Source organism: Emydura macquarii, unplaced genomic scaffold (assembly GCF_026122565.2).
Source record: "Emydura macquarii macquarii isolate MOO-44397 ecotype Brisbane River unplaced genomic scaffold, CSIRO-AGI_Emac_v2 contig_2897, whole genome shotgun sequence".
Lineage (NCBI taxonomy): Eukaryota > Metazoa > Chordata > Testudines > Chelidae > Emydura > Emydura macquarii.
The window spans coordinates 12836876-12957236 of NW_027133034.1; the positions used below are offsets into that span (position 1 = coordinate 12836876).

General features: G+C 39.7%; 2 protein-coding genes across 8 annotated transcripts; one reads left to right on the top strand and one right to left on the bottom strand.

Moving 5' to 3' along the window:
* The first annotated feature begins 884 nt into the window (after positions 1-884).
* On the top strand, positions 885-115879 carry LRRC2 (leucine rich repeat containing 2). 7 transcript variants are annotated; one of them, XM_067568574.1, is made up of 11 exons: positions 42056-42164; positions 46509-46592; positions 46960-47282; positions 49890-50035; positions 61534-61744; positions 72066-72222; positions 80769-80905; positions 106557-106702; positions 112326-112481; positions 114117-114253; positions 115263-115879. In XM_067568574.1, exons 4-11 carry the CDS (start codon positions 49911-49913, stop codon positions 115310-115312), a joined length of 1119 nt encoding a protein of 372 aa, XP_067424675.1. In that variant the 5' UTR covers positions 42056-42164; positions 46509-46592; positions 46960-47282; positions 49890-49910; the 3' UTR covers positions 115313-115879. The 7 variants fall into 7 exon arrangements, with proteins under 7 accessions (XP_067424677.1, XP_067424678.1, XP_067424676.1 ...); XM_067568573.1 differs by having other exon boundaries at positions 46977-47282; XM_067568571.1 differs by lacking the exon at positions 46960-47282.
* Positions 23584-26969, bottom strand: LOC137166758 (cryptic protein-like). Its single transcript, XM_067568626.1, has 5 exons — positions 26942-26969; positions 26738-26893; positions 25440-25554; positions 25244-25353; positions 23584-24139 (listed from the first exon to the last, which is right to left on the bottom strand). The coding sequence occupies exons 1-5, from the start codon at positions 26967-26969 to the stop codon at positions 24051-24053; spliced, it is 498 nt and encodes a 165-aa protein (XP_067424727.1). The 3' UTR covers positions 23584-24050.
* Positions 115880-120361: the final 4482 nt, after the last annotated feature.

Here is a 120361-nt window from a genome sequence, read left to right on the forward strand (position 1 = left end):
AATTGCAAGACAATCCCTTCTTAATTATGGCTATGTAACAAGCAAAAGAAGTATTGCATAGTGCTGGTAGGTATTAAAACAACTGGCAGGAAAACAATTAATTTAAAACACTATTTAATGGCATTTGTTTTTGTGCACTCTACATAGACACATACAATAACCAGAAAAGGAAACAATTGGAATGGTGTAGCTCTAGCTTTAAAAGGCACCTGTTCAGACATACAGGAACCAGCTGTCAGGGGGTGAAATCCTTTAGGGAGTTAGGATAAAGTCAAGGAGGTAAAAATACTTTGCGTGGGAAAAATAGCTATGTCATGTATATTATATTAACAGAGTAATTAAGCCAACATGTTTCACCAGTTTATACCATGTGATTTTGTGCCTCTGAACATTTCGGTATTTGACATATTTGGGCCCTGAATGAACTGTGTGAGAAACTCCTAAATCTATTTGAAAACACAACATTGCCAATATCAGCTCCCAAAAATCTCACTAGCCAGTGGTTTAACCACCAAATGGGAACTAGGGGGTCCTAAGTTCTACTCCCACTTGTGACCCTGGCAGGGCTTCATAATACGTAGTAATTATGATATTTTACAACCATCATTTATTAAGTTGCATTTCACTGTCAAGACTGGTTCATTTCTTACTAATGAGAAAAGATTATAGAGAAGTGAAAAAAAATAGCATAGGAGAGAGAAAATAAACAAAGAGGAAACAGAAAAGGAGTGGCAGGGGTGGAGGGAAGAGGCAAACAAGGATACATTCATCTGGCTAAAGAGTGGGCTTCAGCTGGTGTAAATTGGCATGGCTCCATTGAAGTTAATGATGCTATGCTGATTTACACCAGCTTAGGATCTTGTACAAATCTCTGCCTCTGTAGGAAAATCATTAAGGCAGAAGTGTCAGGAAAGGCAAAAATCATCTAATGGAAGGGAAGAAAACTGAAAACAGGTATGACACTAAAAGACAAGGAGGAAGGAGAGGGGAAGAGAGAGGAAGGCTGAGCTAGCCTGGTGGACAAGGGGTAGTGCTCTGCATTTCCATAGGAGATATCCAAGTTTGATTAGAGGACTCTTGTTTTTTGCTCTCCATGCTGGCTAAAAACACATTCAGCCTGAGATGGGAAGGTGGGGACATAGACATATGGACTTTAAGGCCAGAAGGGATCATCCTGATCATCTAGTCCAGTGCTCCCAAAACATTTAAAATTGCAGCCCCCCTTACCCCAGTGTAATCTGCCATGCCCGCTTTGGGAGTGGGGCCGTGGCTGGGGCCACAACTGGGAGCCAGGTCCAGAAGCGGGGCCAAGGTCAGGTTTGGAGCTGTGCCTGGGGCCATGGGGAGCCAGGCCATAGTCGGGAGCCGAGGACTGGGGCCAGAGTTGCAGCTTGGGCCAGGTCATGGCCTGAGGCTGGGAGCAGGGCTGGGCTGGGGGCAGAGCGGGGCTGGGTGGCACTCCCTATCTTACCCTCATGGGGATTGGCTTGGGCCACACTTCACCCCCCTAGGGGGGCTTGTCCCACAATTTGAGGATCACTGATCTACTCTGACGTCCTGCACGTTGCAGGCCACAGAACCTCATCCACCCACTCCTGTAATAGACCCATAACATACCTTTCACCACTCAGTTAATTCCCTTCTAGCTGTTTAGGTATGAAATCGATAGGTGTTTGAAAGAATCTCAATCCTTTTTCAGTGTGGAAGATGGTGGCTCCAAGCAGAAAGATGGAAAGGGAGGAAATAATGAGTGAGCCTCAATTCCAATATGGATGTGGCACTCTAAAAAAAAAAAACACCTGACAAAGTCAAAGAGATTAATGGAACTGGGTGTTTCAGGACATTCAATATGGAATACAGAGATTTCTAGCTCTAGGGTGTTTGCTGTTTGAACCCGGGCTTAGTCCTTAATGACTCAGGATTGTTATCCAGTTGTCTCCAGCCTCTTTCCATTTGTTAGCAGAATGACATCCATGTCTCTAAAATCATTACCATCCCAACTGGCCCCTCTGTGCCCCACTGATGGTTTCCACAAAGGGTAGGTTGTCACTGAAGACAGGGCTGTTACTCAGGTGTTGCTCCTAACCCCCTTTTCATCCACACACACAACCTCTCATCTGAATCAGGTGGTACTTCCAGTCTAGGCTAGGTGATATGGGTTAGTGTCTGGGTTCCATTTTTTAACTCACCTGCTTTGTAGTGAGGATGCAGGCAAAATCACTTGAGTCTGATAGTCTTCCAGTGCCCTCCCATAATTTCTCTATGTGTCCAGAAGGAAAGACAAGTTCTCCCACAATTCACAGTGAATCAGCTTAGCCACACAAAGAACCATAAGCTATGGCCCCAGAATACCTAGACAGACAGACCTACACAATGGAGTGCAGCACCAGTGAGGACACATTAACTCCAGTTTGGCTTTGCAATGTAGCTGCTGACGCCTGGGCTAGACTAACCCTGTCAATCAGGTGGGCTAACTCTACAGTGAAGACATAGCCAGAGAGGCCACAGACTGCAGGAATAGGGAGACTGAATTAAGTTGTTACTCCTTGAGGTGGGTTGCCTGGGGAGTCATGTACTTCATTTTCAGTACTACCTTTTCTGTGGATAAAAAGCAAGTGTTAGTGTCTAGAGCTGTTAGGCTGATATCATTCATAAATACGACTCGCATTTTAAAAACTAATGTTTGACAGAAACGATCAAATGATAGTCAGCTTTTTAGCCAGCAGACCAAAATGCTTCTTAAAGGCCTAGTTTTGAAATATTTAGATCTCAAATTAAAGTTTAGTTCTCAGATTTTATTATGGGATGGTCCACCACCACATTTAACATGATTTTTTCCTGTGTGTATATGTCATGGCCCCACAAGTCTTGAAGCTGGGTCTATGTGGTTCCTAGTCAATTGTTGCCTCACTGCTTCTACCCAGTAGTTCCAGTCCCCCCTATTAACCAGCTGCTCAGGAGAGACCATGAAGAGGTATCAGGAAGGCAACCTTCCCTGGGCCTGATTGAAGGAACATCTTGTACTCTGATTGGTCAGGGCTTTCTATTTAAACCCAAAGAGAGGCAGTGGAAGTTGCCTGCACAGTTGGGGTTTATGTGATTGCTATAGTGGACTCTGTCTTCTTGCCGGACTCTGGGTTTCTGATCCTTGCACTTTGTCTCTGACCTTTGGCTCAATGCTTGACTCTACTGCTGACTTCTGTTCCAACCACTAGATGAGGCTTCCTACATCTTGGACACAACAGTATGTTTGTTTTAGGGGCGCTCCTCTGATTGTATCTCAGAGTATCTTCCAATTAAGTGGCTGAAGCATAACAATGACAAGCTGCTGTAAGTCACATGATATTTCTGCAGTATCTGGTTAGCTACTTTACAGAGGTTTAAAAAGAAAAAAAAGTTTCACAGAGTAATCAAAAGATTTTAAAAACAATTTAACAGAGATTTCCACAATAGCGTGAGTCACCAAGGGAACCCAAAGCCATGAAGTGATAACACAAACAGTGAATGTGTGTTCTGTTTAACACAATTTTGTTTGGGTAAGGATTAAAGGGAGAGGGTGTAAATTTCTAATTAGCAAAAACACTGATCTCAAGCAAATGCCAGCAGAGCAAATATCTGTGCATTCAGGTCCAGTTTACAGCTTGATTTTAAGTATATATTACCACATTCATGATGAGCTTGGCTTATCTCAAACAATTTAAAACTAGCAGTTAAGAGATACTTTGGGAATACTCATGAATTTCTTCCTTAAGTGGAAATCCACCATTTTCACAGCTAAGTTTTTTCCTCTTTTTACAGAGCATTGTACCCTTGTTGTCACTATGATCCTTTCTCACCTGGAAACCTGCCCTTCCTTTTCACATGCGAATTAAAAAGGAAAAAAAGTCCTTTTTTCCCACCAAACGATAAATATTTGATGTTTTTCTTGGGACAAATTTTTTTTTCTCCCAATTCTGCTTATAACCTCTGACTTTAATCTTGCAAATGCTTTTACATATACATAACTACTTCCCAGTGACTTCAATGGGACTGCTCATGGAAATAAGATTATGCACATATGTATAATCAATAGAAGAGCTTGTAATAAGTGGCATTTATAAAGTGCCTCAGAGCACTTGACAAACACATTTATAAACTGGGAGGCAAATCTGTAGTTTAATGAATCATTACTTAGGCAAGACTTAGCTTATGTAGGCCATATCTTCACTGCCAAAAAACTGTGAAATTGTGTTTTCACATTAACATAGTTATCACAAGGTAAAAAAAGACCATCTAGAGATAACTATCTCGCTATCAAATTCTAGGGAAATCAAGCCATGGGTAGTTTTTACCTGGTGGTAGCTAGTCACGGTGAACCCCAAGAGGGGTAGGTGGGGTTCATCTTGACTAAACCTTCCAGCATTAACAATTTTAGGAAATAGTCCATAAATCCAGTTCAAAGGGGCAAAACCATATCTCATTTTATTGGAGGCAAGCCTCTCAATAAGTCATTCATACTCACTTGTTCCTTTCCCTCTACTCTGTCACTTTGCTACTAATAGGAGAGTTTTATTTATGTGTACATTAACATGACTCTCAAAAATACTATATCATCAGCAAGTGAGATTAGAGGATTTCCCCTAAAGCTTTTTCACTGTTAGGCAGGGATAGAAATACCTGATCCACCCACACCGCTCTGTATATAGTACTTTGCTAACAGACTCAGTTGTACTGATGCAGAACTCTGGATGGCAAGCTGCCATCTCAGAAATAGCACCTCTAATAACTTACAGCAAAGCCCCTGCTGGATCAGGCAGTCAGGTGGGACAATGTGTTATCACAGCTACTTCAGGGGAGGTACTTTTGGGAAGGAGCTATGTAATAAGCTTACAGGACTGTTGCCATTCTGTGTCACTCTGAAGCCTAGAATGTCTGTTGAGTCAGTGTCCAGTAATGGAAACAGCTATAAGCGTGGTTTAGAGTATCACCAGGTGCAATCACCACTGGGATTTGTGGTCTGTTGACATCCAGTTTTTATGTTCTTAGCTATTTTTGGCTTTTTTTTACACTTTATGAATTATACCCGTATGGCAGCATGGGCTTTAATCAGTAACAGTATGAAAGATATGCAAAATAATATAGCAGACGTAGAAAATGAGAACTCAGGCCAACCAAAACATACTGGCACTGCACTCACATTACTCCCATTTTATGAGACAGGTGTGCTGTATAGATCTGTCCATCTTTTAGTTGATCAGTGTGTTGAATGTAGACCCATGCGGTTCTCAAACTTTGTATAGACCCGCTCTAAAAGACGCAGCCTGAACATAGTGTACTTGTCTTCACTACAGATTTATAGTGGTATAATTATGCCAGCAATAACTTTCCCATGTAGACAGGCCTTACATGTTCATTTAAAATAAAAAAAAGAAAGAAAATGCCCTATGGATGCAAAAAATATCTGCTGAATCCTGAAGGACCTGATGCATTGTTGAATTCCTGAGATTGCAAAAAGGCAGCCTGAAGCAATAGTTTGAGAGAAGTGAGAACTGCAGCCATCCTTCTCAATGGCATGTTTTGTCTGGAATGTAATTATGACAATTTAAATAACAACAATGTTAACTTTCACTGTTGTTCGTTGTTTATCCGTTACTGCTGGACTTTGTGGGTGGGTGGGATTGGTGGGAGGTTTGACTGCCATCAAGCATTCCCAAAACAAAGTTCAACCTTCCAGATTTCAAGTTGTCATCTACCCTGCCCACAATGAAAAAGAAAGAGGACGGGGATTCTTCTCAATGCCAAAACCTCCTGCTCATTTCTGAGTGCTAGAAAGCCCTGACTACCTTTTACCCAGCTGTGAAAATTGTGTGGCTTTCCCCTTGAGCTTCTACCCTGCAGTTTTGCATTTCCTCTGCTGCACACTGAAAAGTGAAAATTACAGGGCAACATAAAACTTCAGTACAAGTTTTAAATGTAAAACATATCAAACAGCCAACAGGAGACACTGTACTGAGGGTATCATTTGGTTTCACGTTTAAATCAATTAAAAAAAAATGCTGCATTTGAATTTACTTACTGCTGCCTCAGAGCACTGAGTTCAGTGCAAAATTCAACACGCTCTGCAGCAGCTGCAGAAATCAGGGGGCGGCAGATCTATAAACTGTAAGTACTGTGTAGCATTACTGGTAAACCCTCTAGTGGAGGTGAAGTTTATGCCCACAGGTGCTTTTGCTGGTATAGGTTATACCAGGTCCCTGAACGGAATAAACTATAATGGCAAAAGGATTTCTTTGCTGGTGTAACTGCTTCTCCACTAGGGCTTCTGCATTGGGGTGAGTTGGTTGGGGTGTGATTGTTTTCACACTCCTGATCCGTATATGTATATGCTGGTAAAACTTTCTAGTGTAACCAGGCCTTTTTCATTAATAGGTAACAATGTCATATGGCTGCATACAGTGAGTTTACTTACCTTGTCACAGCTGTGCCAGCCAGTTACCCACATAGCTGTGTTGCAATCAGTGCATTACAATGCAAGGAACCTTACAGAATGAGGCTCTTATTCACCAGAGGAATCTAGTGAAAAATTATGTTTACATTGTGAGTAAGAGACAGGAAAGTTGCATGAATGTGTGTCTGTGCTGTTAGTTGTTACTCGCTATACCCAAAGGTGTCACATTTTGAATAACAAAGGTAACTTTGTAATTTCTTCTGAAACCACAAGTTAGAATATAGGATTCAATAATAATGACGAACACCAGGAGCTACCAGGAGAAAGGGGAGATGATGGGAAGCATGAGAACTGCGGCCCATTGGACTGTTAAACCCCTTTTCTGGTGGACACGGTGGCGAAATGAGGACAGACATGGGTGTGGAATTAAGTGACAGGCCATCACTAGAGCCCTGCCCAGATACAAAATTTGTATCCGCATCTGATCCGCAATCCACAAAAATGGTCTGTAGATATCCACAGATTTGCAAGGCTTTACTAGTGACCCCTACTCTCCTATACCAGGCATTTAATTTGTTCCAGTGTGGGGGTTAGAGGGCTCCTTACCATATAACCCATAACTCGGAGAAGGGGCTCCTCAGCCTATGCTCCAGAACTCAGCTCTTTCTGAGGCTCTGTGAGCGGGGCAGAGGGTGCAGAAAGGTGGAGACCTAGGGCCACAAGGTGTAATCCAATTCCTTGAGTCCAAGGCCCATAACCAAATCCCAGGCCTTTTACCTCTGGGAACTGTTCATTTTATTCTCTTAGCGGCACTGGAAACCAACCATGGAGCTGAAAGAAGCTCCACGTGGTCCCCCTGCTGGATTAAATCCTGGGAGCTGGAGAATGCTGGGCAAAAGGCAAGGAGCTATGGCAGGCTTTCCAAAAGACAAAGGAGGGCAACACAAAGTTTGGAGCTCCTTTTAAAAGAGGAGAGGGAGAGAGAAGCTGAAAAAAATCAGTGGGACTTACTTTGTTCCCATCAGCATCCATGGGAACAAAAATAAACCATTAGGTAGCTCTGCACATGGCAGGGCTTTGAGGTAGAAGTATGTTTTAACTCACCCACTGACTCACTCTGCCAGAGAGCAGACCCCTTGCAGTGCTTTTCATGCTTCCTTCAGGTGATTCACTCCTGCAAATGACACATGCAGAAGTGCTTTCCTCAGGTGCATCCTCAAAATTGGTTTAACACTATGTATGTTTGATAACTAGCACTGCATCAAAGTCAGTGGGTTTGATCTGCAGAGGTTGGTACACACTTTCTCATTCTTCACTGATCTCTAGGTTTTTCTTGAAAAGTTCAGCTTCAAGTGAACCCCAAACCACAAAGAGAAAGTTGGCCTAAAACTGCAGAATCTCATCATAGTCCCAATTATTCGCTTGAACGATTCAAAATATTTTAATTAACTTGGAATGAATGTTGTGTTTATGGCAAAACCTGGAGTCAAGTGAGTGTTCTGCCGTTTCATAGCAGCAATGAGGCAGCTGGTTCAAGTCTCCTCTCTGCTTGATTCAAAACCAGCAATTGAACCCAGCATCCTTCCCAGTTGAGTGCTTTAACCATCATGCTAGGATATTCTGGGGTGAGTCTTGTTCAATCACTCTTCTTGAAGCTCTTCAAATACTTAAATGTTCACTGGAGCACAGTCTAGAACTTGCATCTCCCAAGAGAATGTGCTATCAGTAGGCTATAGAATCATTTGCTCTCTCTTTGGCCCAGTGATTTTATACAAAGTGGAACAGCTTCAGCAGGAGAGACTGAGAAAGATATAGCCTGTAGTCCAGTGATGTTCTTGTAGGAGGGGAATTATGAGTTGTGCTTTAATTACTGGGCACAAGGGGGACACAGCACTGGTGTATGGTTATTGATATCAAATGCTCAAAGAGTTAAAAGTCTTTATAAACTCTCTCACAATCCAACATTAAAGAGTGATAGATAGGTTCAGGGTTATTTTTAAACAGAGCCCTGGGTTTTACTTGATTACTTGGCAAACACCCAAAACGTTCTTTCAAACGGAAAGTTTATTAGTTAATCACAAGAAAGAACAAAAAATTAAAACAAGCATTTATATTGGAACTGTGGTTGAGTGATTATGCAAAACAAATATAGCCAGACCTTATGAAAGCCTTTCTCCTTTTGAAGTCAAAATATTGGAGTCTCTTATTTTCAGAACAACATTTCTTTGATTAAAAGGAGAAGTTTAATTTTACTCGCAGTCCTGAAAGGCATTCACTCATCCTGTTCTTAATAGACAGACAGAGATAGGATAGAAAAGATGGGTAAAATATGCTTTTTATTTATGTTTTTGTAACACTGGACTGTTGGTTAGTTATGAGTGGATGCGTTGGCTGGCAAGTTCACCATAACATCTGCTGCTTGGATCCTATTTAGCTGTGATATGATGAGGGCTGTCATCTGGTTGAACCCTTTCTCCTTAGACTAGGCAGGTTTGGATGGATGCAATGCGATTGACTTCAGGATTTGATGAAAAGCCAAGAGAAGGAGATAGTATAGAAAGAAAGAAACAGTGGGGCAGAAAATAACACTATAAGGGAAGGGAATACAATACAGGATCTTGCTGCTTTTGCACTGCTGGTAATTAGATATCCCCACTGGGGGGCCAAGGACTGGCTGTCATTATATGATGTGATTTTAAAAAAAGGCTCCAGAGGCAATCCTGGCAATTACAGGCCAGTAAACTTAACTTCATTACCAGGCAAATTGGTTGAAACTATAATAAAGAACAGAATTATCAGACACCTAGATGAATACAAGATGTTGAAGAAGAGTCAACATGGCTTTTGTAAAGGGAAATCATGCTTCACCAATTTATTAAAATTCTTGGAGGGGGTCAACAAGCATGTGGACAAGGGTGAACCAGTGGATATAGTGCAGTTGGACTTTCAGAAAGCCTTTGACAAAGTCCTTCACCAAAGGCTCTTATAAGCAAATAAAGCAGTCCTGAGATAAGAGGGAAGGTCCCCTCATGGATCAGTAAATGGTTAAAAGACAGGAAACAAAGGGTAGAAATAAATGGTTACTTTTCAGAATGGAGAGAGCTAAATAGCAGCATCCCCTAAAGACCTGTACTAGGACCACTATTGTTCAACATATTCATAAATGATCTGGAAAAGGGGTAAAACAATGATGTGGCAAAGTTTGCAAATGGTTACAAAATTACTCAAACTAGTTAAGTCTAAAGCTGACTGTGAAGTGTTACAAATGGATTCCACAGAACTAGGTGACTGGGCAATAAAATGATAGATTAAATTCAATGCTGACACATGCAAAATAATGCACAGTGGAAAACATAATCCCAACTGTACGTACAAAATGAGGGAGTCTAAATTAGGTGTTAAAACTGAAGAAAGATCTTCGAAACATTGTGGATAATTCTCTGCAAATGTCTGCTCAATGTGCAGTGGCAGTCAAAAAAGCTAACAGAATGTTAGGAACCATTAAGAAAGGAATAGATAAGACAATAAATATAATAATGCCACTATATAAAGCCATGGTATGCCCGGACCTTGAATACTACATGCAGTTCTACTCACCCCATCTCAAAAAAAGATATCATTTATGTAATAATAATTTATGAGGAGCGATTAAAAAGACCATTTTGTTTGGAAAGGAGATGGCCAAGAGGAGGATATGATAGAGGTCTATAAAATCATGAATGGTGTGGAGAAAGTAAGTGTTATTTACCTCTTCACATAACACAAGAACCAGGGGTCAACCAATGAAATTAATAGGCAACAGGTTTAAAAAATACAAAAGAAAGTACTTCACACAAAACATGGTTAACCTGTGGAACTTGTTGCCAGGGGATGTTGAGAAGGCCAAAAATATAACTGGGTTAAAAAAAAAAGAATTAGGTGAGTTCATGGAGGATAGGTCCGTCAACGGCTATTAGCTAAGATGGTCAGGGATGCAACCCCATGCTCTGGGTATCCCTAAGCCTCTGACTTCCAGAATGCTGAGACTGAATGAGAGGGGATGGATCACTTTATAATTGTCCTGTTCTGTTCATTCCCTCTAATGGATCTGGCATTGGCCACTGCCGGAAGATAGGGTACTTTGCTAGATAGACTATTGTTCTGACCCAGTATGACTGTTCTTATGTTTTCAGCACTCACAGCTGAAAACAATGTTATTTAAATAAGAACAAGGCCAACTGGCCTTCCTCTCAGGAAGACAGTCCTTTAGATAAATTGCAATGCTAGCAGGTCGGGGGATGAGCTGGAATGCAAGGTGGGATGGAAGATGAGAGAGAGAGAGAGCTGAACTTCTCTTCAAAGTCTCTTTTGAAGAAACCCCAAAAGTGAAACAGTGGGTGGCAGAGTTCACCCCCCCCCCCCATTACTTTGTCCACCAGCTAATATCCATCACGCCAATTTTGGTCTATTAACTTCTGTTTCTACATCTTCTGCTTTACCAAGCATAATTTCAGCAGTCCTTGGATTATATCCATATGGCCTTTTTGGTTTAGATGAATCCAGCTTCTTTGTCTAGTTCTCTTGCACTTGTTACAGCATTCAGCATCGTAAACTACTTGATCTATTTTTCATGGTTATTGTAACATCTGATGAACTTTCACATACTCAGATTAAGAACCTGATTTTCATATTGCCTAAGTAGCACTTACCTATGAATGTATAATGCTGTATATCTTATCAATAGATGCCTTTTGGTATGGCTTTTATAATAGTGTATACTTTTCCAAATACACAGGTTAATTCCCAAGACTTTTAGTTTAAACTTAAAAAAAAGTTCTGTCTTCAGCTCCATAGACAAACATCTGTTGATAAACCTCTCTTAGATACAGTGCTTCTGACTGACTTCCACAGCAGATATATGGACTCAAGTAGCTGGAAAGATGTAGAATAATAATATTTTTTGCCCAAACATCTGCTGAAATACAACTCAGTACACATTGGGATACCTGCTGAAAAAGCTGTTTCTCCTGTCAGTTCTCACAATCAACAAATATACTTCAGAACTCCTCTTTTTGCTTCAGGTTTAAACAAGACATTTCATTCAGAATACTGCCTCTGAAATGTACTCCTAACACAGCATCTCATGGTGAATTTCCATTTGCCATATTGTATTACATGTATACACTTTTGTTGATAGACAGTAGAACACTTGTATAGTTAAGTCACTCCCTCCTCATAGAATCATAGAAGATTAGGGTTGGAAGGGACCTCAGGAGGTCATCTATGCTAACCCCTAAGCAGGACCAACCCCAACTAAATCATCCCAGCCAGGGCTTTGTCAAGCCGGGCCTTAAAAAACCTCCCTAGGTAACCCATTCCAGTGCTTCACCACCCTCCAGTGAAAAGGTTTTTCCTAATATCCAACCTAGATCTCCCGCACTGCAACTCATCACTGAAAGCAATTACAATTTGCACATTTAAATTAACCCAAGCTATTGTTGAACTTCCGTTCTACTTCATCCTAAAAAGCTCTCTATAAACATGTTCAGATTATATGTGTGGGCCATAAACACTGATGTGATTTCATATTAATTCTATATGGCAAAGAATAAATATCATAGGGTGCATTGAACAATTTATGAAATGCTTCTGAATTTTGTGAATTTAAGCGTTTGAAACTCCAGTAGGGTGCGAGAGCTAAGGCAAACAAAGTACTAATTGTTGCTATGGAAAGGACCAAATTCTGCTCTCCTCCTCCAGGTGTCAAGCTGGCGTACTGAAGTTAATGGAATTAGCCTGGATTTGCATTGGTGTAACTGAGGTATGTTTAAAAACATCCCTCCCCCTCATGAAGGATTAATAGAGTAAATGGGAGCACCTCCTTATATTTTAAAGGGACTAAAGTGAAATTTGTTAAGCTGACTGGCATTTTGGTGTTTGAGCTCTCACCCTTTTCCATTGCAGTGTATATTGAAAAAGGAGGGCTGGTATGGTGGGATAGGAATGTACTCTGTTAGCTGCAAAGTTCAATTAAGTATTTTTTTTTTAAATATGAAATAATCATAGGCATTTTAAGCTGAGATACTGTCAAATCTTTTGATTCAAGCTTGTTTTGAAAATTGGCATGTCAGAGTATGTTTTCCATGAGCCTTGCCTTATACATACACCTCCAACCCAAAAAATTCATCTTATGCTCAGAGGTAGAAGTCTCACTTATTCTAATGCCGCTATTTATCCCACAGGTCCCTGTTTAAGCCTCAATACGTAAATGATGCATCTTGGGATGAATATATGTGCAAACAGCAGGAACTCAAGGTCTCACAGGATCAGAGCACTTCTGAAGTAATTAAGTTCCCTCACCCTCTTTTAGCATGTATATTTTGCATAAAAGATAAGCTGTAAAAATGAGGTTTCAGGGATGATGTATCGTTATTTTGAACATGAACTTTGCCACTTGGACTTCTCCCCAAGCAAACTTTTCACAAGAATGAAATTAAACAGCTGATGGAGCAGAAGGGCTACTGATACGATTTCACTCATAAGACATTGTCAGTCTAGGAAGAATTTATATTCTCCTGATAGACTGGAGGGTCCCTACAGCACTAAAATCTGATAGCCAGTTCTGGGCTATGAGCCTAAACAGCCCAGATGATAAAACTCAGTTAAAGCCTCTCACACTTTAATTCTGCTTAAATTCTGCCTTGCTCAGTGAATCCACACAGCCAACAGGGTGGATACATTTGCTTTCTCCTATCAGACTCATAGTACAGGGGATCTCATGGACAAGAATGAGTCTTCTAATGTCAATCCAAGTGAGATTACTGCATCCACTGAAGAGCACTGCTACACAAATACCAATTCTGGTACATTACAACAACTTGGATGACACCATTAACTTCTAATTCCATTATCAATGCATTGCCAAGCTCGGCATGATAAACAAAGCCCCCAGTTCCCCAGAAGATTCTGGTAGAGGGCGGAGCTATGTTAAGAATCTCCACAAGAAACCTAGGGTTGGTCGATACTTAAGTTTTATTGGTATAACTATTTCAGTTAGGGGTGTGATTTAAAAAACAAACAAACCCCAAAATAACTATACAGATAAAAAGCTATAGTGTGGATACAGTTAAACTGGTATAAAGCTCCCTGTACTAGCATAGTTTATTCCCTTTCCTATTTGGGAATAGCTATGCCAGTATAAAGCTCCTTTATACTGATATCACTGTACCCACACTAGGAGGTTGTACGACTTTAACTATAGTTACAGTGGTACATCTTTCCACTGTTGACAAAGCATTAATATGTATTTCCTACAACCCCGCAGTGCAGATTGTTTGATCTCCAGTTAGCACAAAACAAAAAAGTATTGTGAATTAAGACCGCATAAAAACTTCAGTGTGTCAAAAAAGGTCAAACAAAAACATTTATGTGAAGACTTCCTATATCAGCAGTTGTCATTGAAGTCGATTGTTCAAACTTTTCAAAGCAGCAGCATAAGTCAGATGGCACTGGCTGTGCGACGGTATTTTAAACATGCTGTGATCTAAATGAATAACAATGTAACTGCCCATAAATCCGCTAACCCAACAAATGGTCGCATCAGGTTGCTGTTCAATTACAATGAAAAACTGAAATGAAAAAGCCAATTACATTAAAAACAAATTTTTTTTAAACATATGGGGAAGAAAGCAGGTCTTGTCAACACAAACTATCCTGCAAGGCTGCAGCTTGGCACCAACTCCAGCTGTGCACAGCAGGCGTTTCCCCTCAAACCTACAGCACTATTCACAAGACACTAAAGAGTATCGGCCTTTTTCCTGATCCACTCCTTAAAGAGCACTTAGTACTGCGAGAGCTGTGTCAAGAGAATATGGTAGGATCCTAAAGTCACATTGTGGGATTAAAATAGTTTAAAAAACCCCAAAAACCAGCAGGCATTTGATTCAGAGTTAAAGATAAATTACTATCCCTCACTTTTGCTAGCAAAAAGGAACAAAGGTAAGTAGACAGACCAATCAACCAAAGCCCTGTGAAGTTGAATTGTCTCTCTCTCTCTCTAGGGGTTTGTGTACCCACAAAAGTTATACCACTTTAACTATATCAGGATAATGAAAGCAATACAACCCCTCTACCATGGATGTGGTTATATTGGTAAAATGGTGCTTTTTACTGGTAGAGCTATTGCCATACAGGGGAGGGGAATAAGTTATACCACTATGAGGCATCTTTATATTGGTATAACTAGGTCCACACTAGCAGTTGTACAGATTTAGCTTTTTTTTTTTTTTTAGAAAAAAGAAAACTTCTCCTAACCAACATACGTATATTGCTATGAAATCTGTAGGTGTAGACCAGCCCTAACATCTACCAAGTGGCCCCTTAACTCCAGTTATTGCTTAGATTTCTCTGTAAATATTCTTTGAAATATTTTAGAAAGAAGCAATCACTTTACACTTACCCCTCTCACATGCATCTAGTATTTTTTTTTGTGAAAAATGCTACTCCAATTATCAGACTTATGTGAACTGCACATGTATGTTTACACACTTCCTTTTCTTTTTTTTTTAAACACACAGGTTTGTGTGATCTTCCAATCTTACTACCTGCAGTAAAGGCATGGGAAATTACTTAAAACTGAAAAGTTAATGTGTTCAAGTATTATAGTTAAAATAAGCAGGAGAAATTAGGAGGTCAAAAGAAGTGTGACGAATGGTTACGGATGGAATAATCAAAGTGATTTTATTTGGAGATGTACATTCAAAACTATATTCTTTTCCTGCTCCTCAGCTTTTAAAAAACTGTGGTGACAAATCACTTCCCCGTCTCTAAAATGCAGTCTCGGGGTGCACCCCCAAAATGGAAGGATTGGAAACCTCTTAAAAGCAAGTGGGTTCAAAGTGCAAGATTTGGATCTGGCTCAGCAAAGTTTGGGGCTGCTCAGATGCAAAGTTCTGGTTTGGGTGATCTCTTAAAAAACCAGGAGCCAGGAGACTTTAACGAAAGAGAATGTTTATTGTTAGAAAATGGAAGTATGCTGAGTCTGCCCTAAGACTTTGAAACAAAACCTTGGCTCAGCTGTTATTAGCCGCCTATTTAAACCTGATCCTTTTGCAATTTCTTCATACTTCTAGATATTTTTCCTTTCTCTCACAAGTCCCTGCTGTTCTGTGACCCTTTCCTCAAAAATCTTCCTCTTCTACAGAGTACCTGTTTCCTTCCCATTGTCCTGCCTGCCTGGTTTCTTTTCAGATTTTGATATATGAAGTCCTTCCACAGTCCTTTATTACATAAAGTTGGAGGGCCTCGCAGCTCTGGCAGCCTCAGTGTAACTTAGTCCTAGCACCTTCAGATTTATGGTTTCTGGTATTTGCAAGAAGCAACAGCAGTGTCAAGGCCCAGTGGAGAGTTTTCTACAGTTGTACCCCTCACATTTACCAAAGGCGATCACATCAGATCTGTTTCTCTGTGCTGCTCTTGCAAGAGGCACAGTGCAGAGGGGTAAAGTCAGAGGTACCAAATGGTAGTTTTAAACTACTTTTGAACTATCTAGATTCTAGGCCATTTTGGAGTTGGGGTTATTCCTGGCACAAATTAGAGCAGCCCAGGTGGTGTCCTAGACTGTAGCCTCATGAAGGCTGTGCAGACCAGAACACCTCTTGCGCCCACCTCCTCCTGCCTCCACTAAATCATCTACACCCAAGAGGCCGGAAGGGGGAGCAGCATAGGGATGATTGCACCAGCCTTACGCTGCTCCTGCACTGAGGCAACATCACCAGTTTGTTTCAGTTTAGATCAGGAATTAAGAAAATGCTGGGGTTAATTGAGGCAAAGCTATCTCATTCTTCCCTGTTCATTGCAGCACAACATGGATGCTGATGTATGGCTGTACTCCTGCCGAGCCTTGTGCAAAACACCCGCCAGTATCTGTAAACTGTCCATGTTCTCTGCATAGGAATGAGTTGCTAGGCATGTGGGTGCTTTCTACTAGTCTCCTGCCTGGAAAGATTTAAGTCTGGCTTTAATTAATTAGCAGTGCTTTTTTTTTTTTTTTTTTTTTTTTTGTTAAATAAATTGCAGTCCTTTTCAGAATTAAATACATTATAAATACACAAAACAGCTACGCTCATTTTGAATCATCCGATCCAGGTTTTGAAGCCACATTCACAGACACTTCTAACTAATAAGTGAGCATTCTGTACTGATTACCATGCAAAAGGTAAGAAAACTGAAGCATGCAGAGCATAACCATGCTCCCAGACTCTCTCAGCATGCAGAGGTGTTAAAATAAAACATTTTGGTTCATGCCCCATCTTTAATTTAACGCTTTACTTGACTGCTGTAAGATCTGGACTGATTGCCCCAGCAGTACTCCGTTAACCTAGTGAGATAGTATCTACATTAGTAATGATATTAGAAAGGAAACTACAGAATGGGCAGAAATTCAGACCCAATTTAAATTTTCTGTACTATATTTGATAAAATTATTGCCAATGATGCTTTACTGTACTGCAGCTGATAACCAAATGAAGTCTGTCTAGAGCATGGGTGGTAATGCTAAGAGGCTAGAGAGAGGCAACTATCTAGATATAAAATATTTATAGAAAATGAAATATTTCCTACTCTAATAGTAAGAGTAGTTTGTGGAAGCACTGAACAAGGTCCAGGAGCTAGTCATTGTGGGTCTTCAAAGACCATAGAGGAAGAATGGTCTTGTGAATTAAACTCAGCAAATCTAAGATCAGCAATAGACTTCCTGACTGTGGACACGTCACTTCAACTTTGTACCTCACTTCCCCATCTCTAAAATGCAGATAACAGTGCTTACTTTCTCTCCACTTTTTTCTGTCTTGTCTATTTTAAGACTGTAATCCCTTCACACCTGGGACTGTTTATTCCTATGTCTGTTCACTAACTCAGTGGGTCCCTCAATGGTACTGTATTATAAGTAATAATGTGATGCCCTTAGCCACAGAGCCCACCCCCAATTTGATGATGTTCATTTAGTCAGCAGATCAGAAAAATGGAGGCAGGAAAATACCAGCTATAGAAAGCTTCCACTTACATATTTTTGTGATTAAAGTGAATTTTGTTTATTAGAAATAAAGACAAACCATGCTTTTAGAGATATGTACTGCATAGCCGCAGAGAACTTGTTTAATAATTATTAATTTAAGGAGCAACCTACTGAATCATTGACTTTTCAAGCCTAAATTCTTGGCACAGGAAAACCATTCTTTGAACAGATTGTGGTTGCTCAAAGGTTTGCTAATGTACATACATGGGAGAATCAAATAGATAGGACCATGCAAGTCCCAGAAAGAGCCACATTCAGATCAATGGCCAGGTTTAAAAGTCTGATGGAAAAGTACCAGCTACTTTTATATTACACTGCTCAGAGAAATAAGCTTAAAACCATCACCATAAAAAATGTGTTGCAAAGATACTGTGCATTTTATGAACATCATCTATGGACAAATATTGAATTTGAAAATCTGAAACCGTTTAAAGAATTGAAAAATGACATATTAAAGGCCCACATCTTCATTAAGCATTTAAGCTTCTTTTATACGCAGTAAATATGGCTTAAGGAAAGGTATGGAGGAGTGATATAGGCTTCGCCTGGTTTGTAATTATTGCCTTACTAATGATGAGGTGGCTAGAACCAGTTGGTACAATATAATTAAGTAACTAGTCTTCCAGTCTGTTTCCATAGATATGTCAGGAGTGCTTGTGAGAGTAATTAGAGGAGACAAGTCTGACCATCTTTATGGCCTTTGGAAAGAATGATCTAAAATAAAGCCTACAATGTTTCAAGTTAAACAACTTCTTGATACAGGGATATCACCACATGCAACATATGGGGGGAAGCCAAAGAATGAAATATTGGTCATTATATAGACAATATTGGGTAAAGTTTTCAAAAGTTCTTAAGAGACTTTTGAAAACTCTATCTTTTATCCAAAAGAGTCACTTAGTGTCTGAGCACTATCATAAATAAAAACAAAACCACCTTGTTTTCTCCAATAGTATGCCAGTTAATACAAAAACTGATAGGGTGGGCCCCTTCCAACACTGTGCAACAAGAGCTAGTCATGTGCACGACTCTAAGAAGGCTTTACACATTATGGTGTCTCTCCAAAAAGTTCTTCCTCTACTACACATAGTACGCAGCATTAAGAGTATAATTTGAAGTTTTAGTGCATTAAGAACCATCAAGCAGTTAAACCTATAGGGAAAGTTCTGATGCAGAATAAAGTACTAGGTCCCTGCAAATATTGTAAGACACAGTGCAGTGACTAAGGCTTTGGTCTGGTCTACACAAGAGACTTTTGTCGACCAAAGTCAGCTTTTTGCACCAAACAGAGGGGATATACATGCTACAACCACTCCACCCCCTGCCGACTCAACTCCCTTGATTTTGTGACAAAATAAAACCACCTCAAGAAGAGGTGTAGAGCTTTTTGCGCCAACAGTGACAAAGTGTCAATGTAGACACCATGCTTGGTTTTGTTGTGGTAAATGGCTTCCAGGAAGTTTCCCACAATGCCCATCCTGACCGTTATGGCCAGCGGTTTGAACTCTGCTGCCTTGCAGCCATTCGCCTCTCCCCCTTTAAAGTTCCAGCAATTTTTTAAATTCCTCTTCCTGCTCGGTCAGCATGGAGAGCTCACATTTCATCTTTCCAGATGACCATAGTGGCTCCTCGCATCAAAAGCTGTCCTGCATGGAGCACACCAGAGTTTCTAGATCTGATTGGCATTTGGGGAGAGGAGGCGGTGTAGTCCCAGCTCTGCTCCAGCTGAGGAAACTTCTGTACGTACGGTCAAATTTGCCTTTTAATGGCAGAGAAGGGCTATGAACGGGGCACGCTGCAGTGCCATGTGAAAATCATGGAGCTGTGGGCAGGGGTACCAAAAGGCTAGGGAGTCAACCTGTTGCTCTGGTGCAGGACCAAAGACCTGCTGTTTCTATAAGGAGCTGGAAGCCATCCTTAGCAGCAGCAGCCCTACCTCCACCACCAAGAGACCTTGGGATACCTCCGCAGGCCCAGAGGCAGCGGACACTGGACTCAACCCCAACGAAGAAGTCATGGATGAGGAGGTCGAGTTGGAAGACGATATGGAGCAGAGCACTGGGTCATTTGCTGACATGGGGAGCTAGGGTCTTTTCTTGTCTCTGGAGCATTTGAGTCAGTACCAATCCTCCAGCTGTGACATGAAGGATGCAGGAGACGGGAGCTTGAGTGAGTGATTTTTTTTTGAGTTAATGCTGCTCAGTTACATGAGGCACAGCTGTCCTTTACTTGGTTACATGATACAGTTGGTTGAAGTGACAGAATGCACAAGAGTAGCTGTGTTTGCATTTGCTTCCCATTCCCCTGTTTAGCTAGGCAGTGCGGCAGAAAAGTATGTTAATACACACCAAGATTTCATGGGAATCCTCCAGACAGGTCTCTAGGAAACTTTCCTGGAGGTACTTGCCAATCCTCTGTCGGAGATTCCTTGGCAGAGCTATTTTGTTTCTTCCCCCGTTGTAGGAAACTTTCTCATGCCAATCAGCAATCACTTGTGCAGGGACCAAAGCGGCACACAGGCAAGCAGCACAGGGACCCGGTTTCAAGCTGCATGCCTGAAGGAGATGCACCCTAGCATGGTGGTAGCAACGCACTTCTCCACCAAGAAGGCAGCTCTCATTCTGGTGTCCTTGCGCCGCAGAGCAGGGGCGAGCTCTGCACAGAGTTCCATGAAGGTGGCTTTGTGCATTTGAAAGTTCTGGAGCCACTGCTCATCATCCCAGACCTGCATAACAATGTGATTCCACCATTCAGTGCCTGTTTTGCACTCCCAAAAGCGGCGTTGCACCCTGTGCAGATGCTCCATGACTGCAAACAGTAATCCGGCATTGTTTGTTTGCATGGGACACAGCAGGTCAAGCACCCTGGATTCAAATTCCAGTTGGAAGCTCATGATATACTGCATGACCAGCCATGATGTGTTCAGAACACCGACAACAACAGTGGAGAGCAGTGTAGGATCCATCCTTTTAAATAGAGATGACGGGTGCTCAAGAAACTGAGGTCCTTGAAAAATGCCGCAAAATGCAGTCAGAAACTCATGGAATGACAGAATAGAAATCACTGCATCATGGGACATTGAGCCTGCACCATGATGCACTGCAATCCTCTCCACCTTCCCACAATTCCCAGTGGCACAAGATGGTGAGTTACATAGTGGAATATGTTGCTCCAATGTGCAAGAGTCCTACGTTTTGTTCATGTGGTGGTAATGATAAAATAGCATAAGCACTTCTGCACTCAAGTTGACTGATATCTGTTGGAGTGTTGTGTTTTTTAACTATGGTGGCCTTGGAGCCTCAGTAAATTTGGCTTGATGTACTGCGGTTGGCCAATATTTATTGGCTAGACAAGGCCGACCCAGTTTGTAGATATCATGGGTAAAATTCTGGCTGCATTGAAGTCAATGACAAAAATCCCATTGACCTCAATGAAACCAGAATTTCCTCCCACATTAGTTAGTATTTTTTGAAAAAGCAAACACTCCACAATGCCCCCCCTTCAAATACACATTAAAATCAGAAGTTAGTTACTTGACAGTGTAGGCCCTTAACTGCCCTTTTACGTGCTAATTAAATATACTGGATACCATAAGGTCTTTCTAGCTACCCAAGCCAGTTTTGTAGTACCAGACTCTGGAGTCTATTAGCTCCATATAAGACTACTGAAATGGACTATGGGAGACTCCTTGTCACACACAACCAACAATTAAGCCCTGCTTTCCTCCTCTTCAGGCCTTTACATTTTAATAAAGCAGCACAGAGTAGCAGTGCTGCCCAAGAGCTATAACCCTAGAACAGAACACTTGTTTCCATTGCTCCCCCCACAGCTAGTGGCACTACAAAGTCCTTTTGATTAGCTGGTTGGTAAAGGTGACTAAGAAGAAAGTCAGTTGTTTAGAACTGGGCCGCTTTGCTCCAGATAGCTCTTTATTTAAAAGATGGATTTTTTTTTTCTCCTAGTCACCACTACAGAGCCGAGGAGGGGGGGAGTGAAGATTTTAGCATTGAAGACTCATGGAGTGTGATGTGGGAATTGATGTGAATGCCCCAAGAGTACATAGAGGTAGTGGTGAGAAGGGTGGATAAAAATTAATGATGTTAAAAAAAATCGTTTTTATTTAAATCAGATTTTGACTTTTTTAAAAATTATCAATAAAATACTCTCAAAAATAACAGTTAAAATTAAATCTCATCACAAATATGCTAAACCTACACTTACAGTGTCATAAAAATGAATTAAGGGCTCTAGTCTGTCCAGCCTATCTACCAGCTCTTGCTTCTTGAAAGTTCTGGGCTTTCAGTTTGTTTCTCAGCAGACTAAAGTTACATGTGCAAAGAAAGACACAGGCTGGATGGGACTGTTGTTCTGTGCTTATGTGGTGGTGGAGCTGGGCCAAGCAAGGCAGAGGAGTTAGTTAAAGACTCTCTTAAAGACAGAGAGACAAAGGACGGAGGCAGAGTAGAAAGGAACAATGGAGTGGACTGGAAAGAAAAAGGGAAGACATTATTCAGTACACAGACGGCTTCCTATTTTCCCCCAAACTCAGAAAAACTGTCATAGCTTCTGGATGTCAGAGAGACTCCTTAACAACATATAACTGCAGTGCCCATTTAATGCATCTTTTAGCCAAAGACTTAAGTACATCTTCTCCAGGAATAAAAGAAAATGTTGTTGAAGTCGCAAAATACTTCCATAACAACCATTTTGCTTCAGCTTCACAGAAGAGAGCAGGAGGATCCAAACTAATTCTTCCTCAAGATGTTCAATGGAATTCTTTGGCTGATTGTTTTGAACAATTTATTAAGAACTGGCCTATTCTCATAAAGCTTTGTGAAGAAGACCCCAATAAAATAGATGGAAGTATCTCATCCAAAGTATCTAACATTGGATTAAAGAGGAACGTAGAGGATATGCTCAGTATATTGAAGCCTGTATCCATAGCCTTAAACAAACTTCAGAGAAATTGTTGTTGAATTGCTGATGCTTGTCATAAATCAGTGATTTAAATCGCTTTGCTTTAATCAATCCACCCTGAACGGAAGTAGGTCTTCTAACTTTGAGGACTCCTCTGCATCTAAAACTTGGATTGACCTAGCTACATCACTCAAGGTTGTGAAAAATTTCACACCTTGCACAACATAATTAGGTCAACCTTACCTCCACTGTAGACACAGTTAAGTCGATGGAAGAATTCTTCCATTGACCTAACTACAGCGAGTCTTGAGTAGCGGTAGCAAGTGTCTATACCAGTGTTTCTCAATTGGTGTTCCGCGAGATTAATTTCAGGGTTCTGTGAAAAATTGAAACCGTCCCGCCGAAAACAGCCGACAGCATGTGCCGCCAAAAAGGGGAAGATGTCCCGGATTTTTCAGCGGAGGGTATCGCATGGCCCCGCAGAAGTTAAAAAGGGTTCCGCGGCCAAATTTAATTGAGAAACACTGGTCTATACTATAGCTGACTAGCTGTGGCACTGCTGCTGTAGCACCTGTAGCGTAGACGCTACCCTACCATATATAATGAGGTCTACCAGAGGTGTACACATAGAGTGGTTTTATAAAGTGGTTCTTCAACAATCACTATAAAATGTGTTAAGGTAGCTAACTTGGGGTAAAATCCTACTGCAGACAAGACAGATTGTAGTTTCATGTAACTTGGCAGGTCAAGTTAAAGAATATAGCACATCTTGGATTTAATATGACCTACTAACTAGTATGAAGGCTACACACTGCCTTTTCTGTACTAGGATTTTATCTCAAGTTAGCTAACTCATCACTACAAAACAGTGTGTTCTGCAGTCACTTGGCTGTGGTTTCTTAGAAGGGGGCAAAAATTACATACTCAGATCAGCAAGTCATACGACACCTTTTGGATCCTGTTTTGTATTTTCCATTAAGCGATCTGTAGAGTTGGTTTTGGCATCAACAATTAGAATTGTTATATATAACTATCATTTATAGTAGCTCTCTCAAGCTCACTTCATTGTAAAGCTTGGAATCCAAGGATAAGGAATATATCATGTACATTGGGTAGAGACTTACCATATTCCACTTCATGTTCAATAAAGAGAACCCACTTGCACAGTTTTAAATGGTTATCCTATCTTTCATATTTGCAGCTAATACTGAAATATTATATTTTTAATACATTAATCTTCCCACTACACAATTTCTTTAGTATTATTTTACAATGTTTTTGAGAGACAGCTATTTAAAAAACTTTACTCCCCTTCTGGAAAAGTATTATGTAATTAAATAGAGATGAAATCAATAGAGTTAATAGCAGTTACTCTTAAAAAAACCTTCATAAAATTTAGAGAATGATACATTTTTGCTATACACTTTAAAAATCTAAACGTCTTGTAGATTCTTATAGCAGAAATCTTCCTCGAGTTCCATGGGACTGCTCAAATTGCTGATAAAAACTAAACAGCCATATTAAAATTCTGTGGGACGTTTCCCATAGAAAAAGAAAAGTCTGAAGATAAATTAAAAATAAAATCTTGATTAGAAGCACAGAGACAAAATAAAACTCTTCTTTCTGCTTTCATACCATAACATAGAATATAAACTATGTAAAAAACCAGATATGTTCTGTTGGCTGCAGTTTAGAACTCATGAAAAGTATTCTGAGAATCTCTTCCTCATCCTTGTCTTCATCTGAAAGGAAGAATGAAACAAGTAGCTCTTTCAGTGGTGAACTTGTGCATTTTCTGGTTCAATTAAAAAAAACTGGAGTCCTTGGAATATATTTTTGCTGGGCAGTCAGTAGCACATGGTGTTTAAAGGAGGTGTGAATAGCTGCTAATACTGAACAGTCACAAGATAAGAGAGTCTGAGTTTTTCCAGGCCTCACTATCATTTGGTCTGTAAACTCTAAATAGCTGGCAGAAGTCAAATTCTTTAACTGCAAGTCATGCAATTTATTAACGTTGGCAACAGAGTCTGGAAACTTTCTGTGCATAAGAAGCCAACTCCTGTTTCAGTGCAAGTCAGATTTTTTTTTTTTTTTTTTTTTTTTTTTAAGGCCCTAGCTGCTGGAATCAAACAATTGCATGAGAATCTCCACTTTCACTAAAAAGAAAATAAAAGTAAGCTTCTAGCCCTCAGTGACAAAACAAATCACAACAAAAAAGATCTTGAAAACATTGAGAGTGTATTCTCTAAAAAACACAGAAACTAGAACCCACAATCTGTCTTAAAAAAAATAACCTCATGATATTTTGGGGCCTGATTCATGATTTTTTAATGCTTGGAGTGGGCAATAGTGCAGACTATTGAAATTAATGACAATGTTGGTAATAGTGCCTCTTTTGAGATTAGTTACTAAGGCTATGTGTAAACTACAGAGCTTACAGTGGCACAGCTGTGCCGATGCAGCTGCTGTAAGATCACTCGCATAGCCACTCTATGCCGACAGGAGAGAACTCTCGTTGACATAATTAAATCACCCCCAATGAGCGGCGGTAGCTATGTTGGTGGGTGACGCTGTCTGCACTGATACGTCTGTTGGTGAAATGTATGTTGGCAAGGGGTGTGTTTTTTTCCACACCCCTGACTGACAGAAGTTTTAACAACAAAAGTGCTAGTGTGGCCATACCTGAACTGGTTAACCTTTCAGGTCTACCAAAGACTTAATGTCATAAGTTTCCTGTTTCTAATGTTTTCATTAAGCTTGTTTGCAACCTACAGCATTAGATCCTGTTCATGTTAACTAGGATGATGGAAAATTCTACACCTCATTCTCTTAAGCAAATTACTTACCACAGCCATCTTGAAACGTTTGTGGGATACAATGCAGAGTCCCATAAACACATTTACATAGGGAACAATCTTTCTGTAGCCAGTTTCCATGGAAAACAGCACCACAGTCTCTTTTAAGAAGAACAGATTTCAGATTTTAAAGGAGATCCCATTGGTAAACAGGAACAAAATACACCATTTTCATCAGTCCCATTACCTTTTCCATTCACCAAAGTCACAATATCGCCCAGTGAAATGTTTTGAACATGCACAAAAACTGCCTAGGATACAGGTTCCTCCATTTTTGCAGCAGTGTCTATTTAACTTCTTGCCTGGAATTTTGAAAAAGAAATTGTTACACCTACAAGTTATATCCTCTCAAATGTCATATATTTGTATGCCTATCAGCATTTGACAGCTATAAATGGGGATCCTTCTCTTCTGCACTGAAATACATGGAACTAGACTGGCGATGAGAAATGGATGTTTAGTAAAGAATTAGAAGTGTCTCTTCAACAAGAGGTTACTTGAGCTTTGAACACCCTTCCTAATACAGAGTAGGAGCCAAGGCAGCCCTTCAACCATGATTACCTCATGTTGTTATCTGCCACACACTGAAGTCAAGGAGGAGGAAAAATAGGTCCACAATATGGTTTTTAGTAAAATAATCCCAATCCATAGTGATCAGGAAAATCCTACTAGTGTGTGACTAGTATAATTTGGCAATGATATGGGGAATGCCTTTGAGTATCTTTTCAGTTAAGGCTACAGCAAAAGGAAGAAGTGTCAAGAGATTTATTAAATGAGAAATTAGTGCCTTGCAGAAATTTTAAAGACTACTATGGAAAAAGCATATTGGACTCATTTGTTTATGCCTTGTTACCATCAAAGAACAATTCTATGGCATAACAGAGCAAAATATTTTCAAGATGCAGCAAGTAACATTTCTTTCCCACTCTACACCCACTGTTTAAAATGTATTTGATTTAACTTAAGCAAATAAATGCTGCATTCATAGCAATCACAATAGCTGGGATCTGGATTTTTAAAAAGCTTCAATTAGCCCTGGGCAAATACTGTCACATGTTTACTCATTGGAATTGTCTTGGCCAGTGATCATGCCTTTGTTGTAGGCTTTCCAAGGACATCCTAGTGAACGAGTTTACTGGCAGGAGGGTTTGCAGAAACCGTGGATTTTAGTTGGCTATTGGAGAATAATCAAAGTTCACTTTCAATGAGCATTCATGTCAGAAATGTGACTTTAAAGAGTTAGAACAACAGGAAATAGAAACACATAGGTGACCCATGCCCAGATATGGGCTACTGACCAAGAATTATTTATTTAATGATTTTAGTTAGTACAAGAGTGCACACAGACAGCAAAACAGAGCAGAGGTAATTTTCAAGTTAGCGATTCATTATGAATTATTCACCCAGCACTCTTCTCACTATTCATATGGTAGAAAGAATGGTGCTGGTGCAATTTTCCTAATTATACATAATGCATTAACTCACTGTCTGTGAGGCCAATAAAAGGTATCCGAGATTGCAGCTCTGAAAAGCCATTTGTTTCATTAATGGTCTTCAGGGAAAAGTCAAAATATCTCAGAGGTGGTTGTGTTCCAATAGCAGCCAGATTTGTTATGTGCTTTGAATTCCTTTCTTCGTGCTCTTAATTTGAATAAAGGGAAATGAATGAATATAGTGTAAGAAACCAACGTAATATTTTAAAGACATTCTTTACCATTCAACCAATAAGAAAGAAATCTCTTACCAGTTCCCAGTCTTATCTTAACAACGTCAGAGAACAGAGCCAGAATGAAAACAAATCTAAAACAGAGAACTCAGTTTGGTTGCAAAGAAGAAACAAAGCTACAGTTTAAGAGAAGGGGGAGGGAAAGGGGAAAACCCCCTTAAACCAGATAAATAGTCAGTTATTAACATTTCAGCTCTCAAGCAAGTCTTAAGCAATTACAACTAAGAGGAAAAAAAAATCAAGAAAATCTTTTTATTTAAGATAGCAAAAAGAAAATCCAAAAGTTGGCAGTTGCAAAGATGATCTTTTCAGTGTTTCTAATCTCGTTGAGACCCTCTTGCTCATTATTCTTCTATCTTAGGAGGCAAATGCTAGAAAAATAACTGTAGTATTCTGCCAACAACTTAACAGGCACTTTCATTTATTGGCTAGCACCATCATCCACAAAGAAACTTTGAAGCAGCTTTCTGTGTTGCCTCTGGTAGAAACAAGCATTGAGAACTGTTAGTGTTACTTCAGCTTTTCCTTGTAGCAGGTCAATCAATAAACAATTGAAAGTCACTTATCACCTGTCTACCCCTCCTCCCCACACACTGATATCCCCACTAGAGTTCAGCTCACCTAAGAAAACATACCTGACAACAGAACTGAGCTACCTGCTACTAATGTATACTGTCAATGTATACCCAATTCTCCACTGGTTCTGATAGACTGGTGTATCTACAGTGGAGTTACTCCTTATTTACACCTGTGTAAGCAGAATTGGGGCCCAGTATCTTTTAGAAAAGCCAGCAGAAAGACATCTCAGGTGAGTGGATATGATATTTACTATTATATGCAGTGTTGTTGTAGCTGTGGTGGTTCCAGGATTTTAGAGACACAAGGTGAATGAGGTAACATCTTTTATTGGACCAACTTCTGTTGGTGAGAAGAAGTTTGCAAGCTTATACAGAGATCTACAGGTCACAGAGCTCTGTGTAAGCTTGAAAGCTTGTCTCTGTCCCCAGTGGAAATTGATCCTCTAAAAGCTATTACCTCACTCACCTTGTCTCACTGATTGTTAAGTTACACACTCACTTTGCACTGGTAAATGACTATACAGGGGCAAGGCTGTGGAGAATTGGGGCTGGAAGTCTTACTTCCACTAGAGAAATTTTTGCAAATTTTCATACTGTTACTAATGATGGTCCAGTTCCAACACTGTTTGCAATAGTGAGAGCATTAGTGTTGGATGGAGTGCAGCTGGTGCTGGTATTTTAGGTACTGTATCATCTGACCCCATTTAGAACAAATCAAATCAAATGTTTGCAAAATTTCCCTAATGTAGTGTGGCCTTTGAAAAATCAAGCAACTCTTTTTTCTCATGTGCAAAATTATGTGAGCATTATGTAAAGTAACTTGCAAGCTAACTTTTGAAAATGTAGCTCTGCCTGTTTAGATATAAATTGTTACTTACTACAATTTAGCTTTAGGCATTAATAAGAATCCTGGAGTGTTTCTTTGTTCCCCTGTTTTGATATAAAACAAAAAGAAACATACATAGTACAAACCTTGTTTCTTTCAGAACATAGTAGAGGAAACATTTTCAAGTTGTAGGGTTGTGTGTTGCACTTCTTTGCATAGTTTGTTCCCACTCTTCTTTTAGTTTATTGGTGTTAAATTGAACTGGCAGCATTACAGGCCATTTTAAATCAGTGCTCTCACAACTGCAAGAAGTGTGAAGCTGCCAGTGAAGAGTCAATGAGGAAGTAGTGATAGCAGTTATCAGCTCCTCCACATAAATATCCTAAGCATTAGAACTGGGTGAATCTTCCAAGGGTGATTTTAAAAAGGGATTAACAAATTTTTTTTTGTATGAGAACCAATTTGTGTGGGTTTGCAAACCATGAAGTTTGAAGAAGTTTGTATTTAAAGGAACCCAGTTTTCCAATGGACAAATATTATTGCAAATCCTTAGTCAAGACCTGGGTTTGACACGTTCATACTGTTTTGCAGGGGGTTGTTCCATTTAATTAGTTTGCAAGAACCAGGAGGGACTTAGCTCCTAATGCTAGACCCAAAATCAGATTTAAGGGCAACAGATGTATTATTATTTGTATAGTGCTGAAAGCATGGTAGGGGTTTTACATGCAGTTGTGAAGACAAGGGGGTTGATTTTCATTTCACTGATGGAGTTACCCCTGAGATGAGAACAGGGCCCCTAGGGTTGGATCCTTGGCTGGTGTAAATTGGTGTGGTTCCATTGACTTCAATGCCACTATTCTGAGTTACACCAGCTGAGAATCTGGTTCATAGTCTTTAATTACATATTCACAAAATAAAACAGGTCTTCAGATAGTGTAAATTGGCATTATTGTGCTGAGGTCACAATGCAAGGTTACACTAGATGACCATCTAACCCAAAACTTTTTCTGTAGCATCCTTGCCTCATCCAGTGTGCAGGTTTAGACAGATGCAGTGAATGAGTCAGGGACATGGGAACTACACAGCGATTCTGCAAATCTATGCCTTATTTTGGTCCAGATTCAGTTTGCAATTGCCAGGGTGTAAATCTGGACATAACTCTTATGGATCTCACAATGCAGAGACCTCAGAAACACCTGAACTCCTGGAAACTGGAAAGGCCTAACTGGTGGAAACTGAAAGATGGGAGTGAAAAATCTTTAAGCAAGAAGTAGTGCGTAGACTTCCTGACTACACACAGGGATTTGTAGAGGGTAACTGGAACAAACTAAAGTTAACTATACTGGAAATAGCACAGGAAGTCCTAGAAGTGAGGAAATCAGTGCCAAAAAGGGTGAGAATGGAGCCTTAGTGGTAGAATCCTCAAACTAAAGAATCTGTTGAGAAGAACAAGGTAACTTTTAAAAAGTGGCAGGCCAGTGGCTTGAGAGGTGACAAGATAGTGAATATGGATGCAAAACAGGAGGCCAAAAGAAGAGTTGCAACAGCTAAAAATTTGGCCGTGACAAGCTATATAACTGACTAGAAGAATATGAAGGAGAGAAGACCATCTACAAACTAATTAAGGAAATAGAGAAGACAAGGGATGCGAATGAGTTTGCGCATATTAGAAATGAACATGGTATGTGGCAAATAAATGGTGAATCAATCACTAAAGTATACAGTAATTATTTTGAAAGAGTGATGAATGAAATGAACTCAAGTGAGGAACTGAGACCATGTAAGTTGAACTCGGGAGTAATAGATTGAATACAGGAGGAAGAGGTTCTAGATGCACTTAGGAAAATGAAAAAGGAGAAAGCACATGGGCCAGATAAAGTACCAGTGGATGCACTGAGGTCATTGGGAAGGGAGGCCTGGGAGCTTAAGTTAATAACTCTGCTAGATGCTAAAAATCATGGACTGAATAGAGACACTGGATTTGTGTCTTATTACAAGAATCTGTAACCCACTAACCCCCCTTTTTGTTCTATCACTGCAGAGGTATTAACAGGCCACTTCACCTTGAATGGTACCTGAGAATATGTGCTAACTACTTATGCTAAATAACCTGTTCCATCTTGCTCTTACACTACAAGTAAGTACCTTTCCTAGACCTGAAGAAGAGCTCTGTGTGGCTAGAAAGCTTCTCTCTCTCTCTCTCTCTCTGCAGAATTTGGTCCAATATAAGAAATTACCTCATTCAGTTTGTCTCTCTTGTATTTTATATGATATTCTTAAGAGAAAATGCCAGATGAATGGCATATAAGCTCTATAAGGTGATATTATACAGTATGCTACTTAGTTGTTGCCCAATTAAGTTGATGTCACATGCTATGAAAGCATGGGAGGAGACTATTGAAAATCATCTGCTTAAAAGAGGTGAAATTTGGAAAGGTCAGGGTAGATTTATGTTGGGATGGTGTACAATTGATGCCATATTTGCCTGACAAATCCACATGGAGAAGTTCAGAGAAAAGAGAGAGCAACAGGACATGGTCTTTGTATGTGTCAGAATGCTCTCTCAGCTGCCCAGTGTCACCTCATAGTAAAAAACATGGCTAGACTGTTTTCCTTTCACCACCGTTTTCTTTTTATGCCTTCACTCTTTTCTACACAGAACATAAAACAGGTATGTTGTAGCAGGAACTTTCCACACAGTCTTGCTTATGCAGGTTATTTATGATGGAGTGATTGCCATAGTAAAAACCAAATGGGATACAGCAGAGCATGTCCAGTAAGTGTTGGCCTGCAGCAGGGTCAGTGTTGAACCTCTTTTTGTTTGCAGTTATCTTTGATGTGGTAAGTGAGAATATACAGAGGGGGCTGCCTTGGAACAAATATGCTGTTTGCTGATGACTTAGTGGAATAAGCAGATGACTGAGACCCTGCAAACCAGCTTTGAACAGCAGCAACACTGTTTGGTTCAGGTGAGACTTTAAGTCAATGTTGGTAAGACTGAGGCTATGGTAACTGAAGGAGGAGGACCTGTCCTATTTCCACCATGGAAATAAAGGTGTTGAGATGGTAAAATGGTTGGACACTTTTTATAACAGGAAATGAAATGAGGTTGTAAGAGGCTTAATGTGGGTTGCCCCTATTGTAGACAAGTTGAGGGAAGCAGATGTCCAACAGATGTCCAACAGAGATCTGTCCAACAGAGATCTGAGCATTATATTAGTCAGATGGCTCTTGAAAGGATTGTGGATGAAAGATGACCAACCGAGAGGTCAAAGACTTGATACGTGAACTGGATATCAGCAGTCGGACCTTAGAGAGACCAATGTGCATGACAGCCACATGTACAATCATGAGATTTTTGGAAGAAAGCTATAAAAGTCACTGACCCCGAATAGGGAAGTGGCAAGGAAGGAGAAGGGTGTAGATCTGTTGTAAACCAATTTAAGTCAATAGATTTACTCTGATTTTGCACCAGTGTAACTAAAAGTACATTTGAACCCCCAGGGGACAGGCTGGAAAATGTGTAGTAAATGATGCTGGGCTGTATAGTGAAAAAGGTCAAATTCCAGAGGACAAAGTGATTATGATAGATGCAGAGGATGTGGGTTGTAGCAACCAGGTAATGCTTGGAATATAGACACAACAAATGGTGCTTATTGTGACAATTTTTACAACTTTTTTTCCTCATGATTCTTTTTGTTGTGACTATTCTTAAAAGTAAATTAAAATTAAGCAAACAGCCAACTGTGTTCACTAAGGACTAGATTTTGACTTGGATTACACTCCCATATAAGGGAGAAAGAACCTAGACTGTGGGTCACAGTACGCAGGTGTAAATTGGCACTGTGCAGACACCAATCCCCTCCAGAGCAGCTGGGTAAGAAGTGGGAGGGAAAGGGCAGGACTTTGGGCATCCACCCCATGCACCAACCATAGCAAACTACAATACACCAGGAGCAACGGACAAGCAGGGAAGGAATTGTCCCTCAGAGAGACACTACGACTACTGGCAGCTTAAACACTGTCCCTTATTGTTGGTGGTATTTTTATGACCCTCAGTACTGTAATATCTGAGCATTGCACAATCTTTAATTAATGTATCCTCAGAGAAATCCTGTGAGGTAGGAAATTACTACTATCCCCATTTTACAGAGGAGGAATTAAGGCATAATGACATTGAGTGACCTTGGGCAGGGTCATTTGGAAGGCTGTGGCAGAAGAGGGAACTGAATCCATGACTCCTAAATCCCAGATTAGTGCTTTAACCATGGGACCATTCTTCCTTATTCAGAGCTGTGCCTAAAGGCTCAATATAACTCTTAGGTATGGGGGGGGGGGACCTCCCCATAAACTTTAGAAATCTGCTGGTGCCTAGCCCACAAAGAAGACATAGACCTTCTTTAATGCTGCACATATTCTTTCTTCAGTATAGATGCTAAAAGCCTGTGATTTTGGAGCTAAATAACTTTAGTTCTGATTCCTTTGCTGCCTGTTGTTCATTTTTAACTTCTTGAAAAGATCTCTAGCCATGAGACCGTTCTACCATCATAAAATTTCTCAACTTTAGACATTTACCAAGACACATTTATCTATAAATCTGTAACAATGTAATTAAAACTGCACTAAAGGTTTGACTTATTAAAACTCCCTCTGCAAATCTAAATGATGAATGCTGGTCCTAATAGGACAATTCATTTCAACAAATTAAACACTTAGTAACTGGTTTTTTTTTTTGTTTTTTTTTTTTAAATTACATTCGTCCAGGTTAATTATTTTAAAGTTATTGTTTAATCTGTGTGTATTTCAAGCCAGAAATCATTAGTTCTTTGCACATGGCTTCTTCATTCTTCCATGCAATTCATCATCTTGTGTGATGAGCTGCATTGTCTTCACCTGTAATTGCCTTTTGTAATTATCACTGCCCCCACTTGTCATGTTTGCTCACCAGAGCGAAAGATAATATATGTAATGGTTAGAGCACCTTTAGTACTTACTGTTGACACTGACACAAAGCCCAACTGTTTAAACTTGTACTTGTAATGAGAAATTTTCTCTTTGGTGAGCTACTAAGAGAATTGGAATCCGGTAGGCTTATGCCAGGGAAGATACCTCATTTGCTGCTCTATATTTGCTTTGATGGTGCCCAACATTTGTTAATTGGCTCCATGAATCATGTACAGAGGAAAACATCTGCCCATTTCAGAGTGAATTACCCTATTAACACTAATGTCAATATATTGCACATTATGAATGGTCAGAACATTAACATTCAAATTTAACCATCTCTACCCCTCCCTTCTCATTCTTGATCCTACTCTCTTTTTATCTTTCTCCTTCCCAAATTATAAACTAGCACAATACATTTTAAAAAAACCCCAACAAACCCAACCCTATCGCCTCACATGAGCACATTGTTTTTCCTTTCTTTAAATGTCCTTTGCAGTTGTGATTTGATGTTAACAGTGGTGTGGAGACCTTGGGAACTGCTCTTGGATATTGATACTACCAGGTCCCATGCTGCTTTGTTGTACATTTCTTTCTTCCCTCTGCCTGTAGTATAGGACAGCATGTATAGCAGAGAAAGAAGGACTATTACCTTGAAATGTTCATTTGAGCAAACTCCTTCCTTTTCACATGGATACTGGAAATGGCCCTCCTCTGCCAACCCTTTTATCAGCACTTTACAGGGTTACCATATTTACCTGAGCACTTGCTGACACATTTATTAGGTCATGGAAGTGTCAACTAAATTTAAATCTAATAAACAAGATGATACTCAGATGAGAACTTTCACACTAAGCTTTTTGCTGTTTTTATCTGGAGATACTCCCAGTGGGAGAGGATCAGGTTCATTGCCAAGAAATAGATACTGCTTGTTCGTCTATTCACAGTTTTTATAGATATGGATTAAAACTTTTATTTTCCCCTGTTGCTCTCTACTTTATAAAGTTATGATCAACAATTTGGCAAAGTACAAGTACTGCCCTTGGGACGCTTGCTGACCTACAGTGAGACCTAAAGGCAACATGACACAACACAGCAAGTCACAGCCTAGTTTTAAAAAACTGGGCTTAATTTTTCACTGAGGCCCATAAAGTTATGGCAGGGATATATTTGTCTTAGTGTGGTTCAGTGAATTTAATCCCATTGTGCCTTATCTTTGCGTGTGACTTGACACGGTTTTGAATGGAGCTGTGAGTGCATATTCAGGAGGAAAAAAGCTGCGTTCAGACTGCATAGCAGCTGACACAATGTAAAATTCTAGTGAAGGCCAGGCAGCATGGAGCTTTCACATATAGTAGGCAGGCTGAGATAAAGACTATGTGGAGCCTCTGATTTACCTCAATCTGGTAATATGTTAAAAGTACAAATGCCTTGCCTTTGCTAGGATTTTCTCTCATGTTAGTTATCATTAGTCTCTAGTGGAGACAAGGTTTGTGAAGTATCTGGCCCTATTAGGAGGTGTTTGTTTCCTGATATGACTGTAACCCTTTCCCCTCTTCCTGGCATCTATAATGACTCACTTCAGTCCTTAAAAAAGCTAAGATCATTTTCCTTGTCCATCCTTTTGAATTCTTCAGTGTCCCCACTCTTCCACTGCATGAAGTTCATACTTCTTGTCCTTGCCTTTTAGGCCCCACAAAGCCTGACCCCTCTTTTCTTATCTTTCCTTTTCTCTTGTGTAAAATAATTCATGGCACGTCTACATATACTTACTGAAAGCTATGTTGAACCTGTCAAAAGGCAATGGATAGACCTGATTGGATATTTAGGATTGAATATTGGAGAGTTCTTTAGCTCAGTAGCACCCTAGCACTTTCTTAAAAAAAAAAAAAAAAAAAAAAAAAAATTACTCATAAATTTGTGGAGTGATCCTTCCTCACTTTGGTTCCATCCAAATGCTGCTGACTGAAGCTTGGTGTACACCTAAAATAGGTTACCCTAGCTATGTCGCACAGGGTTGTGAAAAATTCACACCCCTGAGTGACATAATTAAATTGAACTAAGCTCTGGTGTAGACATCACTAAGTTGATAGCGCATTCTTCCGTCGACCTAGCTACTGCCTCTCGAGGGGGTGGATTTACCACAGTGATAGAAAAACCCCTTCAGTCACTGTAACAAGTGTCTACACTACAGTGCTACAGGGGTGTAACTGCAGTTCTGCAGCTGTAGTGCTCGTAGTCTAAATATGCCCTAAGTGGACTGCAAATACAAACCCCTGTGTACCAGAGATGTGCAACTACTGCACATAGAAGCCATCATCCATCCATGGGACTTGCCACGTTCCAGTTGCATAACACAATATGTGCTGGAAAAGGGATTCCTGTGTGTGTGTGTGAGGGGGGGGGGGGGAGAGAAACTGGATATTTGTTTTCTTTCTGGTCTGACAATGTTGCTGAAGGTAGAAGAGCCCATATTTGGTGCTTATTATTGTTATGTATGTGAATTAATTTAGACATTAATGTAGTTTAGTCAGTAGGTGGTGCTGTTTGTTTCATTGTTACTACCACCATTCATGTTACAACCACACACTGCTTTGTCTGTGTACTGCCTCTGAGCAGGGTCAGAGTCATTCCTCTGAATTGCTGTAATTTGTTCAAATGTAATGCTACAGGGCATAAGCTGATGACTTCTGGGGATCTATGATAGGATGTACTATTTGGCAAATCATTTCTCCCCCTCAAACCTAATCTCTGAACAAGCTGCCAATGATAGGATGTTGGAGTAGATAGACCACTGGTCTGTTTACTCTTCATAGCACTCCTGTTTTCTTGACAGAAAAAAATAATGAGGAGGATAACTGGATTTTCCTCACTTTCCTGTGCCGCTTCTATTTTTAGTCTTACTTGGAAAACAGCAGGTTCCCATCCATTGATCTCATTGCATTAGGCCTTGATGATGCTGGGAACTCCTGGAAGGAGGTTCCGCTCCTTCGTTGTTTTGATATGAATGGAAGGTTAGCTGCATTTAACTCATTGTAGTGGGGCCTCCTATGAGGATATCCGCTGATTTTAGTTTCTTCCAAAGTGCTTTCCTATTTTAAGCACCACCAGAGTTCTGAGCAGCGATTGGTGAACAATCAGACATAATGTACATCTCAGTATTACATTAGGGGCCTGCTGTATGTTTGGTTTGCTGCAAAATGGAATAAAAGAAGAGATCAATTGACTGATAACATTCCCATTACTCAGCTCAGAGACTGCTTCTTAAGTGAGGTGAGTCGGTGCAGGTGCAAGTGGAAGCAGTTCTAAAAAGGGGGGGACCTGAGACTGAATGTGGGGCTTTGCTTTGGATTTATGTCTGCACACATCTTTCACATGGAAGATAATCAGCAGGCATTAACAATATTATTATTATTGTTATTATTCGTATAGTACTGCCTGACTGTTCTTTATAGCTTTGTTAGCTACCTCCTGTACAAGACTTGTGCAGTCATAGCATTGTCCTTCCCTCAAAAAGATTTGGAAAGTGTGCAGTATCTTGCAGACATCTCCTTTAAAATGCTTAAAACATTCCTTAAACATTAGCAAAATCCCGCAGGAACTCTTAGCAGATTTTTGGCTTGTGATTTGCAAGTTATTGCAGATTTATGTATTGGCAAATGAGCCCCAAAAGAATAGCCTTGACAAAGCCAAAATTACCTCTGAGACTCTTTTGGGGACCAACTTTCTCTTTCATTCTCTTGTGGCTCCTGAGAATTGCTTACTCTAAGAACCCTTGGGAACTGGGGATACTAATCATGTCTTGGCATGGATGCTCCAGACACATTTCAGAGCATCTGTCTCATAGCTGCAGCTAAGCCAGGAATTAAAAGTTGGCCCTTTTCCTCAGTACCCTTTCTGACTATATCAGGAAGGGCTGACTTCACAAGGTAAGAAGGGCATTGATACCTTACTTTTAAATAGGTAATGAGCTGTCCTGTTGGAATGATTTGTAGTGAGACTTGTGGTTACTATCATGTCACCCTGCAGCTCTGGCAACTACAGATAGCTCTTGTAGGCCATATGAATGTTGTGAAAATAAAGCAACAGACAGAAATAATTTTGGTGGCCAAGTATTGTTGTCAACACTGAATCTTGGTTAAGGACTGCACAGCTTGTTTAGCGAGTGGAAAATCTACACAGCTGCTAGGTATTTGTGGACCTGTATCTCCAAGGAGCCATTGTTTGCCCCACTGTTGCACTAAAGCCTGGCCTACACTAGGAGTTTTGAGGAAATCTTCAACTGATGCATCTTTGCTGGTGGTGGCAACAATGGCAAGCTCTATTGTAGAAGGGCACTGACATTCTCTGGTGGTTTTTAACTATGGTGGTGTTTAGAATAGATCTGTTCTGAGCAGGATTCAATGACGTGGTAAAAACGCTAGTGCCTTGATGTTCTCTCTATTTCTATCAGAGGTAGAACTGCATTGGGAGATTCTGGATCCGATGTCATCCAATGGTTGGCCCTTCATCCTAGAGATCTTCTAGAGATTGTTAGCAAATGGAATATTTGCAGGACTTTATTACTTCATATCTGAACAAGAGTGTGTGTGGGGGGGGGGAGAGAGAGAAGAGGAGAATTATGTCTCTGTAGCTAGTGTTTAATATTGTTTACTTAGTAGATTGGATTGTTTGTTCCTGAGTTAACTAGCCATTTGTGCTGCTTTATACAAAGTTAGCAGGCTAGCAGTAGTGTTCAGATATAGTAACTGGAGGCGGTGTGTGTTTTAAGCAGAATGAAAGTAAAAAGACAGTTCTTTTTAACATCCTTGATCTGTGCCTTAATTCTTAATAGTTTAACTGGGTCTGTGAAACCAAAGAAGCAACTGGACACCTCTGATTACAAGCTATTTTTGGAAACAACTTTAGGAACTGAATATTCAGTCCAGACTTTTTCAGCTGTGATGTGGCTCAGGTTGTAGTATTAGCTGCCAAAATTTCTGGTACTGAATAATACAGTGCTAATACAGCTGGTCTGAAGATTTAAATAACTAGCTTCCCGTCTGTAAAATGGTTATAATGACATGGACTTCCTTTCAAAAGTACTTTGAGATGTACTGATAAAAAGTGTTATATAAGGGCTAGCTGGTGGTGGTATTTATTTATCTGTACAAATATTTCCTACAACTCCCTGAAATGGTCCAAGTCCTTCCTCAGACTGAACCCAGTGGTTGAAGTGGACTTTCATTCCTCATTTCCACCTTCTCCTTTCGAGGCACAGTCATCTTTCCCAGTTTATTCAACATCTATATGAATCCTCTGTTGAAGCCGGGGAGGCAACACAGCTTGAAGTGCCAGCTGTCTATTTCTGAGTCCCAGCTCTACGTGTCGTCATAGTAAACATAAATAACGCAAGATGTCCCACCTTTCCCAATGCCTAGCCAACATCAACACCTGAATGAATAGCAGCTGGTGGACCTGAAACAAGTCAAGATGGAGGTGACTTTTTTATTATTAAATAATAATATTTGCAAGGTGGTAGCACACAAAGACAAAGATCAGGATTAGGAACCCATTATGGTAGGCACTGTACAAACACATAGGAAAACATAGCGTGAAGTCGGTGGAAGGAGGGAAGCACTTTGAAGAACATGTCTCCTCCATAGTATCTCCTGCTATTGTGGTCATCACCCCTTCTAATTCCCAAGTCAGTTCTCCGATCTAGAATCTTTTTGGACATCTCCTTGCTGCTGGAAGCCCAAATAGTCATTCTGCAAAAAAGGCTATTCTATTTTGCTCTGGCCAGAAGACTGTACTTTGTCTTATTGGATTCAGACCTGACGCATTTGTGACTTCCAGGCTTGTTGAACTCAGGAATACAGCCACAAACCTTGAAAAAGCTTCACTTGATCCTGCTGAATAACAGTCTCTGTGCATACATCATCCAAATGCATTGACTGTTTCACTGGTTCCCAAGCCATTATGTTGATATTCAAAGGCCTCTGTGCTTAATCTTAACTACCCAATGAACCATTTTTTATTCCGTGACCATGACCTCAGACATCAAGCTCTGTTACACTGAATAAATTAGACCAGCGTTTCCCAACTGCTGTGCCACGGCACACTCATGTGTTGTCAGGAGTAAGCAGGTGTGCCATGGAATTTTTTGAAAAACTACTTGAAGAGTACTGAATTGGCTCATGAATATTCATGAGTTCATTTGGCGACTCTATGGTGGTGTGACTCAAAATAATTAAAGGTATCAAGGTGTGCCATGGCCGAGTGCAGTTTGGGAACCACTGAATTAGACTCTCTAGGAGAGATATGTGAGCACAAGAGACAGAAATTCATCAAGAATTGCATGAAGCCCATGGAACTCACTTCCACAAGTGCTCACAGTAATTACAATCAGATCTTCTTTCTTTCAGGATTAAAGGCAATTAATGGACGTGAATCTCCTCTCTCACTGGTATAAAGCGGGAGTGATTTAATTGAAGTCAATAAAGTTATAGTGGAATAAAACTAATAAGTGAAATCAGAATCAGGCCCAGTTGCTGTAATTAATGCTTACAATTGCAGAGGCTGAAGAGTAATGCACATAGTTGGTCAAAAAATGCCAATTCTTTTTCATGAGCTTTTCTTAAATTCCTCATGAAATTTTTTTCTTGGTTTCTTTTCAATGAAAACCAAAAAAAAAAAAAAAATTTGTTTTTCAAAAATTGTTATCCATAAATCTTTTAGGTTACAAAAACCAAACCAAGAAATTTTTTTAACCAAAAACTAAACGTTTTTTTCAGAAACGTTTACTTTGATTTCCCAATTTTTAATGTAAAACCATAGAAAACTTTGCAGCATTTCATAGGATTTTTCTTTTTTGGCTGAAAAGCCATTTTTGATTTAAAAACATTTCCTCCTCCCAACAGTTTCAGCCAAAAGATTTTTTTTTTTTTTTTTTTTTTTAAGCAACAGCAAAAATAAATAAATCTGGGGCACCAGTACAGAGATCTAAAAACAGGGATAGAGAAAAGGCTGGCATCATCAAATATAGAAAGCCCCATAGCAGAATTCCTATAGATGAAATTGCTCAGTGCACTCAAAGTGAAAGGTGTGTGTGTGTGTGTGTGTGTGTGTGTGTGTATGGTGAGAAAGACACACCCATGGAGAAGAAGGGGGGGAGAAGGGTATTTTTCTAAGAAATATTCTCCAAATTGGACAGCAGTCACCATAGTTATCGTACAGATGTAGGTAAGAAAAAGTCATCAGTGTAGAGGACATTTCTATTAGCAAACATATTGCACTAGATTCTCAGGTGTGTCTGAGCTATGCTTGGCACACCCAAGGTTGAGAAGGAATAGAAGGTTTCCTCCTGGCAGCTGTGACTTTTGCCCTGTAAACCCAGGACCACTGGAGTCCAGTGCACTCCAGCTATCCCAGCTTCCACCTCTTCAATATGCTCCCTGTGCTGGGGCTGGGCTAGGAGCAGGTGACACAGAGCAGACTGTGTCTTTAACCTGCTTAGGATTCTCCTATGCAAGGAGAACACCCAGCTGTCTCATTAGGAGGGATTTCCAGCTGCTGGCATCTTAGATGAGCAAGAACGGACAGCCGGGGTGGAATGAGAATGAAGATCGGTCATACTTTTATGTAATATAGTGATGAGCCACAGTGTTAAGATTGGAGTATGGATTACATTTAGCTGGGGTTCAGGTTTAGGATCAAGACCTAATCAGGGCTAGGATTTGAGTTTGGGTTGTGAAATCTCTCAATGTATATTCTTGTGAGACTTTGTCCCTAAATGATGGAACCTGCAAGGTATTAGTTACTCACAGAATCAGATGGCCACTATCTGAGGATAAAATCTCACAAGAACAATTCTCAAGAGATATAGGTTACATCAGAACAGAAACTGTTCAACTTTTTTCCGGTTCTGGATCCAGGTCAGAACCAAAAGAAGTGGAGTGGGTTTGAATCTAAGAATTAGAATCTGAAAACATTCATCCTGAAATTCATGGAGGTTCAGATTAGACGGATGTTTTGACTCCCCCCATTATAACCCACCGTCTTATCTCTTGCGATTTGAACTCGAGACTGAAATCAAAATGCTTTGTTTTGTTACCAAACAAAAGGTTTTGTTTTTGAGGTTTTTATTTTTTTTATTTTTATTTATTTTTTTTTTGAATGGTCATTCTAAAATTAACCTTATAACCAGAGATATAGCAAATTGATTTTAGGCACTCTTAAGTAAACTCATGGTCCCTTTAGAAGTTTTATTAAACTGTAGGCAAATCGATGTCAAGGAACCTAAAATCAAGGGGGTTATGTTGATTGTCTTAGCCTTTGAAGAAGATTTTCATATCCCTTTCTTTTCTTTCCATTCCCCTGTATTAACAGATTTCTGGTCTATAGCAATTACGTAATTGCAATGATTTTATAGTAAAAGAAAACTATTTAACTAATTTCAAACATGGATTACCCTTGCCCTTTTCAAGTGGAAAAGTACCCAGGCACCTGTTTGTGCGTTAAATAACCTTAGTTACAGTTCTCAGTAATGTTAGCTTTCTCACCTTTCTGTAGTTTAACTAAGATGCTATTCTATTAACACTGCTGTCTCTCGTACTGTTGAGTCATGCAGTATAGATATTTTCATCTTACACATGTCTGCTCTCAGACCACAGATCATGTTATCACTATACAAATATAGCAGATTAGTGCATGTGGAAGGCTAGTCACGCTGTGCGGTTCAAACAGAGCTGGCTCACCATGAACTATGTTGCTGCTGTAAACAACTTCAAAGTCCCCAATTAACTAACCACAGTGCATATCTGGGAGCTCGGGACACTCATGTTCTTTTACTTGTAGGTAAGTGTCAATTTTGCTGATTATTGAGATTACCGTTTCTTTGGATACATGGGGTCAGGGTGGGAAACAGGAGTGTGAAGTTGTCATCAGGTCTTTGTTGCTGCTAATGAACTGCAAAAGTTTCAGTGCCAATGTATATGAGAAAAATAACTGAGATACAGAGTATTACACCCTAAGAGATGTGTAAGCTTTATACTTAAAGGCAGTTGGCCAAATACACCGCTTGTGTAACTCCACTGATTTACACTTGGGACAAATTCAACCCAGTTATTGTATTTTATACACACACACACACGGAATGCTTATAAGATTCCAGCACATACACGGAATGCTTTGCTTATAAGACTCCAGATATTTGCTCTCTCCATGTCTCCACTGTAATAAACTTTGCTATTATATCTCAAGGACATATGCTGGTGTGAAAATGATTTTCAATAAAATAAATTGTTGGAGAGATTAGTCATTTATTTTCATTGGCTGTCAAACTTTACAGTAGAATAGAAAGAATTATAGAAATTCAGCCACCGAAGGCCACTTACACCTAATCTAGCACTAATAGAAGAAATCTAACCAGCTAATAGATCTTTGTGAACAAAACACACTATTTTAGATTAAACATAGCTGTTATTTTTATTACAAGGTGTCCATCACTGTGATATGAGGGCATGTATTCCTTACTATAGGCTAGAGTCGTACCAAACATCCTGACACCCCAAAAACCATGACCATGCACTTTGTGAACCTCTGTAGCAACTACCTCTACATCTTTGAGAAAATCAATGATGTGTAATAGCACCCAGTGCACAAAGGGTCAGATCCTGGATGCTGGCTCCACCCCCTATGCACCTCCCTGACAGCACAAAGTAGATGGAGAGCTGCTTTAATGGGGAGCTGAGGATTGCTGATGGAAGCTGAGGACTTCCCTGGGGGTTGTAAATCTGGTGTCACCAACTCTGTGCCACCTGGTCCCTACATGTAGGGGGTATTCTTGGGAAGGCTGAGGACATGTCTGTGATCAGGAGGAGGCAGAGCTGGAGTGTAATGTCCTCCAGAGCTCCTCAGCCAGTAGAGTGGTCCCTAGTGGACAACTCTTGATGGCAAATGTAGTCACTGGAGCAGGTGTAATTTAGAGTAGCCCTCTCTAACTTATCTAATTGGTGTACCCTAAATTCTTATACTGCACTTGTCACTAGAGCACCTGAGTGTGAAGGAACTGAACTGGCAAGAGCACATTGCCCTGGCCACCATGATTTTGAGACAGATAGCTGAAGTGTTCCTTCCAAGTGCAGTAACGGGGCAGATGTGGGGTCTGATTCATAGGTTGGATGTAGGCATTTTACTCTTAAACTGGCAGGGGAATGCTCCTCATGTAAGGGAATGGTGCAGAACACTAGCAGGATGACTTGCTGACATCCCTTTTCATGGACCCCTGTGAAGGGAACGTGACTAGTGCAGAAGAAGGCGTGGCTAGAACGAAGGGGCACAATGGCCCCATGGGCAACTGAGACCAGTTTAGCACAACCCTTAGGATGCTATAATTTCTGAAGTGGGCTAAGATGACTTCTAGATGACCCTAGAATATGGAAAGGGTAACGGTAGTTTTAAAACTACGTAGGGCACTGTACCGTGTGGTACTTGGTACAGAATCAAGTCTGTAGTCCTTGAGACAACTTGGGGTTAAGTCAGTGGGGTATTCTGCTTAAAAACTGGTGGCATAAAATAGCCCTGAGGTAAGTGGCCCTTAATTGTCATTTCTTTAATTAACCGAGATACATTGTAGCTAAGAGACTATATGATTCCCTCATTAAAAATATTCTGCTTTATTTTTAATATCTGTTTATTTCCCCCTTCACATAGTAATGTCCCCAAATTGAGCTTCATTTCATATATAGCGAGCCTCTTCAATATTTATGAAATTAGTCAGCTCTCCAGTAAAGTCCAGTATATAAAAAGAAGAAAATATACCACAAACATCAGCAAGGTGTTTCTTTGGCTATATTGTAGGGGAAAGAATCAGTTAGCTGAATAAATTGTCTGTTCACTGAAGTGCTGGGGAAGTACATCTGTAATAAATCCCTTGCAAATGTATCATCGATCATGCTTGATGACAAACATATTAGTGCTACAAGAGTTGACAAAGTATAAGGAATACTGTAATTCAATGGCTAATTAATCTATGATTAAAAGACCTAATTAATAAATAACCCAGTGAGAAACTGTATTAGAATCAAGATGCAAAGAGAAAAGTGATAAAGGGGAATCTTGTTTGTGAGATCAGTTAATTTAATTATGAGTAGAATATGAGTTGATTAATGAAAATTGTTACCTAGACATTGTGCTACGATAGGCAATCTAGAAATGTGTACATAGAAAACAATGCAAGAGCCAAACTCAGCCTTTGCATACCTGTTATCTGAACATTTTTGTTATTGCTACTGCTTAAAATAGCATTAACCTGACCTTTCATGGAAAAGTTAAAGGAAGAAATATCTAAGTAACTTATATCAACTTTATTGTTAAATGACCACTTTTATAATATGGCTTTTATTATGGGCTTTTCTTGTCTTTTTTAATATATTGTTACTACAGCATAGCCACATGCTATCCATCAGTGAGAACCGTGCTCAGAAGACAAAAAATTGTAAGGTGCCACATATACCTAGGCCACTATAAAAATAGGTGCTTAAATGAACTGAGGGTGTGGGTGGGAGCTCGCTGGCTGCAATTCACTCCAGACAAGACAGAAGTAATGTTGGTGGGCTGGGAGAAGCAGCTGGAAGAGCTGGTAGACCTTGTTGCTCCTGGAATCCTAAAGTAATGGCTGCCCAAGAGTTCTTTCTTCCATATCCACCAGGCAAGAGGGTGATTTTTCTCTTCAGCGTGGCTCTGGCCACAATTAGCCACGCTTTCATTGCTTCAAAATGAGATGAATGTGTTGTGCTCACATGTGTGTGATTTGGTACCATTCAGAAGCTAAAGCAGGGTGCTGTAGCCTGTTTATTAAGAAAAGCTGCCCATTTGGAGCAGATGCTCTGTGAGCTGCACTGGCTTCCCTGAAGCTTTTGGGTGGAATTCACGCTGTTAGTTTTCACCTATAAAGTCTTAAATTGTTTGGGTCATGGTTACCTCAGAGATGGCCATGCTTCCCAAGAATTACTGCCAGATGTGAGATTAGCAGAAGTGCTTGAGCTGGAGCTTCCTCCGTATAAATGAGAAGGAGCCATTGGCAGGGCATTCTCAGGGTATGTCTACACTTAAAATGTTACAGCAGCGCAGCTGCAGCCCTGCAGCACTTCAGTGTAGACCAGTAGTTCTCAATCTAATTACCATTGTGAGCCGCATGTTCAGCTCTCTCTCTGTTATGTGGGCTGCATCCACACAATATATATACACTACCTGTATGGACCTCAGGGTGTCACGTGGGCTACAGCTGTGTTCTGATTGGACTGCAAGCCGCCTGCAGGCTGCGGGTTGAGAACCACTGGTGTAGATGCTACCTACACTGACGGGAGGGCTTCTCCTGTCAGCATAGGTAATTCACCTCTCCAAGAGGCAATGGCTAGGAAGATGGAAGTGCTGTCTACACCAGGATTTTTTACGCCCCTGAGAGACATAGCTAAATGAATGTAAATTCATAGCGTAGACCAGGCCTCAGTGAGGAATCCTCAGTTCTGGACCTTGCTTTCCCACTTGGTCTGCCACTGCAAAACACACTGCAAAGCCCATCTTTTTTTCTCTCTTCATTAAGTCTGGTGAGGATAGTGTGGGTTGAGGTAGATATATTTGTATAGTCCTTGTTTATATTTATATTGGGAAGTTGTAAACTTCTGGGGGCAGGGACTGTTTTTTTTTTTTGGTTCTGTATTTGTACAGTATCAAACACAGTGGGATCCTAGTTCTTGGGTAGGATTCCAAGGTGCTACCATAATACTAATAATTTTAAATGTATGGAATAAGCACCTACAACATTGGACAGCAACTATAGTTTAAAAAAAAAAATCTAGATGAGTTACAGCCTGTGGTGCCTGCTGTAATGCATGCCAGGTACTTAGTAGATGCTTATCCTAATGATGAAGTTGTGCAAAAATGCTACAATTTTTTCAGTAAAACATATGATAAATACCATCTCTTTATTTTTGGCCTTTTGTGGCCTGATTCTGCCAATGCTTATAAACACAAATAGATTTATACAAATGAGTGCTCCCATTGACTTCAATGGGCCTACTTGCGTGTAGAATTATTCACACGAGTACAAGTTTGCAGAACTGGGCCCTAAGTCTGTATTTCTAAAGAATAAGTAAAACAGAAAAGTGATTTTAAATCCCTTTATGTCTGGAAAACAAGTGTGAAAATAAGAAAAGCAGAAAGAATGAAAAGTGAGAACAACATTCAACTTCTACAGCCTACAGCTATGAGATACTCTTGGAAGTAAGTATTTATAATAGTAATTTTAAAATCATTCAGAAATTCATACCATAAAAGGACATTCCCCCCCATTTAATTATTTAAAAATAATATGCACTGCTTTGAAAAATAGTTTGCATGCGATATCTCATATCCCCTTAAACAGCAGGCAAAGATTTTACAATATTATTTACAATAACCATGAATTATAGTTAATGGATGAGCTTAGTTCCTGACTGAACTCTACTGAAATCAATAGAGATAATCCACGGATGAATCTGGCCCAATGTGTTACATTTGAGGATATTGATTAAGGCCCACTAAATTGCCCATATGTGAGTGTGAATTACTAGCTGTAAGTTTATCTGCTACTATTGACTCCCATATGCAGAACTCCTTTTTCCACAGGTGATGCTGTTGTAAATCATACCCTTGCTGTCTCTTTATGGTCCTGGATCTTTCATTATACAGTAGTATATTACCAAAGAGCCTTGCTTTCATGATCTATCTCACTAAAACTTCATAAGACTGAGTGAACATTATAACAATGCATCATCTAAGAAAGGGGCATTGATGATCTGTAATGTAATTCAGAAGAAGATCTCATTCACGTAAGAAAATATTCAGCTGCAAACTCAACAGAGTTATAGAGTAAACTCTGCAGACATTAGAGCAAAATGCTTCTCTGGCCAGGATGGTGAAAGTCCACACAAGGTAAGAAATGCGATGGCTTCAATATAGTCTCCCCTCTCACCCACTGCTTTCTTCTAGTTAGAGGGCAGAAGCTGTGTACAGAGCTTGACAACCCTCTTGCTCACGGCCAAGACTACTCCCACATCTGCTGGCACAAGGAAGGGGAGCTGAGTTTTGTTCAGGATACCTGGGCATGTGGGGGAGTGTGGTGAAACTGAGATGTGGGGAAAGGACTACTGCCATCTTCCTCATGGGAAGGTCTCTGGGCAGATAACCCAGCTACCAGTGAAGTAGAGAAGAGTATTTTCTCCTATGTGGTGAATCAGTTTACTATAAACTGACCGTGAACGAAGTGTTTGTACAACACATCTGATTATAGACAAAGCTTTCCATAGAGGAGTAAGGTCAGCATCCTCAGGACATTGCTATTAATGGGGTTTTGACTCTGCTAATGTCAGCAGTGGGTTGACGAGACACTGGGAGCTGTGTGTTGCTTCATTGTTAACACTCAGATATAAACAAACAACAGAAGCTGTTTTATGAGCAGGAAAGGTAAACTTCATACAGACATCCAAAGATATAAAACACTGGCATAGCAAAATACCTGGCCTAGCCCTATGCTCATGTTCAGAGGTACTGTATCTTCATGAGAGTACTTAGGATATCTCGCAGATACAACAAATAGGAGTACAAGCAGGATTATATCCTATCAGTCTGCATATGTCCATCTCACCCCAAGGGTTTGGTTAGGGGAGACTGGGGTGCTTTGTTGATTAAAGAGCTTATTTTTGTATTCCTTAATATGCCCTTTAGTGTAGAGATATTTTGTAGGTTAAGAGAAAAGGAGCATTAAGAAAAGGTAAAATAAAAGAAATAGGGGTTTGAGGAGCATTTCCCTGTGTTGTGACTCAAGGCCAGCTTGTAAGTGACCCCAGTGGAAGAATAGGAGGTCTGGAAACACTGATTAGAGTAAGAACTTGGAAAAATTAATAGCTGAAAGCTTGAAAATGCACACTAAGGTAATGGACAGGCTATTTCTTCAACAGCAGATTGACAGCTCAAGTCCTTTGTGTGTTTTACTAACGAAGAATGTAATAAAAATGGCATCTAATGAAATCTCAAGTGAAGTTACAAAAAGAGAAGAAACAGCAGTTTTTATCTTGGTGGAAGCAATTATTTTTGAAGGCTTTCAGAGTTCTGTTTTATAAGATTTCCTAATGTTGGCTCAGTGAACCATTTTATGAACAAGTAAGCATAACAAAAGCCCTCTATAGATAGATTAGCGGCAACTCATGATAAAAAAAAAAATCGAGTTGAGATGATTAACATCTTCAGCAACAACACTGAACAAGAGAGAACAGTTTTACTAATTTTATCCAGAGATATACCTGTTCTGTACTGGTGGTGGTGATTTAATGGGTGATTTGATTCCCTCTGTGTCAGTACTGAACTGGTGCCTCAGAACGGTGCTAAGGGGCACTGTCGTGTTGGAGTTGACCTCTTTTTTGAGGTCTACATTGCACTGTAAATCCAGGTCTGTGGGACCTGCATTTGTGGACTCCATATTGCCAAGCTCACACTTGAATGTCCATGCTGCATTGTAAACCTGGATTTACAATAGCTGGACCCAGGTCTCTCAGCCATGCTAACATGCCCATAGTGCAGTACACAGACCTTCCAACTCGGATCTGTGGCTTGAGCTTTGTCCATACTGCAAAATGACAGGGCTTTGACTCAAATCTCAGCAGGATTCAGGTTTAGACCTGCCCCTTTGGGCCCAGATCCTGAGGACTTGCTGACCCAAATCAGACTGATTTGTGTGTGGCTGGTAGGAGGTTTTGGGCTCAAACCTGAGTGTGAGCCTAGGTTTACAGTGCAGTGTAGAGATACTCAAAGGTCCCACAGCACTTTTTCTTGCAAGAATAGAGATGTTAACATTCATGTTCTGGCTAAGTTCCAATACTGCTCCTATTAAAAGCAATGGGAGTTTAGCCACTGACTTCACTAGGAGTAGGAGCAGGTCGCAGATAATAGCAATGTATTTAACTTGTCTCTGCCGTTTCGGCTGGACACAGCATACTTTACTTCTGGGCTTAAGCTCCAGTTCAGAAGGGTACTTAATCGCTTGCTTAAAAGGAGGCATGTTAAGTGGCCTGGCTGAACCAAGGTCTTTGACTATTGCTATGTTCTACTAAACAGCTGCTACATTTCACAAATCGGTGATTGCTCTTCATTAGTAGATGAAGTAATTTCTGTATTTTATGGGACTGATCCTGCAACCCTTAACCACATGATGAAAACTTACTCGGGGAAGTAGTCCCATTGATTGAAATAAGGATTGAAAAAGGGTCAGCTGGATGATGACCTAAATTTGGTAAACACTTTAGGATCATTAGGGATTGGCAGGAACTTTATAAACTGTTATTAATTATTACTATTATTATTATTGTTACTTGAATCATTAAAGAAAAATTATTTTTGTTGGATGATACTTAATCAAGTTAATATTTCTTTGTCCATTTTTTCCCAACCAAACTAAGAAACTGGATCAGAATATTAATTATTTGCGTTCATTATTTTCTTCCCTTCTTATGACAACATTGTAATGATACACTTGTTTTTTTACAGGAAAAGCTTAATGCCAGTGACATGGGGCATCAGGTGATAATATTTGACATTTCTCTCATAAGAGGCTTGTGGGAAACTCGAATCAAGAAGAATAAAGACACTCAAAAGAAGGAGAAGGAAAGATTAGCAAAAAGCTCATTAGAGAAGTAAGATAACCTCCTACTCTTCTGTTTAACTGAATTCATTAACATATCTGTTAATTTCATTACATACAAAGGATAGTCAAATGATCCTAGGAATCCATTTTAATTTGATTGGTTTGGATTTGCTGATGTAACTTTCTATCTCCCTTTACAATGACTGTAACAGAAATACAGCACAAATTATATTTATATTGCCTTGTCTTTTTAGTTACTGAACTTTCTGTGTAGACTCCAATTTACTGATGGGATATTTTGCTAGTTCACTGCATAGATTTAATTTAAAAATGCAGAAATGCTCCCCTCCTTCTATTCTAGTTCATGAAAAGTACTGTACTTATTGTGGAATGCTTATGAAAATATACTTGTCAAATGCAATAGTAAGAAATGCTTTGTGCTGTTTTGTTATGTTATCAGCAGAAACACAAGGGAAGACATATACATGCAGGTACAGTGTTCCTGAATTCCACAAAGGAGAAAAGAGGGAACAGAACAAAAGAACTATCAAAGGAGCCTTCTGTTGTCCCAACCTAAGTGCAAAACAAAAGCCTGGAATACAATACTCACCCCTGCTGTTCGTACTGATTGCTTTATTATAGTTTATTAATGATTTGTTTAAATGATATTTCAGTTTCTTTGTGATCATCTCTGTTAGGGTCAGTGGAATATTATATTAGGAAGATAATACAGGAGTTGTAGGGCTTGACTGATACCATGTTTATTGCTCAGAGAAGAGGAAAAAAAAAAAGAAAAGAATCTTTGCTGAAAAGTGCAGTGGGCTGGATGGTGACTTGGGCTACGTTTACACTGATGGCGGCAAAATTGCTGCCGCCAGATTGATCTTTCTGGATCGATTGAGTGGTCAGTGAGACCTGCTCAATCGATCAGGAAGTCGATTGAATAAGTCCACCCCTCAAGTAGGGTAGCGCTGCGTCAACGGGAACGCTGTTCCTGTAGGCTCAGTGCAGTGTGAACAGCGCGCAGAAGGGAAGCTGAGCAGTCAACATCACTTATGCAAACTACTCTGCGTAGCTTGTGTAACTCCCGTCGACTGCCGCTGAATCGCACGGTAAATGTGAACCAGCCCTTGGTGGAGGGAATGCATGAATCCCTATAATGAAATAAGGCTGACTCAGAAGGAGTTACTCCTGGGATCTCCAGTGCAGCTCAGTCTCATATAGGAGCTATGTCACTGTTTAAAAGCCCAGGATAAGGCACCCGACAGAAAGCTCTCTTGGTTGAGGGGATCTGGCTATGGAACAAACTTCCAGAGATCAGGTAAATCCAGAGTTTTTACATCTGTAGGAAATGTTGCAAAATCTTCTTTGAAAAAGCCTTTCCAGCATAAGAATGACACAACACTGATACCCAACAAAGACAAAACTAATAAGCAACATACCATAAGCAGAGCTTTTACCCCAAAAAGGATAAAGTGCCAGAGACTCCATGAAGTTCCCCAGGGATTTTTCTCTTGCTATTGATTTGACATAGGAGGCACTCAGATACTATCATGATGGTTATAAAACCCTAAGAGAGTTAAACTGATTGAAGAGGGTAAAAGTGCTCCTTGTTCTGTGCCAACCAGCTTCTCTGACTGCTCTGGGAATGGGAGACAGGCCAGTGGCTTCACCTTCACCCTCTTGCCCCCTTTCAGGCAACTAGTGCCCACAAAGTTGTTAGGAGGGATCTGGGCCTGCACTTTCCAGCCAGACTATTTGCTAGCCCCTGCAAAGGGGTGCAAGAGGCAGGGAAAGTCCCTGCACCCTTTGAGCACCGATATAATGGCCAGCCACAATCTGGCTCCTATTTTGTGCCTCCGTTTCTGTGTCTAATTCATTGTACAGAGTTTAGGTTTTTTAAACTTCCAGAACCACAGATCATTTTCTTTCCTACTTGTGTGAGCTAGTACAAAAGCAAATCATAACTGCATACATTAGGGAAATTCAACAGGATAGAAAAAGAGGGCATCTTAATATGGCAAGGAGTATTTTTTTCCTGCTGCAATGCAGCTAATTTGAGCTACCTCACTTTTTGCCAGTGTACTAGGGCAAGTCCCAGAGCTGTCCTGTGAGTCATGCTTTCCATAAAGACAACAACCTCCCCGGAGTTGACATCTGTGCTTGTTTATCATTCCCAACTCTTCTACTAAAGTAACACTGCTTGGTGATCTGTTCTGTCCAATCCTTCTGCACAATTTTCTTATATTCATTAATGAGGTTACAAATCCGTTCATGGTTTTTTCTGTATCAAGGGGGTAGACCCAGCATTTGATACAGAATACAGCAACATACAGTGTGAACTTTCTATATCCACAAGGGAAAATTTTTTTTAAGCCTGAAATTGATATACAATACTTTGTCCCACAACACCGGACCAGATCTTATGTATGTTGAGAAGCATCACACTCTCCAAATAATCCCATTGATTTCAACGGGAGTACTGCAAGGGTAAGGTAGATCAAAGCCTGGCCCTGTGTTAGTATACTGCACCTACTGAAGTTAATGACAAAACTCCCATTAATTCCAGTGGTGCAGGATCAGGCAATTACAACAATGCAGCCAAAGTCAGAAAGAAAATGGCAATTAATGCAAAACTCGCAATTAGAGGAAAAACCCTCTTGTCACATGACAGAATTTCCAAGAAAAGTGTGTACTTAAAAACACGTACATTAGTTAAAAAAAAAAAGCACTCAGCCCAATTTTTAACTTTTCAGTACCAACAGCTGTCGGCAGAGCCCTTTAAAAAATTCTAGCTTTCATGCACCGTTCTGCAGTGGTAGGTGATGCAAAGCTCATTATCCCAGCAGGAGCTCCTAGATGCTTGATGGCTTTTAAAGCAAGAGCAGGTGAGTTGGGAAGAACCCCTTTCTGCAACTGATAGAGTTGCTTTCTGATATCTATTAATCCAAAAGTATTTTCTTTTTCTTTTCTGATTTTAGTTTAGCAGTTTCTTCTGATTTATATGCAACTTCTCTACCCGTTAATTAATACACGGCACTTACTTTGGTGGAAAGCATAACACACTGTAACAGTTTTGCCTGCAAAGAAAGGAGCTCTGACTGAATTCAGATAGTAAGTCGCTCTGCTGAGTAACAATCTCTCTCGGAGTAGAAATGCAAGATAAATCTTCCAGTTTATATTACAAGGTCATCCAGAGCGGGTTAGGAATCCCTCTTTTCAAGTTTATTTGCTGTTGTGCAACAGTCACCTAGTATTATGCCTGAAGTGGTCTCCTACTACACTGGGAGTAAGATTTGGCATCTATAATATATAAATGTACTGTACCGTCTAGTTTGTGACATGTAGCCACAATCCTTGAATAGCGTCTGCTGTGGAGCTGCATCATCGCAGAGATGTGTTAGGTAGATTTTGCCTTACAGACACTATTTTTCCAGTAGTGTTCCCTGCATGTGTTGCGTGTGCATGGATTTTGCATCAGGGATTAGGTTGGTGTAGAATTCCCCCCACTCTGCAGGCCACTGATGTGTGTATGGGGGCAGGCAATGTTTGTACATGACATTGCCTTCTTCCCACCCCTCCTCACCACCTTTTGGTCACCTACCTCCATGCAGAATTCAGGAGCAAGCACAGAGCACAGGGAGTGGAGTTGACTTTCGCCGGGTTTCTTGCACACCCCTTCACACCTGTGCAGCTGAGCAAGGGTAATATGCAATCTGTCCCTACTTATTCTGTACATATGTTCACATAATGTCTTTTATATTGATCAGATATATTCATATTTGAGAGACTAGCCATAAAAGCTGTCCGGGAGAGAGACTGATTGCTAACCATTTAACAAAACAAAACAAAACAGAAATTCAGCTTTAGATTTTGCTGCTTATTGTTATAAATCAACAACATTTTCCAAAGGCCACTTCTCACATGGAAAGAGCTGGTGCCCAGGTACCTACTCCATATTGATCACTGGGGCTCTGGATGATAAAGATCAAATTGGAAGTGATTTCTTTTATTTGTTTTGATGCTTTCAAAGACAAGAAAATGTTTTGCACCTTTCGAAGTAACCCTCAACTACAGATAAAGAATGTACCTGGGATTAAATTCCCAACAGGAGCCACTGTCACCTTGTAAGGAGGAAAAAACCCTCACTGATTTAGGGAGTCACATGTAGGGCCAGATTTTGAACCCCTTACTCGCATTGAGAAGTACCTTACTTCTCAAGTAGTTCCACTGAAATCAATAGAAGTACTCAGTGCATACTCCATGCGAGTAAGGGGATCAGAATCTGGCCCACAATGATCATTCAGAAGTAGGGATTCAAAGGGAAGGCTGTTTCAAACAGCCATAGGTCAAAATGCACTAGGGAACTTTTAGTGCACAGTAGTGGGGTCCACATGGTAATGTAGAGTGCGACAAATTAATGTGCTATAGATTTACACCTCAGCTTGCCACAAACTAAATCTCCATGTGGACAGTCCCTGAGTTTAAATGGACTTGCTATTATTTAGCCAAACTCTGTGATCCTTATTCAGAGAAACTCCCAGTGAAATCAAGGGAGTTTTGTTGGAGTAGAGAAAGCAGAATTTAGCTCTTAGAGGTCTCACTGTGAAAAATGCAAGATACTCCTCCATTTGTAATCCTCTGAGATACAAGATTTTACAAAAGGGAAACCTTGCCTATGCGCACATGGATTTTGAAAATGGAACTCCATACATTTTTAAAACTGTGTTCGTGTTAAAAGAGAGAACTCTAAAAGATTATGAACATTTTATGGATACTTCTACTCTAAAGTGTTAACAGCTGGTCAGCAAAACCTAATTCTGAAGTATGAAATGGTGTGAAATTGCGATGGGGTGTATTGCCCATCTGGGTCCTCTGATGAGGCCCTGGGTAGCTGGGCCTTGGATCCATTTGGGCAAAGTCAAGTCAACCACCTGTTTCCCTGTTGGCTCTTCAGAGTTGGGAAATTAGAAAGAAAAGGATTAAAGAGTGGAGCACATGCAGCTCCATAAACAGTCAGGACCAAGTGTAGGGTATAAAAGGCAGAAGCAAACAAGCACTTGTAGGTAGTGGAATGAACCCAATTCTGTAAGGAAGGAGAGCATGTTGTTGTGTTGTGTTGAATAAGTGCGGTTGAGGGAATGATATTTATTGTGCCCCTAGTGAAAGGAAAGGTTTGCTGCAGTTGCTGTTCTATTTTTTTTATGTCCTACACCAGGAAAGACTTTGTTTGTTTGGGTGTAGGTTGCTTGCACCACTGGTGAGGGATAGCTTCTGCTAGGGTGAAGCTTTATTTTCTGCAGACTTGTTTCTGTTTTGGAGAGGAACTTCCTGTAGTGAAAATAAATCTATAAGCAGTAAGGTTTTGTATGCTTCCCAAATCACTTGAAAGTTTTATGTTGGTATTTTCATGCACATGGGGAGATAGATGTACATGAGGCGGCTTTAGGAAATGGAGATGGGCTGCATCAATTCAGAAAAGCTGGTGTATTGCTGAATAGTGGGGCACTTTTGTAGGCCAGTAGGTAGCTTGGTGTCTTGCTTTCTGTATCCTAGAACACTGGTCGCAGTATTCTCTTGAGGAGTAAATGATTGGTTGTGGTATCGTGAATAAAACAATCAGAAAAGCGCATCCTAAATTTTCCTGACCACGGCTTAAGTTACAAGCCACAATGCTTTAGACACATATAGTATTATATGTTCACTACATCCATATGGAAATGAATACAAATTCTAGAGAATAGAGCCAGTAGCTAATATGTGGAAAAGAGAATGGGTTTGGGTTAGTAAATATGTAAATGTTAGTAAGTGTGTTAGTAAGTTATGTTAGTAAGTAAATAAAAGTTAGTAAGAGAATGGGTTTGGGTTAGTAAGTATGTAAATGTAACGTTGCTTACAATACAGCTTCTAATTGGTGGTTCTACATTCTGACGATGATCTGTGACCTTCTGTTGCCTGCCGTAATACCAGAGAGTAACTAGAAATCCGGCATGCTGACAGAGAAGCTTCATGTAGTATGTTAAGCGCGCTCATGATATGGAAGTCTGTCTCTACTTTCCGTCTTCTTTCAAAAAAATAGTACCTTACATTTACACCAGGGTGTGTTTAAGGGTGTAATTTAAACACACATATTGTTAATACAAACCTAAGACTGCACCGTTACACTCTTAAAAGCGTGGAAATGTCCAATCTAGCCAACTAAGGTTTTACCTAAGAAGTAGCTCAATCAATCCCCTTGGTTCATTCTCAGACCACTAACAAAACCAGAAGTGAATAAGGCAGAGCTTGTGGAACTGTCACTCATTTCTTTTACTTCACCAAACTTTTCAGTGTGTAGCTAAGTTAGCCATAAGTTGGACTCTTTCTGAATGTAAGAGAAAAGCCGGGACGACATTCAGTCCATGTGCAGAGTGTAACTTTTTTTCAAAGGCTTTATAACTTTGTTAATCAAAACTAATGCTCAACAGACCACTTAAAGCCTCTTCTCTATTTCTCTGCTGAACTTTAATGTTCTAGTTCCAGCTGTTTTACTGCTAGTGGCTATTATTTTTTAAGCCGTAAGAATTTTTATAATAGTGAAAATATTTTATTTTTGGTCTCCATTGAGCAAAAAATGGTTCTGCTATTTTTGAGAAACTTTCTAAACAAACTTAGATGAAACCAAATGTTTTGGAAAATTATGAATACTTGGAAAACTGGTAGTTAGGATGGAAGTAATTATGCATAAAAAATAATTATGCATAAAAATAACTACTATTTTAGCAATATAATTTGTCTTTGTTCATGTGCATTTGCTCATACAGATCTTTATACATAATGTAATTGACAGAAGGACAGTCTTCTGACTGTTACATTACAGCCCATATTCCTCAGCTGCAAACCTGTACAACAGGGCAGTAGGATAGGATGGAAAGAAAAGAATAATTGGAATTATGGAGGAGAGGAGAATTTCGTTAAACAGAATGACTTAAACTGAAAATTTGGCCCAGACTAACAATCCTACTCTTGAAAAAGATCCCATGGGGTTCTTTAATAAACTCAAGTGGCTAGTCTTCGGATGAGTCTCACTCAAGAGATAACATGCTAATTAATGCAGTACCCTCAAGTAGTATGCCAGGCTATTTTTTTAGTACTGATTCTGAGGGAAGAGTGCCATCTAACGAAACATCACACCACTTCCTAAAGCACTGGTCTCTTTCTTTGAGACCTCCCATCCAGCCACTGAGCAGGGCTTAAATTATCTGAAAAAAAGATTTTAGCCATTTGCCTTCAAAAATGATTAGCATCCTCTCGGTTAATGATTCTGAAATCCTTTTGGATGATAAGTCCAGTCACACTACTCATTTTCCAAACAGGTCACTCCTTCAAAGTATAAAATTGTTTGATGTGCCTCTCAGCAATTATTTGTATAACTCTCAAAGTGAAAACTCTGGAGAATCTAACATGACAGCAGCACAGAACTTTTCCATCCTTATTAGGAGGAAAAATGTAGTTTGTTTAATCTTTCTGTTGTTTTGGTGTGTAAAGGATGTTTATGGGGGGGAAGGACTAGGTCTTACTGAAGACACCATCAGCAATAATGAAAACTTAAATATTCACAATCTCTGCTGATCCTACTCCATACCTCAAAAATACTACCTTGTGGGCTTACTGAAAACTGACATTTGACTGGCCTGTAGTGAGGTTATAACAATGTTGACAGATTTCCAAGGCAAGGATGCATATGCATATACCTAGCTATAAACCCATAAATAGTCTCATTGAAGTCAGTGTGACTACTTCTGTGCTTGAAGTTAGGCACATGCTTAAATATTTTGCTGAATTGGGGCCTTAAATCTTACTTTAACAATCTCCATGCCCAGAAAGGAACACTCCCCTTTTTATGCTGTATTCGTGCCATATGCCCAACTGGACTGGGCCCAACAGTGGCCAAATGATCTCTCAAACACCATAAGAATGATCGACATCTCTTTAAAACAAATGAGAAACCTCACTAAATGTTAGGATGAGGATCAAGCTATTTCACAGCTTAATAACTGTAACACCACTACTACTAATTAATAGAAAGAACACAACAAATAAACTTTAGGAGGTTATGAGGTTTGTATCACTGTAACTATCTTACATGTTTGCCATATTGGCCCAGGATATTAGAGAAACAAGGTGGATGAGATAAGAAGTTGGTCCAATAAAAGATCTCCTCACTGCCTTACATATTTGTTGTAGAGGAAAATGTATTCCTGGGATTTCCATGGCCTTTAAAAGAAAACCAGTCTTCAAAACAAAGCATTTAGACTGGAAACCAACTTACTTACCTCAGAGAAATGTTAACAGATTTAAAAAGGTCTGGATGTGCCAAATAGTTGCTGCTGCTGGTGTTTTCTTAAAACATAACCGCTCCCCCTCACCTCCAAAAAACAACAATAAATAAAAAAACCACCCAAGGATTTGGTGCACTGTTTTATAGAATTTTCCCACTCTCAACACAGGCTTTTTTTTTTTCTTTTTCAAAGACATGCATGATAGCATTTGACAACGGAAATGTGATAATACAGAATTTCCTTTATACAAGATCATCAATCAGAGATAAAACAGTTTATTTTGATAAGAGTTCCATAAGAAGCAATGGCAATCACATACTTTTAACAGTGACTAGCAAGAGCTGAGTGATGAACCCATAGTTGGACCCGTCCCCTTGTCTGATATTATCTATAGCATACAAACTACAGATCTATCACTAAATTTAATGATGCATATCAATTTTTCTGCCAAAATTCTTTGTACTTTTCTTACTTGGCATAAGATTAGACTAGAATATATAATAAAATTTATAAGTAGGCTTGGCAGAATTTAAATTAAAAATTTTTTTTTCTAATTTTGACGGATAGTATCCATGTTTACTTTTAAAGCATTTGGTTTTAGGTTTTTACTGAATTAAATTTTCAGTTGATAGTAATTAATGACATTGAGATTCAAAAAGTTAAAACTTTATAACTGCTAAAACACAAACTGTCAACATCACATCAAAATACACACAGTAAATAGATTTAAATTAATCTCTAAGTTCTCAAGAAGCACTTTGCCTATTTGTATATTTAGATTATTATAGATGGAATTTTTTTGTCCATTTGTGTGAGTATGGTGAAAATTGATGTTTACTGACATTTACCATTAAAAATCAAATTCTTCCAATCATACATAGAAATTACTTTTCTATCCAAGGAAGGCTATATTGATTCATTTGGTCAGTGATGCTGCACCAGTGGTACAAGCAATGGTTGCAAGTGATTAGAACATCTGCCCTTGGAATTTATTGTGGCTTCATTCTGACACGTACTGGGTAAAATCAGACATGTTTGTTGGCCCACTGGTATAATTTACTTTCCATCTGCATGCAATATTTATCTATGGTACTTAACCTGGTGACCATGTGAGATCATACTTTAAAAGCTCTGAAGAGCATGTTGTGTTAAGCTGACATTAAAATGTTATTTCAAATTTTTTCCTCACTCTTATGTCAATGTGTGATGTATTCATGCTGAATTTGTCAGCAAGTTTGTAGTTGTCGTATTTATAATTCTATGGCGTTCAATCTCTCTCTGGTTCATTAATCAATGATTAAATTATCAGTGGTTTGGGCTTTCTTCAAGTAAGTTTCATTTTACTTACCTAACAACGTATTGTTGCCTCTAGGTTATATTTTCTACATTTTATCAGTAAAATATCAGAGGAAAATACATTCTCTTATCATTAATGCTTCCCTGCTTGTTTAAGGATTTAGAGCTAAATCTTCCCCTTTGTGAGCTTTATTGTGTAGTCTCAAGTCTTCCTGGATTAGAAATAATGGCCAGCATGGAGGTAACCTGGTTCTGGGCTGGGAGAAGATTTTTATACTCTCACCTCTTTTTTACTTACTTGGGTTTTATTCAGGTTTCCTAAATTCAGCCAGCTAGGAATGAAACAATTAACCATTTATGGGGCTGGCTGAGTAAAGGGCAAGGCACAAAAAAGCCAATTTTCAGTTCATTGAATTATCACAGTGAAATTTTTAATTCATTGCTGGAAGATCAACAAATTCCATGAAAGTGCAAGGATTGTTCTGCAGAATCAAAATTCAACAATTATAGAATGCATATACTTATAGGACAAATGGAGAAAGAAAGCACAAAGAAGCACAGCTGTGGTTTCTAAAAGTTAAGATGATTTCTAAGATATCAGAGAAGAGAACTCTAGGGGTTGGGGTACTTTTTACTCTCCCCCTTTTAAATGGTTCAGATCCTGTTGTTGTTCTTTTTCTCTTCCCTCTTTATCCTTTAATATTTAATATTTCTTTGCACACCTCTGTCTTTCCCACCTTGTCTCTTGCAACAACAAAAAGCTTTTATCGTTAATTAGATGCACTCACTGGTAGAATAATTTTAGAAAAGAGTATGTAGGTTTTTTGGACCTATTTTTCTCAATGTAATATTATGACAGTATTTTTGAGATTTTCCAAGTAGTTCCTGTGTGTACTCTCCATTAACTCTTGCCTTGCCACTGGGTTTTGCCAGTGATCTCTGAGCAAATTACACCAGTAGAACTTGAATTGGCTTTTAAACCACCAATTTGGTTAAACCAGGCCAAAAGGCTCTGTGGAGACTCTTATTTTGGTATAAGAATAGCTTATTTTGATTTGGTGATACCTGTTTCTTAATAGACTTGAGCCAAACCAAAATAAGCTACTCTTAAACCAAAATAGGGGTCTTTTAAGTTAAATGCCAGTTTAATTTATAGTGGTGCAAAACTTTTTCACATAGTGAAACCCTAAGTAACATTCATGTTGAAATTCGCTGGAATGAAATATATCACCTGATCTTTAACTTCCCCTCTTCTATGATGTACATACCATAGTCTTAGAAGGCAACTGCTTTTGTTTTCTAGGTAAAAATTCTTTACTTGAATCTAAAATGTCAGGGGAAAAAAATGAATTATTTCCAATAGCTGCAAAAAATTGGGAAAAATATTTTCCAGTTGCAAAATTATGGGCATAAAACCAGGACCAGTTTAGGGTTATCATTGTATTTATATATTTGTAATGTGTTTAGTATGAGCCTACTCCTATTGAAATCAATGGCAAAATTCATATTGATTTCTATGAGACCAGGATCAGGCCTTACATGTGCATACTTTTCTGGTTCTGATCCTGTTCTCACATGCATTAAAGAAGCTCCTACTCATCTGAATTCTACGTTTCATTCTTACAAACCCAAGCATTGCTCTTGGGCCACAAGTTCTAAAAATGGCATCTAAATTTATATGCACTATTTGCATGTTTAGTCATTTGCCTATGCAAAGATGCCTATGCTTGTCCAAGTGCAAGCAGGACCTTTTTTTAGATAAAAAAATCAAATGGGTTTCTATCTGATTTGTGTGCATTCAAATTTTACTGCTTATACGTGTGAAATGTGTGCACTAATTTGGAGGTTGGACTGAGCCTCCTTTCAAATATAAGACCTTTTGAGCTCTGTCATTTGGATTCATAGGAATTCTTTATCTGCACTATTTCAGGATAAAGCAGGAATGGGACTTTGTACTAGAGTGCAGAAAGAAAGGCATTCCACAAGCTGCATACCTAAAGAACGGTTTTATAGATACCACTGTGAAGCTCTTGGATAAAATTGAAAAGAACTCTCAGCTCCGTAAGAAGAGTACTTTCTCAGATGAAATAGCCAAAGAAAGAAACAAGTTTATTTTTCAACTTTCTGGAGAGCACTGGACGGTAAACTTAGTCTAAGCACTTTTCTATAGTATTTGGGTGATTAGCATGGCACTTTTTTTAACTAACAAAACGTTTTATGCCAAAGCATGACGTTCTAGTCCATTTTGAGTCATTTTCTATTGCATTAGAAGTGACAATAATATTTTTGCTTCTTTTCTTGCTATAAATTAACCACATTTTTAGTTTTAAAATACGTCAATCATTAATTCTGCATTGATGTGTGTAATGTAGTCCTCTGGAAATAGGGTGATCAGATGTTCTGATTTTATAGGGACAGTCCTGATATTCGGGGCTTAGTCTTACATAGACGTTTATTACCCCCCAACCCTGTCCTGATTTTTCACACTTGCTATTTGGTCACCTGGAAAGCACAGTAATAAATCATCACAATATAATAGAATGTTTTCCCTAGTTCCACCTGTGATGAAAAGGAGATGGCAGAAACAGTATCAGCTTTGGTTGGCTTGTCAATTACTTTCAATACCAAATGTTTGCTTGCATTCCTTGATGGCTTAGAGACACATTTTTGTTCATAATCATAAGTAGATCGTAGTAGTGTGGTGGAAATAACACTTGGCATTGTCTTTCATGAGACTCCAGTTTAGCAGTGAGATCAGGAGTCCACTTCTTCAGTTGATGCCAATGAAGTAGTGGAGTTGATTTCTAGAGAAGCAAGGATGTTCTAAAGCATGTCCTATTTTCACAATGAGAGATCATTCTTTATTGTGTACTATGAGAAAATGGGGGATCATAAAGCTCCTCAGAGAGAGAATTTGAAAATTAATTTATCCTGTGAAGAGCGAATGAGAAAATATTCATTTTGAGGTGTATATTATGAATCAACCTGATACTCAAAGGTGCATTAAATAGACATAAGATTAATTAAGCTTCATCACTGAAAATTCTTTTGAAAAACATCTGGAATATTCCTAGATTGTTTAGTCATTACAAACAGATTTTCAGACAAAGGGTGGCAACATGTCACTATAATGAGGGTTAGGACCATGCATAAAAATGCCTGGCTCTTCTCTTGAGTCTCCTTAATCGGAGGTGCTATGTGGAGATGCAAAATTATTTCTGTTGAATCAGATTAGCATAATCCTATTAGCTCTAATTCATAAGTATAAAAAAGCTTTGAGTATCCTGTTGTTGAACATTAGAGCTGGCTGAAAAATGATAAAAAGATTTCCTGGAAGTTATTTCAAATATTTTTAGTCATTTTTCTTTTCCATTGAAAAGAATATGGAGAAGCTCTGTTGTACATACTAGTTATACCAGTATAACTGCATCTACAAACTCGAGGCAAGTGAGATATTATGTGGAACTTTTAAAAAACAGGGTATTTAGTCTGTATGGGAGTAGAAGGCTACAAAATTAAAACCTTTCTGCTTGCTCCTAGTTGCCAAAAAAGTCAACTTTTTGCTTCATTATCATGAACATGGCTCTACATTGAGAAGCAAAATCCAGACAAATATGGCTCCCCTCATCTTTTTCTAGCTCTTCTTCAGTATTGTTTCCATCTGACACTCCGAAAGGATTAAACTTTGATGCAAATTTAGAATATAATCAATGCAGTGTTGTTTGTGTTGACCAGAAAAAGGATCTAGGTGTCACATACTTGATTTGTCTTTGCCTCAGACATTGATTTGCTCTATGACCTGGATTAGCTCACTTAACCTCTTTGTGCTTTGTTATCCATTTATAAATCTGGTTACATTACACTTACCTACCTCAAATGTTTGTTGTCAGGTTTAATTCACTGATTTAATTAACACACTTTGGAAGGATGATTCGTGAGTCTCATACATACACTTTTAGTAGTTTTATTTATTAACCTTATTTAAGATTAATCTATGTTTCCTGCTCTTCATCTGCAAAAGACCCAACATTATCGGGAGTGGGACAGTGTCAGTTATTCACATGAAAAACCTATTTTAAAAATATGAATATCTGGTTGACAATATCAGACAGAAATATTTAATATTCTGATCCATTACTAAAATATTTTTAAAAGATATACAGTACCAGTCATACAAATTATACCAGCTCTGTAGATTCACTATATGTAGAATCAAAGAAAACACTTCAGGCTGAGTTGTCAAAACTCGGTGCCAACTTACTTCCCCAAAACATAGAGTGCACTTCTGCAAAAATGAATTTGTTTGTACAGACTATGCAGCTTGGCATGCAAAAGGGATGATTTTCATATGCAAGCTGTCAATTGGCATCTGAAAGTGTCTGTTTTACATATGTGCGAAGTTTCACAGAAATGTCTATATGATGTCACTCTCTTACCAAGCAGTTGATATAGAAATTGCATCTTAGTTTTTATAAATAATTGCACACACAAAATTACATTAAAAGAACATCGAAGTTGCAAAGTCAAGCACTCAAATGTTAGGAAATGCCAGAATTAAGTGGCCGGTGCAATCTTTTATAGGGACCTTGCCAGCATGCCTTTCTGATTGCTGGCTCTTTAAATTTGGCAGCAACAAACAGCTGCAACCCTGAAGGGACTATCTGGTTACTGACTGCTGAATACTATATCTCCTCTCTGACTCACTTTTTAGGTTTATATTCTATTTTGTTTTTCCTTTCCTGTCATCAGTCAGGCAATAATACATTCTCTCAGCATATTGACAACTAAATCTGTGAAGGTGGTTGGCACGATTTAGACATTTAGTTTTGAAAATGGGGCCTGATTCTGGACTCTATGTATCTTTATGACTGCTGCAAAGCCGGCTTAATTATTACTGAGAAATAATCTACAGTGTAGGGGAGCTGTGGGGTCAGGTCGTGGCCCTACACCATCTCTCCCCATAGCTCTCAGCATAGGGAATACTTTGGGAATGGGAGGGAGATTGTCGAGGATGGTAGGAGTGGCTAGATTGATTTGTGGAGCAGACCATTAATGACTACGGGATAAATTAGAGCAGCCTTTGGGTCTATTGCCTGTGCTATATTTTACACTTAGTGCCTCACCTGAGTGCCTTTTGGAAATATCTCGTAAGTACTTCTGAGGACTTGTTGCAATATGAGAAGTCACAATATGGCATGAATTCCTGAGTAGATCTCATTTCCTTCCATCAGGACATATTCTCTTTTAATCTGTGTCAGCCACACAATTGTCATTTGCACTGTTTATCTTCACCAAATGGAGTCTCACTATACCTTTTAGTTGCAAACTAATTATTTATATCATGTCTAAGGAAAGGTGATGTGCAGGCACTGACTGATATTTTAATGAAATAAGTAGATGATTATAAAGTATAAATAATTTATATACAGCCTGTACATTTTGAGAATGTGTATATTTCTATGTGTGTAGATTTTAAGTACATGGTGGATCATCAACACTTTCTAGGAAGGCTAGTTATGCCTCATTTTTAGGGTAGGTGTTTTGAATGTGTAGTTTAAGGCTGAATCTGAACTCAGAGTGGTTTGATGATGATAAAACTCCATTTACTTAATGGAATTACTCCTGAATTACACCAGTGTAAGTTAATTCAGCATCAGGCCCCTTAAGTTTGGAGAACTTATGCTTAGTGAGACTCCTTTAAATATGAAAAAGTTTTTATACAGCTACCACAGTTACAAGGTTAGCTACACCTCAGAAAGACCAGAAAGGGGACAGAGGGCACCTCCTCAGGTTTCAGGCCTTGTGCCTTTACTTGTCTCAGGGTAAAATCTCACGATTCTTCCAGTGTTCATAGATGGAGGATGAGTACACTGTCCAGAGTATACAACCGCATATCACCCTGCTGGTCTGATATGGCTTGGGGCATCTGTGTTTCATCTCTTTTGAAACCTGTGAACAGTGATCTTGACCAACAACCTTCTTAAATAAAATATACCTTGTTTTAACAGTTGGAACAAAGCATCAAAGACTCAGGATTTTTTTTTAAAAAATGTATATTTTTAAATGCATATTATACATGCATATTAAGTCTCATCTAACTTTATGCTTCATTCCAAGCTAAGTTAGATAGGCTTTCCTCTTTAGTTGCAAGAACATAACAGAACCTGCTTCTGTTCTCCTAGCAAGCCTGATCCTTCTGCATATCTGTGGAACACTCAGGGCTAGATAGGAAGGATGAGGTAGGAAAATGTACAGTTTGAACTATACTGTTATACAGCCCTGTCAGGGTGGATGCAGCTACATTGGTATAAAGCACCTTTATAGCTGTACTGTATAACTATTCCTAAATGGGAATCAACTATATGGGGTATAAGGCATTTTTATATCTGTATAACAGTATCTGCACTAGGGCTTTTACTGTTATAACTATTTCAGTAAAAAAAAAAAAGAGTTTTAGTGTACAGGAGACAGGACTTTCTTGTCTGAGAGGGCTTATCTGAGGCTATTGGCTGGTCTACATTATAAAGTTGGGTCAGCTTAACTACATCACTCAGTGCTATGAGCCAAGTAACGCTCCGGTGTAGACACCGCTAGGTTGCTGAAAAATTCTTTCATTGACCTACCTACCTCTTCTTGGATAGGTGGATTTACTACAGCTATGGAAGAACCCCTTCTGTCACGGTAGTAAGTGTCTACATGATAAGTGCTGTAGCTGTGCCACTGTAGCGTTTCTACTTTCTAATGTACTCATATACTATATCTATACCACAGAACTTATGCCAGCATAGCTATGACAGCCTAGCCCCCTAGTATGGATGTACGTTGACAGAAGGAGTTTTTTAGCTTGTGTAGGAACATGACCTCCCTGAACAACTTGAGCTATACTGACAGAAGTACTCTTTTGTTGCCATAGCTGCATCTCCGCTTGAGTTTTGGTCAGCATAGCTGTGTCACTAGGGGTATGTCTACACTACAGCAGCAATAGCTGCACAGCTACAGTGTAGACTGAGCTGGAGCTTGAGGAGTTGTGGAACTCCTACAGAAATTAAAGACCATCACAAACTTCACCACCTTCTCTAAGTTCAAGGCATGCTTCTTTGACCTTGCCTTCTCTAATATAAATGTATAGCAGCATGTACAGTTAAAAAAACCTCCAACAAACCCATGTAAAACAAAGCACTTCACTGCCCCCACAATTCTCTCCCTGAGGAAAGCGTGAAAGAAAGAGTTAACCACATGTGAGAGATACTAGTTATATCTTTTAAAGCACTACGGAAAGGTGCTCAGATATTAAGTTGATGAGGGTGATAGAAGATCATGTATAGATTAATTTCTGGAACTGTAGTTGGGGCTGAAGTGAGATTTCCAGTTAGGAGCTAGAGCTGGGATCCAGCAGCTGGGACAGTGGATCTAGTGTATTGGTCTACAAAACTTATCCCAAGTAGTGTCATTTGAATCTTCCAGGTTAGTGGGGTGTCCGTGATATGGAAGTATGTCCATCCAATAATTAACAATGTAGGGCATACTCACCATATAGGAAGGAGAGCTTCTATACCACTATAACTTCAGAATGTAGGCAGCTGATATATAATGGTTGTCTCAGTCAGACACAATATTTTATATTGAGTTTCCACATGAGCTGTGGAAACGGAAAGAACATTAGTGGGTTTAAAAATAGCTTTCCAAGCAGTATCACAGCTACAGAAATCAAAACTGTTACTCCAGGCCTTTGGATATTGAGGAGGAGCTTCTTCTATACTCTCATCTGCTGTATGATAAAGTCAGGATGTGAGTCCCCTAGTATTAGAAAGAGATTAGATATTTTTTTCAGCTCTTTGTTTATGTCTATATTATTAGGGAGAAAATAGCTGTATTTGAAAGCAAGATAAAAAAGAAATGTAAGATCAGAGTATTTCTGTTTGAGTTGATAACTGGTTATTATAGTTGTACCTGAGAGATTTTGAGACATCCTAATGATTCCCCTTTGATCAAATGATGAAAAGGTTTTGCATTTATAGTGGTAAAAAACTAGGTATGTCCAAAATAGGACTGAGAAGTGATGAATACATTGAATTTTAAAGCTCTAATAAGTTTTCATCTTTGAATTTTGTTAAAAATTGATGGGTTTTAAGTTGTAGTTTGTTTTTAAGAAGTTGGGGAAAAATATCCAACAATCTTTCATAATTGATTGCAAAGCTTTCCTTCTCCTCCTACTTAATTGGTGTTGTCCCAATGCATTATTATTTTTAAATGAGAGTCTCCAAGTTCGAAAATACAGCTAAAATAGGGAGACCTTGAATGACCCCTTAGAATATGTGCTCACTATCTGTTTGACCTTGTATTTAGCTGTGACACTCCAAGTACCTTTCCCAGACCCGAGGAGAGCTCCGTGTAGTTCGAAAGCTTGTCTCTGTCACCAACAGAAGTTGGTCCAGTAAAAGATATTGCCTCAGCCACCTTGTCAGATAAAATAGGAGGCAGAGCAAATAATGAAGAACAATGCAGTTTCAAAAGGATTTAAATCTTTTGGGATTTAGGACAGCAGATTGCAAATGCTAATTAATGTAGACAGATATAAAAATCAGGAAAAAAGGCCCAGATTCAGTAAAGATGTATGCATTTCTCTAAGCACATGAGAAGTTGCACAGAACTCAAAACAATGGGTCAGCTTCTCAGCTGGTGAAGCAAGGTGGTCTACTGGCTAGGACACTGAAGTGGATGTCAGGAGAGCTGGGTTCTATTCCTAGCTCTACCCAAGATCTGCTGTGTGACCTTGGGTAAATCACTTCATCTGCTACCTTTTAGCTATCTTGTCTATTTAGATTGTATGCTCTTTGGGGCAGGGAGTTGTCTCTTACTATATATTGGTACAGTGTCTAGAACAATGGGGCCTGAGTTGTCTAGGTGCTACTGAAATCTAAATAATTTATGCCAGCTGAGAGTCTGGCCCATTGTTTAATTTTAACTGTCTTCCCCTTTTTGCTTTCCTCTTTCCGCCTTCATTTTTGGAGTCTCTCTCGTTCGTTCATTCAATCATTGCATGACTCCTCTCTGCAGCTCTTTCACAGCTCTTCCTTTAGAATGCAATTCCCTGTCCATGCTACTTCTCTTCATCTGCCCTTTGAGAATCTCCCAAGTGAACCCCTGATGAAAAAAGGGTTTTGTCGGGCTTTTGAACACTTCACAGCACGTGTCTGAAAGTGTGACCTAGCGGAAAATGACTGCCAGTTGTTGATAGAGCTTTTAGCTGAGATTCTTTGTGATTTTACAGCAAACGTGTGCCTACTGAATTAAATAAGTTCCTCAGAGAAAGCTTTTGCTACTGAAGATGGGTGAAAGCTGTAAAATAAATGTCATGAATATTTATTTGAATTATTTAATGAATTTACTTTTTCTGGCTTCATGCCCTTTAGTGTTTCATTCATTAGTTATTCACAGAAAGCAGTTTACCGTTAAGAATGTTAGTGAAATCAGCAAATTTTAAGTGAATGTTGGAAAATTATCAGGAAAAAGCAACTTTTGAACTTATGACTGTCAGTATTAGCACCAGAAACTGGAAAGTGACTCTGCTCATCCAGTCAGGCAGTCAGAGAACAGAAACATGCCATGGACTAGATCTTGGCTATGGTAGCATTATGACAGCTGGGGATATGGACCCATGTTTCTAACAGTGTATGTCCAGTAAAAACAGCTAGAATATCAAATGCATTCAACCAACTGCTTGCTAATGAGCCACAGTATAATAATAATTTATGAGCAAATCATGACCTCAGATTCAATTTATGAAGAGAAACATACATGAAATTCACTGAATAAATAATTTATTGCAAATTATTCTCAGTTTTACTTTGCTAATATCTCTTACTTTGTGACTCAGTAAGGAGACTGCTTCCATTTGTTATTCCCACCTTCTGAGTTATGTTTTTGCCATCAGAAGTCAAGTTTCTTTATGTGAAATGACCTCGCCTGATGGACAAATTCTCCCACAGATGTTTTCTGAGATTATGAAGAACCTGCCCTGGTTAGGTAGAGATGGGTCTGAATCTCAAAGTTTGGAACCAGCTCCAAACTTTCTCAAAGTTAAAAGAGATATTTGGATCCAGGGTTTTGGTTTGGCCCATTGCAGATTGTTGTAAATTTGGATCCAAATCAGAATCTGAACTACTCCAAAAACTGAAAGTTTGGAATCCAGAGTTTTGGTTCAGGAACATCTCTAGTAGGTAGGTTCTCACTGGTGATACTTAAGTGGTGGATGGGTTTCGGTATTTTGCCTTTAAATAGATTTTCAAAATCAAGTGGTTTTGTCATATTGTTTTGCTCTTTGAGGCTAAGACTGGACATTTTCCGAGTGGCATTCTTCATGGGGTAATTTATCAGCTGCCTGCCAGCATCAGTATGGTGGCTGAAGATTACAAAAGAACATCAGGGAATTGGAGAGGAAAGCAACAATATAAAGCCTGTGTAAATTTCAGTTCCTACTACTCACTGGTTTGTAAACTAAGCCCTAAAATATGACATTAGCTTATACTTCAGCAAAACAGACAAATTTATTGAAAGAGGGAAAATCCTGAAAAATAACATACTGTAGCAAAACATTAACTTGTTTATCTCCCAAATATTAATACTAGGTATAAAGAAAGATTGTCAGAGAAAACTTGAAGTCTAGACAATTGACATAAATTCAGACCTTGTGAGAGTGGGTTCAACTCCATTGCAATCAGATTTGAATTTGGCCTGATCACTGTACAAAAAGTCCACAGAAAATCTCTTGGTTCTAATAAAGCAGTCCTTAGTCCTTAATGAAACGTAAGTAAAATTTTCTAAGCCTTTCAGATGGATTCCAGACAATGAAATAAATCTCTAAATGTTTGCCTCATTTATTCATTCCCAAAGTTAGGAATTGGCTGGGGTCTGTGTGAGATCGCATCGAAAGACTGATCCAACATTCCAGTATCACAGCTCCTTTTCAGAGCTCCTCCTTGGCTGGTACAACTCTGTGGTACCCCATAGGTTGAAGCTTCAAGTTCAGTCTTAGTTTAGCCCTTGGGGAAAATCAGGAAAGAGATGAAAGAAGAGCAGTAATGGTTTGAACCATCATGATTTATTTATTTATTATTGCTGCAAAAATAAGTACTTCAATTTCAAGGGATTGGGGGGAAGGAGAGGGTATGGTAACCTTACACAAAAATTTAGAAAGATTTCTCATTACCAGCCCTGAGGCAATTCAGGCACTTTATTTTTTTTTAACTGCCATAAACTGACAAATATATAAGATGGATCACAATGTGGTAAATACCTACTGGGGAAATGAAGCAAAAACGAAACAATCCATATCAAAAGGAGAAGGGGGAAGGGGGGAAGATTTACATATAGGCTCAATGTCTCCAGATTTATAGATATATGAAATCATGGAATTAGAACTAGCATTAAATTATTCTTTAAAAAATCCTGATGGTCAATTGTCAGCATTTGAATGTCTGTTTCAATGTACTGCTAATCAAGTTAAGATTTAGCTATACATAATGGCACTATTTCTGGTGCTTAATTAACAGGAACCTATTAAAATATGTCACATATTAATATTTTTGGGAAACCATCAAATATAAAGAAAAACGGGGGTTTCTGATATTAAAAACAAGTTAAAATTGTGGCCTTCACAGTTAAAATTGCCCTATAATGTAAAATTTAAAAAAAAAGCCAAAACAAAATGAAACAACCCCCACACAAAGATTTAAAGGGAGTAAAGGTGGAAGCTATTAAAACTCATTTTATGGGACAGAGTTAGTGCTGCAGAGATGGTAATGGCACCTTAGCTAGATTATTTATTCCAGATGTTACCAGTGCAGAATGATATAAAACCTAGCAATAAGATTGATAAATGATCTGCTACTTTACAAAATAGAGTCTAAAATCTAATCTTCATCTTTATCAACTGATTTCTATCTGGCCCAAGTTTAGGGGATTTGGTTTCATAATTCAAACCATGAAGAGTTGGTCTGAACTGAAAACCAATTAGACTTAAGCATATGTTTTGCTAAATTAGGACGAGATTACTCATGTGCTGATAGTTAAGCACCTGCTTATGTGCTTTGCTGAATTTCTGACCTCTATGACTAAACTTATTTGCTTTCATGACTGAAGAAACCCAACATCCAAAGTAGCAGGACAACATTAAATATTTTGATAGTGAAAAGTAATGGAGCAACTTGCTATGCTTAAATTCTGAGGCATATAGGAATGCAAACTTTAGCACAGCAGTGACTGTTTAATTCTACAGTTAAGTGAGGCCAAAGTTGTCCAATCTGGGTGCCTAACTTTAGATCTCTAATTGTGTAAATAACAGCTTGTCTATGTAAGGGTGATATAATTTAATTTAATTATAATATAATTTAATTTAGAAATATTGGAAAAATAAAACGTTAGCCAAATGCTCTTGATTTACATAATCTCATCTCTTTACAGGAATTGCCAGATTCATTGAAAGAACAGACACATCTGAAAGAATGGCATATATACAATACACAGATACAAACCATTCCAGCCTACATTGCCTTGTTTCAGGAGCTGAAGGTATTGGAGTTATCAAATAACCAGATCACACATCTTCCAGTTGAAATTGGTATGTTGATTTGGATTTAGCTATTTAATTTTGTGGCTAAATGTGCAAATGCATGGTGGTCAGATGCCATGTAGCTACTACTTGTAAACATAGACCCCAAAATCCATTCTCTCTGTTTTCAACAAATAGTTATGTCTGGATGTTTACTGTTATTCTGATACCTTCATACCTGCTGAATTATGTATGATATTTTGCAGTCAAACATGGCCCAAATATAAGAGAAAATGACACACCCATTGTTAAGATATTAGACAGCCACTCTGCCTTCTATTGTGCCATTGTTTGGTTTTAAGTTCTGCTTAAGAATGGACAGCATTTTATGGCCTATTGTTAGGTTACCAACAATGAGAGCAACATCACAAAACACCAGCCTGAAACACAAGTTAAAGCACACCAAAATAAATAAATAAATAAATAAATCATTCTGATATTAGCAATGGGGAAACCCACAACATATACTTTTGGATAAAACACCTTATTTTAATCTATCTATCTTACCTCAGTAGTGAAGGGGTCTTTAAAAGAAAAGAAAAAATAAAATAAAAGGTTATTTCCAATCTTGGCAACCAGGGATTTTGCTAAAGAGAGAATTTAATTCTTTACTCTTATATACTCTGGCTTTTATTACTTTTAAATTTAAACAAATTCTACTGGGCCTTTTAGTGGTTTACAGTGGTCTCTCAAAAATGTATTTTGTTTTGAGAGATTCTGCAGGTTTGAGAGAGGATTGCTATACGTGAAATGAGGAGCATTGCTGGAATTGGTACTACCAAAGCAGAAGAAACCTCTGTGCAGCTGTAAACCACACTCTCAATCTAATGGCTCGGCCATGCAGAGAGATTTGAGTCTGCTACTGCTACCTTCTCTTTTGGCAGAAGAGACTTATGCTTTGAGATGCTTTTGAGGTCCCAGTTCATGCCCCACATATGACCCAACTGGGGTGTCAGTATATATGTCTATACACAGTGCTAGTATATTCATTCAAGTAAAGGAGAAAAAAAGACTTAAAAAATGAAACCTCCTTCTTTTCAATGATCCTATCCCAGAATCTTACACGATATCTTCACTAGAAACACTGCAGCAGTGCTGCTGTAGCGCTTCAGTGGAGTCACTCAATGCAGTGATGGGAGAGGTTCTCCCGTCACTGCAGTTAATCTGTCTCCCCAAGAATTCTTCCATCAACCCAGCATAGTCTGCACCGGGAGTTAGGTTGGCTTAACTATGTTGTTTAGGGGTGTGTCTTTTTCACACCCCGGAGCAATGTAGCTGTGTCAACATAACTTTTTAGTGTAGACCTGGCCTTAGCTTTTATTTCTATTTCTCTTAGCTAGAGTCCTGGTATTAGGGGGACTGCTTGCACAGCAGACAAAAAGGGGTGCCTGCACAACTCTTACATACAGAGGAAAGGGCTACAGGCCAGTCCTGCAAAGACTGGTCTTGAAGGCTGTTATAATGGATGGGCTGTGGACTCAAGAAATCCAGATCTTGTGGTAGTTGTCTTTGACATAAGGGCAGGCCATTAAAGTCAACAGGAGTATTTGGATCAGATGCCTAATGAGAAGAGGCTGCTGCTGCTATTTCAAGATATAAACTGGTATACCAGCTGCATGGAGGCAGCAGCTTCATTCACTAGCTGCAGCTGAGGGGGTGGATTTCATTTTCCCAGTACTGTGGCAATCAACCTGTACCGAATCTGATTACTCAGGCTTTATCCAGGTGGAAAACTTTAAGCACAAGCTCTGTGCATGCTGAAAGATATAAACTGAAGAATGCCCTTGACAGCTGACTTTCTAAGGTGAGCCAGACAAGGGCTCACCGCTGCAGACTTTGGAAACTAGATGGGATGGAGATTTTGGGGACTATCTAGCTAAATTTTCACATTGTAGGGTTTTTTTTTGTTTTGTTTTGTTTAAAGAAAATCCCTAAGAAATTGTATGCAGAAAGCTGTATTTTGTTTTTGAAATAAACAAGTTGTATGATATTATGTTGTATTATTTGAAAAGTACTATGTGGTCATGTAATTAGCATGTCATATGGGAATAGAGTTAAGGTTGAACACCCAATCTTAACTTTGGCATTGCCTGATTTTGGCACTTACCTGTGAAGCCTTGATGTTCTTTCCACTGTAGGCTTGGATATTATTTTTGAATGGAGTTTATAATCCGTTAGCTCAACTCTAATCAAGAAAATGCACTTTAGTCTAAAAAGGCAGCTTGGCTTTTAAAGTTTCTCTGACTGTGTAACATGCTGGCTGAGGCATCGGTTTGGAAACCACATCAGCATGATCTTAACTCCCGTTGACTTAAATGGGATGTACGTACACTCTTAATTTCTTTGCTGAAACAGGGCCTAAATGTGTTTACCCCTCTCTAATGGCTAATCTGCTATCACCTAGTAGAGCTGCTCCCTCAGCTCATGCGGTGGAGTATTGTGCTTTGGTATTGAAAGTCCTGGCTCCAATCCCTGCTGACAGATAACCCCTGGTGGGAGTTGTTCCTAGGGAAATGACTACTACTTGCAGTCATTGAGCTGTTAAAAAGAGCTTTAAATGACATTATTCCCTGTTGTTTATTCTGTTACTTGGACACACATTCTATCACTGGGTAGTAAGTTGAAGAAGGAAGTGAAAACTCCCATTGAAGTGTCAGTTAAATTGATCATGCTGTTGGCAATGTGAATTATAGACTTGTAAATCACAAATCATCATCTCCCTTAAACACAGCTGATCTAGAAATCAGGGTGCATGGGGGGTTTTTCCATTTCAGGTTGAGCAATCATGGGTATTGTCGCTGCATAGATAATATCCTGATTGGCAATATTAACTGCAGCATTACAAGAACATTGAAACTTGTTAATTCAGGGGTATGTTTAGAAGTAAATTAAATAGTAGCATAATTGTTAGCAAATATCAAGGTATTATCTTCATTGGGTTTCAGTTAAGCCTCCTTGATACTGCAACTTCAAGCTTGCTGTTTTATGCTTCTGTTGCAACCATGGGAAACGTATGAACTATGGTGAATTCAGCATGAATTAGCATATATTCTATGCTCTGTTCTCAGCTTCATCATCATTTACAGTACCTTGCATAAACAGAATGAAACATGTTGCTACAAGGATGGCTTTAGAGATTTTTTTTTTTTTTACAATGTTCCCTCTTGATTGCAAATGCTTTGGCTTTTAAGTAAACTTTGCATATGGAGGAACTCCCATTGAATTCATCAGGCAGTTGGCTGTAAAGTTCCTTGGTAAGATATGATCCATGGGTAGCCTCTATGAATTCACTATGAATGTGATCTAAAGTCCACAGAAACCAGTGGAAAGACATCTATTAGTTTCAATGAACTCTGGATCAGATCGCATAGCCCTCTCAAGTTTTATAGACCTATACCATGAATCTAGGTGCACAAAACTGAGTGGGGGAGGAAAAAAAAACATTTTAAAATTGATTTTAAAATACCTAAAATTCTCAGTGTGCTATCTCAGTGAGCTTCCAGAGCTAAACGGGGAATCCCCCTTTTCCAATATCATATAGTCCAGAGGAGTTGCAGGATAGCAGATTTTTACTCTGTCACATGTTCACTACTGAGTATTGTCCAGACAAGGATAACATTTGAAGAAAATCTCCCATTTGGGGGAGATGGTGGAAACATTTTTCTGGCAAGTTGACTTTTTTTTTTTTAAGTGGCAGTTGTTTGCAGCTGTGGAAAGGTTTGGAATATTAGAATAAATACTGGGAGCCAGGAATTTATGGGCAGAGGTGAAGTGAGGTTATCAGAAGATAGTTTATCTCATACCACGTAGTGGCATTGCCTAAATCAGAGCTCCCACTGTAAATTCTGACGTGCACACTGCCCATTTATGTAGACGTATCTATGTATCTATCTTTTGGTTTTATGCTACCTTCCCATCACTGTAGTATCTCAGAAGCTTACATGTAAAATAGGTGGGTAAAAAATCTCCCCAGTGGAGAGATTATCTACTCTTCTTGAGATAATAGGAAGATCTGGGTGGGATGGCAGTGGAAAAGTTTTGTCAAATAGAAAGATTTTGCTGCATTTCCTAAAGATGATCAGACTTGGATTCCTCTAAGTGGGAGCTGGCGCAACAGGGGGCTGACTTAGCAGTCCTTGCCCAGCACCCTGTCACAGTCCCATTTTCAACATTTGGTCCAAAGGTTGTGCATAGGGCCCAGAATTTTCAAGTCAGCTATCTATGAAGTCAACAGATAAACAGTTAGCTGCACCAATTATCTGACCATTTAACAGTTATCTGTGTCTTCTTTAGCTGGTGCCTCTCCCATCATCTTCTCTGCCTGCAGACCCTCCTCAGTCCAAGTACTGTAGCATCCTCTTCATGACTCGGCCCTCTGGCTATGTCACTATCTGAATTTCCCCTTTCTAAGGGTAGATATCACTGTCCACCAATCAAGCCACTTCCCTTGTGGTGAAGGGTGGGGGGGACCTGGGCCTGGGCCTGTCCACTACTCCAGCTCCTGACCCTGTAGATAGCAGCCTCCTGCTGTGTCACTTTAATTTCCTTCAATGCTGCTTCAATTCCCTGGACTACTTCCCCACAGCTCCAGCACCTTCTTTGCCCTCTTCTCAGGACATTCAGTCAGCAAGTTCCAAAAGACAGCCAAGAGCTCCCTCTTGCTCCCTGCCAGCAACTGCTCTGTCCAAGGTGCTTCCATTGCCGCAGACTGCTAGGAACACAGTCCTCACTTCTTCGACTCCCCACAGCAACTGACCCTGCTGCTCTGCAGTTCCTTTTGTACTAGCCCTCTAGGCCCTGATTGGCTGCTCTGTGGAAGCCTCCCTCCAATTGGCTGCTTCTAGAGCTGCCTACCTAGGCTGCTAGGAGGACTCAACTTCCCCTGCTCTTTTCTGAGACAGGGTGTGGCAGGCCACCCCGAGGCCTCCATTAACGCCTTCCACTTGGGTGTCTGGTGAATAACCCATCACAGGGTGGAAGAACATTTGTAAAGAATACTGTCCTTAGGTGATAAAAACTATTTTATAATTTTGTCTGCTTTTACTCTCCTAGTCACCCAGTTAGAAACTCTAATGCAGGTTTGTCCACATCTTCAAGAGATATGGCAATCACTATTGTGCTGCATTGCCTATTAAAAATAAAAAGTTATAGGGTTTAATTACTGGGTTTAATTTTTTAAATTATGAGTTTAAAAATCACAATGAGAATAAATGGTATCGTAGGCAACAACTGTGATGGTCTGGCAGCTTCTAATTAAAAATAAAATATTCTTAGACATGAAATTGCCAGGGAAGCTATGGGTTTCATTACTGCTTTAACTGCCTCTGCTTGGAATATACAAAAAGACGTTAGCTGTTTAATGCTCTAATTTATATTTTTTATAGAATGGAAAACTCCGTGCACTGCCTCGTAAAGAGTAGCTAACCACAAAGCTGTAGCAGCAGCAAGTTTATTATTGTGAGTTTTTTTAAAATTGTGAATTTATGCTTGAATACCATCTGAATGTATTGGCACAAGTGGGGCCAAATCTTAATCCATATCCATGCAGCCAAAAAAGTGGAAGTACCCCTATAGGACTACATAAACTGGCTGCATTTCAGGCTGATCAATTTTAGGGGTGACTGGGCCTGGCACATAAGGTCTGGTTTCAGAGGGAAGGAGATACAAATGAGGCAGTGCTTGTCCCCCTCATCCTGATCAAACAGGCTGTTCCAGTAGGACAATTTTATTAAGATTTCTCACTGTTGTTATCACCTGTTCAGCTTTACTGATGGTAATGCTGTGTTCTGCAGATCTGCCCTGAGCACGGTTAGACCAACCAAGTGCTTAAAACACCAATGGCCCCCTGCAGCCTGGTGTATATTAACACTCCATCTGCTAGTGAAGCAGAAATGGTGATACGGATGGTGAGAAATTTTAGCAAAAATTTCCTGATGTATGGAGCAGGGACCAAATTCTCCTCTGGGGCAAATGATGCCAACTCCTATTAACTTTCAGTGGGAGGTACTCCTGTTTAAAGCCAGGAAGTAATTGGGTCTGTGTTGAAAGAAATCTTTCCCATCAGACTTGATGTGTTCCACCTCCACACATCTGCACCTCAGTGATCTATTTTTGTTATAATGAGGTGATAATTTGATGTAACATAGGCTAAAGAGTATAAATAATGCCTTCATTTCTCTAAACCATGTTACACTTGATAGGCTAAAATTATATTTTGATGTACTTGAAAATAGAATAATTGGTTCACACATTAACACCCCTAAGCTACTACTATTATCCTCTTGCACCAGCCAAATGAATCTTGTGGGATAATAGTACACTGCCAAATCTATGTCTATTGGAATCTAAAGGCTAATTCTTCTCCTGCCAGTTTAACTGAAACACCACTTAAGAAGAAAAAGGGAAAACAATAATTTCTTATGTGCACAGAAGTTAAATACTTACTTGGTTCTTAGTGAGGCAAAGCTTCACTGAAATCAGTGGGAGATTTGCCTGAGTAAAAGAACTTAGATAAAAACTGAAGTCCAGGTCATGCCTTTTAGCTCTGTGAATCTGCCTCAGGTGCCACAAAACGAGGGTGAGGGCTTTTACTTCCTCAGAACCATCCCAGGCCCTGTCCTTTAGAGAGTTCACTGTGGATATGGGGCTCAGTAGATGGTGAGAATGAAGGCCAGGGCACATTGACATGGAGGCAGGCATATCATCCTCCCCTGCAATCTGTAGAGGCTCCTTTGCAGAGCTCCCTCCATACTGGGATCCTCCACCTTCACCCCTGATACTCCTTAGCACACTTGACAATGGGGTTCTGAGGGCTTCCTCGGGTGGTGAAAACTGTAGCTGTGTGATTTCCCAAGAATAGTGCTAAGAAGAAGCAAAATTATGGAGGCACAGTGTCTCTGCATGGATGACCTGTGTCTAAGGTGAATCCCTGAGGTCCGTGTGAACCTTCTGCAGCTTTGTGAAACTTGGGGACTTCTGAATGTTCTTCATCACACTTCTTGTTTGTCTTCCTCCATGGAAGAATTTGGAGAAAATTCCTTAGGGAAACTTTTCCTTCCCCTCTGCCACCCTGGGCTCCTTCTTCATAGGTTTTTCCACAGGAAGGGCAATCTGGTTTTGAGGCAGAATTACAGGATTTGGCCCATACATAGGCCTTTGAGTGAGATGAAAAGGTATAATTTCCTTTGCTTAAACAGGTTTTACAAAAAATATCTCTTCTCTCTTGAATTTGAGCTGAATACAGAGGGTGAGTAGTTATCATGCTAACTTTTGCTTAGAAATATGTTCAGCTAATTTTACATAAGTACAGTACAGATAAGCTTACTGTTGTAGCATCATGTTAAGCACTTGTTATAATTTATAGAGGTTTTTTTCCCAAATCATTTAATTTTTCATATACATAAAGTTAAACTGAAAGATAAATTAAATCCCACTCAAGTCCCATGGAACAATAGATTTCCCTCCAAAGTTTTAGAAAAACTATAGAGGACTTTGGTTATTGTTCATGCTGTGTAATCATGCTAAGATATGGATCACTTGATGGTTGAGAGCTTGTTGATCTCACGGTACTAGTTTCCTTCCTTATTTCCAATTACTGAATTGTATTAGAGGTAGCAAAAAATACATTAAATATTTTTCTAATATTACTTTATCGTGTAAACAATTGCAGTATGTGACACAGGGATGTATTTGATCACCAGAGAGAGAGGGGAATTTGTCTGTAGACATGGTAGAGGAGCTGTCCACAAAACAATCTCCTTATCATGCTATCATGGTCCACGTTATGAATATATTTGAGAACCCTGTGCTAACAAGTCAAATGCCCCGTATGCTTAAACTTCACCAAATTCTGCTTTCTATAAGCATGCCAAAGTATAATTTGCATTTTGATGGTGTTTCAAAACTTTTTTTTTCTTTTGTGGTGGGGCTTATGTAATGTTATAAGCCAAGCAGCGAAAAAACCGTGACTGGACATACTCTACAATATCATCAGTGCTTAAGATCCAGCTGACAAGGAGCATAGCTTTCAGTAAAGCAAATAATGTAATAACTATACATTCTTCTTATCTTTCATATCAGATATGATCACCAAAGTCACCGAGATTACACAAAAGAGTGTGTAATGCTCGTTACATGCCAGATGCAATTCTTGATGTCCTCCAGTAAGTTTGGTGGCAGGAGAAATCAGTGACAATAAACAACAGCCATGCCAATTGTCACAATACTCTCCAACCAAAAGACAAACTCTTTATTCATTTTTAGCAGTGCTAACTGAGGGCCTAATTTTGCACTTGATCCAGTTCCTGTTGAAGTCAATGGGAGTTTTGCCTTTGACACCAATGATCAGACCCTTTGTGAGATGCTGAGTCTTTTAAACTCCCATTGAAGTCACTGGGAGTTGAGGGCATTTCACACCTTGAAGGACTGGGCCCATAGTGACATAAGTGATGTTCTGAAAAACATTTATGTCTGAATACTTTTTTTTTGCTAACCTGAATATACTTTTGATTCCTTTGCGCTTCTGCCCCACTAATTTTAGCTGTTTGTTTTAACAGGTTGTTTAAAACTCCTGAAAGAACTCAATGTGAGTTTTAATAATTTGAAGAGCATCCCTCCAGAACTGGGAAACTGTGAGAATCTGGAAAAACTGGATTTGGCTGGAAATCTAGAACTTACAGAGCTCCCATTTGAAGTAAGGTTTTCAACTGCATTTCTTGTCTGATTTTATTTGGGTTGTAAGATATTTCATCACATGCAGCATTTTTACAAACTGGTTTCATGCAATTAATCATACCCCTCACATGCTTCAACAATACAGTTTTAGTAGCAATGTCACTGAAAATATCTTAGATCAGACAGAATAGAGCAGGACAGGGCATCTGAGTGTCACTTGACAAATGACTAAATCCCATGTTTGCTCTATTGTATAAGGGAAGGAAAGGGGCCAAAAGGGATTTTGCATATTGTTGGTGGCAAGGGGAAGGCTGCTGAAGGCTTCCTGCCATGAAACACAAATGTGTGTTGACAGATTTATCCATGTAATGCTCCAAGTCACAACCACATGTCTATGAGGGGATGTTTTGTTAAAGGAACATCGTGTGGTCCCAAAACAATAATGCTGTATGCTGCCATAAGCAACAAAAACTGGTTGGCAGAAATTTAGGTGCCTACATTACTCCTGAGGATCATTAAACACTACTCTAAAGAACATTACAGGTTCAGTGACTTTCTGGGACCTCCGGGACTTCTTGGGCAGGGCTGGAGCTCTGTTTTCCCTCCTCCCTCAGGGTATTTTAGTAAAAGTCAGAGACAGGTTGCAGCTTCCGTGAATTTTTGTTCATTGCACATGATCTCTCCCTGACTTTTACTAAAAATATCTGTGACAAATCTTAACCTTAGGGATGGTCCATGGAGAGAGACCCAGCCCTGCAACAGCAGTTGTGTTGGATGCGTGGCTGTCTACTCACTGCTTATACACACTCGACAGGTGTTTGCTATTTAAGGCAGTAATTTGGTCCAAAACATCTATGGTGAAATTAAACAAAATTGTTAATTTAATTTCTGATCTAGAAATTTCCTGTATCTTGCCAATGTCACCATCACGTCTCTAAACCTAGAATTTTTGTTTTAATTTCTTGGTTCTCTTGTAGGTCATATGTTTGAGTGGAAAGTAGATGTTCAGTAGTGTAATTGGGGGTAAACTGAGGCAAACACAGGCATGTCTTCCAGAGCCTCATGTCACAAGCAAACATGTTGTATGGCCTAATTTATAGCATTAGGCCAGCCAGCAAATCCCATGTGCCTGTCTGTCCAGTTTTATAATCTTTATCCTAGTGGTTAAGAGTACTTGCCTGGGATGCAGAAGATCTAAATTTGAATCCCCATTTTGGAGCACAGACATGAATTCAGATCTCCATCCCAACCCAGGTGAGTGCTCTCACCACCAGGCTATAGGCTCTTCCGGTGTGATTTGCTTTCAGTCTCTCCTACTAAAGCTGTTCCACTTTATGTAAATACATAAATATTCATTGGGCGAGAGAGAGAGAGAGAGAGAGAGAGAGAGAGAGATTAATGCACTCACTTGGGGGGTGGGAGATGTGGATTTAAAAATCTGCTCTGTCTGATTCAGATATGCACACATGAATAGGCTATTTGCCTGGAAAGTTTTAAATTTTAAACCACAGTTGTAAAACTTGCTTGAGAGAAATAATGGCAAACTTCAATGCAGCAGAAATGATCAAAGTCTAATTTTACTTTGGTATTGTACATAGACTAATGGCCAGGGAGAACCTGATAATATATATGATGATAGATTCAGGGAGATTGATAACATGCCTGTAATTCAGTCAAGAGTTTCTGACGGTACCATAAAAGGTTTATGAGATCATCAGAACTCTGAGCCTGAATTACGTCTTCAGTAATCAGTCTCCCTACTCTCTTTCTAGCCATTTTCTTTATGACAGCTGTAGAATATATAGAAGTTTTTGAGCTTTTAAAGCAATTTATTGAGGAGTTTTATAAGGAGAGAATTCTGGATTTTTAAACAGATACAGAAAGAAAATATTACAAACTGACTGAATTAGAAGGGAAAAACTCAGTTGTGTATGTCATGTAATACCTGCTGCCACTTGCTACTGAAAGGTGGCAAAAGTATTTTACACATTCAGTCTGGTCCACCTGCAATTCCATGCATGAATCATGCACTTGTACACCCAAACACCCATTTGACAACCAATTATCCAATTTGTGTGCACAACTGCTGTGTTCTGGGACTGCAGTATGTGTTCACACATTTTTGCAGGTGCACCAGTTGCTCCCATTTTCAACATTTGGTCCACAATGACTAAGGATGTGCATAGGGCCCAGAATTTGCAAGTCAGCTCTACGTGAAGTGAACAGATAACTGATATATGCCAGGAATTTTCCATGTTTTTTATTTATTTATTTTTATTGGGTCAAAAACGGATGGGTGCTGAGCACCTGCAACTCACAGTGACTTCAGTGTAAGATCCAGCTGCTAGCAGATGTGCTGCACCTTTAAAGACAAGGATCATTTATAATACATGATGACTTAGGTTTTTTACATTACATTTAGTTCTGTGTATGGTACAGTGTACTATATAAACCTTATATACTTAAGCCATCTTTCTTCCCACAGAACAGCTCCACTTGAAGCTGAGGTTCATTATAATCAATTAAACTGCAGTGTGAATGTTGATATTCTGGACTTTCATATACCAAAAATGTTCTGCCAAAGCCCCACCCAAAAGTCTGTGTTAAAAGAATGTTATGGTTGCAAACTGAAACATTAGGAAATACCAAAATTAACATACTCTTAATTCTGCCCCTCTTTTCCAGATGCATTATGATATAGACCGTAATTACATGAATTTATATTATTTTTTCCATAGGTAGATTGTGTTTGTGAATATTAGGGACTCTTGAAGAGTGTGAGTAGAGCTGAGCAAAATTTAGAATTTCCATCCCAAGGAAAATCCCAGCATGTCAACATTTTGTTTTCATATGAAATGAGGCCAAAATTGGAAATTTTGTAATTATTCACAAAACAGACATTCTGAAAATTTAAATTGGGAAATGTTGAAACAAAATATTCCAACAATTCCTGAAATCAAAATGTTTTGTTCAGTTTTCCTGAAATGACCCAAAATGCTTAATTTCAAGTCAGAGCAGTGTTAAACTTGATTTGTCTTGCCTCGTGGGAGTTGTAATTTGGGCTCCCATGATTTCCTATGGGCCAGGCTTCTGGAGGACTAAATCTCCACAGTGCAATGTGGAACCAGTTGATTGAGCTTCATGGTGCATTGGGGAGTCACATGACTGTGGGTGCATGATGGAAGATGTAGTCTAGCTAAGGAGCCCCATTGTCCCCTGCGAGTCAGGTTACATCTCTCATTTGCAATCACACATCATCCCAAATCAGCGAATTCTGTTCTGTTTTCAGATGCATTTATTTGTACTATAGTCTGCTAGTGGTATTGAAATCTTAAACATTTTTTAATGTGAAAAAAGCCTTTCAGTTCAGGACTGGATGAGTACTAGTGACAGAGGTAGTGTTTTGACAGAAAAGATTTACAGATTTGCTGATGTAAACAAGTCTGTCTTACACTATTCCCTCATTTTTGCCTCATTTATGAGTTAAATGAATGCTGTCTCTTGGCAAGAAAAGACCGAGTATAAAATTGAACTGAAATTGAATGTAAAATATATGAAAAAGTACCTACTTATTGTTGCAGCCAGTTAATAGCCAAATCCAGAGGAAGAGCTAGGGAGCTTAGGGAGGAATGCTCCCTTAGATGGAAAAAATTAGCTTCTTTGTGAATGCTAATTCATCCCCATAGCTTAAGTAGCTCATATAGGGGACCCACTATATAACTTTGCCACATTCACCCCTCTCCTAGCACAATGGAATTGTACCAGGAATCGGATAGTACTCTACGACTGCAGAGAAAGGGGTTAGGTTTGGAGAGGTGGATGAAACTTTCTGCACAAACCTTTTTTTCTGGCAAACAATGCAGATTCGGCAACATTGAAATGTTTCATGAATTTGTATTACTTTTGCCAAATTGTTTAGATAAAAACAAACCCACAAAAATTCTGAAAAAATCAAAGTGTTTTATTTCAACTTTTTTTCAAATGAAAAATTTTGATTTTTTTGGTTCAAAATGACTTTTCACTTCAAAATTACTTTTTATTTTTTAAAAATCAAAAACATACAAAGATATTCACAAATCTAAATAAAATGTTTCATTTCAGGATGAATGAAACATTTTGTCTGGTCCCAAATGAAATTTTAAAAACTTTTCAATTTGCCAAAAATTAAAAATATATATATACAAATTTCAGTTTAATTCAAAACCATTCTCCCCCACTCATTTTTTTTGGAATTGCCGGTGAAGTGAAAAAAAATCAATTATTCGTTCAGTCCTATAGATTTGTCCTTGTGTTCCCTGTATTTCCTGTGCTTACTCTGTATGGTAATGTTATGTAAGTGTGTGATTGGCATTGATATTTGTCAGAGCAATTTTAATGAAAAGTCACTGACTTGTCTCAGAAAAGTAGCATAATGCTGAGATTTATGATAGTTTTCACCAAGCTCTTTTGATCTCCTTCCCTCCATCTCATCCCCCTCATACACAACTCAAAGTAGAGGGTTGCTTTGCAGCAGAGTCCTCTAAGGAAGCAGATGGGGCTGTTGTATTTTGTGAGAAGCTGTTTCCTTTGAGCCTGACACTACAAACTCTTATCCATTGAAATAGTCCTTATTTATCTGAGAAGACAATAGGACAACTCCCTTAGGCTATGTCTACACTAAGGCTATGTCTACACTGCAGAGCTAATTCAAACTAGCTTAATTCGACTTTCAGCAGCCGATTTATAGAAATTGCAGCAGCGTGTACACACTACGCTGTTTGCACTGGTCTCTTGCGTTCACACTGGCCAGCCTTAATTCGAATTAGAAAGCAGTGCAATGTGGATAGCTATCCCACAGTTCAACTAGCCATGGTGGCTGTTGTGATGAGTGTCTTCGTCCCAGGATGCAACGCTGCTTCCCCTACCCTTTTCCCCCTCCCAAACAAACAGGAAAAGGATTTTTGCACCGTTTTTTTACTCCCCACTATCGCCATGGCTGCATAGACATGGAGCCAGCTGAACTCTGCACTATAATTCTGATCGTGACAAATACAACGCGGCTTATCATGGAGTACTTTAGAAACAGAGCAAGAAGGCAAAGCAGGTACTACACCAATGCCATCATAGCTGCCCTGCCATGCAATTCCCGATTGCTGCAGGCTGCAACGTTTCATCTGCAGTCTGTGGAGCGCTGGTTCTGGTGCAGGGAAACAAGCACAGACTGGTGGGACCGCATCGTTATGCAGCTGTGGGATGATGATCAGTGGCTGCAAAACTTTCTTCGGACTGTGTTCGGAGCTGTCACTGTCCCTGAAGCACGTGAACACTCGCTTGAAACAAGCCATGACGGTGGAGAAGAGAGTCACCATCGCTCGCTGGAAGCTGGCAACCCCCGACTGTTACTGCTCAGTTGGGAATCAATTTGGAGTTGGTAAATCTACAGTGGGAACTGCCGTGATTCAAGTGTGCAGGACCATTAATAGACTTCTGCTATGAAGGCTAGTGACTTTGGGAAATGTGCAGGACATAGTGGAGGGGTTTGCCATGATAAGCTTCCCAAACTGTGGGGGGGCCATTGATGGGATGCACATCCCCATCTTAATGCCTGCACACCTGGCGACCGAGTACGTAAGCCGCAAGGGGTACTTTTCAATGGTCCTGCAGGGGCTTATGGATCAGAGGGGTCGTTTCACAGACATCAATGTGGGGTGGTCTGGGAAGGTGCATGACACTCGTATATTTTGTAACTCAGGGCTGTTCTCTAAGATGCAGGCAGGCACTTTCTTCCCTGACCAAAAAATTGAAATTGGGGGTGTGGAAATGCCAATAGTGATCCTGGGGGATCATGTTTACCCCTTGCTCCCTTGGCTCATGAAGCCATACACTGGTCACCTTGACAGCGACAAGGAGTGTTTTAATTAGAGGTTAAGCAGTTGCATAATGGTTGTAGAATGTGCCTTTGGGCATTTAAAGGGTAGATGGAGAAGTCTCCTCACTAGGCTGGACATGAGTGAGAAGTACCTCCCTTCTGTGATATCTGCTTGCTGTGTTCTTCATAATGTGTGTGAAGTGAAGGGTGAGAGGTTCCCCCAGAGTTGGGCTGTGGAGGCAGAGAGACTGGCCGCCAATTATGAGCAGCCAGATGCCAGCATTACGTGGAGAGCTAACTGCAGAGTGCTTTGCATTAGGAAACCTTTGAAAACCAGGTTCAAGTATGTTTCTGTTCAAGTATGTTGTTTGCCTTTGATGATTCCTCCCCCCAATCCCCCTTTGATATCTGTGCCAAACAAATCCCTCCTGAACAAGATAGTATTTAATAAAGAAATGTTTTGGAATGATGCAAAACTTTATTTTTTAACATTCAAATCATGGGGGAAGGGGAGGGTGAGGGATCATTCACTGTCTCCAGGGGTAGGGTGTTAGCTTGCTGGTGTGGAGGAGAGCATGTACTGAATCCTGGACAATCTCCTCCGAGACCTCGTGGTGGCGGGGGAGGTGGAGGGCGGGATAGCCCTCGGTTCAGGATCATTATGGAGGGGCTGCAGTGGGACTCAGTCCTGCCTCTGCTCCTGAAGGTCCACAAGACACCAGAACATGTCTGACTGGTCCCGCAGGAGTCTCAGCATCTTCTGCGTGGTGCTGCGATCAATCTCCTGCATTTGTCTGTGAGTGTCCGTGACCCTGTCCATGCTTTGGGACAAGGTCAGCCTCCACGCTCTTTGCTCCGCCTCTGCAGCTGATGAGGCGGTCATGAGCTTGGAAAACATGTCATCTCTGTTTTTTCTTTTTTCCTTTTTCTAATCTGAGACAGTCTGTCTGCAGCATTTCTTAAGGGTTCGTACACTGCCGAGGTGTCTACAGAATGAAAGAAAAACAACAAGGGAGCCAGAGGTAGCATAGTGAAGAAAGTGATACAAATGTAACTATTTCAATAATTAGACCATGAAACAATGTAGCAAATGATTTCCTCTCTCTCTACTTGTACTTAAAACCCTTACAGAGAGCAGCTGGGGATGGCTTGTGGGTGTGGGGGGGAAATCTGTACTTGGATTTCAAACCCCTACAGAGACCAACTGTGGACGGTGTGGTGGTGGGGGGGATGAAACAATGCTTAAAACAGAGGAAGCCATGATACTGGCTACCTTGATTGCAAAGAAGAATCCAGCTGTGGAGGGATGAAAAGGGCTGCCCTCCTCTGAAAAGCTTTTCCAGGCGAGGGAGGGATAACAGATTACATACATTAAATGTCCCCTGTGATATCAACTGATGATAAACGTAGCGTTTCTCAACACATAAAACAACTGAGCCCTGGGTTACCACCCAGTACAACCAATAAAATGCCTGAGATCTCCCTCGTGCTGCCCACACCCAATGTACAAGGACAGAAATGCTAATAAGAAAGAAAACTCACCAGATGTGCCTTCCACGGGATCATTTTGTGCTGTCCTGTGCGCTGGTGGACTGCTCGGGGGGGGTCAGGAATAAGTCCTGACTTTGTGGGAGAACGGACACCCCACTCTCCTGCACCCTGCTGTCCACAGCTTCCTCGTCCACGGAGTCCTCCTCATTGATCATGGACTGTGACCTAGCGGAGGTATCGATGCTGTGGGGAGGCACCATGGTGGGATCGCCACCTAGAATTGCATGCACCTCATCATAGAACCTGCATGTATTGGGAGAGGAGCCAGAGTGGCTGTTAGCTTCCCTGGCTTTCTGATATGACTGGTGCAGCTCCTTGATCTTCACTGTGCACTGCTGAGCATCCCTCTTGTGTCCCTTCTCCAGCATGTCCTGGGATATCTTCCCATAAATGTCCAGATTCCTTTTGCTGGCTCGGAGCTGAGCCAGAACAGACTCCTCGCCCCACAGCCCGATGAGGTTTAAGACCTTTGGTTGAATCCATGCTGGAGCGCGTTTGGGTTTTGCAATAGCCATGCTGAGAACAGTGGCAAAGCGCTCTCCACGCTGGCAGCAAGCACAGGAAATGGAAATTCAAATCTTCCCAGGGCTACTTGAGGGGAGGGGACTTTACCTGTTAGTGTGACCACAGAGCAGCACAGCGCAACTGTCCAGAGTGGTCAGAATGTGGCATTACGGGATACATTCCAGAGGTCAATTCATTTCATTTAAATCCCATTGCATCTACACTGACACTAATTCAAATTAACAAATTCGAATTAGGCGCTACACCACTTGCAGAGGTGGTCTTATTAATTTGATTTTACAGGCACCTTAATTCGAATTAACAGTGGTGCCAGGGTAGACACGGGAGTAATTAATTCGAATTAAGGGACTTTAAATAGACCTAAGTCACCAGTGTAGACCAGGCCTAAGTGCGTTACCAGTATAGGGACATCAGCATACTATACTGAGAATTGCTTTGAATATGGGTGCAGTTGCTAGTAGGAGTGAAACTAGCTAGCTTGGTAAAGAACAGTTTTGCAGGTATAGCTGCATCTACATTAGGGGCTGCTGGCACAGCTATGTCAATCACACTTATTCATACCCATGACTGACATAGCTGTGCCGACAGAAGTCTGTAGCATAGACCTGGTGCCAGAGTCAATAAGAACTACTTTGTATGAGTCAGAATTTGTAGGATCAGGGCCCTTGTCTCTGTTGTCTGTGTGACTCTCCTTCTCTGTCCTCCCTAGGGGGCAAGTGCTTACCTGATGTAAAGTATCACAGATTCATTGTCTTCTATGGAGCTGTGATGATACCAGCTGGCGATCTGTCCTGTGATGTCTTCTTTCCCCATTATCATTCCAAAATTGTGCACTCTCCACATTTGGATGTATCTGGACTAGAAAGAAAGATTTAAAAAAAAACCAAAAAAACCCCCACCCATACCCCCCAACATTTTGCTAACACACTTTGAAGGCCTCAGAGAGATAGTACAAGTTATATTTTAATATGTTTTGTCTGGTTCAGGTGAAACCAAGCTAACACTATACAAATTTCTTAATTTTTTAAATTCTATTCTAGACATACCTTTTGTTTACACATACAACAGAGTGAAAACAGCTTGAATCCTAATGTCTGAAACTCTGTGATTCAAGTGACAATGACTTAGAATCCGAGCACTGTCAGACCATTGATTTTTTACTCAGCCCCCTGCCCCCCCACACACAGACAGACAGACAGACTCTGGAGAACAGTGTAGGGTGGAGGGGTGATTTTTCCCTTGCATCTTTAAAACAAGGAAACAAAATATTCTCCCAAAAATTATGGCCTCTTTGATCTCTTGTCACAGGCACTCCCAAGGTAATTGGCTATCTGTATTATTTTGTAGCAGTGCTCTTTACTGGGATAACCGTGATACATTGTGCTTAAGACACAGGACCAAAAGTCTGGAGATTGAGATTCTGTCACAGATTTCTTATATTACCTTGAGCAAGTCACTAAAGTTGTTTGTGCCTCAATTTCCTCATTTGTGAAATGGGAACTATAATACTCACCTACATTGCAGGGGGATTGTAAAGATAAATTAATTAATGATCACGATGTTTTCTGAGAATCTAAATGTACATAATTCTTCCCTCACACTGTTGTAAATCAGCAGTAACTCTGTTGAAGTCTATGGAGTAAAATTTATTTGAGAGAAGAATTAGGACCAAGAAATGTGAACTATTCTAACTAACTGTTGAATGGAGATGCTGTTGATATGTTGTTACACATTGTGCAATTAATTTGTTTTCCTAAGAATTATAGATAAGACTGTAAATTAAATACACACCATAGTGTGCCTTCATATATTTGGGTATGTAGAAAAACTGATCTGACTTCAGTCCTAAATATACTGCTTTCAGAATGTGATGCTTTCAGCACTACTTGGAAGGGCCAGATCTCTGGTCAATTCAAACTCCCTTGCCTTTAGAGGCATCCCTATTACTTATTTTAATTCACTCAGTCCATCTCTGATAGGAAATATTTAAGAAGAGTTGTAAGCAGATACTTTGGATTTGGTGTTCAAGAAATCTAAGTTTAAAATTAACCGAGGGTGTGGCATGGTTTTCTGAACTTCTTCTGCAGTGAATGATGTACGTTGCTGCTACTGGGGATCCTAGCAGGTTATTTGGTGGTGGCTTCCACTCCCTCTGTGCAAGCTGAGCAATGCAGAATGAGTGAAATGGGGCAAGAATCTGCTCCAGTATATGGATCTTTGGTCAGAAGAGTGTCCTAAAATATCATGAGAGAGAAAAATATGCATGTGTGTGTATATAGTATCTTGAACGCCTTGAATCAATTATTCAAAATTAGTAAATTTTGCTCTAAGCAGCATAAGGAATCATAGGCTGATTTGTTTATTTTAACATAAGGTGAAACACTTCCTAAGTGTGTGTGTGCGTGTGTGCGTGCGTGCGCACATGCGCCTGTGTTTTCATGTGCATGCATATGTATTTTATTCTTTAACATCCAGCCTCCAAAGTTCAGAGGGCTGGGAGATCATGTTTTCTTTTTGGCATGCCATAATCTCAGTGTAACAGATGGTAATCTTGTTTTGCATTATTGCTGCACAGAAGGGTTCAGATGAGATCCCAACATAAGTGAGAGCAAACTTTGTAGAGCTTTTAAACCGACTTCAAGAGTGTATATGAAGCTGTATATATTAATAGATTCAAAGCCAGAAAGGACCACTATGATCATCTGACATCCAGTATAACACAGGCTATAGAATTTCCCTAAAATAATTCCTAGAGCATATCTTTTAGAAAAACATGCAATCTTGATTTTAAATATTGTCAGTGAATGGCGCATCCACCACGACCCTTGGTAAATTGTTCCAATGGTTAATTACTCTCACCATTAAAAATGTATGCCTTATTTCCAGCCAGAATCTATACTTGATACAGTTTTTCTGTTTTAATAATGATTGGCTGAAAAATACAGTTTTAATTACTCCTCCATGCTTACACAATCAACATCTCTGACACACCCTACCGAAAAAAATTGAAGGAATTGGTATTTTCTGTTACCCAGGACATAGGCAAAGGATGCTATTTGGGCATTGGTGGTAGATAGAATCTAAAAGAATATTTAAAATTAAGGTTTAAGATTTAACTACAGAGTCTTGATATCTTGGGTCTTGATTCCATCATTGTGATTTGGCAAACAGTCCCATTGAATTCTGGGAGTATTTGCAGAGCAAGGTATTTCTCAGCCTGAATCAAGCAGAATCAGGCCCCATGCAAGTAGGAAAACAGCTGATCTGGTTGTTTGGTTTCAGTTTATTTTTCCTTTTTTTGAGAAAGGGGGACAATGACATTTGATTCTTTCTTTTACATAATCAAGGACAGGCCAAGCACATTTTATTCACTCAAAACTCCTACTAATATTAATTAGAGTTAAATTTGGTGGGTGATATCACAACGTAAGTCAGGGGATATAAAGAAAGTTCCAAACCCCAGTGCTTGTAAGGCCCTTTCCTCGGGGCTTATTATTTGTCAAACAATCACAAAAACTAAAAACAAATAAATGGAAAACACTGGTCGATAATTCCCCAGAGGCCTCCCTACCTTAATCAGCCAGAAAGGAAGGAGGCTCACCTTTCTGCTAAACTTCATCTTCCTGTTATATTTCTCCTTGAGCAACCATGTTACTTGCCTGTTCACCATTTACAAGATGCAAGACCTTTACCCTGTTACAGGAGTTTTGCCTGAGTAAGGAGTGAAGTACTGGATCTTAGGAGTTGTTAAAAAATGAACTTTATTAGTGCCAAAATCATTAGAGTTTTGGTTTGTCTGTGTAAAGGTTCAGAACCACAAAACTGTGGGCTTGGCTATTACTTCAGTGAAGAGGTAGCAAGTCAGTGGCCAAAAGCATATTGTGGGTGAAATGCTGCTTCTGCTGAAATCGATTGCAATGGGACCAGCATTTCAAAGTGTATGTTTTGCAGCTTAAGAAATAAGGCACAGTTGCTTAGCCTTCTTGACTTTCTGTTCCAGAGAATTTTATCTTGCTTTTCTTGTTCAATGCTCAGACTCGCCTGCAAAGATTAAAAGTTTTTTGTAGGGCAAATCCACATAAAGCCAATCCCAAGTTTCACACTATCATAGCATTGGCCAAAATGCTGTCAATCCAAGGTAAGGAACAGCTGCTTTGTGAAACTAGCATAAGATATAATACCAGGGACTAGCAGGAGTGAAAATTGAAAGGGGGTGGTGCAAAGGTGTTAGGTATCGGAGGAGATATAGAAAGGCATTAGCACTACATGAGTTCTTATAAATTCTTTTAAAAGACAAGAGAGTAAAGAAGGGCATGCAAATGTGTTAGAGAACAGGATTATGTAGTTAGACAAAGAAACGTCTGTCAATTAATATAGTTTTTGACAATGTGATTCAATACTCTTAGAATTAATATAACATCACTTCAAAAACATTACATTCTCTACTAGAGCAAGTCATTTGCCACTAATAGCTGTGCCTTATTAGAAAACTGATCCCCGTATATGTTTGTATTGTGATACTAGTGACCTTCACTTTACCTTTCACATGAATTTTAAACTAATGTTGTATCTCCTTCTATGAGCACAGAGTTTAAATGGCCCGCCCAAAAAAATCTTTGTTATAGTATAAACAAAGTTACCAGTGGTGACCAAATGCTTCCCAAAACTGAACAAAAAGGAATCATGTGAACTCTAGAATGTGACTAATTCATTATATAAATGTGGATTTCATTTTAAAAAGGTTTTGTTTTCTGTAGATGGGTGAGGTTTTCAAAAATGTTCAGCTTTGGCTTACCCTTGCTCTTTTTTGAAGTCAAAGCTTAAACACCATTGAATTCAGTGGGAGAAAAAGTTAGACGAGTTCTGAGTGCTTGTGAAAATCCTACCTTTGAATGTTATTTACTCATAGAAGCTAGAAAATTGGAGCCAGATTCTGCCTGATCCTTAAATAGGGGTACAGTGGTGGGAGACGGAATGCAGAACCTTCCCTCATTTGTATGGCCTGTGTAAAGAGAACATAGGGAATGCTTTCTCTCTCTCTATCTTCCCATCGGGATGTACAGCACCTCAGGGTGGTGAGGATGGTCGGGGGAAAAGCAAGAAACTGCAACTAGTGAAGTGGGAAGAGTAAGGATAGCACAACTGGCTCATTGTCATGACTGGAGTCTCTGGGCAGTACCAAATATTAAATAGGAATGTATTAAATTAATTACTGAGTACATTCATTATCAGTTAGTAACTAATTACAGGCTAGTTACATGATTACAAGTTAATTCCTTATAGCTGTCAGCAACATTTGATACTGTTAACCATGCATTTTTGTATAACCTCAACAATCTCTTGCTAGGAGGGACAGCAAGATGGGAGGCAGTGCTATCAGTCAGCAGATGGTGCAGTGTGTCAATGTCTGCAGATGGTGCACTGTGAGTTTGAATTCTCTCAGCTGAGCCTGGGGCTAGCTGGCTCTGCCTGGTTAACGAGCCCAGCTGAGCTGTGGCAGAACTGCCTGATTTGCTGGCCTGTCCTATTGGCTGGAAGGAGCCATCAGGTGTGCATTTAAGTTCAGCAGCAGTAGCTGGCTGCTCAATGCTTACACCTGCAGCTGCAATCACTTCTATGTCTGCCTTGTTCCCAGTCTCAGTCCTGCCCTATTTCTGCCCAGCTCCAGCACCTCTGTCTTGCTCCAGCTCTGATTCCTGGCAGTGGCTCTGAACCTTTGCTCTGTTTGTGGCCTCTGTGATGCTTTGGGGTTTCACCCAGACCATTAAGAGGTTCTGTGATTACCTGCCCTGGGTGCTTCTGTGCTGTGTAGCTTTGGCTCAGAGCCCTAACACTATCAGCATGCACACAACACAACATCCTCACGCTGGCTTCCACCAGCCTGGTTACTCCTTGCAGAGTGATATCAACAGGCTTTCAAGTCCCAAATCTTCCCAAAACCATCCCTCCTGCAGTATCCAATCCCTCTCACTGGATATCAATTATTACATCTGCTGCCTCCAAGAATCAAAGCACACACCAGCCTGTTAGTTTAGTTGAGGATGTCATCCTTCAGTTTAATACACAGCACTGAGATGGTTTTGTAATAAAACCAGAATGATAATTAACAAATAATAGATATTTGAATGACAATAAGTAAGAAGAGACAATACAGATATGGTTACAAGTAAAACAAAACAAAACACACTTCCTAGTGACTAAAACAACTTCAGCAAGTCACAATCTTTGTCTAAGCAGGTTTCTCACCTACAGTCAGTCCACCTACTCTTGGTTTTCAGGCCAAGAGGATCCCCTTTTCATGAACTCAAGGGATGCTATTTCCCCTTTGTCACCCAGGTGATGGATGCCAAAATGGTTTTTTGCCTTTGCTTATATTTCCCAGGAAGGCTTCCTGGGAGTGCAGGCTCCACCCCCCATTGTGATTGCTAAGCAGTCTTCCCCTTCACTCGTTGAGCTTGATGGCTTTGTTTATCTTCTATGTAGATGTAATTTTCATTGTCCTCCTAAGGTATTATTTGTCCATTTTCATTGGAGATACAGGAAAACAGGTGAAACAGCCTTCTTTGTCTAGGGCAGGCTGGTCTTATACACTGCTTGCTAAACACCTTTTAAGGAAATATTACCAACACACATCTAAAATTCTTTATACGGCACCTGTACATACATCGCACAATAATATTAATGACCAGTGCGTTATCAGTTTGCATATGAATCTCACAATCAGATTATGACAACAATGTGTTGCAGCAATGTATATGTCAGTCCTGATCTGAGTTATGGTTTGATGAGTCTTCTGCCAGTTTGCAATGAGGGGCTCCCAGCTTCTGACTACCACTGATCTGACCACCAGGCCTGACTGCACCAGGCCTGGTTCATAGCACACAGCTGAATATCATTTTTCCATTTTATCTGCATGGTGCATGGTCTGTATTTTTTCATTGTCAGGCAAAGATTGGGACTTAAAGGTGAACGAGTTGGCTGAGGCTCAGCCTACATACGATGGAAGTGATGCTAGTGGCTTGCTGGAAGTAGACTGAGAACATGGTAGAGTGGTTACTGCTCCCGTTGTTGAAGAGGTTTCACATAAGAACATAGGAATGGCCAGTTTGGGTCAGACCAATGGTCTGTCTAGCCCAGTATCCTGTCTTCTGACAGTGGCCAATGCCAGATGTGTGAAAGAGAATGAACAGAATATAGCAATTATCAAGTGTCCACACATTTTGCAAGAGTTTTATAACTGGGGGGTGATTCTGGGCTCCTAACTGAATCCAAGAAGGCATTAATTGCTAAAAGTGAAGGCTTCTGTCTAGGCCTGATTAAGCGCTTGTTGTGAACTTTTCTTTTCCATCTGTGCATTGGTTGTTTGCTCCAGCCTCCTTCTGCCTCACTCCCTCATTGTCTCTCTATTGCCAGTTTCATTCTTCCTGTCCCTCTTTATGTTCCTGTCAATTCTTATCTCTTTCCCTTTCTTTTCAGAATGTAGCAGGAGACACTCAATACCTCCCAGAGGTAGGCCCTGTAATATTTCAGAAGTGACATGAAAAGCACAATGAATCTCATATTATGAAATTAATGGCTGGTAAATTTAGAGAAGTAATGTAAAGAAATGCTTCTTCACACAGCCTATAAGCAACCTATGAAATTCACTGTTGCAGCATGTCATTGAGCAAGTTATTATGGTTGGATATTAAAAAGGCCTGGATAATTTCATGAAAAATATCATTTATAGTTATGCAGGCTATGATAAGGTTAATTAAATCTTATTCTTCAGGGTATTAGCAGATCATGTCAGGGATAAGGAAAGATTTTAATCATGTAAAACTTTGCAAAATTGATGCTGGGTTTTTATTTTATTTTTTTGCCTTTCTCTGAAATATCAGGTATTGGCCACTGCTAGAGATCTGTTAGTCTGGATTTGATATTGCTATCATCTGATTTGATATTGCTAATCTTATGTTGCAATACTTTTACTAGAATGAATTAGTAGTTGGATATTCAGAGGGTCAGATGTGTGTGTCTTAGTCTCATGGAGTATTCTTGTGAAGTCCGTGTTCCACCAGTTGTGCTTTTGTTGCAGTTGTTTTGCATTTCTGGAGATCTTCCTTGGGGGCAGGAAAAGGGTTAAAAGCAAGTCTGATTCCCTGAAACTACTTTTAATATATTTGAAAGATTTTCTTCTTCAGAAGCTGCCATCAAGACCTCAGAATTGAGAATCAGGAAACCTGGGTTTTATGGGAAGACTTTTACTGTATTGATATAGCGCCTAGCACAATAGGGCTCAGATCTCAGCTGGAGGCCTTTACATGCTACTGTAATAGAAATAAAATTGATTTGTATTAAGGTTTTCAGAAGAGCTCCGCACCCAATGGCTCCCATCGGACACCTAAATTAAGTGGCCAGATTTTCAAAAGTATTGTAACGCCATTTAGATGTCAATTTCTGAGGATGAGAATAATGGAAACTACTGGGTGTGGCAGACTCTTCTGAAAATATGGCCATTTCTTTTAGTAGTTAATAAAAATAATTTATTTTTTAAAACAAAGACCTTTATTTTATTTTATTTTTTTTTTAGAACAGCTGGTCTCTGATTGGCGGTAGCACTCAAAGAGCCTGATTTCTTAATTAATCAGAATCAACAATTCCATAGTAGTACAGTAAGCCATGGTCACTGCACTACACCAATATTCATCAGACAAAATGACTGCATCTACAGTATATCAATTATTGAAATATTGCCACTGTAACAGTACACAGGCACAGGATCATTGTCTTTCAGCTGTGCCTTAACATTTATTTCTCATTTTTTCTTTATATTTATTTTGCATTGCCAATATTATCCTATGACAACATTCTATTGTATTGATACTATCTCTTTAAATGTCCTCAATATATCTTCTTCTAAAGTCAGTAGTTACTAGTTTACCAACGTAAAAGAAAACTGTCAACCAGTGCTTTACAGTTCTTAAAGCATTTGTCATCTTCTTTGTTTACAATACTCTTTCTAGCTGCTTGAAAATAAAATTTACTTCTCTACTGATTTTTTTTTTAATTCTCCCTTTGGCAAATGTTGATTGATTTACTGTGTGTTTCAGTAAGATCTAAAATTAATATGACCATTTTTAACAAACAGAATGACAACTTTAGTGGATATAGTGCCTGGTTGTGCCAAAATGTTTTTGTTTGTGTGTTTATATCATTAAGTCTGTGCCACTCTAATAGTATTTCTCCATTAATTGATGCTGCAGTTTGCAGAAGGAGCATAACAAAATGTTGTATTTGTACCTATTCTGTTCTAAAAGTGGACATACATTTTTTTTTCATTTATTGGTGATGGAGCAGAATATATTTTAAGAGATTTTTGAAAACCAAAGGATATTTCCCATCAGAACGTTACTGAGAGGTCAAATAATGTGCCTGTACCATTGACAGAGCTCTTCTAACTAGTGTTTTTATTAAAGCATATGAAAATTAAGTCCCTAGTGTGAATTAGTAGATCCAGGTAAGTAAGTGGGAGTTTTGCTATCGACTTCAGTGGGGCTAGGTTTTCACCCCCTCGTGTGTTCCTATGCTACATAATTTGGAGACCTAGAAAATGACCTATTTTGTACTGGCAAATTGCTCAGTATGTGTAGATTACATGTGATTGGAGTACTAGCACTATGAAGATTTATAATTTGTAACTCTAATCAACAGGAGATAACATCCCAGAAGGCTGACTCTTAATATGCTCCAGCAAAGCACTTAAGCACATGCTTATACTTAAGCACCTTTGTAATCCCATTTACTTAAATGGAACTATTCATATGCTGAAATGGAAGTGGATCAGGTCTTTATGCGGAATAATGCTTTTGTTGTTACCATGCACTTCTTCAATTATGTCTGAATGATCAAGGGATGACCCAAAAGTACAGGAGTCAATGGCATAATGGAAAAATGGAAAACCAATTAAAACACTTCCACGCATCCTGGCTTTTTATGGCTGTTTGCTTTCATAGTGCAGTAATCCTGCTACTTTTAGAGTCAATGACAGGTTTGCTATCGACTTTGTCTACATTGTGATCACAGGTCTGACTGCAGCACCTGTAGACACACCTGAGCTAGCTCTGATCTCACTAGTTTATGTAGCAATAGCAGTGAAGCTGCACAAGCTGTACAAGCCTGCTTGGGACTGTGGGTACTTGAGCTGCTCACCTGTGCTGACACCCATGCTGCTTCAGCTTCACTGCTATTGTTCAAGCTAGTTAGATCAAACCTAGCTCGAGTATATCTACACGTGCAGTTGTCACACCATTGATTGCAGTGTAGACATACCCAAGGGGAGAAAGTTTGGTCCTGCTAGAGGGTTCTCAAACCGGGGGTTGCGTGGTTATTATGGGGAGGAGGGTTGCAACCCATCAGCCCATTGCATGCCGGTAAGGATAGCATGGCATGGGGGGAAGGGGTCATCACTTGTATTGCAGGGGTCGTCAAAGCCTGAAATATTTTCAGAGGGGTCTCAGCAAAAAAAAGTTTGAGAACCTGAACTACAGAATTAACACCGGAGCAGAGATAATCATTTTGTTATGCAGCCTAGCACAGTGCAGCTGGGTTATCCAGGTGCGACTGGAATACAAATAAATAATAACAACAATGGTTGTCTGTCTTCTCACCTCCCAATATGAGCCTCATGACATTTTTACATTCTACTGTAAATCATTTCCTAATGTTACAGTAATAATTAGTATCTTGTATGCAGCCCATTGAGTCATTCTTTGAAATATTTGGCATTTTTTGCTCGCTTCTCAAATCATACGAGACATTTTACTTCATCACTTCCTTCTTTAGGTGATATGTAACTTTTTAAAGATAAAAGGGTGAAAGGAAATTGGGCCAACATTTTAAAACTTGGGTGCCTAACATTAAATTCCTACATTCACAATTAGGCATCAAAATAAATGTGGCCTCATTTTCAGAGGTTCTGCTCTGACTGACTTCAGTGGAAGATAAAGACGTTCAGTGATTCTGAAAATCTTCTTTTGGGACCAATTCAGCATTCTTTCTTCAGTGACCAGAATTCTACCATCTAATTAGGAACCTGCCCCCATGTTAAGACTTTGGGGTGAGTTTTCTTATGTTACTGTCAGGAGCCTGCAATGATGAAATCACAGACTCTAACCCTAGGAAGGGTTTTGATGCAGTCTCATCTAGCATCCTGTCTCTGATGGAGAATAGGGTATACTACTTTGCCCCTTTCTACTAGTAGCTGTAGTGGAGGTTCATTTTAGCTGGACTAGACTCTAAATATGCATATGTATTTGCATGACGGAGCATGACCGCTCTTAAAGAGAAATTACCATGACCCTGCTAACAGTCATATTCTTCTGCAAAAAAATCTTGGTAAGAATAATTTTAAAAAATACATACTAAAGAAATGTTAAGGGCATGATTTAAATGGACAAGGGCCAGTTAGCTAAGAGTTAAAGCTAGAGCACTGACCTCAGCTGTTCTCGTCATAATTATCGCAGCACAGATATTGTCCCAATCCTGCAAATTACTGAATGCCTCCTGCAAAGTGTTGAGAGCCATCCACACCTTGTGGGACAGGTTGGGTGACATCCTGGCCTCATTAAAGTCAATGGTGCCAAATACATCTTGACTTCTTTGGGGCCAGGATTTTATTGCAAAATTGGGCTACTCATATATTAGGTCACCGATTATTTGGAGAGAGCTGAAAGTAGTTGGGCATAGCTGGGTTAATTCTCTGTATTTCCTGGCTTATGTTGGTTTTAGTCAGATTCTGTTTCTGCCACAGAATATTTATATTTAATTTAATAGGTTTGTTTTTTTTCTGACTAGGTATTAATATAATTTCAGATCTTTGTATTTGCTAATGCTATGCAATGGGCAGCTCATGCTAAAACCAAAAGCAACAGACCTTATCAGTAAATCCCTTTCAATGACAAAAATAAGCAGAAATGAAAACACACCCATTAATCAAACAACTCATTCAACTCTGGGATATGATGTCCTTTTCTCTCAACTGAAACTTTAACTGTCAGAGAGAAAAGAAAAGCAATGGAGCTCTGGAATGCTGCAAAGACTATTTTCTTTAAAAGTAAAATTATTAAGATAAGGAGCAATGTGGGTAGTTTGTCAAATAAAGATGACAATTATGATTAACAGGAAGGACTGCAATAACTGTGTCCGGGTAGTTAGACTGTCAAATGTAGCTAGTGTTTAAAATGGAGCTTGCATAAAGCCTATATTCTGACTGATTGAAAGTCAGATAACAAAGTTAAATAGCAAAAATAAACTGCTTAAGTAAAAATGATAAGGTGGGCAGGCTTGTTTATAAATGAAATGTTATAGGAAGTGCAAAAATCCATTAGTCTTTCAAAAGGAAATAAATATATATAGGATTTCCTTTAGTAAATATAATACATAGCTGCCATAATTTCCAGTATGTCATATCCCCCAGGGGTTTGTTGGTAGCATTTCAGTGACAGATTAAATAAAAACTCCATTTTTCTGGAACACAGTGTAGAAACCCGACAAATTTTGTTAAATATTGCCCTAAAAGAAAGCACAATGAAGGCTTGTAGCCTACACAGTATAATCAGAGTCCCATATATTCTGTGGCATGCCAAACCAAAGTTTTGTATCAAGACAATCCAATTTCTGTGGCAAATTTATTTTTTGTGGGATTGTAAACTATGAAGAAAAACAAAATTAAATATTAAAATGATCTTTTGGCAATAGCGTATAATAAATGGAAAAAATAGTTACACTTAGAACACACAGTCATGCTGTACTGATGTTCCTTTTACCATGTAATTCAGTAAAACATTTTGGTTTTGTATGTTTTCCTGTTTATGCTGCTGAAGAAATTTCAGTTTGCCACAGAATTCAGTATTAACATTTCATAACTGTTTCAATGTAGCATTGGTCTGGGAAAACTGAAGTGTTTGGCAGCTTGTAAATGGGGTGATGTCAGGTAGGGCCTCTTGGAAGTGAGAGACCAGGGATCTTGTTATTTGGGGCGGGTTTGCAGCATTTGCATGGCATCTGGTGGTTTGGAGCTCTGTTTTAATCCCGACCTTGCCAGACCATGTGTCTGTTCCATTCATCCTTTCCATGTCAGAACCATAGAAACAGTTTTAACAATTTAATTCTTTTGAGTTGAGAGAAACTCGAACACCTTGTATGACAATTTTGGAAAATGAAACGACACACAGTTCGGAAATAAGACACATCACTCTTTAAAATGTTTTCCTGGCAGCTTTGACTCACTTGTGAGGGGCTTCTACTTTGATGCTGCCTCAAAGCAGCTTTAAAGTGAAAGCAGGCAGATTTTTAAGTTGTATCTTGACTTAGAGAGAACCTCTGTGCCTCTGTCTTGATTCTGAAGGCTGAATTTCATAGTATCCTCTGTAATCCAATATTCTTCAACAAAGCTCTTTGAATAGGTTCCCTCAAGTTCTAAAGCCTGTTCTTGGAAAGCTGGCAGTAATATCAGGTTGTGTCTGAAAGGAAGCTAAGGCTTTGACACAGCATCACACTGGGAATATGAACATTTTAAAGGAGCAGCGTCGAGTTAAATATTAAGGGTGAAATTCTGCCTTCATTGAAATTTAATAGAAGTTTTGCCATTGTCTTCAGTGGTGCCAGGATCTCATCCTGGAAAAGTAAATTCCCTTACCTATGTCACTAATAATACCCTGCATTATTACAAATGAAATAATTTTAAAAATCATACTTTCACTTGTTTATGCGGTTCTTCTTTTCCTTTATGCTGCTTTTCCTGGTGAGGGTTGTGAGAGTAGGGAAGACTAGAGCTCCCTTTCCTCTGCAACAGGTTCTTCTACTTCTCCTGGGGGATTCCCAGGTGTTCCCAGGTCAGCTGGGAGACATAAATCCTCCACCATGTCCTGGGTCGGCCTGGGGGCCTCCTTCCAGAGGGACGTGCCTGGTATAATTCCAAAGGACACCTACTGGGGGCATCCTTATTAGGTGCCCAAACCACCTCAGCTGACTCCTTTCAATCTGGAGGAGGAAAACGTCTACTCCAAGGCTTTTCTGAATAGCCAAGCCCCTCATCATATCTCACAGAGTCAGTCCAGCCACCCTGTGGAGAAACCTCATTTCCACCGCTTATGCCCACGATTTCGTCCTTTTGGTCATTACCCACAATTCATGTCCGTAGGTTGTTCTGTAACCTGAGAGCTTCATCTGAAAACTTAACTCCAGCTTCACAACCCTGGATTGGTACAGCACCTGTATCATTACCGCGGCTACACTAATCCGCTGGTTAATGTTATGCTTACCATCACTTGTGAACAAGACTGTTAGATACTTACATTCTTCCACTAAGGGAAGCTGCTTCCCCTTCACCTGGAGAGAGCACTCCACTTTCTTCCAGGAAAGAACCATGACCTCTGATTTGGAGGTGTTGATTCTTATCCCACACATTTCACACTCGGCAGCGAAGTGTTTGAGTGCGCATTGGAGTTCACAGTCTGAAGAAGCAAGAAGGACAATATCATCTGCAAACAGCGGAGATGCCATCTCCAAGTCCCATATTAGATACACTCCCCAACATGGCTGCGCCTTGATGTCCTGTCCATGAAGATCACAAACAGGAGTGGGGACAGGCCCTTGGTGGAGTCCAATGCCCACCTTGAATGACTTTTGACAATGCCAAGAATGTGGACACAACTCTCACTCTGGGAATAGAGGGACTGGATGGCATGCAGCAGCAGCACTGGCACCTCATACTCCTGCAGCACTTCCCACAGGAGATCTCAGGGAACGTAGTCATAAGTCTTCTCCAGGTCTACAAAACAAAGGTAGACAGGTTTAGCATATTTCCATGACCTTGAGTACCTGTGAGAGAGCAAAGAGCTGGTCTGTTGTTCCATGTCTGGGACAGAAACTGCACTGTTCCTTCTGAATCCGAGGTTCAGCTAATGGGTGTAGCCTCTTCTCCAACACACTGACAAAGGCTTTGCCGGGGAGGCTGAGAAGTGTGATCCTCCTGTTTGTTGAGACACACCCTCTGGTCTTCTTTCTTAAAGATTGGGATCACTATCCCGGTCTGCCATTCCCGAGATACTGCCCCCACCTTCCATACAACATTGAAGAAGTACGTTAACCATGACTCCCACACTTTATCCAGTGATTTCAACATCTCCAGGCGAATTTGTCCACTGCTGCTGCCTTACTGCTGTGAAGGCACTTTACTGCTGTAGCGACCTCATCAACAGTAATAGATGTGGTCTCACCGGGGGCTTCCTGAAAGGAAGGCATGTCCACTGAGTTGAGTAGTTCCTCAAAGTGCTTCTTCTACCTCTCAACAATCTGCTCAGACACGGTCAGCGTTTCACCACCCTTGTTGAGATCAGCCTGGGCAATGTCCTGCCGACCCCTCCTAAGGCGAAGAATGTTTTGCCAGAAGACCTTTGAGGCTATCCATTAGTCATTTTCCACGGTCTTTCCAAAATCCTCTCAGGACCGGGCTTTCACTTCAATGATCGCCACAGCCCTCCTAGTCCGCTGGTACTTCTCAGTCGTAACAGGAGTCCTATTCACAAGCATTTCTCAGAAGGCCTCCTTCTTTGCCTTGACAGCTTCCCTCACCACGGGTGTCCACCAGCGGGTCCTAGGATTGCCACGATGAAAGGCACCAACCACTTTCAGACCCCAGCTTTTCATGGCTGCCTCAATGATTGAGGCCCTGAACATAGTCCACTCGGACTCAATGTCCATGACCTTGCCTAGAATGCAACAGAAGTTCTTCTGGAAGTGGGAATTGAAGTCTTTCCTCACATAGTCCTCCACCAGATGTTCCCAGGCAACATGCACTGATCATTTGGGCCTCCGTATCTATCCGGAAGCATCCAATGTGTCGGATCCAACTCACCACCAAGTAGTGATTGGTTGACAGGTCTCCTCCTCTCTTCACCTGGGTGTCCAGAACATACAGTCTTAGGTCTGATGAAATTATTATAAAATCAATCATTGATCTTCATCCCAAGGTGCTCAGGTACCAGGTATGTTTATGAGCAACCTTGTGTTTGAACATGGTGTTTGTTGTAGACAATCCATGACTATCATAGAAGTCCAACTCCTCCAAGGATTGTTACCTTGTTGTGGTGGAGGGGCTTTTATTTTCCAGTGAAACTCAGGGCTATGTCATCTGAGTTTAGTGCTCCTGGTAGGGTCACCCTTGGTGAACAGGTCTGGGGAGAAGGTTCCAGACTAGAAATGATCCATTCTAAGACCCTCATGAAGGCCCAAAAATGACCACATGGACCTCACCTGGATTAGGGATAACGGGACCCACCCCTGGAGCCAGACCTGGAAGCGGTGTCAGGCAAGTGTCTGGTGGCTGGGCCACCCATGTAACCCGACGAGGCTCAGCCCGAAAAGGCAACATAGACCCGCTTCGTGGGTCCACCACCCGCAAGGTGAAGAGTGAGGGCCGAGTGCGATGCCAGGATGGCAGCAGAAGGGATGGACCACAATGGATTGGCCCTCTGCAATGGAAACTGGCTCTAGGGATGTGGAACATCACTTTGTTGGTGCGGAAAGAGCCACAGCTGGTGGAAGAAGTGGAAAGATACCAGCTATATATAGTTGGCCTCACCTCCACACATAGCAGGGGCTCTGGAAACAAACTTGTCAACCGATAGTGGTCTCTTTCCTACTCTGGAGTGGGCCATGGTGGGTGTGGGGTTACTCACAAGTCCCCCCTGTTTATGCTGTTTCTTTACAACATTTTCCCTGAATTCTAAAGTGCTTAGGTCAAGTACAGGTAAAGTCCTGTGCACATCTGACTTCAGGACCGGGGTCCCTGGGCATAGCTTATCATTTCATATACATGCTTAGAATTTAAAGACATAATTTCCATTCTTAAAAAATCTTTTTGTTAACAGTGCTACTTCTTTGACAGTCACTTAAGATATCTGCATAATTTCATGAACACTTGTACTGTAAATGATTTAGTACACAGAGCCCTTCATTTTACACATTTAACTCTTAAACAGGACTTCCTGACATTTGTAGTTAATCTTGGATGCACTAGTAGTTTATTATTTAAAAAATATTCCTGTGACAGGTCTTCAAATAAAAACCTTCAGTGAAATTTTTATATACCTAGTTTGGGACATAGAAAATGTATTATTAAACAGCTTTACTTAAAAAAATTGGACCATATTCTAGGCTGACATGAAATAGCACAGTTCCAGTTCTCAAGCTGTCTTTTAGCTATGCCTTTTCCATGCATTACATGGGTTTTTAGCCAAAGAAGCCTACTTAAAGTAAATAGAATGTATACTGATAAAACCTCCATGGTGCTTTTAAAAATGATTGTTTAGTGTTTATAGTTATCAAAACAGTTTTATTTACTGGCTGTTAGTTTTCTGTACTATTTTGGGGAAAGATCAGGGTCAATCGCTTATCCAAATTACTGATTTCCCAGACTCCAGGCTTCTTTAAAGGGGAAATAACACTTCATATAATTTTTAGAGGTCTCTGGTGGATTTTGAGGTGTTGAAAAGTTCTGGAGGGAGTTATGTCTGGTATTTCTCTATCTAAACAATGATGACTATGATGTGTGTGGCATAATACTGAATACAAATCAGACACATTATGCAGTCCACAGTGCTCCAAGTAGTCTGGAGAAGCAATATTTATTTGAAGAGTGTAATGATTTGCTTATAAGATATTCTGAGGAATGTAACTAAAATGCTGCATTATTTCTTTCCAGCTAAGTAACTTGAAACAAGTCACATTTGTGGATGTGTCAACAAACCAGTTCCCCACTATTCCAATTTGTGTACTCCGGATGTCAAGTTTGCACTGGTTGGATATTAGCAACAACAAACTGAGAGATCTCCCACAAGATATAGACAGGTAGTTCCTTACATTTCATAAACAGGCTCATGAACTAGAAAACTTGTCTAGAAAGTAACATGACAGTAAATTTAATTTACCAATTATTGTTTTAAAGGGACACTTCGCTGGAAAACTCCATTTCCATCTGGAAATGTAGCTTGTATTTTTACAAGTAAAACCTACCATTTCCATTACTGAAAGATATTGGAGAACAAAATATATTTTCCTCAATTTTCCAGTTTGTTAACCATATTGTGTGTAGTCAGTTTCTCTGTTTTGTGGCTAGCTACTTGCTCTTCCTGTCTTATCCCTGACCAACATAACACTCTGTGCAGAGTGCATGTGCACACTCTTCCCCAGGCCCTCCAATATGGAGCTTGCCATATAGAAGCAGCAAACTTGCAAATGAAGGGGCAGAACTGTGCAGCTACAGGGAAGAATATGAGATGGAGAGGAAGGTCAAGCCAAAGCATGCTTAATGTGGCTCATAGACCCTGATCAACATCAGCAGGGAAGCAGACAAATCTGTATGCATTTTTTTAAAATTCCACCCTCCTCCCAATAAAGCCATTATCTACATGCTATTTAAAGGTTAGTCCATCAGAAAACTTATTTATTTAAACTAATCAATTTCAAAAAATTTCAAGATGACAATTTCCTTTTAAGGGATTAGCTGGCATGAGAAATAGAGTGCTTTAGTCATACCACATAGCAGCGTTTCTCCACTTAGAATCCTATAACAAGTTGGTTACTAAACTTTACTTAGTATTTAGTAAAACAAAACATATATCTACTACGGTTATAGAAAACAAGTTATGACCTCTGGCTTCGCTACTCAACTTTATGGTTTTATGGGTAAGTATGAGTGAGGTTGGGACAGTGTCTATTGTGCTTTGGGATTTGTGTTGGTGCTGAATAAGGGGTGTATAATGCGGTGAAGGGTTGTGTGTGTTTGGGGTTATTCTGTGTGATGGTTACGTTTTTGTGTTGGTAGTTGCATTGATTTGTGACTGAGTTGTGCTGGGGTTACTGTGTGAACTGGTTGTGTTGTAATGTGGGTGGTTGTGTTGATTTGTGTCTGGAGGTTGTTCTAGGAGATTTATGTCTAGGGGGTTATGCTAGCGAATTTGTGTTGATTTGTGCAAGTGGCAAATGGGAGTGTGTGTGCTATGGTAAGGGACTCTGTGTTTGGGATTATTGTGTGTGCTGGTTCTGTCATGTGGGTATTTGATTTGTGCCTGTGGGGGGTTGTACTGGGAGATTTATGTCAATTTGTGTGTGTTGTGATAACTGTACCTACAAACTTACCCTAAATGTAAGTTCAACTGTAAGTTCAGTGTAAGTTCATAAGATGTCAGAATAACCTACAACAACAAATGTTGATGGGAAAAGGTATGAAAGGGAGGGAAACTGACTGAATTCATCCAAACAGAAAGATCTACTGATATAACTCAAAGACTGTGTTAAGATTATGCTTGGTAAACATGAAGAATGTGGAACCAGAATTCAGTGAACCCAAATCATTGTGTTGGAAACTAGGCCTAATTGGTGAGCAAAATAATGAGGGGATAGGCTATTCCATCCATCTCTCCTTTATGGGTCCTTAAAGAGAGAGACTTTGGGGAGAAAGATTGGCACCTAGAGCAAGCTTGGCCATCTCGGCTGCCATCCCCACTGTCTCCTAGGTCCCCAGGCCCTTGTCATCCTGATCTTGAGAGATGTCCTGATCAGACTGGGCCAGAGAGAGGGATCCAAGCTGACAACACCACCTTTATTGGTTGAGCAGAATTCCAAACATCAGCAGGGATGAAATGGGATCATGCTTTAACAGCAGCAGCAAGAACAGCTCCAGCCCATCTCAACTAACTCCTTCTTTTTTCCCCAAAGGACAGTTACTTTGATACCATCTAAGAGATTGCCAAACAAAGGCTTTTTTCCATCTAAAAACTCTCTTCAGCTAAAGTGAAAGGGAACAAGGGATGCAGTTAAAATGAAAGCCTCAGTCAATACTGTGACCTGTCTGTGCCTAGGGTAGCCCACCTGAAAATGCCAAAATCAGGGCAGGCTACAAGAAGGAAAGCAGATTCTCCCAAACTGGTGGATAATACTGAAGTTAGATTCCCCAACCAGTCACAAACAGTGCTCCTGATTTCCCACACTAGTTATCAGGAAGCTACAACAAGAAATACATATTATTTATTTATTGCATTTCAGTCTCTGGCTCCCAATAAGCAATGAGGTCCAGTAAAGAAATAAATTTAAACTCTATTCCCTTTACCAAAATGTTCTCCTGATCCCCAAAGGGTCAGCCACATTACCAGATCAATATAAGTTTGGATCTTATCCAAAATCCCATGCTGCCAGCCAATCCTTCAGTAACTAAAAGCAAAAGTTTATTATAAAAGGAAAGAAACAAATAAGAGAGATGTTAAATGGTCAAAGCAATCAGATATATACAAATGACTGCAAAATCCATATATATCAGAGTCTCAGCAGAATTGTGGCATTTGCAGGCTTGTATAGTTCTTCTGGTGTACATCCAGCACCTGGATGGGTCTCAGTCCTTTGGTTCACAGCTTCAGATGTAGATGAGTTGATCCAGAGGTAGGAAACCAGAATGAAGACAAGATGGAGATGGCACAGCTGCATTTTATAGTTTCTGCCATGAGGCTTGTACTTCCTTTGTCCTAAACATAGCCCGACAGCACATGGCATGGAAAAGTCTCGGAGTCCCCTGTCCATAGGCATGTCCTTAGATGTCCAGGTGACTCATAAGGTGTAGTCTCTGGGTTCTTTCACTGGATTCATTGTATATTTGACTTCCTTTGATGGGCCATTAAGGAGGCTTAGTGCTGCTGCCAGCCTCTCTGGCTGTGTTATCCAGAAACACAGCACAAGTTTGAAATACGAATATACCATACATATTTAGAACTCATAATACAAAAATGATACATACACACAAACAATTTTATCATACTTAGTAAATTATAGTCTTTCCAATGGTACCTGGCATGGCATATCTCATATTGCAATATTGAGATCAGTAATATTATAAATGGTCACTCATATACCAGACACCATCACAAATACTTTACGTTTCAAATACTTTAATTGTTTTTCCTTCTTTTCTGTATCTTTAATAAACCATTACAAGGATTTTTAATGGTGTGTTTGCCATGGTACTAAGCAGGCTGAGATCTCTGTATGCCAAACCCTGAACTTTGTTAAACACTGTTTAATGTTGGACAGTGACTGGGTTATGTTAACACCTTTGGCACATATATTCCATCTAAATTAGTGCAACGGCAGCAAATGTGGGGTGCACGCTGCGCTTGTGTTGTGCTTGGGGTTATTGTGTGTTGTTGTGTGGATGGTTCTGAAGAACTGTGGCAGTTGGGCCAAAGTAATCTGCTATCTGTGTAGTCTCCCTCAAACAACCAATGAAATTATTGCATGCAAATTAACTGTAGAGTAAGGGCGTTGGTTGGTTGAGTTACCTCTGATATCACAATGGTCTCGGGCTCTTGGTATGAAATTGCTGTTGCACAGGTGTAATTCATAAAGCCAAAATGGCTAAGAACTTAAAAATCAGATGGTAACAGACTGCAAATTCCAGTAGTGAGTAAACATGGAGATTTTCTGAACAAAGAAGAGCTCTCAGCTATGCTTGTAGCTTTTTTTATTGCTTCACACGGACTCAACTTCAGAGTGACACAGTGGTCCCCAAAAGTTTAGCTCAGTGGTCCCCAAACTTTTTTGGACACGCACCCCCTTTCTCCTGTCTGCACCTCCCCACATTCTCTACCCCCCAGTTAGGGCTGGGAGTGTGACCGCAGTTGGGACCAGGGGCTGTGGCTGGGAGTGGGGCCATGACGGTCAGTGGCCGAGTAGGGAACAGCAGCTGGGGGCCAAGGCCAGGGGCTGAGGCCATGGCCCCAGCCATGCTGCGGGGCCTGAGGCAGGGCCATGGCAGCTGGGGGCAGAGCACGGAACAGTGGCTGAGTGCCAGGCGCTGATGATGTGGCCAGAGTGAGGCCGCAGCAGCCAAGGCTGGGAGCGGGACTGGGGGCTAAGCCAAGAAACAGTGGCTGGGGGCCGAGACTGTGGCCAGAAGTGGGGCCGTAGTCAGGCGCCAGGGGGCTGAGACTGGTAGTGTGGTTGGGCCAAGCCAGGAAACCGCAGCCAGGGCTGGGTGTGCCGGAACAGCTGTCAGGGCAGAACAGGGGGGAGCTCCCTCCCTACCCCCTATGGGGGCTGGCTCGGGCATAGCATTGCTAAGTCCAAATATTAAAAGTCTCCATCAGACCCCTCCAAATCAGGACACTGGATTAAAAATAATGAATTAAAAATATATATACATTTTTGGTTCTTTTTATTAACCGTCTGGTTTCTGAGATTTTAGAGTGCTCTTGCTTCAGTCTTTTCTCTGCAACCATGAGAACTAGAAACTTGCTCTCTTTTTTTTTTAAATAAAAATGTTAAGATTATCCTGTAATATGCTGATTCCAGTCACTGACACTTTAAAAACAAACACCAAATATCATGAGGCTCACAATAAATATCATGAGAGTTGGCAACATTGTAACATGTGCTGCAACATCATGTGCTATCCCTTCAAGAACTCAAGGAAAGGTGAGAATCTCTCATGCAATACAGCTGCATCACTATTCTAGCAGCAGAACCATCATAAATACTGGGTGAATAAGGAAGATATAGTTCCTCAAGTTTTATAGTTTTGGCTCCCACATTCCCTTTCAAGACCAAATGTTCAGCCCCAAATTACTGTTGTGTTAAGAAAGAATAAGTGGTCACAAAACAAATGAAAGAAACCTACTCCCTGTACAAGATTTGGTCTTTTAAATTGATTTCTGTCGTTCTTGTAAGAGTCATGTTACCAGGATTTGGCCTATATTTTGTTCCCATAGTAATAATTATAAGTGGGGAAAAAAATGGAGGGAAATGCATTGCATAGCTAAAACATACATAATGTACATGCAAAAATGAGTGTGGGGGACAAAATTGTGAACTGGTGGTCTATATGTTCAGGACTTTCTGACAGAATGAGATACACAAGAACTTTGCATCATGTTGTATGGCATAGCATTGTGTGCACACACCTTCACTGCACCACGAAAGTGCACACTGCTCCTTTAACAATGAGAGTTCTGTAGCACTTTAAAGACTAACAAATTTAATTTCACTAGGCATAAGCTTTCATGGGTTGCATCTGAGGAACTGGGGTGCAGTGCAACCCACGAAAGATTATGCCTACTGAAATTAAATTTGTTAGTCTTTAAAGTGCTACAGAACTCTCATTTTTGCTGTATACAGACTAACACGGCTACCCGTCTGGAACTGCTGCTTTGGCTACTGATCTGGGCACAATGCTTAGTTCTTCTCACAGGTGTATTATTAGCATCTATCTTGTCAAACCATGCATGAAACTTCCCATTGAAGTCAATGGAGAGTTCTCGGAAAATACAAAACTGCATAAGAAAAATGTTTCATGTGAATATTTTCATACTTCTATTGCAGAGGAAGAAATTAGCAGTTGGTGTTTGAATAGATACACACAAATCATAAAAGATCTTTAAAATATATTTGTATTTTTAAGTCAGGTTTCTCTGTTATGTTTCCTTAGGCTAGATGAACTGCAGACACTTCTCCTGCAGAGAAACAAGTTGACTTATCTTCCACGGGCTTTGCTTAATATGCCAAAGCTCAGCTTGCTGGTGGTCAGTGGTGATGATCTAGTCGAGATACCCACAGATGTTTGTGAATCGCCCACAGGTTTAAAGTAAGTAATAGTTAGGGAGAAATGAATAGATTCAGTAGAAAGGTGAGTAACTCAGTGCAATAATGTTCCACAAAAACAGTTTTGCAATTCTCTTTTCCTTTCCTTTCCTTTTATTGGATTCTGCATTCATTCTTGGTGGGCTGGTTATGTGGTTACCTGTGCAACTTCCACCAAATCACTCTTTAAGGGCAATGAAGTCACTGAAGTACAGTGGGGAATTGTATAAGAGTACCTCAAAGTTCCTGATATTTCACCTGCTATTGAGGAGTGCTTTGGTACTCATACTGAGACTGTATTGCCTCATCAACATTCAGTGTTTGTGTCAGTTTAATAATGTATATATCCTCGGTTGAGAGACTATCCTGTGGTTGCAGATCGATGAACTTGTTTGTAAGTCTTTCTCATCTGTAGCTATGATAATCCTATGTCTTGATTTGACACTCGAGATTTAGGACCTGAAATCATTTGAATATGACAGAGCCATTCACGGTAGTGCTACTATGCCATATGATTAATTGAAGTGATATTTTTTTATTTTGACAATAGTGGAAATTTCACTGATTAATTTATTTTTGTTGGTTTAGAGAAATGGTCCAGATTTTAAGATTTATGTACACATACTTTTTGCATGGAATTTATTGAGCGGTTTGTGCAACCATGTGATTTTCATTTTCAAAGTATTAGGCCTGGTCTACACTTACCTTCAAATTTGGCGGCAATCGACAGGAGTTACGCAAGCTATGCAGAGTAGCTTGCGTAACTCCTCTTCTAGGTGGCATCTTCACTGCGCTGCACTACTTGAGGGGATGGTTTTAGCGCATTGACTTGCAGATCGATTGAGCAGGTCTTCACTGACCGCTCAATCAATCCAGATAGATCGATGTGACGGTGGCAAATTCACTGCCTTCAGTGAAGACGTACCCCCAGTTCAGTATATTTATAAACATGACAAAAAGGCACACTGACTGAACTTCTCTGTTGTAAAGGATGTTGGCAAGTAACCATAACTCCCAAGCATGAGCATCATTACCTAAGGAATTCTGACTATATCCTGGAATGCTAAATAAATAGATCAGATATGGTCTGTGTTGGGGTTTCTTGTTCTGATCAGAAGTTGTTGTAGAATTGTGGGACAGCTGGTCAGCCATCCCATAATTCAGAAATACAAATATTGTTGTGAAGTGTAATATGTACAGATGCCCCCAAATACTAAAACTCTGTTCCTACAGGAAAAAATATTGCAGCCTGGATGTACTGAATTGTATTAGGAAGAACAGAGTGTAAAGACAGTGCTACCTAAAATATTTTGTCACTCCATAATAGAAGGATCATTTGTTCAATGACTTAAGCATAGGTTCTTCACAATTCCCACTCTGCCTGTGAGTTGCCACTTTGAAATAATGTGGACTGGCTATTGAAACTCACTAGCCTATTGGTCACTTGAATGGACTGTGTGTGGGATCCACCTGAACAAGACAAGTTAGTATATATCACGCTAGAGATAAACTGATTCAAACTCTGTAACTTTGGAAGAGGAAAAAAAGTTTATAATACAATCAATATTTGACATTAGCAATCTACAGTAGGCTCATGTTAAGAAGTTATCCTTTCATGTTAATATTTGTTTCTCTACAGATTTGTAAGCCTTAAGGATAACCCCCTTGAAACAATCTTGTATCAAGATACTGAAGACATCATAGAAAGTGAACGTGATCGGGAGCGATTTGAAAAAGAATTTATAAAAGCCTACATTGCAGACATAAAAGAAAGAGGTATATGCACTAAATTTTTGGTAAATCTCCCATTATTTCTGATATAAATGTAGATTTCATAAAGATTTCCTGGCCACATCAAGTTAAATGTTTTGGTTATACAAAATGAGATGCCAGAATCAGAGCCCTGGATCTGAACAAACATACATAATCTTTGTAGGGTGTGGTTGTCAACATTCCTTATGGTTATTATTATTCATATTATGGTATGCCATCAGACCCTGACTAGAGAACGGGCCCCGACACTGCACTTGGGATTATATTCTAGAGCTGGATCACCTCCTCTGCTCCCTTAGTAGTTCCACCACTGATACTGATATTAATAACGATATAAATCTGGAGGTGAGAAAAAAACAGAAAATATCAGATCAGAATCTGGCCTTAAAGGTCTTGAAGAGGTGTACAATACAAGGGTGTTGTGATGGAGTTCTAGCATGACTGGTGGGGAAGTTGTCTGAGGAAGTCCATTCATTTGTGGTGTTCCTGGGTTATTTGGTTTGATCTGGGATAATTGACGGATATGTATTTTTTTATCAATGTATTCTTTAAAAATTGTCCTGGGTGTCCAGAGCATTGGATAGATACACATTTATTTTGGTGCAAATTTAAATAAATTATTATTATTACTAGTTATAATAACAAAAACCTAGAGTGTGGTGGGGTTTTTTTTTTGTTTGTTTTTGTAAAACTGATCTGCAAGTCAATAAATATATATTTAAAAATTAGCACATATGTACTAATCCTGTGATGTAAAACAGGCACAAAATATATTCACCTTAGTAGATTCACAATTTCAATTTTAAGGGTACAAGGGACCATTAGGATCATCTAGTTTGACATCCTGCATAACCTAGACTAGTAGAATCTATGAAAACTAGCACACAAATCATTTGCTGTTGTAGTCCACCTTTGAAATAAAGATATCGAGCTATTTCGAGGCAAGGTTTAAATTTAAATGTTTATTTGATCATACAGCTGATTTTTTTAGTATTTTTTTCTCCTTTTACAGAATCTGTGCCTTGCTATACTACAAAGGTGTCATTTACTCTCCATCTCTGAAGATCAAAATTCCTAAAACACTGAAGGATACCAGAAAAAACTCTTTTTGTCTATGTGAATGGAAAATGTTGATATCACGGAGAGTCATAAGCAGTTCTTAAGTAACGATCACAGTATTTGTTACCATACTTGCTTTCAACAGCTACAGTTACAAAATTGCAAGGACTAAATAGCTTTCATCAGATGCCATTTCACTTTTTAAATTAACATTTATTTTCAATTCAACAGCAACAAACACTAAATTATACACTGCTAAGGCCCTGACACTAAAAACACTTGTACATGTGCTGTACTTCACAACTATGAGTAGTAGTATTGGAGTCAATGGGGTTAGTCACAGTAGTAAAGCTAAGCATGTGTGTGTTTGCAGGGTAGGGACCTTAAACAGGAAGCTGGTTTATGTTCTGTTGTGGTTCATCTGAAAAGAGATTTGGTCCTGTTCAAACAATGGAAGTATTAATGCTTTAGAAAATGCATGTGATCTATTATATTTTAAAGACCAAATGACTAATTCAGTGGTTTGCAATAGTTCTTAATGGTAGGCATAAATACATTGTTTATGGGTGATATGTTTACTTTCTGCTGTTCAGAAAGGTTCTTCTCTGGTTTTTCAGTTTAAATAAATTCCAGCAAGTAGACATTCATTATGGAGCCTGTGAAAATACTGTTGCTTTTTTCAAGTATATTACAAGATTTAAATTATCACAAATACTAGTACACTGGTGACTGGAATTTTTGCAGTAAACAACTTTCTAATAATAGTTTGGCCATGGCTTAATAGGACTTTAATCTCTGGGAAGAAGTATGACTGAATAAAACATCATGAATATATTTAAAAACTGAGCACTTTGACTAATGTTGATAGCTCTGAATTACAGTATTTTTGTTAGTATAACAATGAATTATTTTTCATCTAATGCAAATGCCTTAATTGTATAAGTATGATGACTTTACTGGTTATGAAATTTTGTTTTGCTTGTATTGTAATCTTCTGTTATACATAATTCTGTAAGTGTACATACTGTAGAGTGTTTAATGATTTAGTTTTGCATATGAATATTTTTCATTTATTAAATTGACTTTTAATCTAAAAATACTAATTGAAACTTGAAGCCATTTAATTAAAATCATCCTAAGCTATATAAGTGTGAGTGGGGGAGAAACACGTAATAAAGAGTACTATCATCACCAGGATGACATATTATAGCACAGCAATAGCTCTGCTATAGGTGAGATTAAGACCAGTTTCTGGTTAAAGCTCAACTCTCCTAAATGCTGTAAAATCCACATGGTTAATCAGATGGCCTGGAAATTTGGTGAGCCCCATGGGGGCACAGTCACTGATCCAAATTTGGGGCTATTGGACAAAGGGCTTCCTGATATGCAGTTCCCAGATCAAACAGCTTTTCTTAAAGTTGACAAATTATGACAACAGTTGTTTACTCACAGATAGAGGTCAGAACATCACACCAATGTCTCCAATGCTCGAAGTTTACCCCAACAGAATGTTTGGTACCCACCAGCCCTTTAGGGGACATCAAATTAAAATGTTGTTAGAAAAAGAGTTTGCTTCTGCAGTTAGGCATGCTAAGGGTCATGTGCCTATTCACGTGTGCCTAACAAATTACACTGAGCATACATGGACAGAGGAAATAACATTAGCGTTCCAAATTTTACATCAGCTGGATGGTTCAAAGGAATAAGTAGAAGTCCTTTGAACTCGATCTGCCCAGCCAGAGTCGGTTGGAACCTTACCTTCTTCAGAAATTCAGGAAAGGCTGGATCGCATATTGCTAAAACCTGTTTGTGTGAAAGGGTCTATTTTATTTGAAGGACTGTAATTTTTTAAATAGATTTGTGAGTCCCCCAGCCAGGGCTGGATCCTAATTGAGAATCTGGATCTATATATTATATATATACAAAAAATGACATTAAAAGAACATTAGGGTTGCAAAGTCAAGCACTCAAAGGTTAGGAAATGCCAGAATTAAGGATGCCTGGGCAACCTTAATTTGTTCCCCTTCCACATATATGCTTTATGATATCTTTAATTACATGAACACATACTATTTTTTCCATTCAAACTTAATTTGTTATATGGAACCATGGTGATTCTGATTCACACATAACATATGAATGCAGGATCAGGCCATAGAACTAGAATAAAAACACACAAACATGCCCTCCAAAACAACACATCTTTGTAAAAACAGCTGAGCTTCTGCTTTTTCATAATTATTCATAAATGTCATTTGATAATAACTGAGGCTTTTCAATCACAAGATAATTCAATCCTTAATTTGTTAATAAGGACAATATACTGTTCCTATGTCATCAACAACAGCATAAGTTCAAATGAATATCTGCTTAGTTTCAGAAACCAGCTTTGATTTCAGATTGTCTGAAAAATCTATATTTGGGTTTAAGAGGGGGTAGATCTGTTAGTTCTCCAGAGGTTAGGATGATCATCATCTGCATCCCGTTCCAGAAATCAACAATGTAATCTACAAACCAATGACAGCTCACCAACACTACATGGTAAGCAAGGAAGAATATCAGAAATATTACTTGAACAAGTAACAAAAATATTTTATTGCATTTATAAGAACAGTTTTGAAAATATGATTCTATATTATTAAATTATTTTTCTACATATGGCAAAGATAAGATGAGATTCAATGGCCCCCAAACATTATGTAAAATACCTCAGACCAATAATATGGTGTGAAAATAATACAGCTTATTAAACTCTAAGGCCCTGATTCTGTAAACACTTACCAACATGCTCAACTTTAATTGTATGAATAGTCCCATGAGTACTCATTTGCATCACACATGGGTACAACAGATCATACCATTAAAATTACATAAGGGATATAGAGGTTACTGCATGATATTAGAAAGGGAGAAAAGGCTAATTGTATTTAATTAATACTTTATGGCATGAAAGTCATAGAATACATCAATATGATTTTAGTTTCTCTCTTTTATTTACTGATTTCTTGTAAACAGCAGCTGCGGAATGCAAGTTTTCAGTAAATACAAATTTTTGTTGCTTATATCCTTATTATGGCTTTTGTTAAAAGGAGTATTTTAAATCAATTTATTTTCAGGTTTAAAGACTCTCAGGTGATACAGACCATTATCCTCTTACATGTTATGAAGTTCAATAAATAATGCTAGGTAACAGGACCTTACAGATTTTATATATTTATTCATTTTAAGAATTTACCACATACCAACAGAATAGAGGGCTAAACCTATTAGACTTGGGGCAGACCCACTGGTAACACACACAGTCAGGTGCACCATTCCCCTGCTGTCAGCTATTGGTAATGTGGAAGGTACTGGAATTTTGGTCCCTGTTTGGATCCTGCATCTTTCATATCAGCAGTGGATAGCAAGCATTTAATAAATGTGAAGTTCCACCCCTTCTAGCTGGCAGTAACTTTCTGTCTTTTTTTGCCTCACCCAGAGCCTCCTGACGGGTGTGAGAGGTGAAGAATTATTGCTTCTCTACTCCCCCACCACCACCTATTTTTTTAGGTCCTCCTTCAAGCTAGTGAATGACTCCTGTGTCTGCCTCTGCTACTGTTTACAGTTTTCCCAAGTACCAACAATAAAGTTAAATTGTCCCAATTCTTGGCAGGTGGGAGGCTGCACCCATGCTTGCTTGTGGTATCAAGGGTATATTTTTTTACATTCTTCATGAATTGTATAGAACTGACCTTGGTGTCAGATACACATTTTTGTGCTGGTGCTACTCCAGTTTTACAACAGGGTCTGCATTTTTTGGTCCAGGCAAAAGTGAGTACACTTGTTCTTTAGATATTTGGCTTGGAATCAAAAATAGTCTGGCTCCAGGAGGCCAGGTAACCTTGGTGTTACTCTTGATTTATCCCCATGTAACTGAGGGCAGTGTTTCACTGTTGCTAGCTCATAATACTTGGAGTTTTTCCTTCAAACCTCAGCTCTTGGAGTATGAAGTACAAGTATACAAGTACAGAGGATTCTGCTTATTAACAACCTCTTGGTTCCCAGCAAAATTTGCTATTATCCAAGAGTGAAAGACAAGACAGGTGAGGTAATATCTTTTACTGGAACAACTTCTGTTGGGGAGAGAGTCAAGCTTTCAGTATCCTGGGATCAACATGTCTACAACAACAATGCATACAATAAGTGAAAGGCAGGTTTGTGGGGCTTCAATCAGGGAATAAAATGCTGGGATGTGCCTACTATGGCTGCAGACTCACAAACCTGTTGGTGGCCAGGGACTTGTGTTCACCACAAAAGGTATCTGGCTGGGACACCCACATTTCCACCGAATGGGGGAACCTCTGCCAGAGCCCTGGTGCTGCGGGCTCCGAAGGGAGGATGCGGCCAGAGCAAGAGCAGCCTGGGTGAGGTGAAGTGGGGGATGGTGCAGCCTAGATGCAGGGACTTTTCATAGGGAGGGTGGGTGCTGGGGTTCTGCGGAGATGGATGGTACCTCTCCCTGTGACCTCCAGCCTGCGTCTTGCCCTGCCCTGCCCTCCCCTGACACTTGGGCTCCGCATGTCCCAGCACTTCCTTTTCTGGCTGCAGTCCTGCAAACCAACCTGCAGCCAGGGCCTTTCAAAAAGGTTGTTACTAAGCAGCATGCCTTTTGCTAATACAATAGAACCTGCCTATAATTGAGGAGTTATGAACACCTCAGGAATGGAGGTGGTTTGTAACTCTGAAATGTTCGTAACTCTGAACAAACTGTCATGGTTGTTCTTTCAAAAGTTGACCACTGAACACTGACTTCATACAGCTTTGAAACTTTATATGCAGAAGAAGAACGCTGCTTTCCCTTTATTTTTTTCAGTAGTTTACATTTAACACAGTACTGTACTGCATTTGCTTTTTTTCCTGGTCTCCGCTGGGCTGATTGCATACTTCCGATTCCACATGATGTGTGTGGTTGACCTGTCAGTTCCGAACTGAGGTTCTACTGGATCCAAATCCCGTTCCCATTCAAGTCAACGAGATGGGATCCGTTCCCGGCTTTATGTTGCTATTAAGCGA

What these genes read in the sequence shown, in the direction of transcription:
- LOC137166758 (XM_067568626.1), bottom strand. Translation starts at nt 26,969, where the DNA reads ATGGTAAAGAATGTCTTTAAAATATTAC. An exon ending in TTTTATTGGCCTCACAGACA is followed by an intron (nt 25,555 to 26,737) that starts GTGAGTTAATGC and finishes TCAAAATTCCAG; the next exon opens with GCAAGAAGTTAAATAGACAC. An exon ending in AACGTTTCAAGATGGCTGTG is followed by an intron (nt 24,140 to 25,243) that starts GTAAGTAATTTG and finishes TCTTCCTTTCAG; the next exon opens with ATGAAGACAAGGATGAGGAA.
- LRRC2 (XM_067568576.1), top strand. Translation starts at nt 49,911, where the DNA reads ATGGGGCATCAGGTGATAATATTTGACATTTCTCTCATAAGAGGCTTG. An exon ending in GCAAAAAGCTCATTAGAGAA is followed by an intron (nt 50,036 to 61,533) that starts GTAAGATAACCT and finishes GCACTATTTCAG; the next exon opens with GATAAAGCAGGAATGGGACT. An exon ending in GAATCGCCCACAGGTTTAAA is followed by an intron (nt 112,482 to 114,116) that starts GTAAGTAATAGT and finishes GTTTCTCTACAG; the next exon opens with ATTTGTAAGCCTTAAGGATA.